At 39.3% G+C, this 121,896-nt stretch overlaps 3 protein-coding genes across 15 annotated transcripts; 2 read left to right on the plus strand and 1 right to left on the minus strand.

The window, feature by feature from the left end:
• Positions 1–20,605: 20,605 nt before the first annotated feature.
• caprin1a (cell cycle associated protein 1a) lies at positions 20,606–30,747 on the plus strand. Of its 2 annotated transcripts, XM_003442385.5 has the most exons (17): positions 20,606–20,835; positions 22,414–22,548; positions 23,051–23,113; positions 23,799–23,885; positions 24,327–24,568; positions 24,733–24,815; positions 25,304–25,459; positions 25,553–25,602; positions 25,698–25,781; positions 25,887–26,048; positions 26,606–26,714; positions 27,368–27,429; positions 27,765–27,896; positions 28,202–28,361; positions 28,854–29,042; positions 29,152–29,258; positions 29,375–30,747. In XM_003442385.5, exons 2-17 carry the CDS (start codon positions 22,414–22,416, stop codon positions 29,459–29,461), a joined length of 1,908 nt encoding a protein of 635 aa, XP_003442433.1. In that variant the 5' UTR covers positions 20,606–20,835; the 3' UTR covers positions 29,462–30,747. The 2 variants fall into 2 exon arrangements, with proteins under 2 accessions (XP_003442433.1, XP_005467038.1); XM_005466981.4 differs by lacking the exon at positions 27,765–27,896 and having other exon boundaries at positions 20,608–20,835.
• nucb2a (nucleobindin 2a) lies at positions 30,654–44,417 on the minus strand. 3 transcript variants are annotated; one of them, XM_025906138.1, is made up of 13 exons: positions 44,287–44,417; positions 36,155–36,298; positions 35,176–35,283; positions 34,900–35,032; positions 34,631–34,734; positions 33,853–34,038; positions 33,637–33,727; positions 33,473–33,531; positions 33,302–33,394; positions 32,764–32,853; positions 32,469–32,639; positions 32,220–32,280; positions 30,654–32,117 (listed from the first exon to the last, which is right to left on the minus strand). In XM_025906138.1, the coding sequence occupies exons 2-13, from the start codon at positions 36,296–36,298 to the stop codon at positions 31,732–31,734; spliced, it is 1,626 nt and encodes a 541-aa protein (XP_025761923.1). In that variant the 5' UTR covers positions 44,287–44,417; the 3' UTR covers positions 30,654–31,731. The 3 variants fall into 3 exon arrangements, with proteins under 3 accessions (XP_025761923.1, XP_003442432.1, XP_025761922.1); XM_003442384.5 differs by lacking the exon at positions 44,287–44,417 and adding an exon at positions 36,697–36,850 and having other exon boundaries at positions 30,654–32,114; XM_025906137.1 differs by lacking the exon at positions 44,287–44,417 and adding an exon at positions 36,697–36,850.
• On the plus strand, positions 43,781–121,400 carry plekha7b (pleckstrin homology domain containing, family A member 7b). Of its 10 annotated transcripts, none has more exons than XR_002061977.2 (28): positions 43,781–44,338; positions 44,450–44,526; positions 44,628–44,685; positions 80,399–80,482; positions 87,301–87,412; positions 88,421–88,525; positions 88,927–88,999; positions 89,457–89,557; positions 95,683–95,801; positions 97,246–97,674; positions 97,933–98,464; positions 100,731–100,814; positions 102,655–102,789; positions 103,543–103,611; positions 106,604–106,675; positions 107,799–107,879; positions 107,982–108,131; positions 109,519–109,620; positions 109,854–109,965; positions 110,158–110,357; positions 111,671–111,862; positions 111,945–112,062; positions 112,156–112,247; positions 112,446–112,664; positions 114,357–114,586; positions 115,644–115,777; positions 117,271–117,419; positions 120,729–121,400. XR_002061977.2 is itself a non-coding variant. In XM_025906089.1 (28 exons), the coding sequence occupies exons 1-28, from the start codon at positions 44,187–44,189 to the stop codon at positions 120,749–120,751; spliced, it is 3,831 nt and encodes a 1,276-aa protein (XP_025761874.1). In that variant the 5' UTR covers positions 43,781–44,186; the 3' UTR covers positions 120,752–121,400. The 10 variants fall into 10 exon arrangements, 1 of the variants encoding a protein (XP_025761874.1); XM_025906089.1 differs by lacking the exon at positions 102,655–102,789 and having other exon boundaries at positions 95,623–95,801; positions 103,543–103,596; positions 114,357–114,441; positions 114,525–114,586; XR_002061975.2 differs by having other exon boundaries at positions 43,782–44,338; positions 95,623–95,801.
• The last annotated feature ends 496 nt before the right edge of the window (positions 121,401–121,896 follow it).

The following is a 121,896-nucleotide window of genomic DNA, read 5'->3' on the forward strand; positions in this document are numbered from 1 at the left end:
GGCAACAGCTGGATAGACTACAAACCTACCTATCACCAAAATAGACAGTTTCACAGTTTTCATGTAACATATGGCATTCCTATGAGTAATGCAGTCATATATTAATAGGGGTGATCTCCCCTTTGAGTAACAACAAACAAAAATTGTTCAAATAGAATATTTAGAGTACAGTCCATCTGACATGATTTATCGTTACGAGCACAACCAAACTTCATGGAGTATTTTCTCATGCTGCTGATTGGTTTTAGCAAATACAGTTTTGAAATTTATTTTAAATATATCCTCAGCCACACCATCAATGCGTTACATCCATCATCTTAACTGCTTATACAGTTCATTTCTATCGGGGCACTGCAGCACATCCCAGCTGACATATGCAAGGTCCAATGACAACACTAATACAGAGAGTCGACAAGCATTCACGCTCACATTCACACCTACAGCCAGTTTAGAGTCACCAATTAACCTGTAACATTAAAAACAAGTATTGTGTAGACAGCAGTGTCTGTCATCACCACACTGAAATAAGATTCTTTGAGTCCCGTGGGATGCAGAGTGGGGCCTTGATGGATCTGGCAGGGTCATAATTTTGTGGAATCCAGCCATGCATCTGTTTGCCCATCCATCCATTAACATCACTTTATATGGAGCACAAGATCCTATGTAAGACTGCTGGTCCATAAAAGCAAAGCAAATGTATTTTACTAAACAATCTAGTCGTGCAATGTTTATCTGCACACCGACTGATCGTGGGTCCAGTGGGAGCAGCTATAGGAAGGACTCGTTTAAAGGGGAAAAGGTGTTAAACATAACATTAATGACAAATTGCTTAATGAAAAAAAGTAGTATGACTGTCAGTGGAAATTTGAGGAAAATTAGGAAGCTTTACACCCTCGTTTTAGTGAATGCAGGGGAGATTTTTTGTTGTTGTTTTGCTCTCTGCTCGGATGCCCTTTAATTTATTTGTATTTTTTTTAAGTTAAAATAAAATTGTGCTAACCTTCACTCTATTAAACCAACATTAACCATATGCTCCTGTTTCCCTGTCTGCATAGGTTCTCTCCATGTACTCCAGCGTCCAAAGACACACAGATAGTGGGGTTAGGTTAACTGATAATTCTAAATTGTTCACTGTTGTGAATGTGAGAGTGAATGGTTGTCTGTCTCTCTGTGTTAGCCCTGTGATAGACTGGCAGCCTGTCCAGGCTGTACCCTGCCTCTCACTCTATGGTAGCTGGGATAGGCACCACCCCCACCCCCCGCGACCCTGAATTGGACAAGCGGAAGAGAATGGATGGATGGATGGATGGATGGATGGATGGATGGATGGATGGATGGATGGTTGGATGGATGGATGGATGGATGGATGGATGGATGGATGGTTGGATGGATGGATGGATGGATGGATGGATGGATGGATGGATGGTTGGATGGATGGATGGATGGATGGATGGATGGATGGATGGATTGAAGATTCATTGTCTTTTGCTATAAAAGAGCAACATGAGCACATGGTTAATGTGGGGTTAATGTGGGACTGTGTTATTTATTTCACACAGAGCTGTACTGTGCTACTCGCTTACTCAAACAAATGCTTCTGAATCTGGATGGATTTATTTGGAGAAAATTAAATTATTATTTTTAATTTTGTTGTAAAGATTTTTCAAAAGACAAACATCAGATTTGGATGCATTTAAACTCAGCGGTGTCATGTACACCACTGAGTTTACGTGCATGTTCAGCTTTTTCATTTAGGCACACAGTCTGATCTGCAAACAGAAAAGAGAAAGAGAAACAGGTGGTGATGAAAAGTCCCTTAAAATAGGAGTCTAGCAAAAGAAAACAGCAAGGACTCTCCCTCCATCGGTGTAAAGCCACATTCTCTGAAACAATGTCAGGGATAAAAGTTTTCTGTGATCTCTGAGCTCAACCTTTGGCCCTGACAGTGTTTTTGTTAGAGCAGGCAGGATCCTGTCCATCCTTAGTGTTTAATCTCGGAGACTCAGTGAGAGCTGGACAGGGTGTGTGTTGTGGGAGGGCTGGAGCAGAAACTCTATTTATTTTGGTGGGCAGATAGAAGTCTCGCAGCAAGGTGCTTGCTGTCATCACCGTGACCTGCGAACTCAGGCCGCCGGACATCATCATGACTCCAGAGACTAGTGCCACAGCAGCATGTGGGCGGCTCAGTGAACAGGTCAAAGGCCAGGGCTGCTGCTCAGATGTTCAGAAATAGTCTCACTGGATATTCTTTGATTTCATCAACATATTGCATCATTATTTATTTATTCTTTTTTTCTTTTAACAAAAAACAAAACCTCAGAAACAGTATGACGAAAAACTGATTCAGTAGCTTGCTGAACCATCCTTAGCAGTAAGTGTTTACTGTTTGACTTTATCAGCCTATCATTTTTGGAGGAATTTTCGCCTGCTCTTTTTTACGCTGTTGCTCCAGTTCATTGAGGTTTGCAGGCATTGATTTATGTGTCGCTTCCTTAGAATTTGACTCAGGCTGAGGTCTGGACTTTGACTGGCCCATTGCAACATCTCAATTCTTTTCTTTTCAGCCATTCTGTTGTAAATTTGCTGCTGTTCTTGGGATTATTGTGCTGATGCATGACTGAACTTGGGCCAAACTTAAGCTGTCACACCTCAGATTTGATTCTAAAACAGTTTGGTACACAGAGGACTTTATGGTCAACTCAATGACTCCAAGGTCCTGTGGCGGCAAAAAATCCTAAATCATGCTGTGCTATGCCGCATTGTTCCTTTCATAAAGATAAGGCTTTCTCAGGTACTTCATTCCTCTGGAAGCAGTAAGGGTGTACTTTGTTTTTCATGCACTGCTTTTGCATTTAACAGTTTGGTTAAATTAAGAATGTACTTTCTTTTTGGCATGACTGCACTTGTTAAGAGTGTAGCCTTTCCTAGAGTAAACTGTGTGAAACTTGGGGAAAATTCAGTCTCAAGTCAGTCAGGTCAACACATGGTTAAGATTTATACATGCACATAAGAATGTCGTGGTGTCCAAATTTACAGCACTTTGCAAAACACCTGCAGTTTAAAGAGGTTTCTGTATAAACATTTGTACTGTGCTGCAGAGTTTATCAAGGTCTTTTAACACAGTGTCTCTGATTGTTTTTGTCATTTCTTTTCACCTTGGACCCAGAGACATAAGACCACATTAAATACCTTTGGTAGTTCCTACATTAACTTTAAAAAGTCTTTGTTTGCAGTTAGCAGACAGCAGGGGTAACAACAGTTTTCCTTTTTACTCACAGGACAAATGTATTTTGTTATTCTTCCATTAGAGTTCACAGTTACAGTTATCCTAATTTGGATACTTCTGTTATTACACATTCATGTAGTGTACAGTATATACCAAGTACTTAGGTAGTACGTGAATGCTGTTTTAAATTGCAGTATTTTTTTAAATCTTCACTTTCAACTCTGATGAAACATTATATGATACTATAAGGCCAAACTGGTGACCAAGTGTGGAAGTGAGGAGCATTCTGCACTCCACATTTTGACTTTTATAAGTGCACCATATGGGTATTTACAGTGTGCTTGTTGTAGCCATACTTGTCAGTGTAAACATACTTATCTAATTATAGAAAAATATGATTTAATATACATCACAAGAACTTTAAAAAACTTTCTGCTTCTATCCAAGTACTTGGACAGAAGACTGTATCTAAAAGATGGCTGTAGCAACCGTGACATCATCCATTGGTTAAAGCCTTGGGTGTTTTGGCAATTACCATCTTTTTAAAAAACATGTGGATCTGTTCTAGCTTTATTTTTGACTCTAATGAAGACCATAATTTACAAAATAAACATCATATTTTATTCTGTAAGACTTAAAACTAGTGATTGAGACTATCTCATCAGGGAAATGTTTCTAGAGGTTACATAAATGTCTTTGCAACTGGACTTCTCTTGTAAGCAGAAGATTTGCACTCTTCTGTCCATTAGCAAGAAAACACGTTTAAAGCAGTTTTCAGAGACCTGGAAGCCACATCCAGCATTTATATACAGTCTGTGTGGGATCAAAGTTTGGTGTTTTCTGTTTCCTCATGTCAAAAATTGCAGTGACTGTTGGATGGCTACAAAACAGATGCCCGGGCATTTGAGGATTCAAAGCCACTAAATGCCACCAGGAATCCCTCTAAGGAGCACCGTGGCGAATAGAACGACATATCTGAAAGCGGTTATGGAGATTATGTTGTGTCATAAAAATGATTGTTGAGACACTTTGATTACAGCCTAAAAGCTAAGAGACTTTACATTGCATAACAGTGCTTTGTTTATTGGTTTTGTATGTCAGAAAACAATTGAGCCTGTGATAATGGTGGGTCATTATCCATTGTTGAGCTACTGAGATGTCAAGAATGAAACAGCACTGAAACCCAAGTGACCTTTTTATCAAGGGTCAGCACCCAGAGAAAACAGAGAGCTCACTCACTGGTCTAATATCCTGGAATGTCCTGGACGCTGCAAGGAAAGAAGTCCTTTCAAGCAGCATCTTAATCGGAGTCATGTTCTTTATTTAATTTGAGATGACATTCTCACAAACGCAGATGCTCCTTTCTTTAGCTACTCATTTATTCACTTAAGTTCGATGAATCACACAAGATGAATGGTTGCTATTTCTATCGTCTAAAAAAAGCTGATATTTCATAAGGTCTTTCTATATCATACAAGAACAGATCATAACTAGTGCACTACAATAACAATAAAAAAAATAGATGTCTCATGTTTTATGTTACATGCATTAATTATTTTGTATGTTTGAGTTCACTATGTGTCTGTCTCTTGGACATGCATTAGTGGGGCAGAATATCAAATATAAAGCAACGAAGCCACTAACTGCAAAGATAAATCAACAGCTCACTAATAAAGAAAATAATCATAACATTGCTTATAAAACATTTAACCCAAATGTGCTAATTCTGGCACTTAATGATCATTTAAGGCACTGGGAAATGCTGTAGGGCCCAGATGTTGTGAGGCACCTGATATTTGGCTCATATAATTTAGATCCATGGCTATATTTAGTCATGAGCCAGAGCTGCAGATGTGCCAAATTTTTATTGTGATCTGGTATCACTGATATTTGTGTAATTGTATCTTACACCACATGCATCTTATCATTTTGATATAAAGACATTATTAGTTTTTGCAGACCAGCGGGTGATCTATATATGGAGACCATATGAGGGCAGTTGAATAAAGTGAATGATAATAACAACAAACTGAATAAACTGAATATCAATTCAATGTCATAATTCAGACGCCCTCTGCAGGAAAGGGCAGAGCAGGCTGTACCTGCTGCGGAGACTCAGGTCTTTTGGAGTGGAGGGCCCACTCCTGAAGACCTTCTATGACTCTGTGGTGGCCTCAGCCATCTTTTACGGTGCGGTCTGCTGGGGCAGCAACATCTCAGCTGGGGACAGGAAAAGACTGGAGGTCCGGAGGTCCAGCTCTGTTCTAGGATGCCCTCTGGACCCAGTGGAGGTGGTGAGTGACAGGAAAATGGTGGCTAAGCTGTCATCCCTGTTGGACGACATCTCCCACCCCATGCAGGGGACTCTGACAGCACTGAGCAGCTCCTTCAGTGGCAGGCTGCGGCACCCACGATGTGGGATGGAGAGATTTTGCAGGTCTTTCGTCCCCACTGCTGTCAGACTGCACAACAAAGAATTCAACTGATCAAACACACACATCCACACATGTGCAATAGCAATAACACTAAGTGCAATACTCTTTCTGGCATCGTTGTATTATACCCATATTGTATATAGCATTTGTATTCTATTTTATTCGATTGTATATAGTATTTTAATTTATTTTATTCTATTCTATTGTGTACAGTATCTTACTGATATCTTATTCCAGTGTTTTTCTCTAATTTTTCTATGCAACTTTGCACTGTCCACTGCTGTAACAAAACAAATTTCCCACGTGTGGGACTAATAAGGGTTATCTTATCTTATCTTATCTTATCTTATCTTATCTTATCTTATCTTATCTTATCTTATCAGTGAAAATAAAACAGTTTCACAATTTTTATCTTTGTCATTTTCAACAACAGCACCAACTATATTTCTGGCAATTTAATATATATTATTATAGTATTACCAATACTACGACATACTAGGAATGCTTGTAAAAGCGCTATAACTACAATAGGTCATGACTTTTGCATTTGCTGGAAATTCATATGGTTTCTGTAGTCCAGCCACTTCTTTGGAGATATTTCAGGTTCTGGGAGCCGCCATGCTGGCAACAAAGCCCTGTTCATCCTGCTTCAGGGTGACCAAGTGATTCCAATTAAAGCTGCATGTGTTGTTTACTGAGGTTGGGGTCGAGGAAGTCAAACACAAAGGAGTCTGATCTTACAAGAAGAGAGCAGAAAAGAACCTTGGATCTTGGAGTCTATTCAGATGAACACTGAGGTCCATTGTCTTACTTTCTAACCACGCAATAGAAACTTTCTGTCAGCATTGCAATACTTTTCAAATTTTGCAATATGTTTTTATTTTTTCTGGGGTTTTTTATTGTATATGTTTCTTCTAATTGATTTACAGAACTAAAACCTGCATGCACACAACTGCAGCCTATAAGAAAGGCATGCGGTTAATATAGCCATGTCGAGCAGACATTTCTATGACATACTGAGAATAAGCACAAACAGCCCAACTGAACTCAAAGGTGAGGAAAAACAAACAAACAAACAAGATGCAGTATCGTGCAAAACTCTTATATTTTGTTTCCAAGAATCCAAAATGTCTTATAAGTTTTAAAGTGGTCTTGAGCAATAGTTTTCCAGACTTTCCACTCATTTTCAGTCCAATCCTTGTACCTGACCATTTTCAGAAAAAAATTGGTGGTTGGTTGGTTGGTTGGACGTTAAACCACTTAATACTGACCTATAAATCATTCAAGTTATCTCTTTTAGAACAGCTTATGGGATAACTTCACAACGAACCACTTTTAAATTAGGTGGTGCAGTGATTAGCACACATGTCTTGCAGCAAGAAGGCCATGGGTTTGAATCCAGTCTTGGACCTTTCTGAGCTGAGCTTTTATGTTTCCCCCTATGTCTGTATGGTTTCTCTCTGAATCCTCTGGCTTCATCCCACAGTCCACTCACATGCATGATGTTAGGTTAACTGATGATTCTAAATTGGCCAAAGGTGTGAGTGTGAATGGTTGTCTGACTCTCTGTATTAGCCCTGCAACAGACTGATGTGCTGTCTAGGATCTACTCTACCTCTTGTCAAACGACAGCTGGGATAGGCCCCAGCCTCTTCACCCTGTGACCCTGAATTGCATATGTGTAAGTAAATGGACGAATTAGGAACTTTGTTACTAGCAGCCTGTCAATTTTTTCCATCCACTAAAATAAACATAAACAACAAAAAGTGTTTTTTTCTTATAGCAGCTTAACTCCTAACCTTGTGCTTGTACTACCTAAAATATGGCAGGGATAGCAGTTGTCCTTATTAAATACATGAAGGTTCAGGGATCAATGATTCCTTAGAGCCTAAAAAACAGTGTAGATTAAACATCGGCCAAGATATTGGCTTGCAGTTATTATGGGCCAATGCCGGTCTTCCAAAAACATTTGTGACAGCTTAACTATCTTTGGATCATATTTATGATGGAAAATCTATTGTTTATGTTTCCTGTATATATAGGCTTTTATATGTCTCTGTCTTGGCTGTTCTCACCTGACAGTCAAGAGTCAACAATATTGAATCATCACGTCTTCCAGAAATTATAAATTGCATTTGTTTTATCTATCTTTCTCCACACGGCCAGCTAACAAACAGACAGAGAGGGCACTGTTTATAGTTACAAAATCCATGTTGATTCCAAGTTCAGCTGAAGGTCCGAACCTCTAAAAAAGGTTTGCATGTGAAAATGAGGAACATAAAAGACAGACAGGATAAGTTGATTATGGAATGAACAGAGGAGTGTACGGCTTGGCTGGACTTCACACTGGTTAGAGCAGTGGACACATGCTTGTGACTTACTGATTGCCAAACTGAGGGACTGTGACTGTGTAGATGGAGAGTTTCCAGAACAAATGTCCTTTTCATTTCATGCTTTACATCCATAAGCTCCGTTCTTCTGCTGCTGATTCAATTGCAGCTAATCAAGGAATTGAAATCACATGTATGAACAAGTAAATAGGCTATTCAAAGCACTGAGCACAAAAATAACTTTTTCTTCCTTTGGATGGAGAAAGAAATGTATTTGGCTGTATCGTCCTGCTCCATGTTATTGCATGTAGTAATACTTTTCTTGTTGTTATTTAGCCCGTTTTTTCCTCTGCAGGAAAGACTTGCTCCAAAGCAGCCACATTCTACATCAGAGAGAAAAAAGTCTGCGATTCAGTTTTGCTTGAGGGAAAGTTTGCCTACACAGGGAGAAGTGAAGGAAGGAAATAAGGTTTGGCATGTTGACTCAAGATTAATTTCCCAGCAGTCCCAAATGGACAGCTATTAAACTTTAATTGCCCTTTTTTCCTACTGGAAGAGCTGCGAGAGTGCTGATGTGGTACATTTCAGAGCTGCCATCAAAAGAAAGTTGTTTAGTCACACTGAAGGAGCTTGTTGCTCACACCTGTCTGCAGGATTACCCCAAAACTCCTAAACTTCCATGAAAACTGATGGAGAGTTGTTTTGTCCTGCTCAGTTTCCCTATAGTATTGTGCGGCAAAATTATGCCAGTTGCAATTATGAATGAGACCGTCTTCTTTTGCATGCAGGCCGAGTTAGCAATCGAATACGTAAAGATAAAGGTGCTGCAATTCTGAAGTTGTGCATTGGCACCGGCAGGGATGCTCTAGCTGAGTGGCCTTGTAATTTCAGAAGTTATTATGCGAAATGGAAAAACAATGAACAGCATAACACGATCCAAAGAAAAGTAGCAGATGACAATGACGCTTAAAAAAAGCAACTGAATATCTGTATCATCCCAGCACAAAGGCAAGGAATTCAGAGAGGATCTGAGCTTTGTTTCTCGATTATTTGCATAATACACTTTGATGGCTGGATACTCATCTCAATCCTTGGCTCTTTTGCATCTGCAGATTGCAAAGGGCCTATTTCCAGCACCGTGCATGCTACCAAGAAGAGACTATCAAAGGGAAGGAATGGGCTTTCAAGTCAGGACCCTTCGATTGTGTTACAGATTGGTTCCAGGTGAGGCAGCTTTGGGAAGTTCAGCCGGAGGAAAATTGCCCTTCCACGCAGTGCTTGTGAGAGGCAGGGAGGCTTCACGGTTGGCATGGTGCTCCGGAATTCCAATACTACTCACGTTTGGTGGGATTTCTAAGGGATGAATGCTGGGCCTCAAAAATCTTGTTGTGGTTGATTGCAGTTACATTAAAAGCTAAGCCCAGACAAAAAAAGGGTTGGGGGGGTGTACAGTGTGTCTGGTTATTTCGAAAAAGTATACTGAATAGCTGGATAGTACCGCAGTCCGCAGACAGTAATTGCCAACATAATGTTCAAAACATTCCCTTTGATTCACTCACAAGATAAGTCCCGGATTTATTTTTCAAAACAGACATTTTCCAGCTCCACTCTAGTGTTAACGTAAGTCATTTTCAGAATAAGCCGTTGATGTTCTTCTTTTTCACACATGCTATTATGGCAGGAAACTATCTCAAGGACTCCTGGCAGAGAAGGACGATACACATTTGAGCAAACAGTGCCCCAACAGTATCATTGCCCTTTATTTGATTTCCCTGTAGCACTGCTTTGATTTACTGCCTTTTCAGACCACACTCGCTGGAAAGAGTTGGCATTTGATTAGGTGGACTTGTATGCGTACATATCTGGAGGTTCAACAGAGTTTCAGAGGATTTTTGCAAGAGCTTTGGAGCAGTTTTGATAAAATGCTAAACCCTGTCATCGTACCACTCGAACTCGTGACAACTTTACAGACTCCTCCGCTGGCACTATTTTCCTCGTAACCTGCCGTCATAATTTGTATTAGCAGCTTCAAATCTAGATCCATCCATGCAGATAAAGCCATTTTTAAAGTCCTCGGTGTGACTCTCTGTATGTCTGCTTTACGCACTCTGTCAGAGGTGATCTGAACCAGGATATGCATGGGAAGGACAATTAGGGAGGGAAAGAGCTGAGCTGTGCACAGGAGTCTCAGGCCATAGCATTATGCATCACTCACCTGTCTACCTAAATAAACCCAGGCAGGGAAACATCTGGTAAAACTGCATAAAAATGTCTGTCCCACTGTGTTTTTCAGGAGTTTTATTTTAGTTCCCCCTTTTTTTTCTGGCACCACATCACTAAGCTCTCCAAACATTACCCACAAAAATAAGGTCATGATCTCATTACCGCAGCTTGGCTGTCTATTTTCTACTTCAAATTACAGTGATTGCCAATTATGCACAAAAATATACATATATCTAAGTTTGTAGCATTCTGCATTAATTTCTATGTTGAAATATACCATATGAAAAAAGGGGAAAATTAAATTAAATTTTCACAGTGAGTCAAAAAAAAATGTCTCCACCTTCACCGAGTGCCGAGCCCAGCAACAAAGATTACCCTACAGACCTCCATACTGACCAAAATCGCTCCTCAGAGGCCACACTGAACAAATAAGCTGTTATTCCACTGTTGTTTGAAAGGATTTTGATGAGATTGGTCTTGTAATGAAAAGAAAATAGAAGTGACGTTCCCATGACGGATATGGTAAACTAAATTGAGAGAGGCTGCTCCGTCGGCTTGTAGTTCGCACCTCTGGTCCCACAGTGCCCGTCCAACCCCCCCATCCCCTCCTCAAATTCACCCTTTGTCCTGTACCGTCATTGACTCACCATTTCCAAAGAACATGATCCAGCCTAGAGGCCCATGTGCTCATGTCCTGTTGAGGATTTGTTGATTTCTTTAATCACTCTTCCAGCTCTGCTTGCCTTTGTTTGTTTTGTAGAAAAAGCAGCAAACACAAGTGCTTAGGGTTGTCTGTGGAACAAAGAGAAGAGAATGCTCTTGATTGTGTCTTTAAGGTCACTGTAATTGTTTTGTCCTGCACAGTTTCCCTATAGTATAGTGTGGCAAAATTATGCCAGTTGCGATTATGAATGAGACCGTCTTCTTTTGCATGCAGGCCGACTTTGCAATCGAATATGTGAAGATAAAGCCTTCTATCATTGTGTGAAATGATAACCGTGTCTTATCATTTCGAACAGGTTCTCGCCACATTCGTTCCTCGCTCCGCGCCATGTATTTCTTTTTGTTTGTATAAAATTACCAAGGGGGATCCACAGAGTGGAAGGAGAATGCTGCGTAAAATAAAAACCATGAGGAGAAGGAGGAGGAAGTGGTGTATTTACGCTGTTCATCCTCTTCTCTCTTCACTGACAGGGAGAAACAAGCCCTGCTGGCTATCTGCATGGCTTGGCCCTATTTTACTGACAAGAGCGTCTGCATTCCCTGAGCCCCTTTTCTGTTCCTCCTTTTGCAGTTACAGTGTGTTTAAAACCTGAACCACAGCTCTGTTCCTATCCCCAGGGACGCAGACTTGTACCCCTTGACCTCCAAAGATGTTTATTGATATGAACTCAATAGGCATGATGGAAGTTTTAGTATATTTTGCAAACAAAAGAGTGCTTTTTGGGGGCCTGGATTAAGAAAGAGAACTAGCAGAGATACAGCCTAGTGCCAGTTAATTGTCAGATAAGCTGATCTGGCGATTAAACACGGAATAAGCAACCAAAAAAAAGAAGATTTTTAAAGACACCGAGGCATAGGACTTCAAAGGCCTGCGCCTTAGCACAAAATCCAAGCGTCACTGCAGTCTCCTCTTTCCCATGCAGACACAGAGCAACAGGAGGGATTAGCCACAGCTTGACATAAGTCAAAGCAAGACAAGCCAAACAGATGTCATGTTTGACCAAGATACATACGGTTAGCACATACGGAGGCTACTGCAGCGCTACGTGCTTATTAGTCTTGTTAGCGCAAGGCAACGAGCCTAACAGACAGACTTGCTAACAGATCAGCAAGTCCTATGTTTGGGTGTTTCTCCGTCATGCATCACAGTATTATGGGATAAGTGAGCAGCACAAATATAGTTTTACAACAAATGATGTCACTACACACTATCAGATTAGCGGAAAGAATTTTTGTGTCCATTAATTGGACACCTAGCACTGCACGTTTTCCTGTTTGGGGGTTTAGCAGGCCTAATTAGCAAGAAATGGCATGGTCCACAAACAAACATCAATCACCACAGTGAAATCTGTTTTCTTCTTCTTCTTTTTTTTTTTACTGGAAATCTTTGCTCACTATAAATTTCAGATGCAATGGTTTTTGTTTTTTGTTTTTGTTTTCAACCCCAGAGTTAACACAATCCAAATTTGAGACGGTTACTGCTCACACATGTTGCCACATAACTGTGAGTGTTTGCTTCAGAGGTAGTGGATGGGGCTGCCATTTAAAAGTTCTGCTGAATTATCAGTTTTAAAACGATACGTTAGACGTTTTTTCTTCTGCTTCTTCTTCTTTGCCCAGGCTTAATACGAAAATTAATTTAATGGTTTACAATGGGAAAGTAGCCAAGCTCAATTTTCTGTGGCCTGTGTTTTTGTACCTGATGTAACATAAGGCTGCCTCACAATGAATGCATAGTCACACCACCTCCAATAACACTTGATCTTCAGCTCTAACTACATAATGACATGTTTCTCCTCAGATGTCAGTCACATGCTATCTCGCCCTCTCTTCATAAGCCTGCATCCCTTATCTTCAATCTCTTTTTGAACCGCACATTTTCATATAAGTAAATAATTACACTTATATGCTATCAATCATGAAACTGCAGAAAAGAATCAAAATGTGTATTTTTTTCTTCTCAAACACTTTCAACTGTAAGAAACCACTTTAGTTCTTTAATGTTTAATATGTGCAAACTAACAATAATTGTATTGCTTAAATTCGTATTGGAATCAATGATGTGCTGTCTTGAATTTAAAATGTCAGTGGAATTAGTGAGCAAGACTGCCACGATGATTCAAAATCTGCATTTTAAGTTTAACAACACTAAAACTTTCTCACGTTAAATGTCATTTGGTTGTAATTAATTGCAATTAGGAAAAAAAGTACCTGTGCGTCACATGATAAATATGAAGGTTTTTGCACAGTGAGGTTGTTTTCGACCAAAACCTTGCTGTGAGAACATTAAAATGATGTGTGCTGTTCCAATAATGGGAGCTGTGTGGTCAGAAATCTTTCCACAAGATCACTCTAAGTGTGCCTTTTTTTTTTCTTGCCACGCAATTTTTCAAACTCACATAACACAGTTTTGTGATGACAACAAGCACAATTATATAAAAAAAATTTCTTGTATGTGTAAAATTTCAGTGATTCTGATGCTGACATATTAACATGCAAACAAATATATACATGGCCAGAAAAAAATATTGCATGAATTCAATAGGGTGCAAGCATGGCAAGGAAAATTACCCCCCTTTTTTATGTGCATGTAAAACACAAATGGAGACCTGTTGTGCAACTCTGGATGATACAACTCGGCCCTCCCTCAGTGCGGTTGTGCTTCTGGTACTTTTCTTGTGGGGATGTCACTGTGCGTGCCATTGTGTGTTTGTCTGTGATGGAGTCCTATATTGCTGGTTACTCTGTATAAATCCACACACTATGACAGAAGCCCGATGTGTAATGTCAAAAGTCTGCCTTTCCTTTAAAAGCTTTTCAGGTTTAATGTAGGGCCTGACCCCAGATCATCAGCAGAGCACCTGCCACGTCAGCCCTTCATCAACATCACAACACCCACTCACCGGCTCCAGACGTGACAGGCACAGAGCTAGGCAGAACTGTAAGACAGCAAAGAGATGGGTGGGAAGCACAAACATAATACTTCATGTCATTTCCATTATTTAAAATAGCAATCAAAGCTGATCTAATTAGGCCGGTCTGTATAATTGAGGCCTTTCAGGAAACACTGACAGGGTCCAGATACGCTCTCTTAGTCTGTGTGCAAGTCTCACCAGAAGCACAGGGAATTCTGGGACACGGGGCAGTCATGACTTTTGTCAAGGATGCAAACCAGACTTCAGCTGCCTGTGTGTCCTGATGTTACATGGGCACTTATCGGAAACGATCACGCATGTACGAGAGCTCTGCACACTCACTTAAAAACAGTCGTGCATTTGTCATTGTCCAGGTCTGTACTTGTTTGTTTAAGCTCTGACTTTGGCATGTGATGAATATGTATTGCATTTCTTTTCCAGGCACTGCATTTCCAAATTTGTCATAAAGGGCTTTTCTGTGCATCTCAGTGCCTTTTCACACTTCATATGTATATAAAAACAACCTTTAACTTTTCCTGACCTAAAATAGTTTTCTCTCTATTCCTGTAAGTAAAAACACAACTAAAGTTTTGATTGACTGAATTTCTACTGTTGCAACACAAACTGAGGAGGTCAGACATTTTTGTGGCGATTCGCAGTTGGTGGTTGATACCATCTTCACGGTCAGGCTGCATCCAAGTGTGTTTCTAGTTTGCCTTGCTTGGATAAAACATCACTTTTGTTTTGGTTTTTCAGAGTGGATAGATTTCATACGAGGAAACAGTGGAAGTCCTAAACTCTTCCATAACTTTGAAAGACACCGGCCAACAGAGGAGGTTATTTGGCACGAGGGTTTCGGTTTAGATTTTCATGAAAATTGTAACACAAAGTAAAACATGACTCGCAGCCTGGGGGTGTTTTTATTTATTTAAACTATATGTGTATGGAAGTTCTAATATGCTCTCTTGATCCGGGGTTTGCGTGGTTTGTTTTAGCCTGTAAAAATTTAGATCTTGGCTATAAAAAAAAAAAACCCTATGTCTTCCTCTCAGCAAGAAAATGAAAAAGGTATCAAGCTGAAATTGGAGAAGCTTGGTGAAGAGGTCAAGCAAGGGCAAAGGATAACCCATTACTGGTCAGTCTAAATTAAAACAGAGAAATAGGCCATCAGCATTGGTAGAGAATGCCATTAAAATTGCGTAAAGTGTGAGATACATAATCAGTTTTTAGCACTTTCATTTAATACAGCACTTCAGAAAAAACCAAAAAGAAATCTGAAATTAAGATGATAAATAATAAGAATAGAGTTTAAACTTTCACCGTAAGAGTTCTGACAATTCCATATAATATTGCACCTGGAAAGCTGGCCAAGCCATGTGCACGACCAACAGATGTTATTTCAAATCTAGATTCACAGGTGGGTCAAAAAAAAGGAACTCTGAACCTCTGTGGGAGTTTCATCCCCAAACTGGCTTCCCATGATGCCCTCTGGGCCGAGCTCTGTAGGACAGAGGTGCCAGGTCTCCTCTGGTTTCACACAGGAAGATAAGATCGGTGTGTGTGTTGGATTCCTGTCACTGCACAGACAAAGTTAGTGCTGAGCCAGTACAAAGGTTTGCCAACACCAGTCACGCAATACAGAACAAAAAGTCAAAGGCCATATTTTACCTTCCCCACCTCCTCATTTACTCAATTCCTCACGGCGAGATGGCTGAGCGTCTAATGACAGCAAAGCAAATGTGCCTGGATGTGTCCCTTTGCATGGATTTAAGTGCTATAACATGGAAATGCAAGAGCAGTTTTTGAACGAGAAGCAGAGTCAGTCACTGCTGAGTTACCAGCTGACAAATATATGGAAGACACAGTTAATTTTCCCCTCTGTTTCTAATATAGATGCAAATTCTGTGAAAGGAAACAAAAACAATGATGACTTATAGGCTGCGAACGCAGCTGTGCACATTCTCCATACTTGCCATGTGTGAGTGATATTTTCATACAGTTTCTGACATGTGATAAAAAAAAATGCATAATGTAATTTTTTGCTACTTCATCCACAGTTGTTTATTATGACAGAGGACACATTTAATTGTGACTCTTTAGTTACAGAAATGAGGTAGAATTTCTTTACCTTTGCTTATAATATCTTTCTTCCAATACACTTCCAGACTTTCTCTTTTCTCACAGTTCATCTATCTGGTCAATTTATTCTCTTGGGTTTGGCCCACGTTCTGGTTCCTATTTAATTATAACAATGCACACTTGTGGATATTAAGAATTACACATTAGAATTGAAATATAACAGTTTTATGCTGCATAATATGCAAAACAGATGTTCTGAGCTGAAGCTCTCTTCTTATTTTCATATCACAACCAACCATATCATTACCAGCTGTGACATAAATCATAACATGATATGTCTGATATAATATCATTGTCCATTCATTGTCTTCTGTGTGGTTCTCTGAAGCTGTTTAAGGACTTAGGGAAAACTCAAACATGCTAAAAGAGGAAATCCTGAATATTTTTTAAACTTTCAGGAAATAATTGTGTCTTCTTTCGCAACATTGGTGACTTATAAACAAATATACTTATTTTTCCTTTTATATGTGTCTACATTTTTTGTTATATTTCTATCAGTTCACGTTTTTTGCCCATTATGTACGGGCCATACTAAATAACGGTTTACAGAGATATTGCAGATTCTATGTGAGTCTGTGGAAAGATGAGGGAATGTATCAAAATAGTGAAAGCACACACTTGTTCAATATCAGTTTACTACTCAAGAATGAAGCATTATAATTGTATTCCACATCACCTTTTGCATGCACCTGCATTTAACAGTCATGCTCCTATCCTTCCTGCCACAAGCATGCTAATTATTTGCTTTATACTGGATATTTGCCATAATGTATTCTTGAATAACTCCTGATATCACAGTTTGTTTTAGCTTTGAGTTACCTAAATGAAGAAGAACAATTATACGAGGCAATCTAACATTCTCAACACCAGTGTAACCCACAGTGAGTATGGATGGACACGTGCCGTGATGGATCGCTGTGGTCGGCACCATCTGCTTCTCTCCAGCTGCTATGTCACCTTTTGAGCTCTTTTAAACTCTACATACGAAACAGACAGAACGTAAGAACAGCAGCCTCACAGAGAAAGATGTTGGCAGACAGTTTCACAGCAGCTCCATGTGGCACAGCACGTCATACGTCATGCAGCATCTTCAAAAGCGGCCACATTTCCAAAGGCATCGCTGGTGAACTGACTGGTGCACTTGGTTCTAAAATTCAACCAAATGGGGATTCTAATCATCATAGCTTTCCGCGAAGGAGAGCATTTGTAAACAAATCCACCTTTGATCCACGCTCCAAAATCAAACCTCAGTCGCTTAAAATCGCAAATTGCATGATGGTGAATGAAATTCTCTGGCTGCAATAATGATAATTATGGCAGTTAAGTGGAGATGTTTGTAATCTGTCTGCAACACATGTGGGTCATGAATTATTAATGCTGAAGAGAGAGGCTGTGAGTGGAAAAAACTTTAATCCACCCTGAAAAAACAGGATAGCGGCATGGTTGGAAGGAAGATAAGGAAGAGTGAGAAAACACAAATGGATAAAAACATTTATAGCCTGTGAGTATGAAAGGGAGAGCATAAAGAGAGAAAGGGGCAGATGAATTTGTGTGTTTGCCTGGACGCCACTACAAGTGGTGTGAGGCTCTTGTGGTTTTTCAGCCAATAAATCCTCTGCACATATTTAATCCAGTCAGATGTGCTGCAGGAGAGGCGCATTGAGGGATGTATGGCCATTACTCAGCAACCCACATCAGAAGGAGATGACCTACAGATCCACACACCCCCACCTTACCACTTATAGACATGCTCAGCATGGGGTGGAAACCAGACATGAGGATCATGAAAGAAAAGGTGTGAAAATCAACTATTCAGTATTCAAAGTTCACTGAAAAGGCCTGATTTTCTAGCAATATTGGTGCAATTATATATGGTCATTTATATGATATGAAATGTGAGGGAGTGGAACTTCTCACAAAGACAGTTTTTTAAAATTCTATCATGGCCTAAAACTATTAAAAATACAAAGATACTGAAGTGAGTGGAAAATGCCTTGTGTTTGATGAAAGCACATAAATTCTCTTCCTAGTTACGTTTTGTTTAGTCTCACATAAGCACAGGTGTATGGAACAGTTGTCACTTAAGAGATGGAAATTAATTCTGCGTAGTCATAATGGCCTATTTGTCTACTGTGTTTTAGTGCATTAAAGTCAGTCTGATGCTTGAATTAAAAAACTAAAAATTTAGTTCTGTGAGCTGCTTCACTTTTGAATTTATGTTCTTCATTTCAACAGTTATCACTACACCCCCGCAGAGTGAAAAAGACAAAGCGTTGTGCATTTAGAGATGGTTTTTCATCTAGTTTCAAGCGTTAGCTTTTTCTAGGTGTCTGAGACACAAGCGCCATCTTCTGTTCAGTCTTTGCTATTACCAGGCGGGCTCATTTCACTCTGATCATTTATGTCCTGCTCCATTTGACATGGTTTGCCATCAGCCATTGTTTGAGACGTGTCTTAAAAGTGGGATATGCATACTGCTCTTTAACTGCCATTAGTTGGTAATTCCAGGTTTGAGTTCCCTTTACTTACAGCACTGTTTTTCCAGATATGGTGGGACTATGAAGCACCTCACAGTCCCCTATACTGGTGGCCCTGGTTCCAATCCCAGGTCAGTCTTTAAAGCTGTTTAAAGGAGGTGAGACAAAACATTTTAAAACTTTGCCTATAAAAAAAGATACTTAAAAGTCTTAAATGATCAAAACTAAAAGATAATGATGTTACAGTTTTTAATACTAATACTACTGCTATTACTAATATTATTTAAGCTGATTGAAATTACAAGGCACACACAAAATCGCACTCATTTTTTCAAGTTCATCCAATTGGTCAAGACGACCTTGGTTGCTTCTGCTCTTCTGCTGACATACAATAAAAAAGAGAAAATTACAACAACATTTTGGGGGTGAAATTACACACACAGAAGTGATTGTCTCCTTTTTCTTTTTTGTTTTGTCTTCTTTTTTTTGCAGGGATGATGGATAGGCTGACGGATGAGGTCAGGCAGGAGTGTCTTTGCCCTTTGATATTCACAGTTGACACTGTGATCTGTAGTGAGAGTAGGGGGCAGGTGAGTCAGTATAAATGTCAGTATAAGCAAGACAGAATGCATGTCTGTGAATGAGCGGGAGAAAGGTTTAGCAGGGAAGCTGCAAAGAGTAGAGGTAGTGAAGGTGAGTTTAAATACCTGAGGTCAGTCATCCAAAGTAACGACAGACGAGGGTCAGCGGTGATTTGGGACAGATGGATACCAGCAAGAGTGAAAGGAAAAGTTTAAAGGATGGTAGTGAAACCTCCTGTGATGGCTTGGAGATAATGACACTGACAAAAAGATAGGAGTCTGAGTCAGATGTCCCCCAACACTGTTTAAACAAATATAAATTAAAAAAAAAAAACATGAATAAAAATAAATTAAAATATGCATGCTAAATTTAGCTTTGAGATGAATGTAAAGAAATGGTTAGTTAAGAAGTAAAAAAGAAACAGTTGTAAGATGAAGCTCAAGTGGAATCAGAGGTGTGTTTACAGTGATTTTATCTTCAAATTTCCATAATTCTTCATAAGAATATGCAATTAAACGAAAGAAAAGTAAAGAGAAAAAAAAAGACTGAACAGTGGGACTCATAAGACCCCTCTGTCTGTTTTAAAACACACTTTACAGTCAGACAGCTTTGAGGGAAAGAAGACTTATTAAATAAAATGGGGAAGATAGGCATCACACAGCAAATGTACAGATGAATAAAGGATTTTTTCTCCAGAAGGCAAATACAAGTAAGGATAGGGAATAATTATTATGAGAAGTATATAGTAGAAAATGGAACACCACAGGGGACTATAGTGAGTCCCTTATTATTTTAATTGATGATGTTTCATAATAAAGAAGGTGGAATGGCATTTTCTCTTTTTGCAGATGACGGCACCATGTGGAAGAAAAGAAGTTATGTAGGATTTATTACTAGAAAGGTGTAGGAAGCAATTTTTAAAGTTGAAGAATGGACACATAAGTGGGGATTTAAATTTTCGGTGGATAAGACCAAGACAATGTTTGGTTTTGTTTTTACATGAAAAAGAATTAGTAAGGACATTAAACTAAAGTTATATAACCAAGAACTAGAAAGAGGAAACAATTCAAATTTCTTGGGGTTTGATTTGAGAGGGTTACATGGGCCATACATATTCAGAAAGTTAAAGACAAATGCAAGAAAATGTCAAACTCACACGTGGTACAGAAATATATTAGTCAGAAAGCAGGAGGGGAGAAGAAACAGTCATTTCACGTCTCATATTTGGGCACACTGGGGTAAAATGCACACTATACATTTTAGGGAAACATTGCCAATGAAAATGACAGTACTGTGATGAGACAATAGAGCATGTTATATTACACTGTCATGTTATATTACACTAAGACAACTGATTCAAAACCTAAACAGAATCAAACTGCAACAGGATTAAATTTATTTATTTAGAAATACCACGACAAGTAAAAGTTATCAGTCAATATTTAATGATCTTAGACAAATGAATTTGCATGATAGGATCTAATCCTTAAGTGACATTCCGGTACATACTGCATACCAGTTGGTGGCGGTAATGCACCAATTCGTTGTTTTTCAACCACCAATAAAAACCAAGAAGAAGAAGGCAGCGTCGAGGTTAGCAGTGGGGTCCTTTTTAGCTGCTACCGTTAGCTCTGCAGCAGCTAAGCAGCCATTGGCCGGTGTGAGTCGGAGCATCCTTCTAGAAAAACACCGCTTGAAGTGAAAGATATTGAACCGCAGTTAACGCAGCACAGCTAAAGTAAAACGAGACCAACGAGATCTCTTTGAAGTCAAAGAGTCTTAAAGGTATGGCTTTCACGAGGTCACTGTCATATTAGGTCTTTTTAATAAACCGTCTTTATCATCTGGATTCGAGACGGCTGCGCGAAAACGAGTTGTCTCGGCGTCCCGAGGTGCTCTTTGTTTTTCGCAGTTAACGCTAAACGTCCCGAAACGATGGCTTGTCCTGGGAGTTTGTAATGGCTGTTTCATATGAATTTAATCTTTGGTTTTGAGTGACAACCGTTGAACTCGGGGCTTTAGCAGCACATCGTTACCGAACACGCTATCGGCTAACAATGGGACGCGGAGATTAGGACGAGCGCACTATGCTTATTAAACTGATTTGGCATGGCTAGCTAACGTCGAGCTCGCACCAGTGAAAGTTTATTTTGGCAACTACGCCGCATATAAGAGTTTCGAGGCTTACGTTATGATGCGGATTTTCGTGTTGTTAGCATCTGTCAGTAAGGCTAGCCTCTTTCTCCACAGACGCTAAAAGACTTTAACTTTGAATAGGAGGCCCGACATTTTTATGTTGTTTTAACTTCCTCTGTTATATTGGATGTGGTGTTCTGATTTTTTTCAAAGCTCACCCCAATAATTGCTGTTATCAGCCAACAACTTATCGTCCAAGAGGAGGGTGTATCTCGACGTATCGATTTAATTAGCCCTCAAACCTTAATAAGGGATCACATCGGTAAGTATCACTTTCACCGGCCCGGGTATGTGGGCTTGAGTCAGGGTTTGGTGTTCTAATGTGGAGCTTGGAGGGTAAGCTGAAGCAGAGTCCTCAAAGTTCAAAACGTGAAACTGCTGGCGTTACATAAAGTGAATATCATACCAGCTGAACTCGGCTTGAGCTCAGTTTATATTAGAGATTAACCAGGCAATACAGTACAAATAACAATTCAAACGGTACCACTTTTATATATAGATATATATATCGTTTATTATATCGTTTTTAGGCGTTTATTTAATACACAGTTGACAATGAAAGGTACATTTAAGCAACAACTGTGGGTCCATTTCGTCCACAGGTATCAGTTGAATCGGGTGGTGCTCAGCTTAATTACTGTTTATTGCTAGACTTGGACAAAAATGGAAAAGGGCAATGTGTCTGTAATCATTTGTGTAATCCTCAAAATACAGAACATCCCTGCAGTATCGCAGCGCAGACAGTTATGTTGAAATGTGCACAAGCATCTCAAGATACATAACCCCTTTAAAATATCTTTTAGAATTGTCATGGATGGATGCAACAAATATCATAAAACATAAATTTATAATAAAATTCTAAAATAAGTTGTTTATACAAGTCTGTATGTGCATGCATAGTAAATATCCAGTTGTGAGCTCTGTTTTAGGAAACCTTCTGGTTTCTGCTTGGTGTCAGCTACAGTAACTGCATATTGAAAGTCTGAGACTGCAGAGCATGACCTTAACAGCATTTTGTAACCTGGTTGAAGACATAAGTGTACACTCTAGTTCTTAGGCTTTGCAATAGTTTGTCTTCTTCTGCTAACATCTTAAGTTAGGATTACTTGTTTGTTTTATTCAGGTCCAAATTTTTAATTGTAATATTTACATGTTTCCCTCCCAAAGATGCCTTCAGCAACAGCTGGCAACAGTGCTGTCCAGTCTGCCATTCCAGACCTGGGAAATGGAAGTCATTCTGAGGCCATGAAGCAGATTATTGGTGTGATTGACAAGAAGGTCCGCAATATGGAAAAGAAAAAGGTATCTATAGTTAACATCTTAGAGTAAACTGCGCTTTGGATTAACCTCAAATAGGGTGTAAAGCCTTTTTTTGTTTTGTCTATTGCCGTGGATGCTGGAAAATGTATGCTTTTGTCAATATATAATGACATACAATAATATACAATTATCACGCATACTGATTTGGGTGAATGCAGGTGATGGGATATGTTTTGAAAATCAGAAAAAGGGTTGGAGTAGGTACTTTTAATTTAAACTGGTTCTATAACAGGTTTCCCCTTCCCCAATGAATCCACTTAATAGATAGTAGCACTAATTATGATCTCCAGATTTCCTCTGTCTTGCTCATAATTTGTTAAGATTGTGTGAGAAATGTAGATGTTATCAAACTGCCTTAACATATAAATCCACAGTGGTAATAAACCTAATGATGACATTTTTTTTTTTTTAATAAGTTTGCTCACTTTATATTTGAATTCAACTTAAATGTCAAATTTCTTGTTTTTCAATAACCTTCTTGCAGTCCAAACTGGATGACTACCAGGCAAGAAAGAATAAGGGCGAGAGACTAAATCAGGATCAGTTGGTAAGAAAACAAAACGGCTTCTCATTTGGACACAGCTTTGTTTTGTCGCAGCATCAAATGTAAATTCTGTCAAATGCCCAGATTTCCAGTCACCCTAACCCTGTACTTATATCTCAACAGTCTTGCTTTTCTTCACTTACTCTTTTAATAACACTGATTATCACAGTATTTGTTCAAGTGCTCTGGTGGAATGAAAGAGCCATTATGAAAGTCTTTAAGTTTAACTTGGAGGGGAAAAAAAGATCTGCAAAACCAGCTGCCAAACTTCTGAAGTATTTTCTTTTTCGACTGGTGACTTTGGACATTGATTTTTTTTATATCTCAGAGAACACTGAAGGTCAGAGTTATGGTTGGTAGCACTAAATATTGCACAATTAAAAGCAATGATATTTTCAACGTTAAGCATTTGCATTTTAAATGATTCAACATTTGAAATGTTTTCTGTGCACTATTTAAACATGGGCTTTAAATCATTTTCAAGTCACTCTATTTTTATTTAGCCTTTACTGTGTCCCAGCTTATTTGCAAACAGGTTTGTGTATGTAACAAACTTATATGAAGTTATTTTTCACATTCAAGTGTTATCATTGTTATGAAAGTATTGCATGTTTAGTTGTTACTGCCTCCTGCTTTAAATCATTTCCAGTTAAAAACATCTGATTTTCTTTCCGTGTTGTGCATGAAGGAGGCCTTGGCGAAGTATCAAGAGATCAACAACAACTTAGAGTTTGCTCGAGAACTGCAAAAGAGCTTTCTCGCATTGGGTCAGGAGGTGAGTCCTGAGCTATAGGTGTGCTTTTAACTTGCTGATGAAACCTTAAACACACATACCAAAAATCAATATGCATCAATTATTTTTTATAGATATAATTAAAATGCCTAATTGCAAAGTTTTTAGACACTTGTTGTGATCTTTAGTGGCATCTGCAAATCCTTATTCATTCTCTGCCCAAGTAATTTTTTTTAACGTACATTCTTTATTGCCGTAAAACAATCACAGTTGGCAACACCTGGTGTAATTGATGAAATACTCCCAAATGGCTCACAAAAGCTTAAAGTGCCAGATGGAGTGAACAGGGAAGCGAATAATTGTTTTGACCATGCTCATTGACCTTTTTGATTTTTCAAACTGCAGTGATGTACAGAGTGAACTTAATGGGTGTGTGATATCTTGTGAAACTAAATGCATGAAATTGTGCCTGAATGTGTTCAGATTCAAAAGGCAGTCAAGAAGTCTGCAAGACGGGAACAGCTGCAGCGAGAAGAGAGTGAACAAAGACGCTTGAAGAGTGTTTTGGAGCTTCAGTATTTACTCGACCAGCTGGGAGAAGACAGTGTCAGGCAGGACCTTAAACACCCCGATGCCTCTGGTGCACCTTTGCTCACTGATGCTGAACTCTCATCCCTCGATGAGTTTTACAAATTGGTAGGACCTGAGAGGAACTACGATGTAAGGTACGCGTGTACCTGTGTGCTGTCACTGGTGCAGAAGTTACATTTAGAGTTATCAGTGCTTAAATATGTTTTTTGTTGTTGTTTTCTTTTTAAATCCTGCTCTACAAAAACTATATACTACTACTACTCTGTGTAATTAATTGCATTAATTTTGTGATTTGCAGGTTGACTGACCAATATGAAGAAGCCTCACTACACCTGTGGGAACTGCTTGAGGGTCGAGACAAGGCTGTAGCAGGGACCACGTGTAAGTATTTTCATGTCTTTAATATCGTTCATCACGTGTACACATACATTTTTAAAAAAGAAACTATTTTTAAACTATATTTAAAGCACTTGTGAAAAATGCTTTGAAATGGAGAGGCTTAACATGTGGCTAGTTGATATTTATTTAATGCCTTCATCTTAAGTGCAGTAAGAAAAAATAAGTATCTTAAAGAAAATGTTTGGTGTGTGCACCCATCCACACAGTCGGAAACTCACTTGCACTCACTGTTAGTAGTTAGGTTGTTCAAGACATCTGATTGGCCCCAGTTTATTGTATCTGTTGTTTCATCCCTTCACACAACATTTGATTCACTCGGTTAATGCTGAGATTGGCTCATACCAGCTGTTGCAGGACTTCTTTTGCAGATTGTAGTGACTATGTAAGAAAATGGAGGCAGACCTTAATCGTCCATTGTGGTTTGTGATAATAGACAAGTCTGAACAGCTTCGGTGTTCTCTTTATTCCAGACAAGTCACTGAAGGAAACCCTGGACAAAGTGCTGCAGAGTGGTTACTTTGACAGAGCGCAAACTCATCAAAATGGGACGTGCGAGGAGGAAGAAGAGCAAGAGGAACAGACCGTGGTGGCTGAGTCTAAAGCTGTGGAGCAGCCATCGGAACCTGGTAGCTAACAATTAGCAAATGATGTGTGAGAGGTGTGTGTGTGTGTGACCCAGAAAGAAAGCCATCCTCATGTATGCTTTTCATTTAATATAGGATTGGCTAGTGAAAAAAATACAGAGCCCGTTAAAGTGGAAACTATAGAGGTGAGATTTGTATCTATGCTGCACAAGAACCCACACAGATCAACTCTTTCCTTAAATTGTTATATCACATTTTAGTGTACTGTCTTCTGTTGCAGTTTGTAAACAGACAGTTCATTCCAGAAACTACATACAGCAGTACAGACAAAGACCAAGTTGAGGAGTGGAGTGTGGAGGCCCAGGTATGCTCCATTACTGAATCATCACAGTCCTCGGTGCCGTGAAAACTACTTTCCAACGCTGTGAGTTTGATTCTAATGTGCCTGTCATGTGTCTGTGTTGAATAGATGGTGAATTCACTCCAGCATCAGCCCCCTGCTCAGCTGGCTCCAGAACAAACCATTACTGTGAACCAAGTCACTCCCACTCCTGCTACTGATCCCGTGGTTAGAAAGCAGGCAGTGCAAGACCTCATGGCCCAGATGCAAGGGACATACAACTTCATGCAGGTTAGATGGCCTAAAATGCTGTATATTGTAGTACCCTATGGCTCACAGTATGTGGTGTGTGTCTTAAATAAGCAATGCCAAGTAAGATAAACTTCCAAAAAGGTTGGGCAAAGATGAGGACTACATGTCCAGGCAATTTACAACAATCTGTGAAGTCGTCCTAGAGGTCATGAGACAAGAACGTACTTGTAGTGACTCAGAAAACGAATGTAGTTGTAATTTCTGATATATGAATGCAAACTTAAAAAAAAAAAAAAAAAAAAAAAATTGAGTAAAATATTGAAACAGGGAAAAAACCCATTCTGTGTAATTTGGGACAAAAATTCAAAAGAAGTACAATTTAAATGAGATCATGATTAGCCCATGCCTTTAGGAAGATGTGCTCACATGGGAGTTGATACTAAGATCCTTTTAGTCAAGGTTGTTTGTAGTTTAGGTATTTGCCTAATGTGGAGTGAAGGATTATGGGTATGAAACCTATGCAGACATGCTTGCTTGCTTATTGGACTGATTGCAAATCTCATCTGTTTACATTTACTCTTGTTTGGTTGTCGTAGGACTCCATGTTGGAGTTTGATGGCCAGGCGCTGGATCCAGCCATTGTGTCTGCGCAGCCAATGAAGCCTGTGCAAGCTGTTGACCTGCAGCAGATGGGCGGTCCTCTACGTGAGTGACATTTAAATTACTCACAGGTTATACTGAATAGGGATGCACTGATTTATTAGCAAACATTAGTATTGCTTAAATATTTTACCAGTGACTGTGGAAAATATTTCTGTTGTCCCCTCAGTTTTGCCATTCTTGTATTTGTTGTCCAGTTTAAATTTGTATCATTGTACAGTATTTGTACTCATAACTGGCCAATAGACTTATATATATGTATGTATGTATGTATGTATGTGTGTGTGTGTGTGTGTGTGTATATATGTGTGTGTGTGTGTGTGTGTGTGTGTGTATATATATGTGTGTATATGTGTGTGTGTGTGTGTATATATATACGTGTGTGTGTGTGTGTGTGTGTGTATATATATACATATATGTGTATATATATGTATATATACATATGTATATATATGTGTGTGTGTGTGTGTATATGTATATATATTTTAAATAGGATTTCTTTGTTTCCTGGGCACAAATGATCACTTTGCTGTTAGGCCAGAGGTTCAATTAGTGCATCGCTATTAAGTTGTTTGGTCGCTGCTTTCTGATGTGGATATAATTCAAAGTGCATAATTTAGCAGCATGTCTTTTTTTTTTTTTTTTTTTTTTTGTAGGAGTTTGACTTATTTTATTTTATTTTTATGTCTTCTTAACAGTCCACTCGGAGTCCAGACTTCCTCAGACAGCTGCAGTGTCTGGACCACAGGAATCCTCACAAGTAAGTAGGGAGGAGCCACTGCAGGATATGGGTGGTGAGACTGCTCTTCTGGCTAAGTGGTGCAGCTCATGAATAATTGGAGCAGTTCAGATTGTTGTTGTATTATGAAGAGAGATTTCGAAAGGTCTTCTCCATGGACTGAATGTGATGCTCTCTGACACATCTATCTTTGTTGTCTACTGCGTGTGATGGGGAGTTATTTGATTCATTTGAATATTATAATAACAGAAAAGGGACCTTTTAAGCCAAAAGAAAATCGTCTCATCTCTTGCACTGACTTCTCCATATTCGTTGTTTCCTTGCCTTCCAAATTCCCTCCTCTTTTACCTACCCAGGCCTCAATGTCTCTGTCATCTGAACCGTCTCCTGCCCCATGTTCTCTGTCCTCTGCCTTCCCTCCTGTCTCCAAACCCACCCTCACTGGAGGCATCAATGTCAACGCAGCACCTTTCCAGTCAGTGCAAGCGGTACGCTTTCTATTGGGTCCATTTAAACGGTGTCACAGTGAACCTGTTTGGACTTGATGCATTCTGTAGGAAACTGTCAGCTTTCATACTTGCACAAGTCATAGGTTAGTATTAGAGATTGGTTGGCATGTTTTATTAGTCACAGTGAAAACTGGTCAGTTATTGGTGCAAGGAGCAACAATTTAAGACTTCCCAAACTGCACAGATCTTTGACCTCAGGCCATCGTCGGGTATTCTGGTTATTTTGTTATAATATTGCTATGGACAGGAATGGGGGAGGAAAAAAAATTTGTTTCTCTTTTCAGGTATTTAACATGAATGCACCTGTACCTCCAACTACCGATGGCCAAGTAGACCCCTTGAAGCAGCCTAGCCAGTTCCCTGGTGGCTATGGACAGGGCTTTAGCAGCCAGCCAGAAAATACGGTCGACCAGCCTGACATCCCACAAGAAAGATTACAGACAGGTGTGCATCTTGTTTTGTACGGAAACCCTAGAGCATGAACAGAGTGGTAAATAATGTATTAGGATATCAAAAGGGCTCCCAAGCTTCACTTTGTTGCAACAGAAAATATTTCTTTTGTGTCAAAGTTGAAATATGAGTCAGTGAGGATGCCATTAAGTAAAAATCATGCAGCCTTCTCAGGATTCAGAAGGTAATTTTGCATTTTAAAAGTAAAAAATCCTTCCATCCTCTTCTGCCTATCCTTATCAGGAGCCTATCCCAGCCACCATAGGGTGAGAGGCAGGGTAGACCCTGGACAGGTCATCAGTCTGATACAGGACTAACACAGAGAGACAGACAACCACTGGCATTCGCATTCACACCTATGTGCAATTTAGAATTCCCAATTAACCTAAACCCACTAATGCCTTGTCTAAAAGTAAAAATGTACTAGTACTTATCCAGCAGTACGTGACAGATATTTTGATGTCGTTTTGTGTCTCTTCTGTCTAGTTGTTAATGCATTCCAGCCCCAGGACCAGATTATGTCCTCAACTGCAGGACATGAAGATCCCTCTGTAGGGGCAGGGTTTGGGCAGTCTGGTCAGTCCTTCTACAGCAGCAGAGCTGTACCAAGAGGTGGACCCAGGAACGCTCGTGGCGTGATGAATGGATATCGGGGCTCCTCGAATGGATTTAGAGGTAAAAGCATCCAATGTTGTTTCACAGATTTACAATAATTATATTGTGATTTATTTTGATTAGGAGTAAATATGCATCACCTGTTGAACTAATGTCTTTCTGTCATCAGGTGGATATGACGGCTATCGTCCACCCTTCTCCAACGCTCCCAGCAGTGGATACGGTCAAGCTCAGTTCAACACATCTCGGGACTATTCCAGCAGTTCCTATCAGCGGGTAAGAGTTTATGCATTAATATAAGTCATTGCATTGAGTTTACATTAGTCTTTTTATAACCAAGTGTAACTATAAATACAAAACGTGCACTTACGAAGCCTTACTATCTCTTTAAGGAGGGATATCAGCAAGGCTACAAACGTGGAGCAGCCCAAGGATCTCGTGGTTTGTCCCGAGGTAATGCGCAGGCAATGCGATCCTAAAGGATCCCGGGGACCGTCGAATTACGCCACGTTGAACATTCAGGATTTTTTTGAATGTGTTTGCCCCAGCTCACTTTTATAACAATGTTTTGTTTCTCATCGGTAATCTTATTTTTTTAACTCCTGGCCTACTTATCAGTCAGCCTGCTTCGGTCTGTCTAGATCTTTTTGATGTTTTATCACAAAAATGCTGAATTTAACTACATGTAGGATTATCAGCAAGTACGTGTGATGAAAAACAACAAATAGATATTCCTGTAAACTTGAAAGATTTCATTAATTTATTTTTTGTACAAAATAAATGCAAAAAATACCCCGCCACTGTCAATTTGATTCCATGAGTGCTGTAAGCCACTTGTTACTCCCTTTATAATTTTCATCAAAACGTTTAATTTTCTTTTGTTTGTTTTTTGAACTCCCGTGTCCCCGCCTGCATCGTCACCTCTTTGTACACTGTTATTGATTGAGACTGTTTCAATAAAGTTGTGCCCTATTACCTTCTGTTACTGACACTGTTTTCTGACATTTTCATTCTGTGTGGTGTTGCATTTGAGTAGTTTAACTTGATACAATCCTGTGTAGAATTCAGTTTACTTCAGAGCAGCCTTCAGTTATGACCATAGCAGCTATGGAAACAGCCCGTTTTTATTACATTGCATCTGTTCATTTTCAGAAATGGTTTTACTGGAGATGAATGTCCCAGGGGAAACGCATCACTCAAACATTACCAGTGAAATCTGTTTGACAACCTGAACCACTTTATTTTATTTTAGCTGAGGTGTGCAATTTTGTCAAATGACCCTTGGATCCAGCAGCAAGAAATGAACACCAGCTTTACATTTTGTGCAAAATATAATGCATGGCACACGGGAAACGACTGACAAAGCAAATAAAGAGAAGGTTTCTTAAATTTTGTGTAAGGTAAAACCGAAAGGCAGAGATCTCATCGACTGAAAATTTAAATCTTCAGTGAGAAGTGGCAGCAACTCCCAAATATCTGTGACCCGTGTTCATTATTCTCCCCGATTTGAAGAAACAAATTTACATTAAACAAAAGCATACAGGATAACACAGCATTTAACACCAAACCAGCATTTTTCCAAATATGCTAATATGTTTTCTTTCATGTAAAAGTCATAAATACCTCAGAATGAACAGAGAGAAACAAAATTCAAAGTTTTCATTGCCTTACTTTGACAGTTTCAGCAAAGTACTAGATGGTTAGGTAAAAGTGTAAACCTTAAACATTAATATCAAAACTGTTTCATCAGAATCACGTAGCAATACATGTGTATGGACCATGACTCGTTATACTGTTTAACAAAAGCACTATTTAAGAGCTTTTTCTGTTCAGTACAGTAAATTAAGTGTACACATTAAGAAAAAAAAAGTTATAGTAGGAAAAGAGTAAACAGGTAGTTTAATGGGAAGCAAAAGAGCAACCTGGCTTCATAACGGTGCTGAGGTTAAAGGATTGTAAATGTCAGGTCACAGTGATAGCTGCAGATCTGACAGCACCTTGTAGATCATTACACAACACAGCGACTGCTTGTATCAACAATTCCTTAGTTTTTTAGTGCAATGTCTGGGGATGGTGTGAAAATGCTGTAAGCTGATTGAATTTGCTACAGTAGGTTTATTTTTTTTTTTGCCAATTTAGTGTCATAATTAAATAAAACAAACATCTTTCAGTCAACTCAAAGTATTTTTTCATATTTTTTTCATGATTCATGCATGTCTTTTATTTTGGAGGTTTTTTGGAGTATTTTGATAGTAATTTCAAAAAAATCTAAATCTCAAAGGCTGTAATAAAAATGAGTATTTTTACACCTTATCTTCTTAAACAGCTGCACGGTACATATCCAGAAGGCTCTTGGGTCGGGATGTTTAGGAAGCAGCAAGCCATTTTGAGAGGAAACAAACAACCGGTCTGAAAGCTCACAAAAATATTATTTATATGATTCTATTAAAAAACACCCTCAATGTAAGCAAACACAACTGTGGTAAAATCTATGTATGCACATATCAGGATCCAAACCCATGTAGGTCATTTCACTGTGTAATTTCATTATGTAATGAAGGGATTACTGTCACCAAGACTGAAATCTGGGGTAACGGATTCCCTTTGAGTGGTTCTTCTCAAATGCACTTCAAACCACTAATGCTGGTCAGGGTGGTTAAAGAGGTCCTTATACTCCGATGGGACTGCTCCTCAGCACTTTCGAGTGCAGGTGCTGAAAAAGTCTGATTGTAAAGTTTTGTGCACATTATTATGGCAGCTGATTCTGGCCTTGCACAGGTGGTATATTATGACCAGGTGGTATATTATCATGTGTTTGAGGGAGACCTTGCTGGGCCTGGTCTTGATTTTCTTGTCCATGGTGTTCCTGTGGTATATCCTGAGGAGCTTGGGGTACAGAGTCATGTCCTTGGGGTGCAGGGTGATCTTGGAGCGCAGGGTCATGTCCTTCGGGTACAGGGTGATGTTCTTGGAGCGCAGGGTCATGTCCTTCGGGTACAGGGTGATGTTCTTGGAGCGCAGGGTCATGTCCTTCGGGTACAGGATGATGTCCTTGGGGTGCAGGGTCATGTCCTTGTTGTTGGGCCTCATGCAGTTGGCTTTCAACTGCAGGGATTTCTGGGACAGCGTTCCCTTCAATTGTAAAAAAGAAAACAATTTTATATTCTCAGTGGTTAGATGTTTAAAATCAAACCACTATCAAAATAAAAGTAGTAGAAAAACAAAATCAACACTCACCGAGAACCTCTGGAGGAGGGTCTACTTTCTGTGACTTGAGCCGTTCCATATGCTCAACTGCCTGTAGAGTTTTAGTACATTAGAATTCATTTAGTACATGTGGACAGACAATTTGATTGCTTAAAATACAATATAAGCACAGCTGAATCAATTGGTAAAATGTGAAGGTTAGGATGTGATCAGATTGATGCACTGACTCTAAATCTACAGAAGCAAACCTTTTTCCATTAGTAGTGTACCATTCCTTACCTGCTGGAGCTCCATTTTCTGTGCATTAAGCTGCTCCTGTTGTCTTTCCAGCTCATCTCTCTGTTTCTGGAGGTCAAAAGCCTTCTGGTTGAGATCTTGTTCTTGCTGAGCAAGATGCTCCTCAAACTCCCTCATCTCGTCATCGGTATAAGCCTGGTTCTGCTCCAAGGTCTGAAGAACACAGAGCAGGTAGGAAGTCATTTTTCACAGTCCTGCTTCTTTTAACCAAATGTTTCTGAATTAAATAACTCTTAAAAGCTGTCATCATGATAAAGTGTCATCTAATGTTTCTCACCTCCCAGCTATCTGGCTCCAAGAATTCTTTCTTCTTAGTAGCAACAAGGAACTCATCCAGAGAGACCAGCCTGTCTTTATTTGAATCCACCTGTGACAGGCAAGAGCAGAAAGGCTTTTAACACTGGCTGTACATTATATATTTTCTTATTCACTGAAAGGATTAAGGCAGATAAAACACAGTTGAGCCTGTTTAACACAAGATGCAAACTCAGCTGAGACTGAGAATGAGGTTTAGGTGACTTTTCTATTTTGTTTCTGCAGTCACTAAAGTCAGTCATGTGACTTTAGTCACAGGCTTTGAATTATGGAGACTAACTGTCCACACGCATAAAGTTTTTGTGCTTCCAACCTTTTAACAAACTGATGAGCTGCATTAAAGGTAGTAGAGGACTGCAATTGTGAATATTACTACATTAAAATTAAAGATGCTAAATATTACCCTATGTATATTTTACACACAGGACAGCTAATCCAGGATCGGCTTTTTCGCCTGCATAGTTTCAGGAAAACAGGTTGCTGAGTGCAGCTTGTTGTACCTCATTCATAACATGCTCTCTCATACGTAGCCTCTCTTCCTCCATCTCCACCATGTCGTCCTCCTCATTGGTGGGGTCATAAATCTTTTCCAGCTGAAATCACAGAGGCCCACAGTCAGTACAAAGACCTACTCTGAAATATTTACACATTTTCAGAAGCCACAGCTTTACCTCTTTGGTGAACAATGCCTCCAACTCCTGTTCGTCAAAGAAGCCATCTCCATTTGTATCTGTATTATAGAAAAAGAGAAAAGAAGACGAATATGCCGTGTTCTGGTACTGTATGTTTTACACAGCAAATTATGTATGTTAGTAAATGATAGTACAGGTCTTACCATGCAGGTTGAAAAATGTCTTAGGATCAAAATCTTCAGGATCTAAGCCATCAGCTTCCTCCCAGACCTCCTTCAGCTGATTCTGACTACCCTGCAACATCAAAGTAAAAACACATTTGATTTCCAGATTGAGGCGAAAATGAATATTACAATCTGGACAAAAAACCCCCAACAAAATATATCATTTATTTGTCTCTGTGCGCCTTCGTCACTTACCGGGTGGTTGACTTTAGGGTGGTCGGCGTGCTTCTTCTTCATCTCCTCATAGTGTTCCTCCTCTTTCTTCCTCTCCTCATCATCCAGTGTTTTCAGGTGTTCTCGTCTGTCGTGCTCTTTCATCATTTCGTACCTCTTGAACTCCTCGTGTCTCTCTTTGTCATAGTTCTCCAGATCTTTAGTGGCCTGATGACAAGTAGAAAACAAAATTTGTTCAACAGTAATAACCACACAAGGCTATACCCAGCAAACAATAATGCATCAGCTGGAAATGTCACTTAGACACAGTCGTAGTCAAAACAAGAGATGCTATTCGGAAAACCAGACTAGTTCCAGACTGTCAGACCCTCACAGTAGTAAACTGGATCTTTCAGGTCTATGCCTGCACATTTCTAGACTGAAGTAAAGCGCACTTCTGGAAACCATTGTGAAAAGCCTTTTCGTCTTAACATCATCTGAGACACAGATGCAAGACTAAACATATTGCTGTTTTTAAAAACAATAATGAAAAGAAGGTCAAATAAAAATAATACCTCTGTCCTCTACACCTATCAGTACTACCCTTTCCTTTCTGGTTGCTGGTAATTATAGTCTTTCACCAACTGTGAAGCTTTCACCACCTACGGGCCAATTTTGGTGTATGAATTAAGCAGCTGCATGGGTTCCTGTTTTCTCTTTCTCTCTACTGCAGGACTCCACTGTGCAAAGGCACAAACACTTTCAAGATGTCATTATACTTTTCATTAAGTATGAAGGAGCATCGAGCATCAACATTTACCGATCTGATCAGCCGATCCAGATCTTCCACTTCAAACGTGTGCGGGTTCATGTGGTTCAAGTATTCAAACTGTTTCAGCAGCGCTTGATGGTCCACTGCTATGTCTGTCCAGGGAGCAATTCAAATATATTACATATATTAAAACATATGAATATATAAAATCGAACTTTCTTTTATTTACCTCTAAAATAATCAACTTAAAGTTGATTTAGAGCCTGATACTTTAAACAGAATTCAAAATGAAATTACTTTTGTATTGCACAACTTACCATTTCCTCCTTCAAGGTCCTGCTTGGCCTTAATCAGGGTCCGCAGTCGATTCACCTCCTGCCTTTTTAACTCATCTAGTTTTGTTCTGACATGATGGCTGACAAAGTCTAGCTCTTTGGCCAGCTTACCTTGCTGCAACATAAATAAATTAAACTTTGCAGGAAGCAGTGCATGTACACGAAACGAGTATATTATAGTGACTATTGTCTTATACAAGGAGCTGGTTGAAATGTTGTGCCACTGCAGTAAGACCAAACCAAGAGAAAGCGGGGTACCTTGATGTCTTCCATGTCTGTATTGTGGAGCTTTTCCCTGAAATGCTGATCCTTCTCTAGAAAATCAATGACTTCTCTGAGGTAGCGGTCATAGTGGAGTCCAGTGTCCTAAAAATACAGTAAATAAAATGAAATTTAAAAACGCCAATAACATGTTACATTGTGTAATCAAATCCTATTTTAAACATTTTTGATATATATCTATATTTATATATACAGTACAGCATCTCTATCTGTATATGGGTGACAAATTAAAGAAAAATCCAACCAAAAGTGTCTGAGCAAGTACAGAAAACACCACCACATGACAAATACAAACTGGGTTACCGCTTTCTGTAAAGATCACTTAATATCTAAAAAAGAGCATTCCTGTGCAATCCACAGTGAAACTATATTGTACTTGTTTAACCTCTGTATGACAGTATTTAACCATTCCAGAGGCACAAATGAGTACACAGATAATAGTATTTTGGTACTAAACAATCTATAGCTTCTGAAACTATTGTACTGAGAAATAAATTGGTTTGTGGGATCACAAGTTTTAAAATGTTGAATAAGAGAAAGAGGCCATTTTTCCAATAAACTTAGCAGGGGCGTAGTTACTACAGTGTACCACCTATGAAATAGCTAATAAATAAACATTAATAAATCATATATTCTGTGAAATTGTGTAATCCAATCCCACAAAGATTCTTGAAGCCGCTCATCTCCATGCACATTGTTTTAAGTTAAAAAAAAGGGAAACATAAATATTTTTATAATAAAAAAAATCATCTTATCCTAAATATAATGACCAAAATTTTGAGTTTTATGCCTGAATTAAATACTGTTAAAACGAATAGATAATGAAAGCCAAATAAACACAATTATCTCCCTGCACCACTGCTGAAAAAGGGTCGTTATTTAATACGACATGTATTATGGTTTGTGGTGAATTTACAGCTTGCCAGCAGTGTAAATATTATGTCTTCTTCCTTACCACACTGGCTGGAGGCTCTTCAGGCTTTTTCTCTGGTTCTTTGACTTTCGTCTTGTCGATGCTGATGGGCACAGCCTCCAAACACAACAGCTGGACCAGCAGCAACAGCAGCCAGCCGGCGAGAAAGGCCCGGCTCCCCCACATCTACAAATGAGAACAATTACTATAGTGCCGGATGAGGTGACGTGTTTTAGATTTCACAATATCTGGAAATATACATTCTTGAGTTTCTAAGTGTGTAATCCTCATCGTGTACCCAGCTTCCTCATTTTTAATCTTCCTCGAGCAGCCCATCTAGCCCCCACACACTGCAAATTACTGGCTAATAATAATAACCAGAGGAAGCTGTTGGTGTTAGCCTTTAGCACCGTCACTGACAGATTTAGCGCTTCAGTGCCAAGCATGGACAAATGAGACACTCATGTAACGTTACACCGTGAGCCTGAGCAGAAGAGCTTACACAGCATTTCCCCCACGCTCAGCGTGGATTTTAAAGCTTTACTAAAGAGCCCCATAGACAGATATGTTGCCAGTATACTCACTTTATTATGAACACAGGACCTCATCTACTCTACCTTCCACCCGTCGCTTCCTCTCAGCTGGAGAGGTATCGGCAGCTTCCACCAGCCCGCTGGTCAGAGTAGCTCGTTTGGTGGTTAACCTGATTGGTCAGTTGGGCGGTCTGTCAAACGCACTAGCAAGTTGCGTTGCACTGAATCGTACGTGGCGAGATGACAGCAGAGCAGGTGGGCGGGTTTTTTGGTTTGTCATCTACGGCACCGCACGGAACGAAAATGAGACGGAAAATTCACGCTGGGGGTGGATGGATGATGCTGAATGACGAATTTATTTATTTAAAACACACTGTTGGATTTTTTTTCTTCTTCAAAGTATTACGATTTTAACTTTAATTTTCTAATTATTTGCTCCTTTCAGTTTTTCATTTTTGTTTTCAACTTAGTTCATGTTAATCAGTTCTAAATATAGTTTTTGTTTATTTAATACAATACACGACCATTTTTCACGGGTAATTTGTCAGAATATGTTGCAGATTATAAAAACACCGTTTGTGAAGGTGCTTGACGCTTAATCATGCAGACATCCCAGTCTTAAAGATACAGAACTGTGCAAACTCTTCAGCGACCCCTCATTTTTTAAATATTTTGCTAGGAAGATGGGAAATATGCGCAGTAATTTATTGAAGCACGCATTTAAACATACATTTAGATGCAGTATAAAAAGCAAAAACAAAGTTCTAACAAGATGGAAAGTGAATTTTTGTTATGACCACCTTTATTCTACAACAATGAACTTATTTAGACAAGCTTTCTTGCAGTTCTTTTGATGTTGGCTGCCTTTTGTTCTGTATGATGCCATTCATAATTCCATCAGTTTTGATATTAATTCCACTGTCTGAAATGCAGCCCCAAAACATGAGAGCCTCCACCGTGTTTTATAGATAAACCATCTGAAAAATGGTCAGGTACAAGGCCAGAAAATGAGTAAAGGAGCATCCAGCGTTCAAAGGAAAACTTCAAAGACCTTCAGAAAGTCTTTTATTAGTACAAATACTTTAAAATAAAAAGTGCAAATAGAGTACTTGAATACATGTATAGCTAACCAATTCCAATGTTGGGACTTCACCAGCAGCTTTAAGCATTTAATACTTTCTTCAGTCAGTGTTTGCTTTGCTTCCTGTGGAAGAAAAAAAAAAACCTAAGTGCAGCTCTGCCTCAGCTTTCTCTGAGCTCAGGAAGCATCAGTCTGTGATTAATGGGACCAAGTTCACCTCTTACCCCCGGTCCTGTTCACTGGCCTCATGGGAAGATCTTACATGAAACTTTTTTTGTGTGTGTGTGTATGTGTGCTTATAGAAGATCAAACTGTACTCATCATCTTAGAGGCTGAGTAGCCATGAATAAATGACTGCTACTCATTCCCTTTTGTGTGTCTGTCCTTCATTCTGTGTGTCTGTAAAGATTTGATCAATTTTTTGACACTGCAACTGTTCATTAGAGAGCCACAACACTTTACAGGTGTGTACCTGGGATATAAATGAAGGTCATGTTTTAAATATTGGGGCAAAAAGAAAAGGGTGCTCGAAGCAGCAGAAAAAGCAAGTTGCCCTTCCAATTTTACACTCTTGTCACACAGTCGTTTAATCTATGTGTAACTCTGGTGTTATAAACATATAATATTTTCCCTAATGGATTTGAAAATTCACAGCTACTGCAGTCCCACCGCAAGACGGTCTGTAGCAAATCTCAAACTTAGTCCTGGTTGGTGTAGATTCAGCCATCTGTATTGAAAGACCACAACTCCAGAAGAGGGCGCTGTTGCTATGTGCTGGCTGTGTCGATTATTGCCATCATTTTGACTTTAGTAAAAGTACTGAGTGTTTAGCTTAACTGGTCAAATATGCTTAAAGGCAAATAACATTAACATCAGCCGTGAAATTGTGCACCTTGTTAGCATCGATCCCTGCTGCTGTGGTTTAATTACCTGCGAATCAGCATATATGAAAGCCTAATTACAAAGGAATTATTTAAACTCTGTTCTTCTTTTTCATGCTACATCTTCAACAGCTGATTGGACCAGGACTAGAAGAAGACTTAGATCTGCTGCCTGCAAATTGTAAAAACATTAGCTTTCTACTGAAATTATGGATGACAGAATAAAAATACAATGAAGACTTTGGAGCTTTGGCAGCTCCAGCAAGACAATGAATCAAATTTCTATCTGGATAAGTGAGGTTATGACTAAATATAACATCCCTGCTCTTTAGATGACAGTGTAATAGTTCACTGAGTTGGAAGGCAATTATTCAATGTCATAGATCATAACTGGAATTGATAGTGAAAGAACACTAGAGTGGATGGGAAGATCAGCATTTCTTTTTAATCAGCCACTATATCATAAAATGTGCTGCATAATGAAAAGAAGGCTACTGTCTAAATATTACCCTACAGAGAGTGTTAATAATTTAGGAACCTGTACACACTCATTTATATACCTTACTCTGCTGACATGAAGGTGTATTTTAAAAAAAGCATTTCGGAAAACATGCTATTGATTTCCTATGAGGGCTTCTGCCAACTAGATTAAGATCCAAATGATTCCTCACTGAAGAGCTGGAAGTCAGAACAAGAGAATCTTTATTTCATTTTCAGTTCAGCACCTTTAGCGAGCTTAAGTAAGTGATTCAGCGGGAGGAGGCTCTCTGAGGAGAAGACAATAACATTGAGTCACCTTGCTGCATTGTGAGCCTCTGGCAGGCAAGAGGCAGGATTCAGCAGCAGTAGCAGCAGAGAACATACTGCAGAGCTGCGCTGGTCTGCGCAGCAACTAAGTGTGTATTTGTTTGTGTAAATTAGCATGTATAGATGGATGTCTACATAGTGGGGATGATAATAAATCATAGCAAGGTCAAATAACAGCAATTGAGTTCGGTTACGAGATGATTACGCTGCAGTGCGTATGGTTTTTCAGCACTCTGTACCTGATTGTGCAGACTGGTTGAGGAATGCACAACAAGTTGAATCAAATGATGCCAAGTTTAAATGTAATATTTGGTGGTATTAATGATTAATGTAGACACTGTTTTATTTAATTCCGTTGCTGGTGTCTGCCTGACCTTTGTACAGTACAGAGGAAAGTTCCAAAATGCATCACATTTTTATTTGCAGTGAGCTTTAACTGGGTTGTGATGTTATAATATCGTAACAGATATAATAGTAAATTTCATCATTCACACATTTTGTTTGTTTCTTGTACCTTTTCTAAAGTGGTCTTTCAATTTTTTTTCTTTGGACTTAATTTGCTTTTAAACTCATTTTCAGTCCTTCTACCTGACCATTTTCAGAGGAATGTTTATTTTGTTTGTTAAGCACAATGAAACTGACCTATGAATGACCTATAGCCAACTTTAAATTGTATATTTAGGCACTTTGTTACTAGCAGTAGAAGGATGGCTGTCAATAAGCCATTCTTAAGGAAGGGAAACAGGGAGAAAATGCCGAGGTATGCCAAATTAAACAAAAACTGGGTTGGCAACAAGTCTTATGGAGTAATGAATCAAAATTTGAAATGGTTCAAATCCTCATCAATACGTATGGATGAGGTTAGCATGGAGGTCGAGTAGCGACTATCCACAGCCATTTGTAAAAGACAGTGGAGGTTCTACTATGGTTTGGCGCTATATTTTGGCCAGTGGTGTGGGAGATTTTGTCAAAGTTCTTGGAATTATGAAAAAAGTGCCATCAGATTTTCATCCACATAGGAATACCACCTGAAAAGTGTCTGCAACACACAAAACATCCAAAGAAGGGCCTTGAATGTCCTTCAGGAAGCCTGGAGAACTTTCCACCAAGACTACTTACAGAAGTTTTAAGAGAAGTTGCCTAAGAGAGTTCAGGCTATGTTGTAAAAATAATGGTAGCCGTACAAAGACTTTCAAGCCAGTCAGAATTGCACAAACTCTTTTTTTGACATTTATACTGAATTAAAATTTGATGTTTGCACATGTTTCAATATATTGCTGCACCTATTTTTTTTTCATTTTGGTAGCAAAATATAAAAAAGGAAGGAAGCTCAAAACTTTTTTACTGTATTATCTAAGTGTACATTTGTGAAAAATACTAATACCAATTCTTTCACTGAAATGGTTCCATGGCAGTAGATCTTATTTAGTCAATAATTAGATTATTACATCATATATGATCAGAAATCCTACAGATTAGAAATAGTTTATGACCAAATTTAGTTTTACTTTTCTTTCATGTAGGTAAGAATTTGGGAGATTTTCAGTGAAACAGCTTCTGCACGGCTGATAAAGGCAAAGCTTTTGAGAAAATTTTATCCTCCACTATCTTTAAAAAGCTGTGCCTTGAACCACTGGAGAACAACAAAACCTCCCCAAAGTGAGTCAGAACCAGTTAAAGCACATGGTATTACGCAATGAGGGTCATAATAATGATGATACATTAGTATAAGAGAGCTTGGGATGATGAGATGAAACCGTGCTGCTTGTCTTGTTGTCTTTTGGTCAGCAAAATAGCTCCTGTGCCAACACCACTGTGACTTTGAACATTGCCTGCCCAGTGAAAATTTATGAGCAGCGGCGGTAAATTGGGCAGGTCTGTTTGATGCAGTGTAAGCATTATTGTAATGTGTCATGGTCAGAAAGGCTTTCTGTCCTTAAAGCTTGACTGCAGTGCCAGTGAAGGTGATGCGAGGCTGACAAACATCACCTAAAGCTTCCAGTACAATTAACGCAGGGACATAAATTCAACCTGACCTGCGGACATGTCAGTTCTCAGCACACATTTATATCCTCACGTTTCACTACCCGAGTCCTTTGTTTTCCCTTGGAAGAAAAATATCAAAATGTAAGCATTTATCTGTGCTTACTCTTGTGTCACTTTGTGTAGTTTTTATGTGGTACTTCCAGGGTCATTCTTTCATAAAAGGGAAAAGAAAGTTTCTATAAAATTTCAGCAGAAGTTATTTGATTGTCTTCTTGTTATCCTATATTAATGAAAAGGAGTTTTTTTGGCAAGAGACCTGAATCAATAGACAACTTTATCTACATTTGTATTATTTTTATCGTTCATTGTAAAGATTGTTTTAAGAAAATTTAAAAAAGAGGGGTTATCGCAATGTTTATTTATATGAAATTTCTATTAGTCCAAACTGGTGACGTTGGTCCAGCTTTTTTTAAAACAGCCTTGCAGAAGACTCGTGGTATTTTCAAACTGATGTTTACTTCATGACTCACACGCTGGACAGTTTTTTAAGCTGACAATTTAGACAAGCCCCAGAGCACCTAGCCCTGAAAATCTTTTAGTTATTTATTTTTTTCCCCTTGCTTGTGGTCAGCTTTTCCCTCTTATTTTGCTGCATTTTTCCCAAACTATTAATAATCTAGGTGGGATTGATGGTGGGAAAAATATTATTGCTTGGCCACCTGTTAGTAATGAGTGGTCAGATGAACAATAACTTGTTGTCTCAGCTGTCTCTGTAACGCAGCACATCCTTATTGAAGTGCATAGGCTACACTGTGTGTCAAACTAAACTGCTTTATGGAGGCTAGCCTGGGTAACTCATTCCCTAGCCTGTCTTCTGATAGAACGATATGCTAGAATTGCCTGGTAACAACTAAAATCAATATTGTAGGGTAAAATAGGATTATTTAAATCTAGTTTGTTGTAGCTCAATCAGTGTGATCCGTAAACATGCCCCATCTTGTGGCCATCCAATAATATCTCACAACTTAACTCATTCCCACTCCTTATTAACTCGTGGCCTCGGGTTATTGATCCTGTGCCTGTAAGCTGATAACTGCTGGCCATGCAAAAATATCTCATGGCCACCGACTGATACTTTTATCAACTATGTCACCAAAGCAGCTCTATATCAAAAAAGCAGATTAGAAACTGTTTAGGGATACTTTCCCCCTTCAGACAGCACATGCATTTGTGTTCTGCACAGAGCAAAACTCATTTAGAAAAGGAAAACCCATACTTGGGTAACACTCTGTGATGAACGCTTTTTTTTAACTGCAAAAATTTTAATTATAAGTTCATAAAAACATCAAATGTTTTGTGGTAAACATAATTATCCATGCCCCAACACACATGTAAACTCAGTCAGCAGCTGCAGTTTCTCTTGTGGCACTGTGCACGTGCACAGGCAGAGCAGATATACTAGAAAAGGGAAAGGCGTAGGAAGTTATTAGGGACTTCTCTTTCCAGTCTGCAAACTAATTAAGTTGTTAGCTGTTTTTTTTTTTCAAGTTTATATAGATTGTTGCTAATTTGCCACGATCGTCTAAGTCATGCTGGCTGTCCATGCTGTTTTTAGTAGTCTGACATCAGGCAGAATTGTCAACTCCTTACACTTTAATCTGGACTAAGCAAACAAAAAGGAGGATAGAAGAGTCAATCATACTTGGATATGTGTTGACAATGCAGAGATAATATTAAATTTAAAAAAAAAATTGAGAGTAATTATCTGAAAATAACAAAAGGAATACCCCAAAACCCCACTGCTGTTATCTGCTGTCTGATTTTTGTGTTATCCTTTATATCAGGGGTGGGCAATTGATTTTCCCAAGGGGTCACACTGGAAACTGGGACTGTTATGGAGGGCCATGCCAATAAGCTGAACTCAATTCAGCCATCCACTCATCCATCCATTTTCTACCACTTATCCGACTTATAGGGGCTGCAATAAGAAGAGACAAGATAATGTAAAGGTGGATTTAGAAAAGATAATAAAACACAGACAATATAAAACCAAAGATGTAATTAAAAACAAATCAAATGTCCATATTGACTTTATTCCTTTATATGCTTATCGGTGTGGCCCTCCACAACAGTCCCAGTTTCTCATTTGGCCCATTGGGAAAATTCATTGCACACCCCTGATATAAAGGATAACACAGTAATACTTAATTAACTAAACCATAAAAAGTGGTGCGTAAAAAGAAAGAGTAAATGGAAGATGTGATACTACATTTCCTTGATGGGGAACACAGAGCCCCCACCACCAATATTCAGATGAAACCCTTTGCACCCATGTTTCTCTCATTGCATTTCTCTAAAACAAAGATCAGTTAAGCAGGATGATTTGTCTCAGCTTTATTTAACATACACCCACAATTCTTTGAAAGCGTGCACGTTTTGCTTTCATGTGTGAATTCTAGTACAACTACTTTCACAACTGGGCCACCCAAAAACTGAAATCATTTCAATCACCAGCCTTGAAAAGTCCCCATTCCCCAGCGGCAAAGCTTTTATCCGGTTCATTTCTAGCTCACCCACTATCTCGTGCTTGCACTTTTTTGGTTAGGCTTTATAACTTAGTTTATTATTTTCTTATGCAAGGACCGGCTGCGTTTTTAATCATTTGCCAGACCGCTACTTATGAGCACCCGGTTGCTCAACAAAAGGGAGTCTTGCAGGGGAGGTCGTCTGTTGCTCTGTTTGGTATTCGTCCCCTTTAAAAACTATGCAGCCCTAGCGGCGGTATTATGTGGGCTCCCTGGAAAAAGTCTGCGGAGAGGGAGAGGGGGGACGAGCCGAGCTGGAGTCGAGAGATCATGGCGGCACCTCTCGGACGGGACACCCTACCTGACTACTGGTCGTATGGAGTTTGTCGAGATGGTCGAGTCTTCTTCATTAAGTGAGCCGTTTTACTTGTTCTGCTCTGAGTACTTTACGAGGCGATGTGAAGGGATTTTTTTCTCCCTCCCGTTGTTTTATTAGCGTTCAGTAACAGGTGTCTTTCTTGCAGTGATAAAACTCAAAGCACTACTTGGCTACATCCGCGCACTGGCGAACCTGTTAACTCTGGACACATGATACGTTCAGGTACGCCACAAATTATCTGATTTTGCAGGATACCAGCAGGATACTTTGCTTTTGCTGCAGTGTGCAGCGGGTCACTCAATGTGTTCTTGCTCGTGTTATAGATTTACCAAGAGGCTGGGAAGAGGGCTTCACGGAAGAAGGAGCCAGTTACTTCATCAAGTGAGTGGCTTTTGTGCATTGTTGCCTTGTTTGGTCGTGTAGAGAAAAGAAAAAAAAATCAACCCATGCAGGCTGGTTGAGTTGATCGGTATTAAAGTGCTCTATGTGGAATGCTTTCCTCCTCCTCTCTGCTGCTCTAACACGTCTGATGCACTATAACAACCAAACTACATTAAAGGCTGTATTGTAAACACACTGATTTATCTGAGAGCTGCTTGTAGATGACAGGGAAAGCACACACCAACATATGGATTAACTCACTGGGGTCCCATTAGATAGGTGAAACCAATTATCTCTGCCTGCATTGTGAAGGGAAAGTGACAGAGCCTAGCAGGACAGGAAGAAAGGCTATTAAAATTCTCCTCACATCCACCATGCAGGACCTCTACTCACTCCGATAGGTGTGCAGACTTGGTGTGTGTAAGTGTGTGTATGTGCAGATGTGAATGAGAGAGAGAGGGAGAGAGAAAGACTGTAAAGGTTGGAGGAGAGGGGTGTGACCATGTGGTGACAGAGATGTATGGCATGATTGCATTATTGAAGCAGAAAGGACAGAATTTTCAAAGTCACATGCAGCACTCTGAAGTTTTTCCCCCGCTTTTTCTCAGATTTTCACATTAAAGCAGGAGGATTCTGGATAAAATCTGGCTTCAGTGGAAGGCAACCGAGAGACACATTATTTTGAGTATCTAGAGCTACTGTTGCATTTACTGTAGATTATATTATGCAGTGGGTTATTGGATGCTGGTCTGCGGCTGTCAGTGTATATCAGACAGTTACTATGATGGGAACCAGTACAGGAGAGCAACCCGGAAATGCCCAAATCAATCAGATAAGTCGGGCTAACATTAAAGCCTACTACGACATAGCCTGGAGACATCTGCATTGATGTAGCTCATTGTTACAAATCCCACCTCCCACCCAGACATGTTATCCCATTGCCCTTTTAATTCGCCCCAGTTGATGCAGATGCAATGGCTATATGGAGAATTTTACATCCTCATAGCTGCGGTCTAAGCATCAGGCTGGTTGTCACTCAATGACATATAGTACTCTGCAGATACCAGTTAGCAGCTCTGTCTTAACAATGTGGACACTTTGTATCAATGACCTTTATATTCAGATTTTAGTATAAATTTGTGCATCCGAGATGTTGCAATAGTCACACATATCAAAGCACGCAAATTATTTCCTTCTTTTACTTTTTCTGTATCCAAAGATGCTTTTAAAAAAGGCCTTTAAGTGGTTCCAGCTAACAAATTTGTTGTTGCTGACACATATTATGTACAGAATAAAGGTCTTTGTTTTTCCCCTCATTCGCTCACTTTTTCTCTGTAAGAAGTGAGAACAATACAGCAGTGAGGCTGTGTGATATATGGCATCCTAAATGTCAAGGCTGTGAAATCACTCTTCTACTTGTTGCCCGTTTGGCTTGGTGGAAGGATCCTGTTTTGCTTTAGTTTCTTTGTTTTGGAGACCTTATTTTCTTGCGGGTTCTTGCGGTGGAACGGAACTCACCAGCACTGTTGTCTGGTACCATTCAGCTTGTTAAGAGCACCAGCTGATATTTTTCCATGTAAATGAAAAGGAATTGATGCAAAAAAAATCTATCAGCTAGTGATAGTACACAATGTTTGCCCTTTAACTTCTGGGGTACCTTCAAGGTCTTGTGGTTTGTGTGGATTGGGCTTGCACTACTGCATCACTTGCATGCTCAATTTGATTAGGATCGTTAATTTTGGGGGTTATGTCATTGCCTTATGCTCTTGCGTTTCTAAAGCCGTTCCTGTGCAGTTTCTGAGGTGTGGTGGCACTGCTAGAGGCTGTTGTTGGTAGGTGTGCTTGGTTTACAACAGCTATTGGTGCTATGTGTCCCAACAGAACTTATGACAGTCACTATTTGTTGATCTCTGTCATCTAATCTGCTTTATTAGATTGCATTAAAAAAACTTGGATAATTTGGTAATTCGAACCTCATGATGACTTTCTTCAGCTCAAAGGCTCCACCATAGCTTCTTTAATATATTTTTTTGAGTAAACAACTTGTAGTTCCATTGGAATGAAAGAGTTAGCATTCAAATGTAATTTTATCTGTTTAGAGATCAGTTTTTCTAAAATATTTGATAATGATTGTTCAATAAATGCTGGAATATAGAAAACAAAAAGTTACCGAAGTGCATTTTAAAAATTCTGATTAGTTTTTAGCTGCTCCACAGATGTCAAATCGTGGGCTTTCTAAACCTAAACAGTGTGTTGTTAATGCCTAAACCTAACCAAACAATCCATTTTAATTAATTTATTATTTAAATCATACAGATGATGTCTGAAAAACTGAACGTAGGAAGGGTGAGGGGAGGAAGGCAGGACAAAAAAACACACTTTGGAAGTGTAATGACATTAGTAATGACTAATGATTAAACACCCACATCAGCCACGGCACCTGATCCAGCCCTAACTCTATGCTTTACCAAAAAGGAAAGTTTTAAACCTAATTTTATAAGTAGACGGTGTCTGTCTCCTGAATCTAAACTGGGAGCTGGCACCACAGAAGAGGGACCTGAAAGCTGAAGGCTCTGCCTCCCATTTTACTTTTAAAACCACAAGTAAGCCCACAGTCTGAGGGTGAAGTGCTCTATTGGGGTGATAGGGTACTATGAGGTCTTTAAGATAAAACAGGGACTGATTACTCAAGACCTTGTATGAGAGGAGAAGGCAGTATGGGAGAAATATGCTCTCTATTTCTAGTCTTTTTTTGGACAATCTGATAATAATGACGATTTACAATACTCCAGCCTAGAGGTAATAATGCATGAACTAATTATTCATTATTTCATTTTTCGCTCCTTCTTTGTCTCTTCTGCTGTCAGCAGAGATGCACATAGGCAGATTTACTCTCGCCACCCCACCGTTAGCACTGCAGCAGATGGATAGCAGTACAGTAACAGCCAACATAGTAAACTTTGTCCTCTTAGTCAGACAAAAAAGAAAAAGAAAAAACAAACAAAACTAAACTAAATGTGTAATTTTTCAAGCTGTGTTAACACTGCTATTTATTAGATTTCATCATGTTAAACATGGGCAAATGAAGAACCAATCAAATTTTGGTAAACTGTGAAATTGGACAATGACCTTATCAAGAGAAGAGCCCTCAGATTTTGCAGATTCTAGCACTCACAAGCCGGGTTACTTATTACAACTTTACTTGGCAAAGCTGAAACACTAATGACAGTGACGATGGCTTCAACTCAGACGCTCTATAAACAATGTAATGGGCTCGATTACTCGGACTGTGTCTGTTTCAGACCATTAAAATGATTATGTATTAGTTTTTAGTTGACAGCAGCTTAACATTTACAGTGTTTTATTTATCCCACAGGGGTAACCATTAGTAATGATTTGGTTTTATAGTCTGTGTAGAAATTGAGATTCCTGTGTGTGTGTGGGTGTGTGTGTGTATGTGTGTGTGTGTGTGTGTGTGTGTGTGTGTGTGTGTGTGTGTGTTTAATGAATAAATCTCACTTTAACATCAGCTTTTTTGAGAAACTTTATGAGTTGGACTGTTGGCATGTCTTTTTGATATAATGCCCCGCTTTTCGTATCGCTGAGCTTTCCAGGAAGTGTGCAAGCCCCCCCTCCCACAAACAACAAAAAAACCCCTCTGCACTGAAGTCCACATGGTGCTGCCCTGACAACAGTCAGTGGATTTGGTGTGTGTTGATAGTGGAACTTAGCTGACTTGAAGTACAAAGAAGGGATTGTTCTAACACCATGGCTATTGCAAAACTCACGTTTACTTACACCTCACTGCTGGTAAGCTGTGCAGCCTGCAGCCCTTAACTACCTGGTTAATGGTTACTGATGTTATGTTCAAGTTTCCAAAAGTGTAACGTTTTCAGATTTTCTCAGCTGATCTGAGAATGATTTACTTAGGCTCACATGTTGTACAAATTAAGTATAGTTTCATTAGGGAAATTTTACTCACAGCACTTCTGAAACACTCACATTATTTTGAGGCTGAACTGTGGAAAGGATAAAATTGTCCAAGCTAATGGGTGAGACTGTTGTCATGTGTGGCAGCAGATTGAAATAGAGTTCGTCAGGCTGTCATACTTCCAGCAAATCTCCCAGGGAGTGACCCAATTTTGAAACCATCTTCCAAAATCAACCCGCTTCAATCCCTGAACATAATGTTACAGATGAAAGAGGTCTGTGTCTTTAGTCTGACGGGTGTAGATTAATCTAAGTAAAAAGGAAAGTAAGACAATTTTGGGAAAAAGGTAACAATTTTTAATAATTGTTAGTTTTGTTTTACAGTTCCACCTTTACAATGTCACGGTCACTGAACCGCTGTGTGTCTATGTGCTTAAAACAATAATCTCGGATCACTCTAGGTGCCATCGGAGAGTGGCGCCGCACATACCAGGTATAAATATTGGCTATCTGGCATGAAGAGAAGTGTGGGCTTATCTGGACTGCTCTGGGCTCACTAGGCCAACGACCCTTACTGTGAAGTCCTGAATACCCGGCTCCCACTCAGTCTTTACTCTGAAGATTTGTGCCAGCATATGCACTCATGTCTTGAGTCGCAGTTGCTCACCCTGTGGACAATTCAATATTTTTTCAACAAGACATAAAAGACACGATATTCTGAAAAAACAAAAACGAAAAAAAGCCTCTCACACCTTCATGTCATTACATTGAGGGCAATTCAGTACACCTGGAGCCCTGTCAGACCCATACCCTTCACATCCTGGTGGCCAACTCGTTTGGTGGGGGGTACCATGACAACAAACCATCCACTCTTTATAGATGTTTATACTCTCTCTATAAGGAGGCAGATAGAGTGGTGGTGGTATTTAACCAAATGCCCTTCCTAAGCAAACCCCAAAGGGAATTTGTGTCTCATATACAGACGCAATAATTACGTGTAAGCCTGTGAGAATGGAAAGGTTTTGAGTTTGCTTCTGGAACAAACTACATTAAAGTATGCCAAACTTTCTGCAGACACAGTTATAACTGACCTCAGGTCAGCGGGCAGCTTGTTCCAAAGAAGCACCCTCAGCACACTTAGATCTAATTTTGGGAATAGTTCAAAGATCTGCACGTGATGACTTTTTTTTAACTTATCCTTTGTTAAAAAGGCTGTTTGATTGTTTAGGTCTGCTTGCTTTGTTAGATTTAGGAAAAATGTGGTTTGGCGTCAAATATGACAACTTAACCATGACTATGCTTTGACAGTCAGGTCTCCTTGGTTTACAAATGACGAGCCAGATGAAATCAGGCTCACAGAATTACTTCTTAAAACTCAGTTTTCCAGATTTTCTTTTAAGTGGTTCTGTTACATGTGATTTCTTTTATCTTTTGGTTTTAGTTTTCATGCTAATTGCCTGCCTCTAGTCTTTCATTTATTTAATTATGTCTTTTATTCTCTTTGTTGTATACACGTGTTTTCAGAGGTCCTTTTGTCTAGGCTTCCTGTTTAACTCTACCCTTCGAGTATGCTGCCTTTTCACTTCAGTCGAAGCATTTTATAAGCTCTGTTTTTTAAAGATGCAAGTATATAAAGAAAGTTTCTTCTTTTCTTCTTCTTCTTCTTCTTATTAGTATTATCATCATTATTATAGTAGCCCTGTCTCACTGTTGCATGATACATCAGGGACTGATGCCAAATGACACTCAGATCTGAGAGTTGATATGCCAGTGGCTTTGACATACAATAACTTTTTTTTTCATTACACAAACTCATGACATAACATAAATTATAATATTACTAGTGATTAGTAAACACTGTGTATTATTATCTCATTACTTACAAAAACTGGGGAAACTGAGTACACTAAGGTTCACTTTCGACCACTTCACTGGCACTCACTGAGAATAAGAAAAGTGCAATTCTATAGCTCCCCCAGGGAGAAAATTACCACGCCGAGGTACAATGGCGTCCTGTTGAGGACACAGTTTACATTGTTGAACGGGTTAACAATGCTGCGGGGCAGTCCAGGCGAAAGTGTTTGAAATCCACACTGAATCTCTCTTAGCTTTTACACCAGAAAAAGGCTCACTCAGCTTCTTTCTCAAATTTAGTTGCCTTTCAGAAAGTTCCGTCAATATTTCATCGTTGCCTGAGATTTCTGATGAATATTTATCTTGCTTTTGTCCCACAGCTTGTTATGATTTTAGTTTGTGCTTGCATTTTTTTTAAATAGCTGACGTTTTTGATCAGTACTGTGAGTTAATTAGCCATGAGATGTTTTGAAGCAGTTTTTTTTTAAAACAGGAAATGGAAAACACAGAAGTTTAATGTCCCTACAGGCCTTTATCATAACCCTGTCTTAATGAAGCTGAAGCTTTCTTTTTTCTGCTAACACATCAAATCCAGGCCTCACTGCTGAGGCCACAACACGATTGCCAAAATAGATGGAACAAACAAGGTCAAAGGGGCGATAAACAAGCTTTTCCTTTCCAAAGCTTTTCTAACGTGTAAGTTAAATTAACTGTAAGGGTTAATTTATCTTCTGCCAAAGGGGAAAAAAAGAAAAAAACTTGAAGTATTATACTTTTGGTTCCTGGCATTAAGTTTTAAAGCTTTAAAGTCAAGTAAAACTTAGTATGTGTCTCTGTACAGGACCCTGTATGAGACAACTAGTCTCTGACAGGTATCGCTTTAAAAAAAATTGTTTTCCCAACTGGTGTTCCTGGGCCCTGAGGCAGGAAGCTAGTCCAGTTTCTTTGTTTCTCAGTGAGGCAAAGAAGCAGGAAGTCTCGAGTGACCTGATCAAACCTTTCATCCTGTCAGAAATGGTCAACTCTCAGATTAAGTGATGTCAGATGTTATCCTTGGATGTTAACCCTCACCAAAGTCGTCTATTGACGTCGGTAAGACCAACTATAGTTGAACGACCTTGTGTTTCTGCGGGTTGTAGTTGTAAAAAGTACATGATTTGAAAGTTTTTAGTGCCGTGGGAGGTCACGAAGAAACATACGGGGATCAGTGCACAAGTTTTGTTTCAACAAAGCATCGGTGAAGGTCGATCGGCTCTGCTCCACATGTTTCATTTGCAGTGTTTTTTTCTTGTCCACCTGTGCCAGCTGTGTTTGTTAAACTGCATCCATTAGGCTCTACAGACTGCTGCAGGAACCATACTCTGTGTCTTCAGAATCTGATAGCATCACTTTTAATGTAGCTTAAGCGCATTTGTTAACTGTTTATTCTTGTACTGTACAGCACTAACCACGAAGCAGGGATTCTGACATGAGTGCATCAAGTTACCACACATATATCTTCTCAAGCATTAGATGGTAAAGCAATTTTCTTAAACATTTTGAAAATTTTAAATTATAGCTGAAACAAAACACATATGTTTGTGATAGGGAGTAAAACAACATATAGAAGGAACTGCTCTGCCAGATTGGCTTTGTCTTTTACTACACTACTGACTCGGGAATATATTAAAAAAGTTTACTGAAGCATCAACATAATTAATTTTATATGTACTCACTGATTAATCTGGCTAATTCTGAAACAGTATGCGACGTTTAGACATTCTTATTGCAGCTTGGCTTCCATAGTTTCACTGGTAGCTTAGCTTTTGCAAACTCATTTTAATTAAACTCAAAGATTGTTGTACTTATCTCACACAGCTACACCACTTGTGCTGTACGGCTGTCCAGAAATGTTTTAACTGGGATTATATAACTAAAAAAAGCAAATGTTTGCTTGTTTAAATTATGGTGATATTGTGACTATGGGGAAAAATAGTGGTTTACTCCAAAGCTATACAAAATGATGGGTTTTAAAAAAGCACTGTCAACTCACAATGTGGGGTATGTGGCGGTATATGTGGGGTAATATGTGGTGTTTCAGTGTCAGAACAGCTGTGTTGCACCTCTTCAGGATACAGATATACTGCCACTGGTGTGGCGAGAAAGAGAGAGGGGGAACGTTTTTAGTTCTCTTTCTTTTTCAGTCCTTTTTTATATGTGTTAAAATAGTGAAAAGTAACAACAGGCTCATGAAATACATTAACTAACTCAGCAGTAGTTTAAGACAACACTCCAAAAATGTGATACTCGGGCCTTGCAGGGGGTCAGTTGAGACCTGGAATAATTCATTAACAATATTGTGGTAGGGATGGCAGACAGTTCACGGTCCAACCCCAGAACGAGGGACTCATAGTCGACTTCTGTTTCAAATACCTTCTATTCTGAGGCTTGTGATGAGTTGAGTTTTTAATTATTTCACATTTCATGTTGAGGTAAATTTCATGTTGGTCTGTGTTTTGCACAATAGAGCTTGCTGAGGCTAGTCGTTTTTATGTGACTTCACCAAATGATTTTGGGTTATTTTGTAACCTATAGATGTCTGTTTTTTTTTTTAACAGCCCTTTTGTGGTATTCTTGGAATTAAAAAAACACACCCAACAGGCTTAACGCATTGCAGGGTACTGGAAACAGCAATATGATGTATTGCTCTTTTGCCAGTCTGCCAAAGATCTTATTGGATTTCTTTTTTTTCTTGTTTGAATCTCACTCTCACACACATGCAAACTACATGAACAACACAGACACACAAACAATATGATAAACTTGCTTAGAAGCATGAATCATTAATCTGTGAGAAAGGCAGTAGCGCACCTGATAATGTCATCTTAGCTGCAAATGCACGGACAGTGAAATTGATATTTGGACTCTTGGCCAAGGATTTGCAAATGTGCTGCTGGTGAGATAGCAGGTGCTTTCACTTTTGCTGGGTTATTTATGTCGACTGTTGTTATTATCAGTAGATCACGTCTAAAGCTCTTATGTTTCTGCATCCATCTTCACGACTTACTTGTGAGGCAGCCAGGACTTTTATTTGAGGTCAGAGTGATTTTCTAAAAAAGGGCTGTATTGTCAACATCATGTCCACAATGACTTATTACAGGGTTTGTGGCAGTTAAAAAATAAATAATGCTCAGTATTGCCTGGGCCTACAAATAGGGATGGAGACAGAATAAAGATGATGAAAACAAAGAGCAGATTTAGTGTCTGGTACAGTAGGCTTTTGTTCTGCAGAATACAGAGGAAGCTTTCCATCAGGCCTTGTTTGGACTGCAGGCCTGAGGTGTGCGCTGGTTGATGATGTACATTATGTAGAATGAGTCATTCCCTGTCTAGATGACTTGAGCAGGTTGAGAAGTCAGAGCTGGAGCAGCAGGAGTCAGAGCAGAAACAGGGCAGGGGAGATGCCCGAGCTGGGATGGGGACCTGCTGTTGCAGTTGTCTGCACCTCAGGCACGAGACTGACGGGGCTGATCATGAAACAAAGGTGGTTGCAGAGCTGGAGCTCTCCAATTTGGAGGAGAAGGAGAGGCAGGCTGAGGCAAGGTAATACTTTTGTTTAGCCTCGAATTGTATCTCTGTGCCTGATTAGTGTTTTCATGTCACTACATTACTATGATTGTAGTAAAGCATGCCGTCTTTGACTTTAACTAGCATGCAGGAAGATGTGACAGAAATTGAAACATGCAGCATTTTTGTCAGCTATCATTTACAACTCTTTTCAACTTATTAAAGAAAGAGGCTCTGGACCGTAGTAATTTCAGCTGCCTCTCTGGAGGAAAAGCAGTTTGTATACCCTCTCTCTGATTAAATTCAGATGACAGTTCTTTCTGCCGCATTCTGTCAGAGCCTGAGTGTGACTGGAGCCACTGCAGAGAGAAGCAGGTCCCACCGTGTCCTCATCTCACCAGACGGGTGACAGGAGAAGTGATTAGTTAGCACAAAGGAAATGATGGATGTTCCGTAACATGGGAAAAGAAACGAAAGAAAACTTACATTTTGTTTGTGCAATACTTTGTATTTTACCCAGAGTTTGCTTTAAAGTGATAAGCAGTATAAAGATTAAATGTGAGCAAGTGCTCCTGTGTTGCCACGAATACAGGAAAGCCACTGACTTTCAGTGATTATGTGTCCGGTAAAGTAAAAGTTTATAAGCTGAGTAAAAAATCTTTTAATTTTCCAACTAACTGCATTTATAACATACTCTGAATCTGCAACATAGCTTGTGCTAAAACTCCCACACTGCTAGGCTTTCTTTGTAATGTTTGCATGGTCTACATGTGACTCTGTGGGTTTCCTCCTGCAGTCTAAAGCTCTTAATGTTAGGCTAACTTGTAAGTCTAAACTAAGTGTGAATATGAATGGTCTGTCTCTCTGTGTTAGCCCTGTGATGGATTGGTGACCTGTCAAGGCTGTACTCCACCTCTTTCCAGTTGTCAGCTGTGATATGCTCCGCTGCACCTCCACCCCTTATCCAACCCACCTGAACTGGATTAGCAGTTAAAAGGATGAATGAATATATGTTATTAATTATAGTATTATAAATATTCGCAGTGGCTTATAATTTAACATAAAAGAGCTTTAGCTCTTGCTTAAATGAATACAGCCACACAGAGTATTCTTTATTAGGTGTATTAGCAGTTTTCTTGCTTTTTCTGCACTTTTCTGTTCTATCTTCAAAAAACAAAACAAAAAAACAAGCAAACAAAGCTGCAGGTTAGGACAAACCTGCCTGGTACAAAAAGACAAACAGGAAAAAGTTTGTGACCAGTGGGCAAAGTGAAGCTGGCTGAGCTGTCAGCCGAGTGAATATCAGAAACTCTGCCAATGAGTGCTTATGTTTCTCAGTTTCTGCTTAGTATTTAACACAGCTGTGTGCTAAAAAGTGGTGAATGTGAAGGCTATATATGTCAAACATTGGCAGCTTGGTGTGCTAACCCAAGTGGAGAGAAATGTTATTATAAAATTGCTTATTAATTGCTACAGCGCATCCTACAATGCACATGATCCTACATCCTACATGCTCTATCTCTCTGCAGATAAGTTTCTAGAAATGTCTAATCATGCAGGGTGCTTTACTGCTGATATATTCCAAAAGGAATATCACGTGAAGGCTGAAAAACCAAACACTTCAATAAGCTTATGTTAGCAGCAGATTGAGTGTATGAGCTGTGAGAAAATGTTGCTTATTGTGGATTACTTGATTGAATATTGCTGTTTCCATTAATGGAATATTGAGTGTGGAAAAGAAATGAAAAGACTGGACCGACCACTGCTACTGAGAGCAGATGTGAGGGTTTGAGCAATTTCTCTCACTGCAGCATTTATCGAGCACATTGACCACACAGCTGTGTGATTTCTTGCAAACCGATCCAATTTAATTTGCCTCAGTGCAGAGATGCCAGAGATGCATGGCTAATTTTGTATTCATGAGCCTTTCCTCTGCGCTTCTTTTTTCTATTATAAATCTTTGATTGATTAATTAAAACCTGCTGTGATCTGGCATTACCTCTAATTATTGTGTTTAAGTTATATAGTGATAAAAAACTGCTAATTTTAAGCAATTTATTCATATTTTTTAAACTGCAGTCTCTGCGATGGTGCACCGGCTCTCAACTGTCATCGGATCAATGAGACCTGCTGAAGCACTAGCAGGAGAACCATGGTGCTGTTCTGGATGTAGCCACTAGATACTGCTGTTGCATCTTTGTACACTTCACCAAGACACTTATTGACAGTTTAGTGGGGGGGTTTCATCTCTGCCAATGACAAGGTCAGAGAGCGGAGATTACACATAAAGTGTTGAATCAGGTATATTTTTTTTATTGTGGTTTCATCCTATGACAGCATCTAACTCAAGCTTGAGTTACAAGCTTGTTTTGTTTTTTAACGAGATATAATAATTCACAATTCATCTCACAGTGTGATTACCCCTCTCGTGTATTTGTTCTGTAATGTATAGCTAAATGTCAGAACGTCCCGTCTCTCTGAGCTATTTGAGAGTCTGTTAATTCAAACCTTTTTTTGTTGTGTTGTGGGTTTCCTGTTTGCTAACCGGATGGATCAGATACAGTAAATTAAAAACCTTAATTTGTTACACGGTAGCCGGGATAAAAGCAGTGTATGGATATCGACGTGGTATGGATTGACCTACCCTCAGGTTTGACCACCTTTATTCAGCCCTCTGCTCTTATCTATATGTCTGTCTGTGGATTATTGAACTGGCACTGCAGCAGCCTGCGCCAGCCACTCAGGTTTGCTCTCCATCCATCCCTCTCTCCCCCAGGCGGACTGGGATGTGATCTGATAAAGAGGAATCTGGGTGAGACGGAAGGCTCTGGTTGCAGTCAGAGACCAAGGTCAGCACTTTGCTGGACACCACAAAGAGGTGATAACTATTCATCTGTGATAATCAAAAAGAGTGGCACCTTTAGAGTTTTGTTTCAGGCCAGGTCCATCTCTTTTTCTCATCACCAACTTCTGCATCGACACTAAGCAGCAAAGTGTTATTTTATTATTCCCCAGTGAGCATAAGTAGAGCTATATTCTGCAAGGGCCGCCAGTGTTACCGATTGATCAAGAGTAGAGAGAGAGAGAGGGCTGAAACAGCAGTTATGCTCCTATCTGACACCCCTCTTTGTCTACTTTCTAGCACACCCACTAGCATACACTTTAACAAGCTCAGTTTTCATATGTTAAGAGAGCAGAAAGGAACACTCCCTATTGGTTATCTTCAGAATCAGGACAGATGTGGACATCTGAGGCTTTTTAAGTAGACTCATTACGTCTGATCACTAAACTGGTGAGTAGCAACATGTGCAGATATAGGATTTCATAGTTTTTAGAAACAAGCCAGGAGTATGTAGATTAGTCTATTATATACTTGGTGACTGTAATGTCCAACATAGGGTCTTTTTTTGTCTTGGGACAAAAATAGAATGACCTGTTTTACAAACAGTTTCAACTTTTGAAGAAATGCGTTGTTCTGTCTGTTGTTCACTTCATCATATTGATGAAGCTTTTTATTGCAAGCATTAAAATGTTTCATTGCTTTGTTCTCTTTGTAATTTTATTACTTATCTAAGTGCTCAAGTACCCTCCACAGATCTGCGTTCTCTTCTTTGCATGTAAATCGATTCCTATTATAGATTAATTTCAGTAGTTTCACACTTTTTGAAGCGCTACTGCTTGTGCAGCGAGTTTCTGAGTATTCTGACCTGTCACCTCCTGTAAATCAGGCAGTAATATCACATTGGTAAAATACTGTGTTACAAATAAAATGTCTGCATTTAAAATCTCTAAGTAGGAAATTATTAAAAGCAAAGTGTACTATCAAGAAAACAATGCTAATTTCTGGTAGTGCATAATGCAATGCAGTGATTGCCCTTTCAATGTATTAATATTTAATTCTGGTGGGTGAATATTACTTATGCATTCTATTGGACGGTTTCCATTTAGAATGAGAAATCTGCATAATAGTTAATTTATTACAGACAGTGGCAGACTTAATGTTGGGGAGCACTGGGGTGTTTCCCCGTTAGCTTGGGGTGTTCACAGAACTTTAGAAATCACATATCAGATGCGCCTCAGCAGACTGATCTTAGCAGTGTGATGGTGGTGTGTTGGTGAGTCACCCACAGATGTATGTATATGTGTACATTCATTATCCCCACCCCCCCACCCCACCCCTCTGTAAAGCTTCCAGTGTCTGCCTGCATCTCTACAGCTGCCCGACATAACAGAAAGTTAAAGTGAATGTAGAGGAGAGACAGAGATAATTAAAAGGGCAAAAGATATGGCTAAATGCTACGCTAACAATCAGGGACCAGATCAGTCAAAAGCAGTAACTTAAAAAGTACACTTACCCCGTTTCTACAGTTGTAGCTCATTCACTTTTAGTGATTGAGCGACAGTCATTTTACAGTTTGAATGAACGCTGTGTCTGTTTTTAAGGTGTGATCTCATTTTTGTGTGTATCTGGCCTCGTATGCTTGATGTGCTATGTTTGATATCAGTCCTGCTGAGGGTGTACAAGTAGCCTTTTGTCACTTCATACCTAGTAGTACTGACAACAGCCATTATATTTATAGGAAGAAGCTGTTTTACATCTGATATGATTTGTATGTTGGCGTTAGTCCATGCAATTATTTAATTACCTTAAAAACTGTGCAGTGCGATACATGAATATGTTGAAAGAGGCGGCTAGGACACAATTCCGATGGTGTTTGGTGGTGGTCGGACCCAGACATCTGACAGACTGGTATTATCGCCACAGTGTTGAAGTCTTTACTTGCAGCGCCATGCCTCTGACTCCTGTGGTATGCTAATGAGATGTGAAGCAGTGTGGAGATGGATGAGAAAGAGCAGCAGAGGGTGAAACTAAGGGAATGAGGGCAGCAGCGGCAGGACACATCGACTACATGTTCATGTGTGTACTTGTGTGCTCAGGTGCCATCAGCTTAATTTTCACTTAAAGCCTTACTGCTTTAATAGCTAATTGAAGGCATTTGTAGCATGACATAGTCGTCAGTCTCTTTGGTTTATAGTCTTCACTTTCTCATGTTATCTGATGTCTCCGCTATACGAAATGTTCGCCTTTTGTCTTTTCTTGGTGTTTGAATTCATCATGTTGGACAGTATTGTCCTGTGGTGCATATGCAGAAGGACTGAGGTCATGTTTGCAAAAGAAAAACATCACTGGAAGATAATTTGTAGTAACTGGTAACATGGGAATATAGAGAGTATAAACTGTAGTCATCGCCTTTTCATGTAATAAACTTTTCCATCATACTATCTGGCAGAATAAGCGTTTACAACATAGTATACAGTATATTTCTAGTACTTACTTCAGCTCAGTTGAGTTTTAATAGTATAGCCTTAAATCACAACAAAAGTAATCACAGTGCTCTTCATATTGTAAGAATTTCAAGTATTCCAAATTTAGCAATCAAATGATTGGGAGGGGCAGCCATCTGTTTTAAGCCAGTGGAAAGAAAAGATCATAAAGTGATGACGAACAACAAACAGGAAAACACATATGACATGCAGCAGTAGCACGGGGGAGTAAAAGTGAGAGGAAAAAGAGGAGCGGTGCTTAGTGCATCATGGTAGAACCTCCATCTGCTTGAGCCTATTGCAGCATAACTAAGAGTTTATAAAAAAGGAAAAAAAAAAAAAACTAAGCCTAATCTTAAAAGTACAAAAGGAGGGGGGGTCTGCCTCCCAAACCCACACTGAGAGCTTGTCCCACACGAGAGGGGCCTGATATCTGGATGCTTTAGCTCTCATTGTACTTGCTAAAACACTTACTTTGATATTTTTGGATATTTAAGATATATTTATTTTAGAACTCTGCTAGAACAGCTTTGCATGTTTCACAGTCGTAAACAATCCTTTTCTGTCTTATACTGGGCGCTGGTGCAGCCCCTTTTATTATCCTTTCTAAAACAAGTGCCTTTAAGCTCGTCTTTTCCAGGTTGGCTGCTCCTCCCGAGGTGTGGTTCTGTGCACCTGAAATGATTTTAATAAGGACATAGTGTCACTGAAAGTAACAGATTCAAGAGTAGAAAAAACTGTCTGAAACAAAGCATTTAGAGGAGTGTGGAGTCGGGGCCCTTGCACACTGACTGACTGCAGTTTTGAAACTTTGGCCATGTTTCATATGAGCAACCACGACTGAAACAATATATCTATTAGAGAAAGTAAGAAAGAGCATAATAGATCCTCTTTTAGAAGTGATAGGATGTGATCCTTCAGGACTTTGTATGTCAGGAGATGGATTTTAAAATCATTCCTGGATTTTACAGAGAGCCTGTGAAGTGAAGCTAATGTAGGAGTTTTTCTCTGGTCCCAGTTAGTACTCTCACTGCAGCATTTTGGATGCTGCTACCCATTCTCTCACTTTTCCTCACGCCCTCATCTCTTTTTCTTACTTTAATTCCTCATCCATCCATCCTCCCTTCCTTCCTCCTTAACTCCCCCCTTCTATGCTGTGTATTGGCTGCATGACTGCAGAGAGAATGGAGCAAAGAGAGCATCCAGTTCAGGGAAGTGCTCTGGCGACAGAGCTCTGCTGAGGAACGCATATATTAGAAGAGAGAAGGAGGAGAGCTGAGGAAGAAAAGAGTACCATTAATGGGAGGGAAAGAGGGAAGAGATTATGATTATATTGTTATGGCTTATTCTTTGTACCTGTGGTGTTAGTTTGTGCTTTGGGACCTCTTAAAAGATTTATTGGTGAGGTTGATTGGCCTCGATAATACCAATCACACGGGTATCACTCAAAAACCGGGGGCACTTCGGTGATTGCATATATTTTTAGTTTCACCTAAGCAGCAAAGGCGGGAAGGAGGATGTTTTGAATGAACTGACGCCACGGGGCTCAGCAGAGGACGTCAGCAACAGCGGCACTACCAGCTGAGAGAAGTACACACACACAGGCACCACTGAGAAGAGCACAGCACAGCAAATCACAGACCTGCAGCTAACATGCTGGGCCAGCCAGGACAATCAACCTCACACGTCTCCTACAAGAGGCAGCCAGTGTATGGGGCGACTCACAGGTGTGTATCCCAGCCCCTCTCTTAGCACATATATGGGACGGTATTGCTGCGTAGCTTGTCAGGAGCTGTGTGTGTGTGTGTGCTAAGGCTTTTCAGCAGGCAGGAAATAAAATGCTTTAGATTGCATGTTGTTAAGTGTTTGTAGAAAGTCTACATGCAGGCAGGCAGATTTCAGATGCATGCTGAAAAGTGTCTGCTATCTCTTTTTGCTGCCAACAAGGCATCTGGCTTTTTATGCCTTTATAAACCTACTGATTGCTTTTGGAGGGTGTGTGTACCTGTGTGAACTGGATCAGTCTTTACGGGGGTGAAGAGACAGAGAGGGAAAGAGAGAGGGAGAGATGCTCACTGCAGTGCCTCATGATCACAGGTCACTGATTGCTGTGTTGATGTCAGCAGAACTGCGATCCCTTGGGCTTGTATACTTTAATGTAGATCTCTCTATAGGTTAGGCTATTGCAGGGGTTTAATGCAGTCCTGAGTTCAGAGTGAGCCAGGCTTGTAAAAGAATGTTTACATGGGAGTGCGCCCTTGTTAGGGCCCTTTACATATGCAGACAAACAGCACACCTGCTATATGTTACACGTTTCTTACACACCTCAGATCTCGTATGTTACACTTTATAAACTACATGCCGTGGGCGCTGTTGCCTTAAACAAAAGACTAAATGGTTACATTAGTATAAATGTTCAAAATGGATCATATATGTAATTCATACAGTAGCATATAGTATGCATGCTGCTGTAGACAGACAGTTTTACATTAACACAGCTCGAAGCCCAGGGATTTACGAGTGGTCGCATTTTCGGGTGTATGAGAAGCCAAAGAGCAGCTTGAAGCCGGCAATTTTGAAGCTGCTCTTTGGTTTATTGGTGTGGTTAATGCCACTTTTAAATGGGATGTGACATGGAAACCATCCATTTATTGATCTGCGCAAACTACATCAAGCTTATTGCTATTCTGTCAGGGTCTTTATGTTAGCTGAAGCGATAAGGTTACTTAGCCTGTTTATCATTCCTACATATGCTTCTGCATCGGCCAGACCCCCCGCAGTGCTCTCTGCCACAGAGGCAGTAAACACCACACTGCAAAATTTCTTCTAAGATCAGCAAATAGCAGAGCGTGACGGCTTGGATCATCTATGAATCAATAGTCTTTTAATTGCAGTATGCTACATTTACAGCATAGCACATGTTGAAATAGCATTAATGAGACTCTGGTGAGTTTTTTCCAGTACTGTGCGGTTGTCTGGTTTTAATGGATTAGCTACTGCTCACCTTCTAGTGTTGAACATCTGACTCAATGTTTAGTTCACCAAAACACTTCCAGTAACACTGACTACAGCCCAGTCACACCCAGCACAGCTCATCCTTCCTGCTTCAGTCCTCGGCCACAGAGTGGAATGTGGCCAAAAGCCATAGTGCTTCATTTGTATGCTTATCTGACATAGAGGTCATGTCTTTGATTGAATGGCTGGGGCACTTCAGGCTGAAAAATGAAACACCAAAAATAGGTGCAGTGGATAGAATACCTTTGAATACAGGGGACAGAACATTAGAGAAAGGAGGTGACCCCCGCCCCACTGCACATTTCCAGGGAGACGTACTATTTCTAAGAATAGACTATAATGGTGATACTTAACAGAAGGTTAAAGCATTTGAAAAGGGAGGGTCTTCTCAGTGTATTAAGATCGTGACCTTTTAAATCCCCCAAACTGTTATTTAGCCGAGCCGCTGTGAGTGGGATAGAGATTCCAGGGAAGAGACTGTTCTAGTAAATTCTCCATCCTGCTGGCTGGTAAGAGTTTTTGAGCTGTGCACCAGATGTGGCCTACCTTCCCTGCCTTAATAAACCTACTAAGTCACAGCAAGCTTTCCTCACACACAGGATACAGAGGGCTAAAAATAGCCTTCATTTACCCTCTGCCAGCCAAGTGGACCCTCACCTAATTAATTTAATCCATCAGTTTAATTTCCATGTTGAACTGTGATAGCATGCATGCTTTGGCAGCCAAGAGGGATGGATGCAATACGTTATTACATGTTTTTTGTTAAAGAAAATACTTTTGGTAACAAATAATAATTTGATGTGCAATCATGCGGCCTAGTGATGAAGGATTTAATGTCATCACTGTGCTGCTCTTCTGGTCTCAGCAAGGGAATACCAGGAAAAAAATAGCTATGTGTGCAGCAGACATGAAGCCTGGACACATTCTAGTTGATGTTGTGTGGTTTCTGGACTGCAGGGGCCTTTGTGTGTGGTGCCTGGGTGTTGTTCATTGCCACGGAGCACTGCAGTCGTGGAGTAGCCGCTTTTTGTCTTAACCACGTGTATCACTGTAATATAACTCCCCAGTGGGAGTGTGTTCATTGGCTGCCTGTACTCTGGGTTGTGTGTCTTCTCAGATTCTGTAATGAGAACTGCAGGAGAGATTTCTCTAAGCCTCAGGCAATCTGGGCACAGGTAGCTCCCAGCACACAGACACCCTCACACAGAAAGAGCCGACTCAGTCCCGCGAAGGAAAGAATGTGACAGAAGAAAGCATTCGCCATCCTTGATGAGATTTCAGAAATGTCCTTGTTATTTTAGATACACTGTACACATTCAATGGTAAAGATAAGCCTAGTGAGGTTTAAAGAAAAGAAAGAAAGTGCTGTGCTATACAAACTTGGACGCCCTCAGGCCTTGGATTCTCTGCAGCAAAATCTTACCAACATAATCACTTTTTGAAAACTGTCACTAAATGTAAATGAAGTGAAGACATTTACAATAAATACATTTCATCGGGATGATTCATATATCTGTGTGTGTGTGTGTGTGCACGTGTGCTGGTTAGGGTTAAGTAGAGGGTATTTAGTGGCTGCATGATATAATAAAGTCTCTGACACAATTGTGTAAGGGATTTAGACATGTTTCACAGCATGAGGGTTAGCTGAATCCGATTGTTAGAGAATCCAGTGGCTGTTTATCTGCTTCTCTGCTTTTGGACAAAAGCACTGGCAAGTGAGATGGCTTTCATGAAATGTGGAAAACGGGGATTACCTTGGTTCAGATAATGTAAGCCTTAAGGCTACAATAAGATACAGCTACATATGCTTTGTTTCAGTGCATTGTAAAATGCATATGGTGAACTGAAGGCACAGGAGGACATGCTAGTTGAGGATATATAGTACATTGAGGGTTGGATTGGGTCTTTCCTGTTTATTATTATATTAATTTATTATGATAGTTTTAAATTCCAGGAGAAGACACAAATCCTTTGGGGATTGTGTTGGGAAGGGCAACCAATGTGAAAAAGCAAAACACACAGACACACATATATATATATATATATATATCTATATATATAGATATATATATGTGAAACTCCCTGAACTGCTAATATTGTTTTCAGTTACACTATAATAGTTATATCACTGTTAAGTGGTCTCCTCTGTCAGCTATTAGTTAGCTATTACCCTATTCAGTGGTAGCTTGAGTCTTTTGGATATGTCGTGTGCAGTTCAGTTAGATCTATCATCATACTACTAGATAGCGCACGTTACAAAGCTCTATTGGCTAGTAAGATGTTTTCCATGAGATATTTTATATGCACCTCTTAAGGCCTGTGAGAACCTGCAATGCTGTCCTCTGTTTATCACAGGTTACAATAAAAGAGGAGCACCTTCTGAGCCTGCTGAAAGGTGGAGAGGGTGATATGCAGGGACTGATAACAATTGCATTTTTTTTTTCCAATGCACTGATAGCATCTCTACCATTTAGTTTCAAATGAAGGAAGATTTGTTCCACTTGCATCAAAGTGGCAGCGAGACAAGAAACAGGGTATAAAGGGTTATGGAAGGTGTTTTACGCTCAGGGGGAATAAAGGAGGGCCGGTGTTTTGTGTAATGAGAAGGTTTTCTGCCAGCTCTTCTGAAGTAAAACATTCACCCAGAAGACAGAACAAACTGCTGTGTCAGTTTCAAGTCTGTGCAGTTTAGCCACAGTATCGCCACCTAAATGCCCACATTATTTATCTATCAGTTTAATACGGCAGTCACCAACTCTATTAATTACTGCAGTTTATTCTTATATTGTCTAGCCTGGCATACTGTAAATTGAATAGAAGAAATGTTGTTATTTGTGAAAAGATTTAGATATAGTGTTTTTTTTGTTTTAATATTTGCAAATTATGAACTGGAATTTTTGTATCTGATACATGGTGTCTTGTTCACAGTGTGTTTATCTGTTAGCTTTTTGTTGATTCAGTTTTTGATGTTGTGGGATTATGGGGTTTAGAGATCAGATAGATAATCTGTGCATGAACATATGCAGTTTGTCACTCTGTGTGTGCTCAGGGAAACGTGACAGCTATTCTCGCTGTGCGAGTCAGACACATTCATTCTGCACATCCATCATTTGGTACCGTTCAAAACTGGGTGCAGAAAGTCGAAGACAGAAAAATGCTCGGAATAAACCTCATAAATGATAACTGCTGCTGCATGGGGCTAGCACTGAGAACCTGCAGGTAGGCCGTGCCTGCATTTTTAAGACACATATTTTTAATTTTTAAGATTTGCATTTTTAGGCCACATACTCTTATTTACTTGGTGACGCTAGTCCAGATAACTCTGATGCACACAGTGGTGACGAGCCACATTTTGGTTTGTGCTTTTGTTGAACAGTTTTCACTTTTTCAGGAACTCTTCATCTGTCTTTTTATAAATCTTTTCATGGCTGTTGTAAGCAATTGATTCTCTTATTCTGAAGAAAGAGCAGTCATCTCTCACTCTCACCTGAAGAACTGAAGACAAGCTGGGTTACTGAAAATTCTGTAAAGGTTTACTGGCAGCATAAGTAAGCATTACACATTAGAGGTGGGAATCCTCAGACAACCCATGATGTGATGTTATCACAATACTTCACTCACGATATGGTATTATTGCAATTCTTTTAACATTTTATGATATGCTGAGTATTGCAATAACATATAATGCGATTTGTCACCTATTTTCGATTGCTCATTATGTCCGCAAATATAAACTTTTTCAGTATCTGTATTATCCAATAAGATAAAGTTGTCTTTGTTTTTTTCCTGCAAAATGAGATTGACAAACATACCAACACTGTCACTAAAATCTGCAATTAATTTTGCTTTGAGACAGAGTCAGTCTGCTATCAGTCTGCAATTTAATGGTGTCAAGTTGGCAATGAAGTGCAATCTGTTTCTGATAATACATAAAAATCACATATTTGTTGCTGTCTACTGAAGCAGAAAATTACATTTAACAGAAATTTCCATTTAACTGTTACATTTGCATTCAGCAACCATCCTATTCTAAATATAACCAGAATACAAGTACTTTGCAGCCAGCTGAGTTGAGTCCCCTCGAGCTGTGCTCAGTGACAAAGGCTCATTCACACTGATGTCAATGTGCTGGCAATCTGTCTGCATTTATAAATTAGGTAGTAATTATTTGCTAATCTTTGACAATCTCTCTGAGACGGATTGTAGTCAGTCCATGTCAGACTGCAACTTTTTGCTGGATGCCCTGGGCAATCATTTAGCCACCAAAAGTACCAATCAGTTGCAGAATATTAAAAAAACAAAACAAAAATAAAACAATAAATCAATGCAATCGCTGTGCAGCCACTGATTTTTTTGGGGGGGGGGGGGTTGTAGATGCAAGGAGGTTTCTGTCATAGTTTTCCTCATGTGACTGAGCCATTAGCTTGCTCTGAATTAGGAAGTAGCTTTGTCAAGCTAAGTATGTCCAGTGCTGGATGGTGTTTTTGGTCGAGCTGATTTAATTTTAATGTAAGTAAAGATGATTGTGCATGAGATGAACGCTCTTGTTTATAGCATTCCCTGAGTATATTATTTTATTTAATGAAATATCGATATTTGGTGTCACTGAATCGATTGCTATGTAAATTATATACTAGATACAATGCTGCATCCATTTCCCCCCCCACCCATACTACACATCTGTGTACACATGGGAAGAGTGTTAAGAGGCTGTGCATGATGCACCACTCTTTTACTGATGCAAAATCAGTTTTATGCTTACAGGGAAGATGCTGTGACAGCTCTGACACTTATTATGAATATCAATGACGAATGCAGTTGAGTGGAAGAAAGATATACAGACGATTTCTCCAGAATTCTCTCATCTCCTCTTCTTTCATAGTTTTGCTTTGGCACTCATTATTGAACATGTTTAATCTGACGGGTTATTGGGAATAGTCTTTTTTGTAAATTCATTTATATGCATGTCACTGCTCAATAACATTGCCCAACTGTAAACACAGATCGTGAATGGCTGTCATGTGATTGCATAGACATAATTTTACAGAGGATGCCACAGCTATGCTTTATCATCAGGTTTGCTTGAAAAACTATAGTTTAAACAACCACCTTACTATGTTGTGCTGGATTCTGGGGTTTAATTTAGCTTCCATGTTGCTATGTGCCAGATACATAAACTGCAGATGAAGACTGTTGCTTATTGACAGACCATTACTTTTAAAAATCTTTTATAGGTTGTTCCAGCCAGACTTTCCCCCTTAATCTCCCTCCTCAAGGATATGTTGCACAATTTATTTATCACCACTCCTGCCATCAAAGACGAATGTAAGGTACAAAGAGGGAAAATATTTCTTCAGTTACTCTAACTTTGTCACAACTTTTTATGTTCTCCTCCAAGTCTCTGTTTCTTAAACTTTATCACATATAACTTTGCTTCAGTCGACTTTATTTTTGTCTTTATATTCACCTTTATACATCATCTGATGGCAAGATTAAGAGCACAGTAAAACCTTCGAGTATGTTTGTTCCATTTTTCATCTTTGAGTTTGGAGACAAGCTCATTGTATTATGGTGCTGAGTCACTAATTAATTCAGTTGTGTTGTGTGTTTTTACAGAAATTAGATGGGGGGGGAAAAAGGGTGTTACAGGATATCGCTGACCTGTGAAGTATTTTATCTTCTGTCTATTTGTTCTGCTTCCAGAATGACACATTGCTGCTTTTATGTACTGCAATGTTTTAGTTCATAAGTTACCCAGATGGGAGGCTATGGGTAGGGACAATAGAAGGAAGAGAGCAGAAGGAATGGGGGAGCTAACATCTTTTTATCTCGTCTGATTCATTGTTATATTTCACAGGCTCGTGCTCTTTAATATATTTTATTCTGCTGACAGTGCCATGATCACTTTGCTAGTTAAGCCTCCTACACATGGGTGGGAAGGGGGAGATTCAAGGGTGAGTCAGACAAATTCAAATGAGTCATAACGTAAGGAGGTACAATAAAAGTTTAATGAGTTACTACAACCATTATCGCACTATGAAAGTGTCAAAATTGGTGACTTTTGGTAAAATTGATCTGACTGTTGGATGTTATGTTGTATGTTTAGCTTTGGAGTCAGCACAGCTAACGGCCTTGTGTTTATCTTCTGCCCAAAGATTTTCAGCTTTAGCTTTCCTGCACACTTCACATCCCCTTCTGTCCTACATTGCACAGCTAAGCGTTTAGCTGTGTTTGGCTTTGTGATGCGGGTTGGGCTCTGTATTTAGCTGCTGAGCCTGAGGCTCAGTATGTAAAACAGAAGCATATGCTCCAGTTCAGTGTTCCTTAGCCACAGGGGAAATCAGGCTATCAAAGAAAGAAATCGATCTGTTTTGTCATTTTATATTTGATGCTTAAGATTTAATTTTGACTGTTTTTGCTTGATTTAGTTTTATATGCAAGTGAGCTCCCAGTTTGGATTCAGGACACAGACTCGCTCTACTTTTAAGATTATGCTTAAAACTTTACTTTTTCATAAATCTTATAGTCTTGTTGTATTAGACTTAGGCTTCGGGGGGGGGGCGTGGTATTTATACACCACTACTATATTTAATCATTAGCAATTATTAAACTTGGGCTCTCTCTTATAGTTTACCTCTTGTCCTGTCTCTCTTTGCTCTCCCTCTCAACTGGTGATGGCAGCTGGCTGCCCCTCCCTGAGCCTGGTTATGCCAGCTGTTTCTTCCTGTTAAAAACACGTTTTTCCTTTCCACTGTTTCCAAGTGCTTGCTCAGTGGGGATTATGGGATTGTTTCGGTTTCTTTTTAATATTGTTGTGCATTGAGGCTACTGCTTTTGTACATAAAAAATAGAATTGAACTGAACTGACGCACTCCACTTCAGAATGACCTAGAATACAGTACCTTCCTGTCTGTGTCAGCAAGGAAGGAGTTAAGTCTGTGTTGGCACATAAGCCTTTTTTGGGCATGAGATACATAATATTGCTTGCTTCATCTGTTACAACAAGGGCATCCTGTCATGCAGAAATAGTTCACTTTGATGTTAATGTTCTCATGGCTTCATTCAGACTTCCACACAACACTGATATTGAAATCCATCATACAGATCAAACACAGTGTCATTTGTGGTTAGCTCCTGATCAGGTCTGTTTCAATGTGGCAACTTAATTTATTATAATCAGTAATTAAGTTGCAACTTCACACACTTTGCTGTGATGTTCTTTTGCTCTGGAAATGTGGAAAAAAACGAAGTCTTTGTATTTTCTACAGATTTAATTTACAATAATAATAATAATTATTATTATTATTATTAAAAGAGAAGAGGGAAAATTCATCATTCCATCAACTCTTGCCCCATTAAAGGGCAAGTTTGATACTTCCTCAAATTTGGCGTGAGATTAGTTGGAAAGTATGAGACCGTGTGAGTGAGCGAGATGGAAAGCGGCAGACTCATGCCATTTATAAAAATGTAAATGTTACTAGATTCAGTCAGAAAGGTTTATATGCCCTCGGATTAATGGAAAGGAGTACATGTCTAAAAGGGGCAATAATTACATGCAGGACCATTGCTTATCATTCATCCTGCTCTGTTAGTTGACATTAGTTAGCATGCTCCAGTTCATGGAGCATGGTCCAGCATTTGCATTTAAGAGACACCCTGTCCAGGATCTCCTTGATCAGGACTGGCTAGCTGATCAAGGAGCCCTAATTCCTGATTTGAAGTCATTTGCTTGGATCCTGAAATCAGTCTGCTTAGCTGAGTAGCATGAATCTCTGCAGGATGCTTTTTGTGCATCATTGAAGCAAAATATTCTGTTCTGTGATAAAAAAATAACATGTTGATAGACATCAAAAATCTTTGAGAAATTTGACACATTGACTATTTATTGTTTAAATTATGCAAGGTGATAGAAATAGATGGAAATACTTGAAAAACAAAGATAACTGAAAAACTGCAAAATGGAAATTGTGGAAAAATGTTGCCATCTTACTTTAACATTTTAAATGAAGTTGAATTAGACTCACACCTACCTTTTCTCTAAACTAAAACTGGGAATCCTTGATGCACTGCTAACCATGAGGGACGTTAAAAACAACACAAGCTGTTGCTGATGTTTCCTGTTGAGCGCTCATGTGTAGCTCTCTCTTTGTTGGTGTTTGCATTGTAATGAACTACTCTGTGTTTCAATTTTTATTGAAAAATCCCCTCTTTTAGTGTTTGTCACTTGTCATAGTGAGGGAGTCTCTACAGAACAGATGCTGGAAGTCACAATGTCACTTCTGACTAACCAGAGATGTTAGGCAATGGCTTTGGTATTCTTGAGTTCCTTATCTGAGATTTGCTAAGACCTCTGACTGCACATCTTGACTCATTACTCTGGAGATTGGTATGCTTTTGACATTTTCAGTTGGTGAAGGACAGCCGAATAAATTTATTCCTAAAAACCTTGGAAGGAGGCTATCAGCTATACCTCTACTGAATATCATGTTAGTAGGTGAATTCTACTGAAAATAGCTATCCATGTGCAAGTTACACTTGCAGTTGAAACTAACTTTATCCACTGATGGGCTTGCAGATGGTATCATGTCTCTTTTGCACTGTCAGGTTGTGATACTTTTGCTGATGGCGTGTTTTTGTCTTGGTAGGAGACATTTGCTTTGCAAAATCTCCTCTCCCACAGCTATTCAGTACTCCAAGAGGAGATCTGGCATGCTAGATCAAATGTAAGAACATTGAAATCAGGCATGCTACTGCATTGTTTAGAACTACAAAGATTTCTGCAGCATGTATAAAATCAGTCAGTTACAGTTTGATTGTGAATGAGAACAGTATCCTCCCCCACTCAGACCGTTTTGATTTACCCCTTTCACTCGAGTTGTCAGCTGTGTATACATCCACAAAGTAAATTAGGTTTTATTTGATTTTATAATGTTATGATAATTAAGCAAATTAAAACTTAAAGTAAATATCCCTGGTTACAAAGGCAGTTATTACATAAAAATTGTCTGTCAGTATTCCTGAGAGATCTAGTTATTTTCCCTGAATTGGCCATCTGTGACTCTTTTGGTCGTCTATGACTCAAAGGGAGTTATTTCATGAAAGCTGGATGTCAGTATTCCTGGAAAATGCAATTATTTTCCTAATTCGATCATCTTATGACGACAGAAAACTGACAGAAAAAGCTGTGTTGGTCACACTAAAGGGGAATTACATGATTTGGATAAGCAAGTGGATGAACAGGGAGATTTCAGGGCGGGCAATACTCAGTTTTTCTACCCTATAGATCTATATGATGTCAAAGAGAACAATATGTGAGATATCTGCAATATGGTTATCTCAGTTCAGTTCAGTTCAATTCACTTTTATTTATATCTCAACAACAGTTGCCTCAGAGCGCTTTATATTGTAAGGTAAAGACCCTTCAATATTCCAAAAAAAAGAGAGAACCCCAACACAAAAAACCCAAACTGGAAGCTGGTTCCACAGAAGAGGGGCCTCAAAGCTGAAGGCTCTGCCTCCCATTCTACCTTTAAATACTCTAGGAACCACAAATAAGCCCACAGTCTGAGAGCAAAGTGGTATACGGTACTATAAGCTCATAAAGATAACATGAGGCCGTATTATTCTTGTATGTCCGGAGCTGGATTTTAAATTACTTCTGGATTTAACAGCAAGCCATCGAAGATAAGCCACTATAGGAGAAATATGCTCTTTCTTTCTAGTCCCTGTCAGGGCTCTTGTTGTAGCCTTTTGGATCAACTGAAGGCTTTTCAGGGAGTTTTTAGGACATCCTGATAGGTCCAGGTCTTTATGTCTTAAAGAAATTCCAGCAGTTGAACTAATTGGTGTGTGTTATCTGGCTTCATGGATAGACAAAGTTGAGTGTCATCTGCATAGCAGTCAAAAAGTATGCAATGCCTTCTAATGATACGACCTAAAGGAAGCAGGTATAACGTAAACAGAACAGGTCCTAGCATGGAACCCTGTGGAACTCCATAATTAACCTTAGTGTGTGAAGAGGATTTTCCATTTGCATGAACAAACTGCAGTCTATTATGATTCAAACCACTGAAGCTCATTTGTAACCTTCACTAAAGCTGTTTCTGAACTCTCATGAAATCTGTAACCTGACTGAAGCTCTTTAAATTAGCCATTCTTCTGCAGATGATCAGTTAGCTATTTTACAACTACTCTTTAGAGAGAGGTTTGAGATTTGCCTATAATTAGCTAAGACATCTAGGTAAAGTAATGGCTTTTTAAGAAACAATTTAAGTCCTGCCAGCTTGAAGGTGCATAGTCGATTAATAGAGATTTATGATATTTAAGAGGTTGATGATATTTAAGCTTGTAATGTAATTAATGAGGTTTACTCAGAAAGAGTTGGAGAATCAGTTGGAGAAAAAGAGTCTCAGGCAGTTAGCTTTTTTTTTTTTTTTTTTTTTGTAGAGAACAGGGGACAAGACATGGCCCAGGCTATTGCAAGGGCCTAGCCTGGGCTCCTGAAATAGCCATTTGGCTCAACCTTGTGAGCTATAACAGTGCCCATGGTGGCAAGCATTTTCTGGTATATGCTACTTCTGAACCCCCCTGAAATTTGAAATCAGAATAAAATAAAGTTATATAAATAAAGAAATATAAATAAAATAAGAAATAAAGTTCAGTATGATAGCATCAGAAAACTCGTGTTTGATTATTTTTCTTACAAACTGATTTTTAGCTTATTTCTATGTCATATTTCCCCCATTTTTTCCATGTACAGTGGCTGTATGCCTCAATTGTGCTGCCTAACGCACACTTTGTGAACCACTGGCCTAAAGGGAAGAGAAAAGGAGCTAAAACAGCCTGTTTCAGATAGTGGATGAACTCAGGGTTAGTCAAGTAGAGCCCAACAATAAGAATATGGAGCTGCATGCACTTCACGCTTCACAAGGATGTTGTGAAGTAGACTTCATTCCGTTAAGGTTACAAGAACGCCATATAACGTTACTTTCTATTACTCGAAGAAATGTGACAATTCCTATTAGCAAAAATTGAAGATGTCAAATAAATGTGATTTGTCATTGGTCTTGGCCATCAATATTCGTCAAGTAAGGTGTGGATAAATCTGTGGTATTAAATATTGACCCAAAAAGCTGCAGGGACCTGCCATTGATTTTTTTTTTTTTTCTGAGTAATGCTCACTTCAGAAGACTTCCCAGCTTTTTCTTTGTCACAGCATATCTCTATTATTGATCTCTGGAATAAGCTTTTGAAAGCCATTTTATTGTCAGGTTTTGGGGCATTATACTAACACCATGTCTTTGATGAATTACTACTTATCAACCTTTATAAATATTTATCAGCCAGCTAAAACTAATGCCAGTGGAAAAGAGGAGGCAGTGCTCAAAGCCCTATCTGCCCTGCCAGTTGCTGGCATATTTGGAGTTTATAACAATCTTCAACAAATAAATAACAGGAGTTAATGTTTTTTTAATAGTAAATATAAGACATCAGAATCTCAACAGCCACATCTACTTTTGTCAATTTTTTAAAATCATTTTTCCATGCATTTGTTATTATTGGTCCAACTCAACAATTAGCTGTTGCCAGACTTGTTTTGCAACAGCATGACCAAAGGACAATTGTGACTCCAATGAAATGTGCTGCGTCAGAACTGCACATGCTTTGAATGTTAATAAGACAACACTTCTTTCAATTACTGCCAACCCTTTTGTTTGACCGATGTTCAGACACTGGCAAGTCTGTGCACCTGTTTTTGAGCCACATTGGGCCCGTTTGAGCCTGTCTTTGTCCAGTGCTACTTGAATAGTGTTTTTTTTTTTTCTTTTCTGGATGACTGTGCTCCATTAAGTAAAGCTTGGAGCAAGATTTTCCTGTTTCATTTATTCCATCTTAGAGACACAGCTGTCCTTCAGCTGCAGTCATTGTGTCATGCTACCAATTCAGCTTGGTGTTGCTGCTGTTAAAAACAATGTAGTTGATGATGAATGAGTGCAGCGATGGGGAAAATCCAGTTATTCAGTGTGAAGCTCGTATCCCTCATTTCCATACTGAACTGCAGTCGAATCTCCCGATAGCTTTTTGGGAGAGACTGCCCAGATAATTCTTCCACAAATGTCAAGGAAATGATGCTGAGCGAGGCTGCTGCAGTCCTCTTCTATGAAACTGATAACGCTCAGTCAACATTCAGAAATCCTGCTGCTGAATGCTTATCTCCTTAATGGCTCCCTGTGCACAAACCACTATTATTAAGGCTGAATTATTTTTGCCTCCTATGCTATGGGGTGTTTTCTGGAGGTCCACGATATCTCCCTTATGATGTAATGTCCCGTCGCACTCTGTAACACGCTCTCGTTGCATGGGTGGGGTATTACACGCACAGACATGAGTATTATTACAGACTTCGTTAACAGCTTGTGGCACCTCATTTGGCTTGTCATGTGTGCATATCTCCAGCACGTCTTTGATTTGCTTTTATCTCATTCTTTTGAAGCCTATCATCTGCACACTAACAACTTACTGATACTAATGATACTGTACATTCATTACAGCTAATTGCACTGGTCTGGAAATTAAATCAGCAGCCCAGCTCAATTAAATGATTGCTGTTATCTTGTGATTAATTTCACAACATTGATTTGTAGTTTTTATTTCTCTCAGAGGTCAAATGCAGGCAGAGGATTTATGTAAACGCACTGGTTCAAGAGACAGATTTCTGTGCAGCTGCTGTTGCTGTCAGTGCATATTCTTCACTCAGGGGACGCCTTAACAATCACAAGACCTCCAGTGTTTCAGAGTTGTGTAAGACCGAAAAATGAAGCTGATACTATGTTTGTCCTACGATACTCAAAGTCAACTATACAAGGCCCACATAGTTCTCCACTGCACTCCACCTTCGCTGGTTATAATGATGAGAATCACTGTGAGTGTCTGTGAGCATCTATCTAATGTAGCTTACCAACAAAATCATGGAGGGACTCCCTTGTGGTGCTATTTGGTATTGCAACGGAACCATAAACTTTAATTAAACAGATATTCTTTGGCAGATGCAGTTAATGTAAAATATAAAAAATATTACATTATACATATTTTGTTGACAGGACACAATATGAGATGTTAGGATGGTTGCCAGGTAGACTATGAAAGTTACTACAAGTATAATAGGCCCTTTATACTTTCTGTTCTCGCCCTTTTAAGTGGCACCACACATCAAAAATAATGTCTCATCCATTTTGACTAAGCAGCATCACCTATTGTTCAGGAGAATACTGCTCTGAGTGCTCACAACTTCAGTGTTGGTATAAATGCTACAGAGTTATGGCAACATCACTATATCTGTGCATCACCATCAAACCTTCACACCCGAAGTACTTTTTACTTTTTTATCAACAAGTTGTGGCAGCTGCACTAGTCTCCATTGTGTACTTTTTCCTGTGGCTGTTGCCCCCATCGGTTCTGGAAGAATTGAAGCCATGATACCCATCATACTAAAAACAAATAAATAAATAAATACCATCACATTTTCAGTATATTGTATATTTACAGTATAGTATCTAAAATGAGATGGAAATGAAAGAGATTCTTCTTGCCTGTGTTCATACAGTTAACCATTATAGCCGTTCTTTCTCTAGCTTAGTGTTTAATGTATCACATTGGAGTTTTGTCAGTTTCTATTTGTGTTTACAAATTAAACACTGTACAGGAAAAAGCAAACTGCAGTCTTTTTTACTAACTTCAGCAATCCTTGGTTGTCTGCTGGATTTAATATTTTTCATAGGCCTACAGTATGTTGGTACCACCGGCTCCCTTGGGTTACTGGATTACTTTTAAGTCCCTCTTAGCATAGATCAATACTGCTGTTAAACCAGCATCAAAAGGAGACATTCTGAGGTTTAACCCTAGTTTAAACACTCTAGTTTTTCTTGTGTTTTTTGTCAATGTCATCATAATTATTTTAACAGTCCCAGCTTAAAGCAGTTCACTGACTGCACAACAGATGTTTTCCAAAACTGATGTTGTTGCCGTGGTGGCTGTGAGCATGTTTAGCTGACTTCACTGCGTACAGTTTATTATATGAACTTTAAATGTGTAAACAACGGTTCTGAAAAAGTGTAAATAAAACAATAATGCAATCATGTGTAAATCTCATAAACCTAGATTTTATTCACAATAGAACCGGAAACATCTCAAATGTTCGAACTGAGAAATTTTATTATAAGCGACAACACATGTAAAGAAGGCTGTTAAAGGAAGTACTAAAAAGAAAGAGCTGGAGGAACATTTTTCAACTAACACTGTTTCCTCTGCACTAAAGAGAGGGAACCATCAGGTTTGATATCAGCGCTCAGTTTAAAAGCCTGCATCTCTGATGGTAAAGGGGTTCACTGGTGCTTCTGAGATTGGCAGCATGCACATCTGGAAAGCCACCATCAATGCTAAAAGGCTTTAGAAGGCATGGTGCAGTTTAAACATTTGGGTCTTTTTAGCTTGTGTTTTGAATTAAAAATGGGTTGATGAGACTGTTTTTATTTACATTTTCCTTTCCAATTCTTGAACTTGGAAATGGAAAAAGCCAGAACAGGAATAACCTGGCCAAGCAAAGCTTGTGATCTATGAGAAAATTGCTGTCAAGTCCTTTTGGTGTCTTACTCAGGGGATATCAGTAATGTATGAACCTGTATACATTACTGTATTAACCAAAATAAATGAATAACACATTTTTAAGAAATGATTAGGCTGCAGTAGCAACATAACATCATGAAACCAAAAGACTGAATTGATGTCAAAGATAAATTATTTTCAGTTTAATAGCAGCCATAGGTATAGGGCTGCTGCATATATTTCCCTGAAAGAGATTTATGGAAGCAGAAAGCTCAATTCCAGGAAATAGGGAATGAGAAACAGAGAGAGGAGCGAAGAGAAAATGGAAAGGGAGGAAGATCTGATAAGTAACTGAGGCATTCCCCTGATGGGAGGGAGGTAGCTCTCTACCATCCACTCAGTAAGTGTGGGGTGAAACTCAGATAGCACGCTTAAGCAGGACAAAGTGGAGATGGAGAGCTCCCCCTTCAGCCTATATCCTGCTGGCTCCACTTTACTCTGCTCTTTGTGGATGTCAGCCTCTATGAGAGACCCTCTGCATCTTCCACCTGACACAGTGCCGAGAGGATAACCTGGCACCACGGCGAGTCCAGCGGCTTCATGATGATGCATGATCTCACAACAGGTCAGACTGTTGCCATTATGTGTATTATATAGCAGTATATAGTGGTGGAGAGATATTTTCTCACAGTGGGTAAAGTTTTCTTTTTGTTGTTCTTTTTGTTGTTCTTGAAAAAGTTCTATAAAGATTGTACAAGGAGTTTCATTGTATTCTCGTAGCGTGATTAATTTCTTACAGAAAAACTGGAGTAGTTAGAAACCTCAGGGTGTTTCTGTTGGTGTGAGAGAGTCTTAGGTGCTCCGTCCACAGCGACTTGCCCTTGGTACCCTTCTGTCTGGACCTAACCCATGTATTGGACAGGGATTAGGCTGAGCGTCTTGTTTTGCTGCAAAATATTGCATTGCGTGCCAGGGCTGAATCCAGTTGTTGCAGCAAAGAGAGACAGAGCATGCTCGTAGGAACTGAGTAGCAGTGCTGCACAAATTTCTCAGGGAAGGTTTTTGGTTCACAAAAAAAACAGACTGTCATTTGGTGTTCAGAGTTTGGCAACTGTATATCAAACTCATTTCAGTTCATATAAAAAGCTCCATTTGATGGTGTAAGGGTGTTTACATTTGGGCAAACTAAACTAGTATTTTTACTTACAGCCCCCTTTTTTGTGGCTCAGCTTAAACTGACGCAATGAGACATGCCTTCTTGAAGTTCACTGCAAGGAGAAACATCAGTCATTCTTTGCTTTATCTGGTAAAACTCTTGACCTGATGGTTTTGAATGCTGAAATATGCAAGCCTTGAACTCCTGTCAGGATAATACATACTGCATAGTTATCAGATGACGCGTCCCTCACTGCTGTATTGCAACATTTGACTTCAAAGGAGACAGAAACAACCGCAGGATGACTGAAAACACTGTCGTCTTTTTAAAGTTTTGTTTTGTTCTTTGTGTTGAGTTCCAAAACTCTTTTAAACAACTCGTGCAACTAAATGAGACCTTCCATGCTTCCCCACTACATAATTTAGATGGCTGTTCGGAAGCTCACATACAGGACGTTTATTCCCCCGTCCTTTAAAAAAAAAAGCATCGTCACAAGCTTTCAAGGAAGCTAATTTTCTCCAAACAAATGGACCCAGTGTGCTGCATTGTTGGTACATTAGCTGGGGATGCTTCAAATTCCATGACAAATAGTTCAGAAGTAATGCGGCTAAAACAAAAGCCTCAAAGAATGCAGATTCCTAATTAACAGGGGAGCCTGGTGCAGTGCTGCTGCCTGTATGTGCCCAGTTCAGCTCAGCAAATTATGAGTGGTCAAACCTCTGTGTGTGTGAATGCATGGGTGTGCAAGTTTTTGTTTATCTATGGATATTTAAGTGCTGAATTCAATGCAGGATACACGTCATCGTAAACATGTATTTTATATACCGTTTATACTTGAAGTCATGTTTTTACATCTGCAGAATTGCTTTTTTTTTCCCCCTGTGAACTTTGCTGAAATGTCGACTCATAAATCTTTCCAGCCTGCTCTGTTTGTTTCCTCCTCCCTTTGCTGCATGGTGATGCAGTGAAGAACCACTTTCTGTTTCTATCATTCTGCGTCTGTATGGTACTGAAACTTAGCAGCTTTCCTTCAGAGCATTCACCCACCCCACCCCACCCCACCTCCCACTGCACTATAATCATTTATTTACTCCTGGCACACTTTAAGTGAACATAGTGTAAACATTTTTTATCTCAGCAATGTGTTTATCCATGCCTGTGCGAGTGCTTGTGAAAGTGTTTAGCTTCTGCATAGCAGTATTTACCCTGTGAGCGCACAGTATTTTTCAGCTTCAGTGGCGAAATATGCTGTAAACGATGACGGTGATGATTAAAGGAAACAAAAGAGAGACAGTGAGAGAAGAATTTAATAAATCACTAGTAAAAAGTATCAACTTAAAAGGATTATTTGTTTGTTTAAACCATCATTGCTCCCAGCCTTTTTGTCTTTTGCTTGAATGAAACCATTTCTTTAAGTTGCGAAGTCGAGACTTCAAACCTGAAATTGTATCTATGATAGCAATATATCAAATGTAATGCAAATTGCTCACCAACATTTTTTTTGTAATATACCAACATAAAATCGTTCTAAAATGTCTCACCTGCCTAAAAAAATAAGGAAAAAAGTTCAACAGAAAAGAGTGATAATGATAATGAGCGGTGACAACCTCTCCTGGATGGGCAACAAAGGTGGGCAACAAAGGTTATAAGGATGGGCAATTAGACTTTAAAGCTTGTAAAAATGAAATCATCCATTGAGTAAACCTGCTGGAAACAGGTTTCAGGGCCTGCAGTGTGGCACTATATTTGTTTAGGCTTAGTTTGACACAGTTTGTTGAGTTTGTGTTCATGGAGGATTTGAAAAATATTTTTATTTTGGTGTGAAAAGTGATTATTACTATCACATATAATTATACAACAGACAACAAATAGAAACTTGTCGTGTCATGCTATTTCAGCCCTCTCGTCACCAGTAGCTGCTGTTTGTTATTCTTTCATGTGACAGTAACATGTGTTTATGCTCTAGTTAAAGCAATGAATGGCCCATCTAATTGAAATCAATAAAGCTTGGTGGGCTGGCTTACGGTGAATGCTGAGCCCTACACTCTGTGTAAAGGAATATGAGCCGTGGCTGGCTGCAGGGCTACCGTAGATTCTTTTTTTGCTGTTGACTGAATCATCACTGTAACCTTATGAACTTCATGTGATATTTTTACCCTCATCCAACAGACAGCTAGTAGTATAGAAACACAGGTGTGCAGGGAGTTGATCCAGAAGGAATATGATTAATGACTTGATGCTCTTTTTCTTATTTCTCTTGGTGTTGTCTCTCCCTCCGTCCTGCAGCCACAACCTGAGGGCTACATCATTTCGGCATCCTGTGACTGGACAGATTTCCCCTGAAAACATAGATTACACACTACAAGACAGGTGAGCTGGCCTACCTTTTTTTTAAGTGAATGATGTATATGATGCTCGCTTAAATATATAAGTTAATTTACGAACCTGAGATGGGAGTCTTTAGTGTTACTCTCCTTGAAACATGCCACAGTAAGGGAGTGTGGGTGTCTATTCTCCACTAACAAGAAGATTAAAATTGGTTGATTTCCAGTTTGTTGTTTATTAGCAACATAACCGGCAGTCATTGTCAGAACACAAAAGGATGGGCACTGTCGTATTTGAATAAACTGAATGTATTCATCACCATTACCATGGTATTTATAACTCCATAATGGAATCTATGGCAATGACACAACACTCACATCTCGCTTTGATCATATTCATATCACGTCAGGAGCCATGAATCTGACTCATCAATCTGTTATGCTAATGCTGGCTGTATTATAACAGCGAGTTATTCCGGCCCACCTGGGCTGTTTCTCCCAATGCCGTTGACATCATAAAAGCAAACTCCTGACTGTGTGCTCACTGAATTGTTGAGAACTGTTGATTGAAAGGAGGGATTTACTAGGCGGCAACATTACTATATTGTCATGGCATGATAGTCGGATTTATTTCCTTTTATGTCATTGTGTAAATCATATCCTGCAAAGCCATTAAAGCTACACAATTCAAGGCAGCAGGTGTCTGGTTGTATTTAAGCTGTCTGGTGTAAGATGGTCGTGCATACCAAATATTCCACTATAACAGCACTATGGCGGCGCATAAGCATCTGCTAAAGCAATATGAAACTGATTAAAGTGATTCATATGCATCCTGCACTGTCATTCACTTCTTAAAACTCTCCATCATCCCTTGTTCAGTGCTGCTGAGACACGGATTTGTATACCATCAAAGGGGCTTTAACGCTATGGATGCCTCACTTGCATATTTTCAACAGTAACAAAATGCCACTTCTGATCTCTTTAAGCTCATCAAAGTAAGAATAACACCTGTTTTATGTCTGCTCTACAACAACATTCCAAAGATGCCACGCAAGGGAAAAAACAAGTTAAGAAAAGTCAAAGTCATAGCATATACACTAAGTGTACAATAATTATTTTTATTACTATAAAAGACTCTGACACAATTCATACATATGCCAGTCACTGTCTGTGTGAAGTGTTGAACTGAGCTGAGGGAAACATTGCACTCACAGCAAAGTGGATGCAGCACCACAGCTAAAATCAGTGAAAGGTAGAAAACAATAGTAAAGATACAGTGTTGTACAAAAGTCATTTCAATTATATTTTACTTCCAAGGAGCCAGACTGTCAGTCTACCTGTCATTTTTCAGAGGAATGTTTTTTGTTTTGTTGGTTAGTCACTTAACACTGACCTGTGAATCACTAACTCAATGGATGAGTCAGTGTTATGACAACTTTAAATTGTGACTTTCTCAGGCTGTTGCGCTTTGTTTTCTTTGTGTTTGTTGAATTTATGAAAAATGTCCAACAGTTTGAAGGGCATAATGTTGTTTTTTTGCACCAACAAGGTGCTTAAAGATAAATTAGCCGAAAACTTGTCATATTTCTGCACAGTGTGGAGTGTGTCCTTACAAGAATCTGAGAAAACTGGATGAATAGAGGACAGAAGAAAAAGTGACAGGTCTACAAAACTATCTACAGGAGATGGGCAGTTCCCGAAAGCCATTAGAAGTCCTTAAGGAACAGAACAAAAAAACTGAGTAAAGATCAGATATATATGGCTCTTCCGCTGATCCATCTACTGTTCACTGAAGCCTCATCGGTAATGGTCTCAGTGGAAGGGTGGCTGTCAAGAAGCCATTCTTAAGGAAGGGAAACAGGGAGAAAAGGCTGATGTATGCCAAATTACACATGAACTGTTCTGAAAATCAGTAGCAACAGGTCTGATGAAATGATGACTCCACCAATCCTTCAAATCGTAATCAGCATGTATGGATGAGGTCTGAAAAGAGGCATAAGCGGAGGCTCTGTCATAGTTTGGGCTTGCATTTGGTGTTGGGAATGATCAGATTTTGACTCAACATGCAGTGCTGTCTGGAAAGCATCTGATTGGCAAAAGATTTGTTTCTCAGCATGACAGTGATTCTAAACACACTGCCAATGCGTATGCAGATAGACAAACACACAATGGAACACTATCAGTCATGGATTGTTGTTGAAGAAGTGTGAATCATGTTGAATGAGGCACTTAACATCCAAAGAAGAGCAAAGTTTGCCTGAGCTAGTTTAGGCAGTGTACCAAATATTTACTTTCAAGTTTCCTTAGAATTATACAGACTCTGTCTTTTATACTATGTTTCCATATAGGCAACATATGAGCAGTGCATCATTGTAGAAGTAATAAAAGACTGCAAGATGATACAATTTAATATTTTAATGAAACATCATTGGACACTTCATATCTGGTAAAAGCTGCATCTTTTAGACTTTATAACAGTATGTAACACAAGCCGCCTGTAAACTCATCCACTTGTAAAACAGGAGTGAGTGCTCTTTCAGGCCTTTTCTGCTTTTCCTCTGGATCTACTTCTACCACATGCTTTTTTATCTTTGGTCGTCGCTTGCTGATAGCTAAATTTTATTTCTCCATTTCACGGCATGCTTATATGTTGTTGCTGTTTTTTTGTTCATTAGCATGTTGACGTTAGGGGTTCATTCTGCTTGTAATAATACTTTAATAGGAAGTGGGTTTCTTCCATTAATAATTGACTCACTTATTCCCTGGAGATATTGAGGATTGAGGACAGGCAGTTCAGGAAAAGGAGCTTCATGAAGTCCCGTTCCGCAGAAAGGTCAATCAGACTCTGCTTTACTGGCCTGAAGCCTCAGAGTTTGTCTAGATTATTCTACCAGGATCAAGTCATTGAGTCTCATGTACACTCACTGTCTAAAAAGATTTAAAAAAAACATCTAGTCTACCTCCATTTCCATCATAGCAGAAGAAGCAGGAAGAGATGGAACTTAGTGCCATTCCCACTTCGACACCAGGCTATGTGAAATATTGCTCCTCTCATCCACATGCCACTACAAATCTCCTGGGGAACGGCTCCAATGACAGTGATGGTAAACAGTATGAAAACTTCACATAAAACAGCAGAGTCCCCTTGATAAGACAGAAACATCCTGTAAAACTGCTGGCAGCAATCCAAGCTTGGAGTGAACTACTGTAAGTTGTGCTCCAGTTTGGCTTTCCTCTTTTTTTCCCGCTTGTTCTACCTGTATGTTTTCTTGCTTTAGTCTCTGACAGATGCCTCAGTCTTACCTACTTTTCTCTAGATTGTGTGTATTGCGGCACACAAAGGAAAACTCAGCACAAGGATCTGCTCATAACCTATTTATTGAACAATGCAGGGGGAGTTAGGACATTGTCAGGTCACATTAGTTCCTGTTGGTAAATTAGGTTCGACTAAGCACAAACTACTAGGTTTCATATATAGCACAGAGGTCACCTGACTACTCATTAGTTATTCCTTCAAGAACCTGACTGATATACCGACCAATACCAATATTTGGTCACATAGAAATCTGATATTTGAATATATCAGCCAATATTTATTTTGTTTTAGTGGACACGAATGTTTTTTTATGACTTTTTTGGCATCATAAAGATGTCACAGAGAGGAAGAGTCCTAAATCAAGTGTATAAAGCAATCGAAAGCATTTGGATCATCAGGAATGCTTGTACACACACTGACCTCATTATCTGAAATTTTGGCCATCTTTAAAACCAGGATCCACTATTTTAATATAAGAGGTATAAGTGAAAACAGGTGGGTCACCTTTAAACATGTCACTCTCACCATCAGTAAATTTGTACATGCCCATTGAAGTTGAGATGTAATACTTTTTGGCCCAAAATGATTGAAGTTTATTTTTTCTTTAGTGGTTATTACAGTTTCTGCAACCATAATGCCATCACATTGTTCTGCACTTCAGGTTAAAATACTTCTCACATTAACTGAGTTCTCTGTTAAGAAGATCTGATGCAAGTCTTGGAAAAGCTATGATGTAACATCATGTAAGGAAAGCATTAATTTTAAACAGTGTATCGTTGCATTGCTGTTGGTGGCTCTAAGCGGACTAATGTTGAGGCTGCCGAATGTAATCTTTATTGTTTTACATCTCAGAAGCATCTCAGTTCTGTTCTTTTTATTATCTTTGAGGTGTGTTGCATACAGTATACAAAAATGTCAGAAGCTTCACACAAATCGCTGTAGATGCCATTTCGTTGGCCCGATTAGTAATCTGTACTTTGACGTGATTTCTCTCCTCGGTTGTTTGCAATCAGTCAAAACTAATTAGACCGCAGTAGGTAAGAGAGGAAACATTGTTGTTTCCTGGATGGAGAATATGGTAATGACACAGTGGGGAAGTAAGGCACAGAAGAGCTTGGGGCACTGGGATATGAAAGATGATCTTCTGTTTAAAAATTGCTACAATAATTCAGAATGAGACTTTGGGAAATTTGTGCCAACAGTAAGTCATTCAGTTGGCTCCTGGAGTTTTTAATGAATAAAAGCATTCTGCTTTAAAAATGTTAGTCTTTCTGTCCTAACATATATATGCACACACACACACATAAATCAGGCCCCTATAAATAAGTTTTAATCTGTTTTCTATCATGCCTTTAACTCTCTGATACAAGATTTTCTTCTTTATTTTCTTGATAATTTGCTGTTGGACTCAAGCATTGACACATACTTGCACACTATGGTTGGCTGCAATGTTCCCTCTAAGGTGCGCACGTGCGCAATTGCGCACTGCTGGCACGGTCTCTGCGCACAGAAAATCTGCGTTGCGCACAAAAAAATCTAACCTGAATTGAAATTAAAATTAATACTTTAACAATTCTGTTTTGCAGTGTTAGTAAGTGACTGGCTGCTCCCGTACGGGATTAGAACGATGCCACCTTATCCCATAGTCCAGCCAATAATGCGATTTACATTCGTATATATGCAGCTAATCAACGTCGTTGACAGGCTATGACACCGTCCTTATGTGCCGACACCGGTGTTTTAGCTAGCAAAGCGGCGTGGCTGATGTGGAGTGAAGCCAAGTTAATGACAACGTGTCCAACCATTGGAGATGTGGGCAGGACAGACGGAACAACTGACGGGAAAAGTGTGGACTTTATAACAGTTTTTAAATTGTGTTGATAGGCCACGTAAAACCAGAGTTATGATAAAAATATCTGCAATGTTTGGTTTTCTTCCTGAATACTACCGTTATTTATATTTACTGCGGGAAGAAACGGTAAAAACGGCGTTTTATAAGAAAAAAGGCTCGAAAGCACTCTCCACCTGTGAGCAACCCCCCCCCGCTCCCTCTCTTCCTTTCCTATTCGTCCAAAAAAGTACCATGTCGACCAATCAAAAAATGATATGGCAACGTGGCAACTAGTTGTTAAGATACGGGGGGAAGTTTTAGGAGTGACGGCGGTGTTTTGAGATGTGAGAGATTTGAGACGTTTAGCGCAAATCTTGTGTAGTTAGTGTGTAGTGTAGTCAATAGTTTTGTTGTGTGTGTCAGAACAATGAGGCGACTGCTGAATGTTACAGGTGTTACAGGAGTGATACATCTCCTGCTGTCAGGCCTGCAGGTATCAGGCTGTTGTTCTCCTTTATCTCATAGGGGACAAATTATTTTTTGGAGTGGCACAAATAATTTGTGTGGCATCAAATTTGATGCAGAACAGCTGATTGTTCTGTAAATAGCTTGAAATGTTTATTTAAAAAAACGCCTTGGCTGCATTTAAAAAAATAGCTGCAAAAAACTTTGTTGTTTGCCAAACTGAGTTACTTTTTTGAAGAAGTAACTATATAATTAATTGTCCAACATTGGTCATTATATACTGTATTTTGCAGACAGAGTTATAAGACTCTCCCAGACCACAGACTCATACTCATAATACAAGTCAGAGCTTTATTTAAAAAAAAAAAAGTTGTGTTTTCGAAATTGGAGTTCAAGTTATTTTTACTTCCAAAAAAAATCTAGTCATTGACCTGTGTAGTAACATACTACACAGGTCAATGACTAGATTTTTTTTACATTTTCATTGTAAGTGGGCTAAAGCAGTTAATTAAAAGTAGTCTAACATAAATGTAAATGCTGTGATTTGATTATTTTAATAAACCATGTAACTTGGATGGATTAGATGCTGGCGTGACCACAGTGCACACGTCTGATGTCGCTCACAGTGGTTCAAGGGATCGCTCAGGGAGTTTGTGTGTTTGCTCAGACACATGAAAAATTAGAGGGAACATTGGTTGGCTGCAGTCCAAAATACGCTGTTTAAAGTGTTAGCTTGCACCACACTTTAAGCTATTCTATTTGTTATTTGACACCAGCTTGTCTCTGGCATGTGTGTCTGTGTTAGTTCTTCACGTTCCCTTTCAATATGATGATGTCATGTGTGACGTGGGAAGTAGATTCCTTGTAAGCTGTGCATATGTGCCGTTGTTATGATTTTTACTCTTGGTTTTTGAGGGGATTTTGTCTTTTTAGTTTGTTTTGGCTTGTTATCTCTGTCTGTGTGTGTGTGTGTGTGTGTGTGTGTGCCATGAGGTCACTGCCAGGCCAAGCGTTACATGAGTTTTTCCTCACTGTTAACACATCCAGTGGAAAACCATTGGCTCTGACTGGTCTCACGTTGGTGTCAGGAAATAGTCATATCCTTTATATGTGAAAGCTCAGCAAAGGACTGCGCTCTGTTTCATTGCACGTTTGTAGCTTGTCAGAGGAGTTGAGAAGGAACAACACCACTCAGTGCTTTTCATCCTTTTTTGCATTTTGTTTTTCTTCCACGCTGTCGTCTCAAATGTAGGATAGAATCCCGTATGTCCAAGTCAGCGGCCAATCAGAGATCAGCCAACATGGTCACAGAGTCCTCCAAGGCTGTGACCTCAGCAGCAGTCGATGGTTCCTCAGGGTCAAAGGTGAGTCTCAGTGGTTCTCTGAGAAGCAAAGGCTTTAGATATACTGTAGAGCATGAACCAGTTAATGTATTACTGATCGAGATAACCTTTTGTTTGTTTTGAGTTTTAGTAAATTATGATATTACAAATTTTAATACATTTGTTCAATTTGTCATAATATCAGGAGGTAGAACAGGTTAGGGGTTCAATCCCTTGCTCCTCCAGTCTGCATACCAAAATATCCTTGGGCAAGACACTTAACCTTGAGTTGCTTCTGATCTTTTTTTCCAAGTGTGAATGTCAGACTGAAAGTACTTACATATAGTAAAAAGTGTATATGAATGGATGAATAAAACCCAATGGATAACACGCTTTGAGTGCTAAAGCACTGTATAAGAAGCAGTCCATTTTCTGTTATAGTCCAGAGATCAATTATCACATTGATTATGTGAGCCACAATTAACAGTCCAAATTTAACAAGTGTAACAAAATGTTATTTCCCCAGTTACCAAACGAGTCGACTACTATTAAGTTACAGTCAGAGAAACTTTATGTATTGAGGTTGAATAGTGCGCCTCATTCATTTTGTTCTTTTTTTGTTATCATGTATGTTTTTTATTTAGTGTCTCAAAAAGAAAATGATCACAAATCCTGATTTTTGTCTTTTTAAGCGACTCGTCAGCCAAACAGCCTCAGATATTTATTGTATAAATGTACCTGAGAAACTGACTGACTTTGTCTAAAAATAAACTCTATTATAAGTGAACATGTGCATCCACAGGAGTATACTTTTGGTATTTCCTTTTCTCGTTAAGGATGTTTAAAAAAAGGAGCTTCCAGGAAAGAAGGCCATTTTATTATTTTAAAGGAAAAATGAGTTTTCCTTTCTAAGTAACAAAATGACGCATTTGTTTTCTCTGTACTGTGTAGGCTAGCATCACACAAAATGACTTTATATATGTTAACTTAAAATTAACCGTGTTTTATTTTTATTTCGTTACTGATTACGTTTTTCTGTGGCTCCTGCAGGGCTCCAGAGGTATGGGGAAAGTACACAGTTTTGGCAAGAGGGATCATGCTATTAAAAGAAACCTCAATATCCCAGTGGTGGTGAGAGGCTGGCTCTATAAACAGGTGAGCATATTCAGAGTGAGTCCGAAAGGCAGATGTGTTATATAGGAGCACGTGTTAAAGACTGAGCAAATGTTTAAATGTGTCACGCAGTGAAATATCAGCCACAGGATTACCATCCTTCACTGTGTAAGAGGTGTAACTGTGCAGTATGGAAGCGATCTTTCTCTGTCCCTTAGCAGAATTTAAAAGCGCATATTGACCTTACAAAACCTTTAAATCTCCCAATCCTGGGAAGTATAAAACTACAGTGCTGAGTTAAATGTAGCAGCTGCAGCTTTCTGCCAAAGTAATCCTAATTAACAGGCAGGTTATTCCCAAACTGCACTTTTTAATTAAAATGTATTCCTGCAGGAGGACTTCTAAATATTGTCTGTATTGCGTTTCCCCCGATCCATTTCTAGGACAGCTCTGGAATGCGACTATGGAAACGGAAGTGGTTTGTTTTGTCCGACTACTGCTTGTTTTACTACAAAGGTGAGCGTACGAACAGTGCACTTGGTGAAGGTTTAACAGACAAAGATTATAAAATCGGACATGCAAACCTTTAGCGATCTCCTCTGCTGCCATTTTTGATTAATGACAGCCTGTAATTAGATATATGACATGCTTTTCCCACCAGCTTTTGCATCCTTATTACCTTGAGATCTCTTCTTGCATTGCCAACGCATGTACCTTCTCTCCTTTATTAATCATACTGAATAATAGATAAGCCACATGCCCCATCATACCACATGCAGCCACATGCCCTTGCAGAATCTAGAGTCCCCCATGAGTTATGCCTCGCTAATTTTCCTGCTATTCATAAATCTGCAGTCATTTGTAAACATCGTAAAAGATATTGGCAGAATTAGATGTTGTTCTGAATGCAAGTAACAATGTTGTGTGCGTGTGTGTGTGTGTGTGTGTGTGTGTGTGTGTTCTGATTTCACAGACAGCCGAGAGGAAACAGTACTTGGCAGCATCCCCCTGCCCAGTTATGTCATTTCGCCAGTTGAGCCCGAGGACCACATAAACCGCAAATATGCTTTCAAGGTAACACTGAAGTGGCACTGAGTCAGATCTGTAAAAGAAGTTTTCACGTCTATGTGCGGATTTCAAAACTTCATCTGAGATTATTTATTGCTGCGCTGTTATTTGTTAACAATCCTTACATACTGATTTCCCCTCACTGTGCTCACTGTAACACAGAAAGGCTGTTTGTGTGCTGCCTGGTGCCCAAATCTCATTTTCATATCTCATTTTCATATATCCATATGTTTATTGTTATTTATTGAGTTATTGTTTTGATTAGGTATGACACTTCTATACTTCAGTATCTACCAAAATGTGTCTATACAACAGAGCATCAAAAATAGTCAGATCATACAACTGTGGAAAGAAGTTTAAATACACTCATCATGAGCATGAATGCCGTGATAATTTTTGTTCTTTTTCTCGAATTCGCACAGGGTCAGAGGTATACATACAGGATCAAAGACACTGTTAAAAAAAATGTAAGGGAACCCATCTCAATGGGGAAAAAAGCACTGCTGGATATCTATACTGATATGGACTGGTTAATGCATTAGGAATGAAAACATGGCATATCTTTTGATGGAAATAAAACCTACAGCGGGCTGAATTCAAAGGTACCCAGAAAATGATGTGGCAGCTATACCATTTTGTCAGAATTTCATTGCAGCACCTAAAAATGGTGCTCAGTAGTTTGTATGAGTGCTTATATGCATGCCTGACAATGTTGGAGCATGCTCCTAGTAAGACATGGATGGTGTCCTGGGGGATCTCCTCCCAGATCTGGACCAGGGCATCACTGAGCTCCTTGACAGTCTGAGTCTGAGTTCATCCTGATTGCAGTCAGGGTGCTGTTGCCTAACCTGTACAGGTCTGTGTGTCCTTCCATGGATCCACCACCAAACCCAATCGTTCTCATTGTCACTGTCTCACTGTTAACCTTCTACTGCACCTATTGTTAATTTCATTAACATCAAAGTAGCTGAAATTGATTAACAAACTCCTCTGCTACTTAACAAACCAGATCAATAGCCCACAAGTGTAATTGACTTGATGCTATACTTTGATTAAAGAGTGTTCCTTTATTTTATTTTTTTTGAGCAGTGTGTATAGATGAACTCACTTAAATCTTTTAATAAGTGGTACTGAAGATCTACAGTATCTTCGGCGTTGACAAGGCCAAGGCCTATTAACTTCCTGTTAGTGATCATGATTGAATACAACAGGTAGTTTCTCTTTGCAAGCATAAAAGGATTTTTTACACCAATCATTGAATTAACCAATACTCAGAGCAATGGAAAGTCCAAGGAACCCATTGAAGGGCTCAAATGAGAATTAGAGTAGATTTATACAAATTGAGAAGGCCTCTTGGAGCCTTCTCAATTTGTGTAGATTTAAAGATTATCAGTTCAAACAACTGTATCATGAATCATTCAGATGTGTCAGTACTTTGCCAGATTGTGGAAGAAGACCCAAACTGTCACCCTAAGATGAGAGGAAACTGGTTAACATGTTCAGGAACAACCGAGGAATCACCAGTCTGCTATGAACTGGAAGATGCTGGAGAACCAGTGTCAGTTTCTACAGCAGGGAAGATTTACTGGGAGGGGTTGTGACCAAGCAAGAAGCCTCTGCTCCAAAACTGACAGCTGCAAACTCAATTGAAATTTGCAGATGTCTTTCTCCAGAAGACATTTGGCTCGTCCAAATGTCTTCTGGAGAAACGTGTTATGGTCAGACGAGACAAAGGTGGATTTATCTGGCCACAATGACGTAGTATGTTTAGAGTTAATGGCGATGCTTTCAAATGTAAGAATACTGTACCATCTGTCAAGCATGGTGGTACCATCATGCTCCGTGGATGTTTTCCTGCCAGTGGTACTCGCACGTTGCACAAAGTGGATGGAATAATGATGAAGATGGAGTACCAAATTCTTCAACTTCACCTCAAATTAACAACTACTCTATACGATTCAACCGTGTTCCAACAGGACAGTGATGCCAAACACACATCAAAACTGGTTTGGGGATGGATAAAGCAGGCTAATAATAAGCTTGAATGATGACCTATCCAAGAGCCTCAATCCTATTTGTGGACTATGCTTAAAGGCCAAGTCTGTGCCAGGAAACCAATTAATTTAAGTGAACTCTACCAATTCTGCCAACAACAGTGGTCAAATATCCAGCCAGAATTATGCCAGAAGCTTGGTCTTGGCCAAGACATCTTATTGAGGTCCAACTTGCCAAGGGACATTTAACCAAACAGACGGGTATATGGATGTGTGTGCTTCTGTATGTATACTTTGATTCTGTGGATTGGAGAAAATCCAAAATACAATCAAACCTGTGCAATTCCTGTTTTTTTAAGTCATTAAATATGTATGCTGTCCAATCTCTCCACCCTGGAAAAAGAACAGTTCAAAGACATCTTTAAAATTCCCCATGATATTCATGACCACAGCTGTAACTTCATTTATTAGTTCCTGAGTTGACATGAGACAGTTCTCAAAGTTCACTCATAAAAATCTATGTAAAGATTACCAAAGATATGGATTTCACAGAGCTGACATTGGCTGTTCTGATTTGTAAGATCAGGAGGTCATCAGAGGTGGGTGTCTGGTTATGACTAAGAAATAAATCAACAGCTTTCCATGGAACAGTAAGTACTGATCAAGCCCAAGAAAAGAGACATCCAGAACACAACTGTCTCCTATTGTGCTCCAAAGCAATAACATTTTTTTACCATTTAAAACTGTGGAAGAGATTCAGCATGCAAGTGATTAGAATAGTCAGAAATGTCTAAACAACGCAGGAGCAGCAGTTTACCAGCAGCTAAACTTAACTGAACTTAAACTTTGATCATTTCTCGTGATTTTTATTTATGGTATCTTTTGTAACTTCATTGTATTACATGAAGAACTAATATAGTCTCAAGAGTGGAGAAAGTTTCACTGGAACTAAACAACAGCCCCACTCTTGATTATTATGCATGTTCAGGTTTTTGCAAAACAAGTATTTTGCATGCACCTAAGGTGGTCTTAACTCAGCTTTTCTTATCTAATTCTATAAATAGTTCTTTCTCAAGTTGTGCAGAGTGTGATGGAATTTTTGACCTCCTGGTTTCTGACCTTTTCTAGAACAAACTCTGTCACCAAAATCTGAATGGTAATATAGTTAAAACTGGTGTTAATTGTATCACTTTTACTTTAATATATGTGCATGATGTTTTTCTTGCATGCAACAAATATTTTGTTTCTTTTTTCTTTTTTTTTTTCTTTTGTTTTTGCAAATTCTGACAAAAAGAAGGACACAAGGAATTATGTTTCTTGTGTGTTAACATCATCTAAGTCCTCTTTGTGGAAGCACAGAGAGTCCCTCAAAGAATAATAGTGCCTGAATGTTGATGCAGCACAGCAGCATCTGGGTATTCTGTTATAATCCTTTCAGCTCTTTTGGGCTTGGGCTTTTTTTTTTCTTAGATTCTCGGTGTAAATATGTCTGATTGTGAGAGCATGCCAGTGTGAATTACAATGTCTGTGCTCATGCGATATGTATGTACTGTGTTTTAAAGTTCATACAACGGGCACTGAAATTTGTATGGTAATTGCTGCTTAGAATATTAATAATGCATTCAGCATATTCGCTGTTGGGTGGGAGTGTATGTACAGTTAGGAGAAATGAGCCTTGGCTTTGCATTAATACCTTGTATTTAAGGGATCCCCCATCCCCCCACCCTTAGCTCTCCCTGTGCCGTCGTGCATTAAAGAGCAGGAGATTTCATTATGTGTATCTGAGGTGCTTTGGAAATTTTCAGTTACTGCTAAGCAAGCATGAAAACAGCTGAGTTGTTGTTGGTGTCCAGCAATGATGAGTCTCTCTCTTAGATCTACTGACATGTAGAGGTAATTCTAGATTAATCGTTTACCTGGGTTAAAAAATTATTTGAAGATGAGGCGAATAAAGTGTAACATTTTTGTTCAAATTCTACTGAAAATCAGTTAAATGAGCAGTTGGATGTATAAAACTTAAGATGCTGTCTAAGGACTTTGGTGCTGTAATGCTTTGTGCTTTGATTCCACAATCGTGTGTGAAAAATCTTACAATGCTCCCATTATTACTCATTCTTGCTTTTGTGATGACGAGGGACTCCAGCTGGAGCCTTTTCTGTTCTCTCTGTTTGAATCAGCACTGATCAGCTGTGACTTTCTGTTATTTTCTGTTCTCCTATTTTTGCTCATCTCACTGTGTTTCTCTCATTCCCTGTTGGTCAATTGCCTTCCATTGTGACCCGGTGTGTTTGCGTGGGCGGAGTGAGTACTGTTCTCTGTGGGCGGCCGTCCTGAATCACACAGGCTTCCTGTGTTACATGAATAGGTATTTGATTTCACTATAGCCTCATCAGTAGAGCACCATCTCCACCTCCATTTGTTTGCGTCTAGCTGCTGAATGCACATTTCTAAATGTGCATTTAAGCCTCATCATGGAAACGAATGACAAGTCATTTATGGACAATGCCAGAGCAATCATTGCTACATTAGACAAATCTTTTGAGTGGGAAACATTAATCAAGTGCTTTTCTTTTACATGCACCACATTTAAAACATCTATTACAGTATAAGCATTCTTCCTGGACATGAATGTTAGATATTTAGCGCAGAACTGATAACTCTTTAAAACATAATCCACCAGTAGCACCAGATGTCCATGACAACACTGCAATTCAGAGTCAGCACTTTACCCTCAGAAGTTTGTTTCATCTATAATCCAAGTTAAACTCCCATATATTTAGCAGGTTCACCAATTACTGACTTTGTAAATGAGATCAATTGGCAAATGTTGATGCTCGTTTTACCTTTTCTTCACTTTGAAAATGTAAAGTAAATGCTCTGAGGCTCTGGTATTTGTCTTGTCAGGCTGCTTATTACTCATCACATTTCCATCATCGCAGGAGAGGGAGAATGGCGAGGTGTCAGCCATTTTTCTTTGCATTTCATGGGATGTATGTCACCATTAGCAATTTGCCATCTCCTGTACATGTGTTTATTTTTTTATTGTTGTATAATACAAGCTATGAAATTAACCCAACACAATTCTCTCCCTCTTTTTGGAAGCAGGTCTTGTTGAGTTTGCTTTGCAGTGTTTGGCCTCTAACATGTTTAGTTTTTAGTAGATTATTGAGTGACCAGTGACCAGAAGTGATAAAGAATGATGGTTAACTGGCTGGTTAAGTTCCCCTTTTTTAATAATGAGTGCTACATAGTGAAGAGCTTTCTGAACAGATCAATGAAAATAGAGACTTCTCTTTATAATAAAGTCAGCCTGAACTCAATAAACTACTTTTTTAAAAAATTACAGGTGGCGTTCTGCTTTTGTGTTAATGTGATGAATAAGGTTATCTATAATTGCATGAAGTTTTTATATTTATTTTGTTTCTCATTATCAAGTGTGTTGTACTGGATGCAGTGAAGGTCATGCTCTTACAATTCATGTGAAATAGCCAATAAATTGCTCAGAAACATTAATTCTGGAAAGAGTAAGAGTAAATATAGTTTTAATTTATATTGAGTAATTGAAGATTGAACATTTTCCTTACCTCTTACTGTAGTATATTGTAAAAGGTAAGGAAAAGTATGTAAACAGTAGTAGGTAAAAAACAAGAAAGGCAACACCTGTGAAACTACAAACAGCTGCTTCACCCTTTGAGTGTTTTTTTTATATGCAGTTATGTGTGTGTGCCTGTGTCTAAAGTGGTCAAAGGAGTCCGTAATTATGTTTTCTTTGTTCCTGTTTGGTTCTTCACTGCAGCTGGCATATAATTTGTGTATTTCTAGAAGAATTTCTCTTAAAGAGGGGAAGTTGTAACCTTTATGTTTTGCTTTTTGTGTTGCCAGAAACAACGGCAACATTTTTTCTGCTGCAGCACTTTTTTTTCTCCTCCCTTCTTTTTCTGTATATTGTTGCTGTAAACTTCAGTGAGTTGGCAGCGATCGTTGAACAATAAAGCACTTATCGGCCTGTCTGGCAGCTTTTTCCTGCCTTTAGTGAGACGCTCTCATTTCTATCCCCCATCTCTCTCTCTTTGATAGGCGAGCCATACAGGAATGCGCTCCTACATTTACAATAAGAACTCTGTGATTGGCTCACAGGCAGAACACTGCGGGATGCGGACATATTTCTTCAGTGCGGACACACAGGAGGACATGAATGGCTGGATCCGGGCCATGAACCAGGCTGCGCTGATGCAGCAGAGTCACATGATAAAGAGGTTGGTCTCACTCTACTGGGTTCAGTTGGTTGGGGTTCTAGTGTAAGTTTGCACAGCAGAACTGGATATCTATTGAGATTATATTAAAAAAGGGAGCCTGGATGTCCCGATCAAAAACAACTAGAACCTTTGCTAGTGCATCATGCCATAAGGATTTAACAGCACTGTTATACTGCAGTCCTGAAGGTCAGATTCTTTAGTATCTATATATTTCACTAATAAAATTATGTTTTCCGTAATGGGCTGCATTGTAACTTCAGTATTCTGCAGCTGTAAGTCCAGCTGTGTCTGCAAAGTAGACTTTCTCAAATATTTAATGGAGGGCAGAAATGCTCTAAAATATATAGCCAGATACTCGCTGTATATGGAATTATCTTACATTAGCAGGCTGTACTGCATAGCTTAAATGATCTGTGCAATGTTGCCATCTAGAGACCAATGTACATCACTACCTATTTTTTTAATAATATTTTGGAAAGCACTCAAAATCCCATTGTTTTGTTCTTTGAAATGAAGTACAAGTTATGCGAAATACCTTTCAGGCATTAGTGTCCATCAACTGTATGAAGTTTGTGAAACTGTAAATAACATACCAAGAAAATCCAATATTCAGGAATAAAGGATACATGTTTTAAACTATGGAGCAATAAGTTGCAATGCATTAAAAGGTGGTGCTCTAACCTAAAGTATTTGATGAAGATAAAGTGAGTGATATTACTCCGGTAGTCTGGGGTTTCACTGGGGTTTCACTCCCCCCATTTTATCTCCTTTGAAAATGTGCAGTTGGATGTTTAATGAATAACTCCCCATGCTCTGGATTTGTGTCTTTGCAAATGGATTGGGAAATTACCTTAAGGACCACTTAAGGTTGGTTAGAGTTCCCATTGTGTTCTCTATCCACTGATTAATACTGTGTAATCCCATAACCCTGTAACACTAATGTCAGGTATAATTGACCTTATGTAATATACTTGATAAAACATATTATTTTCCATCAGAATATTTTGAAGTACAACATTACATGGCAAACTGAAGTACCCTTCTTTTATTTCTCCCTATGCGTATCATTAAAAAAGTGTCATGAGGGGACCTTAAACAGCCTCTAAAATTAGTGAAAACTTCATAAAGAAAAAAAAGGGACTGGGAACTTCTTCGGTCTACTCATTCCTGCGACACTGAGTCTCGTCCAGTAAAGGCATAATCTCCCTGCATCACTGACAACTTTGGGCGATATGAACAAAAATGGCATTTTTGACAGGGTAAAAATGACCAGCTGGTTATAATTTTTTTAACCATATGAATTCTCTTGGAAATTACCACTAAGTGGTATTTATTCATCGTGTGGGTGAAAATCATCTGACGTCAGTGAAACTGTATTTACATTTTTACTGGCAGGTTTGACATCGATCTAATATCATATCAATCCTATGTCATGTCTTTACAGAGAGGTGGAGAAACCAGAGAAAGCTGCACAACAGGCGGTCCCACAGACCAACCATGTCCACACTAACCAGAGCTCATCTCAGCCAGAAAGTGCAAACAGGACAGACAGAGGGGAAGCTCAGAGCAATGGTATCAGACTGGCTCATGGAGACGAGGTGAGGTATGGATTAGAGATCCAGGGGAAACCCAGCCAGACAGCCCCACAGGAGAGAGTAGAGAGACTGTCTCCAGACGCTGTTAATGGTGCTGCCCATAAGAATGGACAAAAGACTGTAATCCAAGTGGCTCTGCCACCAGAACAAAACGGAAATCTTGTCTATCAGAGGGGTTTCGTTACAAGGGCAGACACTGAGAAGCATGTTCAGAGGAAGAACACGTTGGCTCAGGTGGAGCACTGGGTCAAAGTTCAAAAAGGAGACCCCCCGAAGAGGTCAGTCTGACTTCACACAATCAGTTTGAATCAACTAACATTTCTCTATAACAGCAGCATGACTAATGACAAAGAAACTTTGAGTCTATGCCTCCCTCTAGTGGCTTTTATGAGGATTCACTTATTAGATTGGTTTAATCTTTCTACTGAATTTCATTTTATCTTATTTAAAGCATTATCCCTCATTATGGCTCTATAATAGATAAAAAAAAAAAAAAACACAGCTAAAAGATTTTTTTGTTTTTCTTTCTTTCATAGTGCTCCCTCTGCTGAGTTCAACCTCCCTCGATGGACTCCTCCTTTAAAGCCCAAATCAAGTGCAGCAGATGTCACCTATCAGTCATTGCCAAAGTCTCCCCGTCTACCCTGTGGCAGCAGCTCTCCTCCAGCAACATGCAATCTGCCCAGTGACTACAAGTACGCCCATGACCGGCTCAGCCACTTCCGCATGTCCACTGACGAACGAATGGCCACCAAGGAGGGAATGGTGTGGCAGCTGTATGAGTGGCAGCAGCGGCAGCAGTTTCGTCACGGCAGCCCCACCGCTCCTATTTACACTGGCCCCAACTTCACAGACTCCTCATCGTTCAGAGTTACTGTAGAAATGCCACGCTCCATCTCTGTTCCTCCATCGCCATGTGAAGTCCCACCATCGTCCTTCAAGCCCCTGTCCCCACGCAGGCCACACACTCCTTCAGACAGACGCACAGTAAGGCCCTTGGATGAATTGGCACCAGGGGACAGCACAAGATCAAGCTCACCCGGGCATTTTTGTGCCCATCTTTCTCAGGTAGCTCACCTAGTTAAGGAGGCGCTTAGTTTGCCTTTCTTTCAGTCAGATTTGTACATTTACAGTATTAAGTGCAGTTCTTAATACTCTATTTCTAAAAAACTCAATAGGATAAAATCATAAATGCACAGAGAAATGTTGCATTCAATGAACAGTAATAATTTAATATCCATTTTATTAAATAAACCTGCAAATACCAGTTTTTACTTTCATTTACATGATGATAAGCTGTAGTTCCGATATAATAGGTAAGAATAGTGCACGTGTCATTCCATATTTTTAATCAGCCTTCCATAGATTGAAACCAGCAAAGAATTTATTCCTCTGTGTAAGAGGACATTTATTAATTGGATATTTTATATGATGTGCCATTCACAGTGATGAATGTCGCCAATGTAATTTATTCCTTTCAACAGTCCAAACACTTGAGAGTTTCTGCTTGCTCAGTAACATTTTTAATCAATTACTGGTGAAGTTTTCTTCCATTCTTTGCTTTTATCTAAAAACAAAAAGTCTTTTGACTGATTGGTTACCTAAATAATTAACTGACCAACGAACAAAATAAATGGCAGAGTAACTGAAAATAAAACTTGTGTTCCCAGCTAGTTCAATTAATCTCTTTAGTGTATCTTGAATGATGGGAACAGCGGAGTTTTTGTGGAAAAGGGGAGTGATGGTGTGAAAGGGGACTAGCCGGTGTGTTCACAGTGTTGTTTCTCTCCCATAGTAAGCTTGGATGGAGACCTGTACATAGTGTTGGATGGAAAGATGAAAGTCCCACCCTTTGTGATTTTATGTGCTGATACTCAGTAATTGGACTTTAAACACTGGTGATACTGTGAGACAGTAAACAGCAGTGGCCTGTCATTGACATGGGACTGAAGTAAAACTCAGTGTTTCACATGTTCTGAGCCAAATGACAAAGGTCTCATTCTCATGGTAGCTAGTGGATGTGAGGTGTCACAACTTGAAGGATGTTGTGAGCTCACAAGGACACCATGGGAAGATCGCACGAGGAGCCTGAGAAGGCTCCGACTTTACAGCGCGCACACTTTGATGCTCATGTGAATCGTTTGCAGATTCACACAGTCCACACCCAGGCCTACTCCACAGGTGGTGTGAGCGCATGCGAGTAAAAGCTCGCTACTCTGCCGTCCCCCCCAAACCGTCGTAGCGCTCAGACAGCACCGCCACCGCCGCAGGAGACGGAGCCCAGGAGCACGTCCTGTAATCCACACCCTGCTCTGTCTCCCCACCACACCCTCCACATGTGAAAAAAATCTCCCTCCAAACCATCACCACATTTGCCAACACACACAACCCTCATAACCAACCCGTTGGCCTTACACAAGTAAACAAAGTGTTGCAGATGCTCTGTTTCCTCCATGATTCAACCAAGTGTCAAGACGCTAATTACAACCATAAAATATAGTGACGCGCAATTATGGAAAACCCTCTAGAGGATACATTTTTAACAAAGGTAGCCACAGTGACTATGCTAGGGAGCGATGTTTATGGGAACTAAATTTAGTTGGCACTGAACTTAGTTTTGGTGCACCCAGCATCTCAGAGGCTGATGGTGCTCTCTGGCTGGAGTGCACTTAAGTAATAGCGATCCGTGTGCCTCTGTGGAATATCATTAAGAAGTATGTTTTATTAGCAGCTAATCCAATTTGCCCTGGGCTTCTCAGCACCCTATAAACATCTCTACTGTATCTCAAACATCAGCAGCGGTCTCTTTCTTCTGATCTCGCATTTAAATAAAAAACCTATTATACAGCAAAAAAATTGTGGCATGGGAATCTCAAAGGGAATGGCTTACAGTGCTTCTCTTGCTGGTAGCAAACAAATGTTATTTTAAGAAAGCAGGTTTAGTATAATTTATGTGTAGTTAATTAAATCTCTTGTTGTTTGTGTCCTTTTAAGCTTCTGTAGTGGGCCTGGTTTTCGCTAATTCTGTGTGTTAAGCAAAAACGTCAAATTTTTCCGAGCCCTGTAGCATCTAAAAACTCAGGGCACACCTTGTTTCGGATAAGAGTAGGAGTGATGAAAGCGAGAAAAGGATAGATGGAAAAATAAATCTGCTGTGTAGTCAAATTTGTTTGCAGACTTGGAGGCAATGGTTTAACTTTGACTCGGTGTGATAAAGTGATCCATATCTCACTTTCAACACACTATTGAAGATTATTTAGTAAATTAGATATTCTGTTTGATTTCATTCTATATGATCTGCATTAACAAGTGCACGAATTGCATTTCTCCACAGACTTCCCAAATAGAGAGGAGGTCCGTGCCAGCCATGGGCTACATCACACACACAGTCAGTGCTCCCAGCTTGCATGGCAAAACGGTATGAGCGTCTATTACGTTAATATTACTTACTTGGATCAATATGAAAAATGCCTGTTTTATAATGTTAACATAGCGTTATAATAGTCTAGGAAAATGAATCCAGGTAAGAACTGGAAACATAATTAATGGGGGCTGTCTGTGACATTATCGCATGTAGAATTTGTTCCAGTGTTTTTGTTCCTGATAACATAACAGCACAGCAGGCCATCCTCACATGACAGTCTTTGTTGTGTAGCTCTAGGTTTTACATTTTCAGGTATTATTAGGACACATTGTGTTAAGGGTACATGAATTATCATGAATTCATTCATGACTTCATGCATGAAAAAATGAATTCATTAATTAAAGTAAAACCGTGTAAAAATATAACTGTATAAAGAAACTATCCAGAACATAAACTATATAAAATGATTTTTTTAAATGATATACACAGGATTGTGTATATACAAAATTAATTAATTTATAACATCAGATTTTGACAAAAAAACATGAAGATAATCCAGATCGGCTGAAGATGAAACTGCTCAGTGAAATATTGTAAGTAATTTTTATAGTAACTAATCAACACAACAACACGAGAAACTGTACTTAATAAGTCATGATGGCAACATGTAGAATTTGAGAGAGCATACGTTCACTGCCATTTTAGCTCCACCCACGAAATACAGACTTTACAATAATAAAAGAGTATATGTACAAAAGTACTGTGCGGACGTCTTGAGCCACCACTCATGTCTTCATATTTTTGTGATTTATTGAAATACAGAATATAAGGTAAAAACAAAGTTTGTACAATAGCCTGTACAATACAATACTTTCCTAGAGATGCTTTCATTTAATTTCTTTAAATAGTCTTCAGCAATAGTTCTCCAGGCTTCTTGAAGGACATTCAAAGCTCTTCTTTGGATGTCAGCTGCCTTTATTCTATTCTCTGTCAAGACGATCCCACACTGCTTTAATAATATTGAGATCTGGGGAGGCCTATCCATGACTGATAGCATTCCACTGTGTGTTTGTCTATCTATGTTGATAGTGTGTGTTTGGGACTGCGTTATTAAGAATGGCTTCTCTACAGCCATCCTTCCAGTGAGATGTTTCTGATGAGGCTTCGGTGACAGTAGTGGATCAACTGAAGGGCCACATGCATGTCTAATGCAGGTCTTTGCTAGATTTTTTTCCCTGTTTCTTAAGGAAGTGACTTTCAGATACTGTTAATCTGCTTACACAGTTAGCTGTTGTGTTTAGAGACAACACTGACTTTGACCCTTTATGCTCAGATGATTCATAGATCAGTGTTATGTGGTTCAACAAACAACAACAATAAAAACATTCCTCTAAAAATGATCAGGTACAAGGATTGGACTAAAACTGAGTGAAAAAAGCAAATGTCCACAGAGAAACTTTGGAAGAGCGATTGTTCAATACTACTGAAAAAGTCTAGCTTCTTGGAAATAAAATATAAAGAAATGAGGTGTGATTCAAGACTTTTGCACAATACTGAAAATAACAAAAATGAATGTATAAAATATCTGGAATATTTGGTGGCAGGGACAGTGTTAGATAAGAGTGAGGATGAGGTACTGGTGTTTAACATGTGTTCTTTAGAGTTTTTCATAAATGAATTAATGCTATTAATGTGTCAAGTTTTGTATGAATAGGTGACAATTCATGTACCTTTCACATAAAGTGTTACATTACTGGAGGCAGCAGTATACTGGTGTCTCTGCCACACTCCACAGTTACTGTAGCTCAGCCACTTTACTGCCCAGATGATTATGAAATATTTCCTCTCATCCCTCTGTGCTTTCACTGGCCCCTAAACCCGGGCTACGCTACAGCCAGAGGAGCTGACTCTGCTCCTCATTCAGCTTCGGAGGCACCAGGCCAAGATGGCTGGTGCGCATAGTCCCAGCAATGCATTCGCTCACCTGCAGCACCACCAGCACAACGGCCTTCTAGGCCCCAGCATGCAGGTCAGGGACCCTCATATTTCCCTAATGCAGCCCAGTGCATCCTTTGCCAGTGCATTGTGGTCCCCTGCTCCCCAGCCATTCCCATACATTACTACCCCATCATCGTTACAGACTGTGCGGTTTTCTGATTCTGCTTGGATGTCTTGTTCATTTAACCACTTTGACATGACTTGTATTGTATTAACAGTTATATATTATGGATACTCGGAGCCTTGTGTGACTCTGTTTGTAAACAGTGATATGCCATGGTTGGAGCATGTTGCTTGTGGCCCGTGCCTGTATTTTACACTTCGCTTTGTCTCATAGATGTATAACCTTGCACAACCACAATAAGAATATAATGTCTGATTATTAGAACATTTCTGTGTAGTTGGGAAGCAAGCACAATGCTGTAAGAGTAGCAGCGACGACTCCACCCAGTTTTTAGCAACCGACCATTCTCTGGCCATCCTCCACGCTTATGAAGAAATATAAACTCTCTGTCTGACCACATGTCATGCACATGTCTGTGTTCCTCAGTTGTGCATAAGGTCATACATGAGACATTAAACCAGATCAAAACAATTACTTGAATACTTAATTAGAGCTTGACTGTAGATAAAAATACAGAGGTAGAAGTGCACTGTAATTGAGACCAAGTTAATTAAAGTTCTGCTAGTAAATCCCAAATAAAGGCCCTAAGTGTCATCTGATCACGCATTATCCTTTGCAGCTTCATTTCAAATGATTTATCTCTCCATTGCTCATTTAAAGGCTGATGATACTTACATACAACTGAAGAAGGACCTGGAGTATCTAGATCTGAAGGTGGGCCCCAACAAAGTAAATGGCACTTTATCTTTTTCATCTTCTTCTCCACCTCCCCTCTCTGGACTACAATCTTGTTCTCCTGTCGCTGCCTCCAACATCTGCCTCCCTGTTTCCCTCTTTTCCTTTCTGTCCTCTGTTCTGTTTCTGTTCTTTACGATGGAATTAACATGTCTCATAACTGTCTTCTTATTACACAAATGATCAATTTAAGGATAAAGAAAAAGATACTTTTCAGTTTTGCTTTGATAAATCCTGAAAATTGTCCAGTGAAACTGGTATGAAGTAATAATGATGTTGAAGTGTTGAAGTGTTTTACTGATGCAGCTCCGCATCAGTAAAAAAATAAATAAAAAAAGTGAGTTGAGGGAAGTCATCTTGTGATACGCAGTACAGCAAATAACACTTTTTGCTTTCTGGGTTCAAAAGAGATCAAAAAGAGATCAGTGTGTTTGAAATGCCCACGTCATGTTTTGCTTGAATGTGAGGATGATGTGCATACAAAGTGATATAGACCATTGTACTGCTTTTTAAATGGAATGTGACGCATCCCAGTAAATTATGCAGGATTTTTACACATGAATCCCTTCATCCGATCATCCATCGTGTGATACTCACCACTGAGATTTTGAATTGCATGCTAATAAGCACTACTAACTGTACTGAATGTCTCTTTGACTTTTTGCTTTTGTTTTATTTGTTAGAGCATAACAGATGGCCTAATTAGGCTCTTTAGGAAATTTTATGTATTAGCAAAGTAAATACGAATTATAGGGTGGGTCATAGTTTCATTGTGGTAACTAGTGGAAATGGATGAAAATGTGCAGCGGTGTAAGTTTGCCATGGTCTTCAAAAACTCCTACAGATACTTGGTAATGCACTTAATTAAAGCTGGCAAAGGGACAGACTACAAAAAACATAGTCAAAACTTGTTTATTTTGAGTTGATTTTTGCATAGTTGGTCCTAACTCATAAGCACCCACGCCTTTCAAACTCAGTGCCCCAAGAATGAAACTGAGACTTTCTTTTAAAAACTCATAGTTTCCGAAGCCAAGAAAAAAATATGCTGGTGATCACTGTAATAATTTTCCCAGACTTCATGACGATCTCTCCACAACCACAGAATACATAATAAAACTTTTTCTCACAGACTGTGCAATACCCCCACAAGACTACTAATTGACCATGACATGTAAAATAAGTGGAATGTCCCTTTAACTAACTCGCCTGTTTGCACTGGTCCATACTGCTGTTCAACGTGTGGTGACCCTAATGTGGGCGATATATGAATAATCAACCTTTCATCTCTGTAAATTACTAACTCTGATAGACAAGTGGCTGACAAATCTCTGCGTCATTATCTTGTGAACCTCCGGGTGCGATGCAAAGACCGGCAGTCGGTAGATACCCTGAACTATTAGACTGATATCAGAAGAGAAAAATATCACAACTATAGTGGAGCTAGTTAGGTCTATAAGTTTCTGGAAAATGTTGTTTTTGTTTTGTTTTTTTTTTAGTAATTTTGTTGCTACGATGGACTTTAAATTAAACCATATAGATGTCATTAAAATTCAGACTTTCAGGAATTACATGCATTTTATGCATGGTTCCCCATTTTCACAGGCTAATTAGACTAAAATAATTCTAAATCTAAGCATTGTTTTTAATACTTGGTGACATCAGGCCTGTTCACTCATTATTTCAGTAGAAATTAAGCAGAAAAAATATCAGGAGCTGATTCTGAGTGTTGAACTTGGACTTGGCTGCTGTTCTCCGGTACTCTCAATATGAGGTCCAGATAATCTGTTATTGCAGGTAAAGGAGGCCATCATTTCACTGAAGAAGCAAACTAAATCTGTCACAAAGAAAAAAATTTAATAGTTTCCAAATCTATAATCTGGTACATCCTTAGAAAATAGGAAATGAACTGCCCACCTCAGCAACACAAAAAGGCTCGGAAGACACGTTTCCAACATCCAGTCAAGCAAAAAACACTTTCGACAAGGTGGTTTAAGAATGTATGTAAATATAGAAGTTTACTGGTTACACACAAGAAAAGGAGCCTGCACAGTTCTGCAGAATAAACCGCTGGACAGCAAACCACATGATGTGCCAAAAGTGGCGGAGGCAGTGTAATGGCCTGGTAGTATATGCTTGCCAACAGAACTGCTTCACTAGTGTTGGTGATGGAAGTAACAGGATGAATTCTGAAGAGTGTCACAGTGCAGATGGCAGCATGGTGGTTAGCACGGTTGCCTCACTGCAAGACGTTGCTGGGTTCAAATCCATCACTGGGCTAGGGAAAGGTTTCAGCACCCCTGCTAGATAGGTGGAAGTGAACGGATGGAAAGCAGCGACCAAAGGGTGCTTCAGTGAACCCCTAACCGATCATCTGATGATGTCCACGTCACTGGCTACAACTGATTTTTTTATCCAAGTATTATAAACAATTGAACAAAAACCGCATTGTTCCTCCTGTATCCGAGGGTCCTTTCCAGCACTCTGGCATAGACTTTCCCAGGGAGGCTGAGGAGCATTTTAATAATCAACGCCTTTGTTAGGTCTCCACTTAAAACGTTCCCATTCAAAACCATGGATGTGAAAAACAAAATCTGAAAAAAACATTTTTCTCCCATACTGGTAATATTAAGGAGTTGGTTGTTAACTTACAGTAATAAGCGTCCTGTAAATAGCAGCGTAAGAGCTTTAGGGTTTTTCCAAACACAAAGATGTAGAAACTCTATCTGCATAAATGTTTGAATGAAGCTATAATAAGTTGTTTTTGTTTTTTTCCAATTTTGTACCAGTTTTTTTTCTTTTATTTTCCTCCTTAATAAACTCGGCTTAACTTGTGTATCAGTCTCACTGTGTGTTGGAAATTTATATAGTTGCTATTATCTGTAAACTAGAAATCTTTTATATATCTACATATATATATGTGTGTGTGTGTGTGTGTGTGTGTGTGTGTGTATTTCAGTTTTTTATTTTGTCTTTCTTTCAAATTTAGGTTACTGGACGTGACAGTTTAAAGAAAGAAAGACCATCAAGGCCTGTGAAAATAGCAGAAAGTGATGCTGATGTAAGTAAATCATTCTGTTCTCAGGATTTACAAAAACAGTCAGATAAGCACCCTGTTTATCCTTCTCTGTTTTTCCCCTCTAAGATCTGTTTCCGACTTCTGACAATCCACTACAGAGAAGCGGCTGACTTTAGTCTGACTTTACTGTGTGTTTAGTGTGGTTTGTCTGCGTGTGTGTTCTTAAGTTGTGGTAAACAGAGGCTGTAGAGGGAAGGGAACGTATTTGCGTTGCAACACTGTGGGGACACCCATCCATGCAGCACAGTGAGGGCCTGAGAGTATCGACCACAGCTTTTATTTTCCTCCCTGCAATTTAAAGGGAAAAATACATGTAATGGGAGTTTTAGATGTTGAGCTGTTAAATTTTTCAGTTTGATTTCCCAGATTCTGCTTTCCTCATTCTTTGTTTTCTGCTGAATAGAGGTAAATAAGATGGATGTCCTGGCTTTTCATCATTAGCATTGTTCCACTTTAACAATTTATAAGAAATTGCCAGTAAAATTTGTCGGAACAATGAATATTTCATGCAATTAAAAACAACAATATGTGGCAGCGAAAATAAAAACAGCTTAATTATTAATTGAACAGAATGATAAATAGATCTGAGAAGAAAAAAAAAACACTGTTTTGAGAAAGACTGTGAACTAGGCAGTCTTATGTTGTTTTCATAAACACATAACCCATTTCTGGGAAAACAAATCTGTCACTCTCAGTAAACACGGCTTTCTCCAAAAGTGAATTGAAAATATGGATTCTTGATTATGATTACTCATAATGGGTATTACCAGATCTCACCCCCAAACTAGATAGTATAGAGCCTTTTGATATCTGGCACTGCACTGATGAGAGGAATTCCTTTGAGCTTTTTACACAGATGAGCCGTATTGACAGACTGAGACGATCAATTTGTCTTATCTGGGTGCATTGTGGAATAGAGTTGAACAAAGGCAAGAATGGAAGAGTTTAACGGTGTTGCAAACAGAAGCCGTATCTAAAAATCTCAGGCACTGTTTTATCTCTTTATTTTCTGCTGTTTTCTGTCTACACTCTGCCGTATTATCAGAAGCGACAGGAAGAACTGAGTTTTCCTCCATTCTCACTGTTTCAGTATGTTTTCTTTTAGGTGAAATTAAGTCGACTGTGTGAACAAGACAAGATTCTACAGGAGCTAGAGGCTAGGATACGCACTCTGAAAGAGGACAAGGTTTGAGTTGTATATATTTGTTTGAACATCTCAGCTTGTGTTCTTGTGTGGTCTATGAAGGCTTCTTGTGTTTATGACAATGTGTTTCGTCCCCTGGTGTAGGACAAGTTAGAGTCTGTGCTGGATGTTTCCCACCAGCAGATGGAGGACTACAGAGATCAGCCAGCTCATGCTGAGAAAATTGCCTATCAGCAGAAATTACTACAAGAGGACGTGGTCCATATCAGGGCTGAAATATCTCAAGTATCCACAGTAAGACCCAGGATTCACAAGTCCATTGTGCTTATGGCAAAAACTACAGCCTCCTTCTTCAGTGAAGCTGGCTCAGACTTTTTCATCCACCTCTCATTTCTTCATATTCTGCTATGAAAATGTGAAATATGTGCACTGATGTGCACGTGCAAACATGTACATACATGGAAATATAGAGTTTGTACAATTTTAAAAAATTTGAAAGTCAATATTTGGTATGACCACTGTTCAACACAGTCTGAACTCTCTTGGGAACGATATCTTTCTTCTTGAAGGACATAGGTCAAAGGTCAAAGCTCTTCTTTGGATGTTGGCTCCCTTTTGTTCCGTTCTGTGTTCAGATGATCCCACAGTGCTTCAGTAATGTTGATTTCTGGGCTCTGGGGAGACCAATCCATGACTGATCGTGTTCTTTTGTGTGATTTTTATATCTGTATGCTTTTGCTACACTCACAGTGTGTTTGGCATCATTGCCATGCAAAACAAATGACAGCTACCCTTCCAGTGAGACCATTTCAGGCTTCAGTGAACAGGAGATGGTACAGCAGAAGGACCAGATGTATGTTTCATGTCCTGTGTCGGGTCTTTGATTTGTTTTCTAGATTTTCTGCTGTTTCTTAAGAGCACGACTTTTAGATATTATTCATCTGCTATAGATAGGTTTTTTTGCCCTACCACTTCTTCTTTTGTTCTCTACTACTTATTTCCTCTCATTGTTTAGGAAACCCTGTACACCATTGTTGAGACATAATGAGTTTTTGGCTAGTACAGTTTTTTGGAAACACCTTGTTTTGACATTTGACCCTGACGTTTTGGCAGGTAAGGGATCAAACTACTCAGGCTCTTACAGTAAGCACATGCCACTAAAGAAATGTTTTATTGGTTGAAAACAAGATGTTCACTTCTATTTTTAGTTGTTCCTTTTTTATGGTTTCTGCAACTGGCACAATGTTTCAGGATGACTGTCACTATCAAAATGAGTGCTTAGGGACAAACCTACGGCTACAAAGAAATGAGTAGATTTCTCAGCCACTCAGAAAAAAAACATATTTGGTCAAAAAGTTCACTGATATTCAAAATATTTAGTGTTGAAATGAAAATGACGAGTTTCAAAAGAACATTCACAAATAAACCGCAAGATTACATGAAAGCAAACAAATGTGTCTTTGGCTTAAAGACATTTCCAGGCATTGGTTGTAGTCTGTCAGTGCACACTGCAATTTAAAAAAAGTGATAAATCATAAAAATCCTAACTTAACACACCTGGTCTTAACCGCAGCTCACAGATGCGCCACTAAAACAACTTTTTATTCTCAAGCTAAGTACAGTGTCTGAACACTGTTTTTTTGGCATTATAACACAGAGCGTGATATGTTCTGTTCTTTAGGAGATGGAGAACGCATGGAATGAGTACAGCCGGCTTGAGAGAGACGTGGACTGGCTGAAGTCAGCCCTGCAGGGACAGATGAGCCGCTGTGATCTTTCTCAGGTCTGTGGCTCAGTGATCTCCATTAACTCCCACAAGCAGTCGCTCGCTTTGAATGGGAATGAGCTACATACTGCTGACGTCATATACTCAGACAAAGCTAAGAACTGGTTCAGAGGATCATGTGTTGGATTCTAATTAAAATCTGTAAAATATGAAAATGTGTCTGTATGTCTGTGTGTGTGTGTGTGTGTGTGTGTGTGTGTGTGTGTGGTTCTGTGTTTCTGTGTGAGCAGCAAGAGAAGGTCCAGATCAGAAAGGAGCTTTGGAGGATTGAGGATGTTATCGCAGGTCTCAGCAACAGTAAAGCCAACTACAAAGTCACCATCTCCTCTGTTACCAACCCAGGTGAGGCAAGCGCTATAGGTTCCATGTCTACAAAGCAAATCGCTGTGGACCTGCGACTGTATCTTCTCATTAAAGCTTACAGTCATATTTTTGTTACCAATCCCTTGAACGTTTCCCATAGGAAACAAAAAGTGCTGTCTTTACAGCGTGTGTGTATTATTGTCATGTGATCATGTGCATCATATTCCCCAGAGAGGAAATTTGTGCCTTCGGTGTCAGTGTCATCAGTGCCTTCTGTGTCTGGGAGCGCGTCTGCTATGGAGATGAGATTGTCCCAGCAGCAGCAGCACAGCCCCCACCTCAGTCCCAGTAGCCACACCCCCACCCTTTCCTCTAGTCTCAGCCAGCAGCCATTACACCATTCTACAGCTGTCATCAGTGGGCCTAAGTGGGTGAGTGAATAAACTTAAGCTGGTTTGTGTTGGTTTGTTTAATCATGTGCTCTCTGCAATTGTGTGTTCAGCTTTGGTTGGTTAAATACACAGAAATGCAGTTTGTAGTCTGTGATTTTCAACTTCCCTTTTTTCTAGTTGGAGGTTTGCAACAACCCATTATCACTTTCCTTAAAATGAGTCTATTTACCCCTATTGATAAATGAACTGAATTTAGTGTCAGGAAATAGAGAAATGTGAAATAATGTCCAAAAGTCCAAAACGCAAAAAGAAAAAAAGTGAATATTTACCTTATTTGGCCACTAATTAGCCAAGTAATAAATATAAGTAAACATTTTTGCTGGTGCTCATGCGTCACTGCATAAAACAAACTGAGTGAGTTAAGAACATGAGAGTGATATTTAGCAAATAAGCGAAGCTGGAATCAAACAAGAAAAATGCAGTTAGGGCTGTAACCTCAGTGTTTGTTATTTTTTTATTAATTTATAGTAAGATAAGATGTAATTTCCTCAATTTGCTTTTCAAATTGTGCGAGACAAATGTATAAAAGTAACACTGATCCCCATTTGATCAACTTTACAAGATAAACTAAGATATATTACATTTGTGACAAAATTTCCAAAACTGTGTTAAAAACCTGTTATATTTGACAATCTAATCATAGTTATCCAAACTGTGCGTAACATCACAGGTGTTGTCTATAGTGTTACTGAAATGTTGCAGAAAAGTCGCCGCATGCTTATTTTGCAATCATATAACAACTTTGGAAATTGCTGCTTACCAAATTGTGACCAAATGCAAACTTTGCATTATGGTTTAGGCATGAAGTCTGTGGATTTGGTCAGATTTCCCTGGTTTCCTTCCATAGTCGAAAAAAAAATTCTAGGTTAGGTTAATTTTTTTTGAATCTGTGCACTGAGTCTAAGGTGTACTGCCTCGCTCACCTAATCTCAACTGGAATAAACTGGATAAGCAGTCAAGAAAATCGATGGATTATTAAGTGCAGAAAAATAATTAATGTGTATTTCAAATTTTATACATTTTGGACATTTATTATCTTCAATTCTTAGTCTAAATAACCTCAAATCGTATCTTTGTCATTAATCCTGCTTTGTTTATACCAATGTGTGATGGAAGTCGAAGTGTAACAGCATTTGTATGACTGTATACTATGTAACTTGCGTCATAGCCACTGTCATCAGGGTCACAGTCTATAGAGCTACTTGTTCAGGAACTCTTCATCTTGTTATTCCGGGTCCTTGCAGAGTCTTTCTTCAGTTGTTTTCAGTAGTTGACGTTTATTCTGTGCGCAGAATGAGGAAGATGTGCCTCCCAGACCTCCTCTACCTCAGCTCTACAGTCCCGATGAGCATCCCCCCGCTGTGCCTCCCTTGCCCCGGGAGACAACAGTCATCAGACACACCTCTGTACGTGGCCTCAAACGTCAGTCAGACGAACGTAAAAGGGACCGAGAGACTGGGCAGTACACAAACGGGGACGGCAAGGTACGCAGAGCTTGTGTGTACTGCTGTGTTTGCATTTTCGATTTCATGTTGTTTCTAATCTAAATCCACTCGTATATGTCAGGTGGAACTCAGGCCTTTCCTGAGTGATCCAGAACTCATGGGAGCTGGAGATGGCTCCAGTCACATTAGTGTTGTAACACCTGGGCATGACGGAGGTTACAAGACATTACCGAGCAGAGGTACATAGAGAACAGTCAGTTCATCCCGCCATAACGCTTTAGAATATTGTGAAGACGAGAACAGACTTGTAATATCTGTTGTCTTCCCCTCAGGAACGGGTGGATCTTCACTTAGGTTAAATCAGTCTTCGAACATCTCCTCATACGTGACCCTCCGAAGAGCAACGTCAGCAGTTGGCATAAAGGTGGGGGTAACAACAGAGTGAACATGTCACTCCAACCCCAGATTATATTCATTCATTATATTAATAAGACTTAATCAAGCATTTTAAAAGCAATTTAACAGCAATTAAAAAATGTTATTTTAATAATATTTCCACCAGTCTAAAGTCTGCCATGCATTTGCTCTTGTTATCATCTTTCTCTCTTCCCACTCGTCTCAGGAGAGACCAAAAAGTGCCTTGGAGCGTCTGTACTCTGTGGACCCGGCGCAGCAGCAGCAGAGGGGGAAGATGAGCGCCGATGAGCAGCTGGAGAGGATGAAGAGGCACCAGAAGGCCCTCGTCCGCCAGCGCAAACGCACCCTGAGTCACGGAGACCGCCACGCCGCTTCGTCGTCACGCACGTCATCCTCACGCCCGCTTTCAGCAGACTTGGGATCAGTATGTTACTAGAGCAGCATCACACGTCACACTCTCACGCACGACGACAACCAAACTGAGAGTGGCGGTCTGCAGCAGTAATGCATGCCTGTGTTGAGTGCAGTGGGTCTCGTCTCTGCTCCTCTTGTTACCAAGTTTATATTAAACTATTAAGTTAGTGCGGTATGGCATTTCACTGTATGGCTCTAACTGTGCTTATTCAGCACGTGTTGTTTTCAGGCTTCAGTAGGTCTTTTTCGCCAAAGTCATTTGGCCTAAAGAACCCATTCAGTTGAGCTGCAGACTTGGATCCTTTTAAGAAAAAAATATTATGACTTAGGTGGAGAATGTGGTCTCCAAGTGCCTTTCTGGTGTGCTTGTCCTAAATGCCTTTCGGTAAAAAAGACCTATACAGATAAGTAGATACGTTTCTGGTCTACAACAAACTGCAGCATTAAAAGTAGCACACCTTTATAACTGTTTAAGTGTTTATTATGAGGTGCAGATAATAACATTTACATCAAATAGTGATGATTTTTTTTTCTTTTTCAAAATCTTGGCTATAAAACATATAACATATTAATGACCTCAGACACTGTGTTTCTCCCTTTTCTCTGCTATGGATTCTAACTTTGCTTTATCCATCATTTCTCAGCCTTCCTCACTGACCTGTTCATTTTTCTTTCACATCAACACTATACTACCACATTGATTTCTAACCCGTTGAAGTGTTTTGTGTTGTCACATAGCAGCCAGCTGTCTATTCACCAGTCTTGTCTCTCCTCGTGTAGTTATTCCTCAAGCCCAAGTCCATGCTGTTGCTGTCCATATATGTGTGTCTGCATGTGTGTGTGTGTGTGTGTGTGTGTGTGTGTGTGAGGCAGAGAGAAAGAAAGTGCCTACTTATATTCTACTGACCAAAACATTTACATACACTGAGCATTACATTCTTAAGCCCACTCTTGTCAATGTCATCGCACCATTTTTCTCACCTGATTTTTTTTTGGGGGGGTTTGTTTTAAATTTAAATGAAGATAAAACTGAAATGAGACTTTTTATAGATTGGGACCAACTCTTGTCCCATTTAACACTTTTCCTGGGCAATGCTGATGTACTGATACTAATAGCACATTACATATCGCAACATACAGTAAGTTAGGCGATTGCATCATTTGCTCAGTGTTTTATCTGCTAATTACTGTTGGCTAGAGGAATCCTTCCTTTTACAAATGTGACTGCAAAAAATAAAAAATATTTTCTAAAGAAGTCATTGGCATGTTTTTTTTTCATTTATTGCATTTTTTTCTGTAAACATGTACAACTTGCTTATGTTTGTTGAATTTGTCATCAGTTTGAGTGAAGTGCTGTGTTCTTGTCACACTTATAGAGTTCTAGCATGCTGTGTTTTGAGATCTTTCATATCAGCATGCATACTCATTTATGCATGTGCCCTCTTTTTTTTTTTTTTACCTTTTCACACTTGTACACACACAAACACACAAACACACACACACATTTGGATATTGTACATTGCACCTAAAACCCTCTGCAATCTTTAATATCATGTTATGAATAGGACGGTAATATGTGCCATGAATATAACCATGAACGCAAGTGAAACAAGTTTCACTTTTTCTTTTAGTCAAGAAAACTTGGTGGAAGCACCCTTTCATTTGTTTCACAGTCTACATTTTTCCTGTGTGCGTTGTCCAGTGGAAGAGAGAGCAGGAGTTTGACCTGCAGTTACTCGAGAGGGCGGTTCAGGGGGAGGAGGCTCAGGGAGTTAGGAGTGTCCAGGGGGAGGAAAGACCTCCCGAGCACAAAGAGAGACCCCGCTCGCATTCGGATGAATGGCTGACCTTCCGCTCCACGGCCACAACCCCCCTCCCACCCATGAGGTTGACCTGGAACCTCTGGACTATGACCTGGACCTTAACAAAGAGGTATTTTTTTTTTCATTTTCTGAAATAAGAAATACAGCTGACAGGGAAAAAGTCAACACAGGAATAACATGAAATGGGGAAAACAGTGCACTGAAAGTTAAAAAAAGGGAAGCTAATCACCCCAAAAAGGAGTTTTTCTTTTATTAAAATGAATACTGAAAGTGAATAAACAGAAATATTTACAGAAGGAATATTTAAGTTGATGGGAGGGGCCACAACCAAGCTTTTTTTTAATATTCTCATGGATTGGATCTCGTGGATTGTGCTGCTGATCTTTAAATTCTCAGGTGACATTTTTTTTTCTGTTTGTTTACTTTTTCTTGTTATTTCTCTCCCTTTTTTGAGGGAAATAAAATAAACTTGATTTTAAAAATACCTAACTGTATCAAATGGGACACAACAGATTTCCATTCGATAAATGTCACTCGTCTTTTTTTGCTGATTGGCTGATAGCAGTCAATATTGGTCGATACTGATGTTGCACTGATATTTTAACGAATCCCTAAAAGGCACATACTGAAAGGCCTTAACATATTTAAGGAATATGTTAAAATGAGCAACAGATAAACAGCACCTGCACCAGCAAACGTGGCACATAATTAATCATTTCCTACACAATGTTGTCCTGAGGCAGCCTGATTAGACTGCTGGCAGACGAACTTGCTGCTGAAATTATGTGAAAAGTGTCAGAAAGTATTGCAGCACTGTTTCTACATAGGTATTGAAGAAATGAGCTATAGGCTGGATGCTGGCGGTATAAAGTATGCATTAGTATGTGGCAGATAAACGTCATTGTGTGAAGCTATACAAGTGCTGAAACTTTCTGCCTGCACTAAAATGAAAATAGCATTTTAAAGATACTTCAGGGCACATCTCTGCATATTTAGTCTCCATGTTTTATTACAGTTTGTTCTATGCTTATTTGATCATTTTCAGGATTACAAATCTTCAACTTGCATTGCATCTATAGTGAACTCATATATCGTTTTTGACCACACAGTAGGGATTGCAATAAAGTGGCAAACATCTTAATTCACACACTACATCTGTGTTCTAGCTGTCCAAACCTCAGAAAGTGTCGATTCCAGAGCGCTACGTGGACTCGGAGCCTGAGGAGCCACTCAGTCCTCAAGAAGTGGAGGAGCGTCATCGTAAGGTGGAGCGCATCAAAAGCATCTTGGCAAAGTCCAGGTAGATGAAGTGTAACAAAATAAACCCTGAAGTTACATTGGAGTGTTACTCAACTAACACTGGTGTTTTAGGAAACCAGTGTTTCCATACTACTAGTCAAGCAAATGTAATCAGTTTCAAGGCCCTGAAGATTCTGGACTATAGGACTGTAAAAAAGCCTTGAGTCACCCCTAATTTCTTTATATTTTGGACCCTAAGAGTCAGGCTTTCTTGTAATTTTTTAAATGATCTTGAGTAACAGCCTTTCTTTCAAAGTTTTTCTTTGCAGACTGGCTGCCTTTTTACTCATTTTCAGTCAAGTCTTTGTACCTGATTATTTGCAGAAGAATGTGTTTTTTGTTTGTTAGGCCATTTAACACGGATGTATATGAATCAAATATTTTTTAAAAAGTGACCTAACTCAAGGTACTATTCAGTTTTGTTTCTACACATAAAAACTTTGCAAATAAACATTTTTAAATTTTATCTTTAGGTACTTTGTCACTAATTTATTCTCATTTATTTAATAGAATCTACAAAAATGCCACAGATTGAGTGTCATAAAAAAGTATTCTTGCACCAACAAGGTAATTCCCAAAGAACTATTAGCCAAGGCATGCATATCATGCACGGTGTCCTTCAGAGTGTCCTTCAAAAATTTGAAAGCGACAAAAGAAGCATCGGCAGACCTAAAAAGCTATCTACAGCAGAATAACAGTATCTGAAAGTCATGCCGTTAGGAAAAAGGAAAAAATCCATCAAATACCTGACACGGGAGAGATGCATATGTCCTTTCAATCCATCAGGAAGTCATTCCTAAGGAAGGGAAAGAGGGAGAAAAGTCTGAGGTATGCCAAGTTACACAAGAACTGGACTGAAACCCAGAAACAACAGGTATTATAGGGAGATTGATTCAAATTTGAAATTTTTGTTTCACATCCTACTCCACCATATGCAAGGTACAAACTTTGAGATTTCCAAAAGTGAGTGCGTGTAAAACACAGAGGAGGCTCTGATGTGAAGCTGTATTTCAGCCAGTGGTGCTGAGGATTTTATTCAATTAGATGGAAATGTCGATCAAAAACGAACCATCAGATTTTGATTCACCATGTACTACCATCTGGAAAGCATCTGATTTGTAATTTCTTTATTTTTGAGCATGACAGTGATCCCAAACACACTGTCACTACAGTAAAAGCATGATTGATGACTGATGGCATCATCAGTCATGGATTCGCCTCCACAGAGCTTCAGCTTTACTGAAGCAGTGATCTAGAGAATGGGACAAAAGTCAACCAACATCCAAGCAGGAGCTTTGAATATCTTCATTCATAAAATCATGTTTTATTAGGTCACAGCACCTCTTTCTCATATTCCTATAGCAAAATATAAAGAAATGAGGTTTGGCCAAGACTTTTGGACAGTTTGGTATATCTCAGGCTTCTTTCTGACCTCCTTGTAGGGTCCTTCTACATTTCTATGGTGTGTGAGGTTTTTGTTCATTTCTTGTACAGTGTGCAAAACCTAGCACCAGCGGTGTCTGCGGAGAAGCCAGAAGAGGTGCCAGTGGCGCTCGACTCAGCTCTGCAGGAACAGGAGCGGATCATCACCATGTCCTACGCTCTCGCCTCAGAGGCTTCGCTCAAGAGCAAACTTGTTGCAGGTTGGTCTCTCATCTAATTTGAAACCATTATCTGCCTATTTGAACCGTGAGTGTGAAAAATCATCGCAAAAAAAGAAATGCTGAAAAATATAATAACTCCACTCAAGCTGACGGCTTGAGTGGAATTCCTCCTGGGATCGTATTGACATATTTTTGTTGAAGAAGGGATAAAGAGAGAGGGAAGCAGTCTTTCAAGAATCCTGGATTGAGGAGGAGGGGCGTAAGGTGCAGAGTCAAGCAATAAGGCTGTTCATTTCCTAATAAGTGAACATTATTCCTTACTAGGATCTCAGATAGTCTCTAATTGCAATCCATGTAGGATCTTTTAGGCTGGGGAGGAATCGCTTGATGAGGCCATTTTGTGATCTGATCAATGACCCAGTCAAACTCTACTCCACATCTGCATACTGTTGCTGCCGCTTTGAACGTAGCTCTGAACCTGCATAAAAGACACTGCGCCCACATCTCATCTCTTTCATACTCTACAGCAGACAGGCGAGTTAATTTTCACTGTAGCTGCAGCAGATTGTCAGTCTGCCTGCCTCGCACGCACACACCTATGCACACACATATATATCTGTCACACACAGTAAGACTCAAGCTGTCAGCGTGTGAGGAAGTTTAATATGCACAGTGAAGCAAAGTCAACAATTATAACATTATTTCCAGCATAGAGAAATGCCAGAGAATATAACTGGTGGCATCTTGTCAGTGGAGACTGAATCAATGAGTTTCTCTTCCTTTGGTGTTAAAGTGAGGTATGTTGGTGCACTTTCAAATCCTTGAATTAAAAGAAGAGTCTTTTCCATAGTATTATGCATGAGAGACATCAGTAACTCCAGCATAAAAGCAGGAATATCCGTCACTGCAATATCACATACATGTGGTATTTATTGCAAAGGTGTTTTCATTGTTGGATTTTTTAAAAATTCTTTTTATTCATTGGATCTCGTCAATTCTGTAATTTTGTACAGGGGAATGATTAATGAGCTACAAAATGATCTTCCTGTTCAGTGCCTCTTGTTTTTTTGTTTTTTTTATTTTAAGATGAACAAATGATCAAGTAATGGAAACAAGTCCAAGCCACAGCACTAGAAACTATAAGCATTTACTGCTATTTTTATTACATACCTTTAAACAAACGCTCTACCTGAAGCTATATTCATGTCAAGATCCTGGACAGTTTAATATGCTGTTGGTGAAATGTTCCTGTTTGTACATGGATCTATACACGTGGATCTGGAAACCACTGCTGACAAAAAAGTGAATGATGATGATGATGGCGACGGAGGAATTTTTACTTTTACAGTTTTAAAAAATGTCAAATTTCTGCTTATTGATGCTCAATTATGTCAAATTTAAAGTATGTGAACTAGATGAGGATTTTGGATATTGTTGTAATTTTTTTATTAAAGACACAAAGTTTCAAATAAAAAATATAAGCAGATTATTTAAAAATGAATATTAATCAGTCCGAATCAGGTTATGATGACCTATTTAAAAAACTGTTTTTTACATTTGCATTTACATCTACATTTTCAGATTTCTTTAGTATACTTCATTGCTGTTAAAGTCGGGTGATACATATATGTATATATACATATGCATGTATTCACTATTGTTTAAAAAATGCACTATTGTTTTGTTTAAGTGCTGTTTGAAATGACTAAAATTTTCCCCAAAACTGATCCAATTTTATCGAAAAATCTTTTTAACATTTAAGAAGACCAATATAATAAAAAACCATCAGCAGTGTTATTGGACTAATCCGTATTTCCCATCCCGAGTGTAATAGATGCACAACATAGAAACTGTGAGTACAGTTAAAAAGTTTCATGCTTATATTTCTTTTCAGGAAAACATGAACATGAAACAATTTCACTCTTTTGGCTTCTAACAACAAATGTTCCTTCTCTCTTTTTCCCCCCCTCTTGCCCTCTCTCCATAGTTCCTCCACAGGTTAACGTCCTAACACCTCCTCCCCCACCCCCTCCTCCACCTCCTCCTCTTCCTCCCGTTTCTCTGGCGCCTCCTTCTCCTCTGAACAACGGAATTCACTACACATTTGTCTAGTCAGAAACATGAAGTAAGGCCTAAGTGCACGCTTTGCGGTGCTAATGCTTCTTGCTAATTCCCCCAAAACAAGGTGTTCCTGCGTGCTTTGCACCTCGCTGCATGCTCACCGCGCTGTCGTGATTGTCGGAAACACATCTCCTCTAGGTTAGGGAAGCCCTGCCTCTGCTCCCATTATAATCAAAACAAACATCTGCAGGCAGTCTGCTCAACCCACTGTGATAATTGTGTGTAAATTTTTTTTTTGTACCACTGCCAAAATATTTATGGATGGCTGTGCAAAGAAAGGGCTCAAACGAACACGACTGTTTGTAGCATTGTGTATAATTAACAAAAGAGACACCTTTTGATTTAGCACCTTGACAGTTCAGCAGTCAGCACAGCTGCATTCCTCAGCACCAATTAGCTCCCCATCTGTAGCCTGGCAGAAGAAAATCTACATATGACTGTTGTTACTGTAAATGCACAAATAAAGCTCGTGTCATTTCACTGCTTTATTAAAAAAACAACAACAACTTCTGTCCATCACCTAGTACTTGATGCCACAGATATTTTAATGCTATTTCCTGTTTAAAGTTATTTTTCCTGTACTAACCGCATCAGCCGTCTTTTGACAAATAGACGCACATAAAATAATCAGATCCCAAAACAGTAAATGAACACTCGCAATAACAAACACGTATATGAACTTTAACTTGCAGAGCAATGCAGCATTCATGTGGCGCTGAAAGCGTGGAATAGTTTCTTTTCAGAACTGCACAATGTGGATGTGAGATACTATCTACTCATGTCGCTGCATGCTTTCTTTATATTCTGGGTTTGCTTTCGGAGGTGAGCTTTAATGTGCAGTCGGGTTGTGAAAGTTAAGAATAATACACATGCACGGCACTTGTTTCTTCACAAAAAAGCCCTTGCATGTAACAGTTCACGTGTTAGTTTTAATCTGCATGTTGGGCAGCATGAAGTTATGCATGCACCGCGGTGAAGGCCCTGTTATTATCTCTGTCTGACAATACCTTTAATGATTGGCCTCTAACTGCCCTTTAATAATGTGCAGGTATGTTATATCTTTAAAAAGCTACTTTTTAAGAAGGGACTGTTAAGTAACCCCACCCCAACATAAAAAACTGAAAAAAACTGTAACATTATCTCATTTTGTAGTTTTTTTGTTTTTATTGTGTTTCTGATATTTACTTTCCTTGTGCTTACTTTTTCCTCTCTCTCATCACTTCCCAGCTCAAGCAATTTCTGGACACTGAGGTGCTATTTCACACTGACAACAATCCACTGGGTTTTCAAAGAAAAGAGGATTTTTGTTTGATTCGGGACATTTTTATATGCAGCAACAGAAAAACGGTAGCGACGCCTTGACCTTGCTCTCTTGAGATGTATGCAGCAACAACTAACTGAGGTGTTTCAAAGCTGCTGAAAGCAACTTTCTGTAGAAAACCTGAGGACTTCGCTGTGGGAGCGGCTGTGCTTATCAAATATGGAAATGTCTAAAAAAAATGTTAATCTCATAATAGTAAAATGACATTTTCTACAAGTTATCGCACTTTTAACTGTGCACTGTATCATATTTTCAAGACATGACTGAATTGCTTTCTTCTTGCAGTGTGATCGTAACTGGAAAACTCAAATGGTATGTGAAGAGCGAGAAGGTACTAAATGCGTCACGATGATAGTATTTTTGTCAACACTCAGATAATATTCTTAAACCAAACCACTTGAAATCTCATATGTATGTACTTGTAGCACTGCCAGTCTCCTTTAGGCTTGCCAAAATAAATTTTATTTTTGCTTACATCAGGATGAAAATAACCTCGAACATATTTTTTGTGTGACTTGAGAAGGTCAAGCAATGGAAGTTTATAAAAAAAAGTGAATATTAAAGTTATTAACACAACATTTGCTTTGTCGCACGTGTTCATTTCATTGATTTTATTTCTGTGAAGTTGGCTCGAATGAGTCGAGCACCACGTACAATGGCCTCAAGCTTCAGACTGCGTACAAAAAATATAAAAATCTTTTGTTTTTTCAAGGGAACTTTAAAACTCTACCGCAGTTTTCACTCGACTCCTCCAGACATAACAAATACCCAAATGTCTGCTAGAGTAGGCTAAGGCACCCTGACACAGTGGGCCCCTGTGATGTTCGATTGTGCCTCTGCGGAGAATAGCGCAGTAGGTTAGTGCAGAATTCAGTGTCCTGAATCCAAACAGAGCATTTCAGCGCTTTCAAGCAGACTCCCGCTGAGTACGAGAAAGTGCATCAGTGTCCCGATCCTTTTTTTCTCGCAACATTATCTGGAGCTTATGAGTGCAAACGACTTATGAAACATTTCCCTTGCTGCATTAGTGGCGCAGGTCTTTGTGGCACAGCTGGCATCGCCTTTTGATGTTAC

Source organism: Oreochromis niloticus, linkage group LG1 (genome assembly GCF_001858045.2).
Source record: "Oreochromis niloticus isolate F11D_XX linkage group LG1, O_niloticus_UMD_NMBU, whole genome shotgun sequence".
Classification (NCBI taxonomy): Eukaryota; Metazoa; Chordata; class Actinopteri; order Cichliformes; family Cichlidae; genus Oreochromis; species Oreochromis niloticus.

Coding starts and splice junctions, on each gene's coding strand:
- caprin1a (XM_003442385.5), top strand. CDS start 22,414: ATGCCTTCAGCAACAGCTGGCAACAGTGCTGTCCAGTCTGCCATTCCA. Junction 24,816..25,303: donor GGCTGTAGCAGGGACCACGT/GTAAGTATTTTC, acceptor TCTTTATTCCAG/ACAAGTCACTGAAGGAAACC. Junction 26,049..26,605: donor GGACATACAACTTCATGCAG/GTTAGATGGCCT, acceptor TGGTTGTCGTAG/GACTCCATGTTGGAGTTTGA.
- nucb2a (XM_025906137.1), bottom strand. CDS start 36,720: ATGAGGTCCTGTGTTCATAATAAA. Junction 33,728..33,852: donor ACCCTAAAGTCAACCACCCG/GTAAGTGACGAA, acceptor TTGATGTTGCAG/GGTAGTCAGAATCAGCTGAA. Junction 32,281..32,468: donor AGAAAATGGAGCTCCAGCAG/GTAAGGAATGGT, acceptor AAAACTCTACAG/GCAGTTGAGCATATGGAACG.
- plekha7b (XM_025906089.1), top strand. CDS start 44,187: ATGTGGGCTCCCTGGAAAAAGTCTGCGGAGAGGGAGAGGGGGGACGAG. Junction 89,000..89,456: donor CTGCTTGTTTTACTACAAAG/GTGAGCGTACGA, acceptor CTGATTTCACAG/ACAGCCGAGAGGAAACAGTA. Junction 112,248..112,445: donor CGTCAGCAGTTGGCATAAAG/GTGGGGGTAACA, acceptor CACTCGTCTCAG/GAGAGACCAAAAAGTGCCTT.